General features: G+C 47.8%; 5 protein-coding genes across 12 annotated transcripts in view; 2 read left to right on the forward strand and 3 right to left on the reverse strand.

The window, feature by feature from the left end:
• Window positions 1–802: 802 nt before the first annotated feature.
• PPP1R2 (protein phosphatase 1 regulatory inhibitor subunit 2) lies at window positions 803–16,961 on the reverse strand. Of its 2 annotated transcripts, none has more exons than XM_054175590.1 (7): window positions 16,819–16,961; window positions 11,086–11,193; window positions 10,059–10,139; window positions 9,682–9,785; window positions 8,259–8,396; window positions 5,307–5,357; window positions 803–3,184 (listed from the first exon to the last, which is right to left on the reverse strand). In XM_054175590.1, exons 1-6 carry the CDS (start codon window positions 16,959–16,961, stop codon window positions 5,353–5,355), a joined length of 579 nt encoding a protein of 192 aa, XP_054031565.1. In that variant the 3' UTR covers window positions 803–3,184; window positions 5,307–5,352. The 2 variants fall into 2 exon arrangements, with proteins under 2 accessions (XP_054031565.1, XP_054031564.1); XM_054175589.1 differs by lacking the exon at window positions 803–3,184 and adding an exon at window positions 3,824–3,976.
• Window positions 16,962–18,220: 1,259 nt separating this feature from the next.
• Window positions 18,221–23,473, reverse strand: APOD (apolipoprotein D). The gene is made up of 5 exons (XM_009908738.2): window positions 23,406–23,473; window positions 22,293–22,446; window positions 21,883–22,004; window positions 20,064–20,152; window positions 18,221–18,895 (listed from the first exon to the last, which is right to left on the reverse strand). Exons 2-5 carry the CDS (start codon window positions 22,413–22,415, stop codon window positions 18,660–18,662), a joined length of 570 nt encoding a protein of 189 aa, XP_009907040.1. The 5' UTR covers window positions 22,416–22,446; window positions 23,406–23,473; the 3' UTR covers window positions 18,221–18,659.
• An 11,672-nt stretch (window positions 23,474–35,145) lies between these two features.
• On the reverse strand, window positions 35,146–51,503 carry LOC104307671 (D-beta-hydroxybutyrate dehydrogenase, mitochondrial). The gene is given in 6 exon segments (XM_054175546.1): window positions 35,146–35,842; window positions 38,229–38,381; window positions 43,498–43,639; window positions 49,834–49,886; window positions 49,889–49,916; window positions 51,474–51,503. Coding segments are annotated over 6 exon segments (888 nt in total). The 3' UTR covers window positions 35,146–35,360.
• Window positions 51,504–53,795: 2,292 nt separating this feature from the next.
• Window positions 53,796–71,070, forward strand: BDH1 (3-hydroxybutyrate dehydrogenase 1). Its single transcript, XM_054175568.1, has 7 exons — window positions 53,796–53,898; window positions 55,189–55,318; window positions 58,463–58,535; window positions 60,492–60,602; window positions 65,525–65,666; window positions 67,604–67,756; window positions 69,219–71,070. The coding sequence occupies exons 2-7, from the start codon at window positions 55,236–55,238 to the stop codon at window positions 69,686–69,688; spliced, it is 1,032 nt and encodes a 343-aa protein (XP_054031543.1). The 5' UTR covers window positions 53,796–53,898; window positions 55,189–55,235; the 3' UTR covers window positions 69,689–71,070.
• Window positions 71,071–123,089: 52,019 nt separating this feature from the next.
• Window positions 123,090–141,304, forward strand: part of DLG1 (discs large MAGUK scaffold protein 1) — a 159,312-nt gene continuing 141,097 nt past the window's right edge. For 6 of the 7 annotated variants that reach the window (XM_054175560.1, XM_054175561.1, XM_054175562.1 and 3 more), the window contains exons 1-3: window positions 123,090–123,445; window positions 123,754–123,885; window positions 138,011–138,177. In XM_054175560.1, coding sequence (XP_054031535.1) covers window positions 123,427–123,445; window positions 123,754–123,885; window positions 138,011–138,177 — 318 coding nt within the window. In that variant the 5' untranslated portion in view covers window positions 123,090–123,426. The remainder of the gene's footprint in view (window positions 123,446–123,753; window positions 123,886–138,010; window positions 138,178–141,304) is intronic. The other variant, XM_054175565.1, reaches the window with a different exon arrangement.

The raw sequence follows: 141,304 nt of genomic DNA on the forward strand, positions 1-141,304 counted from the left end.
GGTTAGTTTTGGTGAGGGACAGGACACACAAATGCAGTGTCACATCTGTGTAATGCAGATTTGGAACTGACACTTTAAAGAAATACACACCCTGAACTTACTGCAACAAAAAGCTTCCCTTGGCTGCTGTGAAAAGACATCTTGAGAGAGGGACAGTAAGGGGAGAGCAGGCATTCAACTTGTGAAGGAAAGAAATCTTACATTCTCCTTCATCTTTCTATGTTGACTTGTTCTTCCTTGTGAGACCAAAAAAAGAAGTTAGGGAGAGAGAAAATAAGGGCAATGGATTAAAAAAACAACAACAAAGGAGATGAAGCTAGGTGGAGGTGATGGGACACTTGAGGGATGGAAGGTGTGAAGACTACAGGGGGTGAGCAAGCTTACTAGGAGCTAGAAAAAATTCAACCTTTTGTGTGGTGCTGCTGTTTTAAATTCATGATCCAAACTGCTGAATCTACTCTCCCATCCAGGTAGCCCAGCAACCACAAAATCTGAAAGCACGTACAAGCTGATGTATATCAAAGTTACCCTGAAGAGTGCTTCCTCATTTACAAGGAGGAGGAAATTTCAGTGTTTTAAGAGCTCATGAACACACCTGCAAACTTCACAGCAGCTGCTAGTTTCTTCTAAAAGGATCCAAAAAGTCAAACCAATACATCCAGTATGAGTGCCACAAGGCAGTAACGAAAACAATGGTTTTATTTATAGTGTGACACTTAACACTGGTTTCAAACAATTACATTTGTGAGGTGATACCATCATAAACACCACAACGAGCATGTTACAGAAACAAGGAGTAAGATACACAAGTTTAACACAAGAGAGGGAGCTTTCAGAAAAATATTTGCACTTCCCATTAACTGTGTACAACTTGGTGTGAAAGAAACTTTTAAGGACAGAAAACCCCCCAAACCTTTAAAGATGAAGTTAAGGCTCTTACTTGCAAGTGCTCTTCCTACTGGAAGCCTCCTGAAAATAATTTCTCTAAACAGGATGCAGCTTGAAGACTTAACCTGTGCAAGAAGCTTCACCATGTTGATGCTGTGGAGTTCCATGTCCACATTAGTAAGGGCTGTGTGTCTTTTGTTTCCTCTTTACACCACTCTACTGTATGTATAAGCCTTTACCACATGCACCCCAAAATTTACATGTGATACAAGCTAAGCCCCCATTATATGTGGAAAAAAAAGGCATTTCTTCTCTTGTCTCCATCCAGCAAGAAACTGTAAGTGGTATTTCCAGACTAGAAGGTAATCAGGCATCCCTTTGCAGAAGAAAAGCTATAGGGAGAGTATGTGTAGTTACTGCAAAGTACATTTGCCTACTTGAGCTTTCAAAATGCAAGAGGGTGTAAGCCTGGATAAACACCAACCTTTTGGTTGGAAGCCCTCCAGGTAAGTGATGTGAAGAAACACAAGCAGTATTTTTGCTGGCACTGAAGAGAATGAAGAACAAAGCCTTTAATAAAACCCATGATTGAAACCAGTACAAGTTCCAATACAGAATCTGACTAAAACGTGGGGGCTTGGTGGTGCAGAAGAAGGGAGATCACCCAGACAACTGAAAAGTATCTGACTGATGAAAGGCCCTACTATACATCCTGAGGTTCATCTTAAAACCATCTTCATGCATTTATGTACACTGTACCTCCCTCAAAGCTTCATACCCATTTCATCCAGGACTCGGGAAGCCATTAGAGGCCAGGTCTTTACTGGAAGTTAGCAAAGTTTGGGGTTTAATGTTAAAACGTTTTGCAGGTATTGTAGGGTACAAAGTGCCTGGTGCTGAGCTCAAAATGAAAATGAGTTCTTGGATACAGCCTAGGATGAAAGAAAGCAGAGCATCAGCTCATGTGAGAGCTGCTTCTGATGGATTCTGCCTTGATTGCAGGTACTAAGTACCCACTTGGACTTAGCAAAAAGTACAAGTGATTGGTTGTGCAGCATTGCAGAAGATATCTGCGCTACCCCCATCCACCTGTCAAAGCCTGACCCATTCATATTCCAGCTTTGCTGAGTCCTGCCACTCAGCCCTGGACTTCACTGCCCTGGCTGGGGCAGACCAGGCCAACAGCTGGTCCAGCTGAAATAGAGGTTGGTGCAGACATTTCAATACTGCAAGCTGGTCTATAAAGGATGCAGACTTCAAGTTTTGAATCCCTGTTTTAGGGCCCAAACTTAAAGCTATACTAAGTGACTTCAGGAGTCAGAAGTATCTAAACACTCCTCACCATTGTTTATTCTATGAAAGTCACTGTGTCTTACACAAAGAGAAACAGCATTCTCTACATAGAAAAATTAGCATCACCACACTGGACTGAATCAAGAGTTCAACTCCTCCTTGTGAAAAAGTGCTATTGATCCCAGTTCAGGTCCTTAGAAAACTAAGTATCAGACAACTGACAACCCTGTTACTTGCTAAGGAGAGGAGACAGCTGGGAAAGGCACTCTACAACATCCAGTTAGCACAACTCATCAGTATCTTTGGCAATGCATCCATTCTAATGACTTCTGTATAAATCTATCAAAGAAAAGCATCCTATTGCCTTACTCACTCTCAATCTGAGATTTCATGAAAGCTCACATTTGAGAATGCATGTAACTGTAAAATAACTTTCATTCCTTTATTCAAACTACACATGTACAGTGAACAAAAAGACAGTTTAAAATAGATCCATATCATTATATGGATGTTTGCAACATATCAAATTCAGGTCAAAGTTAAGATATACACTGTATTCCATAACCAAGCTAAAGCTTAAGTGTATACTTGATTTGTGTAATAAAACCCAGGAACTACTCTGAATGCTGAAACATTAACCAGTCAAATTCCACGGAGTGGGGAGTTGTTTACAGTTATTTGGGAGGTTCAGAATCCCTCTTCACAGGGCTATACAACCACACTGTAAACAAGCATCTGAATTAGGCAGTTTCCCTTCTGTTCTTCCAAACAACTTTCATTTCACAAAAGCAGCTGCTGAAGGTGTATGGACACAGGACAATTTAGACCACTAGGTTTCAGTATGCATGTTGCCCACCCCAAATTAGTAGATCATCAGCAGTTAACTTTATATAAAAGAACAGCCAGAGACTAAACTCAGCTCATCTTTACAGTCCTGATGTGGATTTGCTCGTGGTTGGGTGCTTTTCCTCAGGGGCCAGCAGCACAAGCAGTCTTCATGCAACTGCAAAAGACCAAAAGTTTGAAACAAGCCAGAAGGAGCAACAGTGGGTGTGGTTTTAAGAGAAGAGTTGGAGGGAACTTTCATCTTCTCTGGATAACCCAAAGATAACTCCCCAAAACATCCAGTCCCGATGGCAGAGAGAAGCGACAGTCAAATGCAAAGTTCAAGTTCGCACATTTCCAGTGTAAGAGCATTTCCCTCCACGTCAGTCAGAAACCAACAACTGACTCCAAACACCACCTCTCTTCTTCTAAAGACTGGCAAAGTACAGGTAATAACATACTGAAATCTAGATTAACAGGTCAACACTTTACAAAGAGGAGGGGGGAAAAAAAAAGGCTGCAAGACTTAAATAATCCCTTTTTAAACTGCTTAACACGTCTCATAAATAGCTTGCATGTTAATCTGCTATATGCTGTACCATTTGGCTCTTGAATCCCAAACCTTCCCATAAGAGATACCACACACAAAACACTGTCAAAGAAATAGTGGGAAACCAAAAGATGCTGTTCTGAAGCGTTACACAAAAGAATCAGCGTTACACATACAGGGAGTGCCATTCTGCTTGAACAGATTATGAAGCAGTGTTCTCCATGAAATACTAGGCACAAGAATAACTCAATTAGACAGGTGGGTGGGTTTGTTTTTTTCTCTGCCTAATGGAGAAGTCTAAAATAAACATTCTTGGCAATACAACATTGTAACTGATATGCTTCTCAATATTTAAGAGCCTTAATTGCAAAGAAATGAAGCAGCAATGTTTACTTTCCAGCTGGTCACGAGTAGCATGTGCTGCATAAGAAAGATCACACAAAACATAAAATATAGGTAAGTCTTCACACTCACTGAGTATTTTCCAAGTACACACACACACACACAAAATCATCTTGAAATCCTCTTTGCTTCTCCAAAGGTAATGCTTGCCAAACCATCTGAGCAACCCACAAGGTCTTTATGCGAGAGTGCAGAATCTTCCAAAACAGTTATTTCACCCTCATCTTCTGAAGAAATGGCTAATAGCATTGCTTAATGGACCAAGCACTGAATGCTCACTCCCCCTGGAGCTGGGAGGATTTAACCTAGGAACTAAGAAAGGTCAATTGGTAGAACTAACATAGGACGTTCCTGAAACACAAGCAAGCGCAGCACTTGTCATGTCAAACGCGGACTCCAGATGAGGCACTTGGAAAAACAAAACAAGCTTAGAAGTGAAGGGCCACAGTCTTTTGTTTTTCAGGAAGTCATTAAACTCATGGTTTTGAGCCAAAGAACAACAGTAAACCAGAGAAAGCTCCTTCTCATTAGCACTATTTAAATCAAAAAGCCTACTACATGTGTGTATATATATATGTGTGTGTGTGTGTGTATAAAATATACATATGACCACCTGGAAATTCAGCAGCATAAGACAAATATCAGAGAAAAACATATCCTGATGACAATCTCCCTTAAAAAATGCCAGTTAGGCTTCAGCACATGTTGCAGTTGGTAACAGGCAAATAGCAGGGCTAGCAAGCAGAACCCATTTGTGTATGCTCATTAAGTCATCTTTAAGGTGATACTCATCGAGGATAAGAAAACACAATGGATTCTGTACCTACCAAAGGCCAAAAAGACACACCCAGTCAGCTGACAGCTCAACTGATGAGCAGTATCAGACCAGAGTTATCAAAGCAATGAAGGCTAAATGAACCATAAAGAACGAACAATAGTTTTATTGCTTGTCAATTGAACTACCCTTGTGTGTGATACGTTTGGGTAGCAGAAGTAAAGACAAGTCTGCATTCAACTCATCAGGCTTAGATCTACCCATACCAGGAAAAAATGCCTTGATTTCAAAGACAATTTTTAAAGGAGAAGTGTGGAGGTCAAAGTCTAGTTACATCATTCCTGGAGTCATAAATGGGGAGTAGCTAGAGAAGTTCCAGAGAAACCGAAATGCTGAAGCAAGCAATCCTAGTGCAGTCTGTTACAACTTGATCTTCCACCCAAAACCTTGGCTGCTAGAATCCATATCCAATAAGGTACAGCTACTTGAGGCAAGAAAGGAATGACCCTTCCACTTAAAACACTTAGTAGCCCACAACATAGACAAGGGCAAAAATATGCAAACAGTTCTCACCATCGCTGATTGGACTGGCCATCTTCATTTCAATCAGCAGGAAATCTCAGTCTGCAACAAAGAAAGGCAACTCAGATTAGCAGATCTGGTGGTAAACAACAGAAGCCTTCTTAAAAACCTAAGTCTTTAGCCCCTTCTTCAAAAGGAGATTGCAGAGATTAGAAGAGTACTGTTAGTTTTACTCAAATACATACAGACAGGATTAGAGGGTGGATAGGAGCACTGGACAAGAGAAGCATAGAACCTTTAAGGCACCTTTATGGATGAAAAAACCCAACAAAATTCAAATCCCAAGTGAGAAGAGGGTCTCAAATTGCCTGAAAAACAACCCAAGATCCACTGGAGCCCTAGAGTCACAGCAGGCCACTAAAAAAATGACTCTTCTGTCACATATTTACCTGGTATGATCATCACTACTACAGAAGTCACATTATTCCACAGGAATAAAAAGGCTGACAAAGATGGATAGTTGCAGACATAATAAGTGAGTGGTAGCCAGAGGATGTCCTTAACTTCAGAATTACTGAAGTTGAAGGGAAGAAATTGTCAAACTTGAGCTACACTGCAACATGCAGAAAAAGACATTTCCTTGGTGGTTAAAGCCAGTGGCTGAGCTGTTAATGAGTTTAACAGGGATGCTGATAAAAGCCATCACAAAAAGCAGCTCCTGCATCACCCCATACACTGAGTTAAGAAAACTCTGGGTTTTGCTCTAGAAGAAAGCACTTTGAAGAGCTCCTTGAAAGCTATCCAGATCAATAACCTTTCCACATGCTTCCAGTCCTAATAGGGGAATCTCAGGAACAAGAATATTAACAGCACTTTGATCCATTTTCATGAAGAAAACAAGCAAATTGAAACACTGTTTTAAATACCCAATTGCTTATGTGACCAAAGCATAGACTAGCAAAAAACCCAGCTAGCAGCTGTTAAAACCAGCTATTTGAGAAATATCCTTGAGCTGTAATACCTGTTTAGTTAACATTTGTAAGGGGATTCTTTTGTGCCCTAAGAATAGAGGTAAGTGATAAAGAGATGTCCAAGTTTCACTGTATTAACTTCTTTGTGTTGATGTTAACACAGCTATGTTGGTGAACATTTATCACCTCAGTGCAGGAATTTCATAAAACATGGGCAGTGGCAGAAGACAGAGGTTTAACAATTTTGTCCACATTCCATCATCCTTTGACCAGCCCTGCACAAAGAATCAAACAGGATCAGTTTGAGGCTGTCCAGTTCACCACCTGCTACAAAAGTGAGACCAGTACTTAACCTCAGACAAGCTGGTAAGTACAGAGACTGAAAGCTATCATAGCTGAGGCAGAGATTAGGGGATAATGAAGCATCAGGGTTTGTTAAGCAGAATCATACAAAACAAGAAGTGAAGGTTCAAGAGCTGCATCCAGTTAATGGAAAGTATTTCTATATGCCACGGTGTGAAGGTGAACCAGTTAGTTACTGGAGTTACATTGATAGAATCTATTGGCCATGAGCAGTCTAAAATTGATAATTACCAGTTGTGGCTCTGAAGCTGGTTATGAGGCAAGGTGGAATGGACTTCAACAATAGAGATGGAAAAATGCTGCAAAGGTGTGCCTTCCTTCCACTGGTGAATGCAGCTGGGGAGCGGAGTTGCCTCTGTTTTACAGCAGAGTGCAGAGAGATGGCAGCTTCAAGCCATGGAGAAAGGTCATAAGGTTGCCTATTGGAGCCCTCCTTTCCCCTGGAGAGTGAAGTTCTAGTAAACAGCCATTATAAGGCGTATGTTAAGTTATTGGATAAAGGCAGTCCATTAATGGGTCTCCAACATAGAGCAAGAGACCCTTTTGGAGCAATTATGAAGGCATTAGCCCACCCCTAATAAATAATAGGACTGAAATGTGCACGAGTTTAAAACCAGGTAACCAGGCAAGTCATCTTTATTATGTGGAATTGAAACTAATTTTAGAAGTCTTCCCAGTTCACATGATTCTGAAAAGCAAATGTGAACCAAGTTAAACCCATGCAGCATCTTCCCAAATCTGAAGGCTGTGCTAATACCTCATAGCTTTGCCAAGCAATAGATGAGTGAAGCTTACAGACTTCATTGCCACTAGTCTCATGAGCAACAGATGTCTACCTTTTTAATGCCAAAAACTTGTTTCAAGTGCTGTTAAACAGAGCTGGGTGGTGAACAGCTGTAATTATTCACCAAGCCACCACAAAAATTAGGGACAGTTATCTACCCTTTTCACCCAGAGAGAAGCTTAAAGATAAACAGAAGGTGTCAGCTCCTGTAGTTTTGTGAGTTGCCCATCAAGAGACAGCCCTGAAGCAAGTTCCAGAAACAAGTCCCAGTCAGAAGTCTCAGATTCTCTTCCGGTACCTGCAGTAAAAGCCAAGCTAATGGTTTTATCCCATACTAGAGAAGTGAACATTACTGCTTCAGGACCAAGTGCATTCTGAAGTCCTAACAGCAGTTTTACATTACAGCAAGACAGGCAGAAATTCTTACTGGGGTAGTTAGATACACTTCTCTCAAGACACAGGAAGCATTCATGCCAGTTTCCTGCTACAGGGTGGCTTGGGAGCAGAATGGGAACTAAACCGTAAGACCAGGCGCTCTCATGTGGCCACAACTTCAAGTGGTCTGTACAACACCACTCCTCCCTGAAAAATGCTGGCAACTTCACTAGCAAGAGTGGCTTATGCTGGGGAAGCAGTATAAAGTATGTCACAAGAAACACAAACCCACAGGCTTTTAGCAATACTGGTGGTTTTGGTACTATGCTACAAATCTACCTACCAGGACGACATGCAGTATAGCACACAGAGCCATACACACACACAGCCCCTTCTAGTCACTCCCACACTGCAGTGTCTTCATTTCCCAACAGATGAAAGGGCCACCAGTACATAAACATGCTTTGTTTAATCATTGCTCAGTAGCTTCTGTATTCATTGTTTCTGTACCTGCAGCATCCTGCATCTCTTCATCATCCTCCTCCTCTTCACCATGCAGCTCTTTTGCAATGAGCTGCCTTGCTAATTTGATGTTTCTCCCCTCATTATAGTGCATTTTTCGCTTCATCTCGAACTGTTTCTTTTTCTCTGTGGACAAACAAATGCAAATATTCATTTCTTCCCTTTAAAATACCATCTACTTACTCCCTCTTCAGAGAGGCACTAACTGCTTCCTAAGTCAAATTTATTGCTACCTCCAAAGTCCATTGGTTATATGATCAACCAATCACCGCATTAAAATGATTTTCTTCAAGCAGTGGAGTGTTCTTTTAAGTGAGCTTGACTTACAAAAAGGAGAGTAACTAGTGGACTAGAATGGCTGGAGCACTTTTAAAAGAACCTGTCTGTAATTTAAGAGCAAGTGTGCATCAAGAGAAGCATCTAGTAACAGCACACTGCATTCCAAAGTTTCCCAAGTCTCGTTTCCAAGTAAACTTAAGGACAAATTGAGACTTACTGGTGGGATAAAGATGAACTTTTGCAGATGTCTGGCTTGACTCCTGGCTAGCTACCAAGAAGCCAGCTATGAGAGATATTTACCACATGGAGAAGAAAATATTTTCCACTTTCCCCACAGCCTGAAGCCTAAAGTTTCATCTATATGGTCTAATGAGACTTTGCTTATTATTGGCAGCCCCAACATTTCCCCCCCCCCCCCCCCCCCAAAGGAAACAGCAATATTCTCCAAAGAACAGGAAGGTTATGTGCTCAAAAGTTGTTGCCAGGAAAGAGGAGAAGCAGCAGCTAGATAAACCAAGCCCAAAACCTTAGAAGCATTGCTGTTTGACTGTTTCCTCAAAATGTACTAGCCCAAGCTAACACAAAGCAACATCTTCACTGCAGATGCAATTTGCTGTGAAACAAATGCAGATTACCTGCTTGATCCATCTACCAGTGGCTTTGAACACAACAGAAATATCATTGGTTGTTAGCAAGCAATTAGTAGCATCTTAATCACAGCAGTACTCACTGAATGTTTGGTAAGTCTACCTGAAATGTGTTGAGATGGAACTAACTACTCCCTCACCCCAAAGCAGAACAGCTTCTGATTTGAGACTTCTAGGCTTAAGAAGAAAAATTCCAACATCTTAAGTTTGTATGGAGGAGGGGGAATCAGGAACAGCAAATTCCTGTTTATATGTAGATCTCATACTAAACAGTCCTAAACAGAAACAAACAACATATTTGTTCAATCTTCTACTTACCCTTCAAAGACTATTTATCTCCATTTTCAAATTACAAACATTTTTCTTACTTCTTTTTCTTCCCATATATCTCTTATTGAAAGCTTTTAAATATTTGGAGGAAAACAAAAAACCAACCAACCAACAAAACCCAAACTCAAAACCAAACCAAAGCAGCTCATGCCTACCTCTCTCTTCAGGGGTTAATTCCTCATCTTCTTCCTCCTCCTCACTGCTTTGCTCTTGCCTTGCTATTACCTTGGGCCCTTCACCTTCAGCAGCTGCTGCCAGTCTATGTGAATCATGCAATACAAGATACTGATAATGGCAAGGTTTTTTAAAGACATGAGATTTCAGAACACTCATGCTTTGTTCTTTACTTGTGCCAGATTTATGTGCAGTATGACATGCAAGAGGTGTCAATTGCCAGTGGCACTATCGAACACCCAAAACTACTGGATTTGACAACAGCAAGAATCTGGCTTCCAGAGCAATCAGCAACACCTTCCCATGAAAATGAGAGAGTTACTTGAACATGTAGTCAATTTTCTATGACAATACTTACTTTTTACTCAAGACATCTGCTTTTAAGGGCTCATTTGATTCTGAATCACTCACTGCATCCTCATCATCTTCTCCTACCATGCTTGGAGGGCAAACAAAGAAATAACTTCCATCAATAATTTGCTGCTTGAAATTTGCTTGATAGAACAACAGTCAAAACCTTACACCACCAAATTAAGACTCCTTTAATACTTTCAAAACTCCAAATCTAATGTAAATATTGCTATGACAACTTTATATTCCAGCATGCATTTGCTGAAAAAAAATACATGGAATAGATCAGGTTGGAAGAGACCTTGAAGATCATCACGGCCAACCCCTCATCCAACACCACCTAATCAACTAAACCAAGCATCCTAACAAGTCTCCTCCTGAACACCTCCAATGATGGTGACTCCACCACCTCCCTGGGCAGCACATTCCAATGGCCAATCTCTTTCTGTGAAGAACTTCTTCCTAACATCCAGTCTGAATCTCCCCTGGTACAGCTTGAGACTGTGTCCTCTTGTTCTGGTGCTGGTTGCCTGGGAGAAGAGACCAGGCCCTGCCTGTCTACAACCTCCCTTCAGGGAGTTGTAGAGAGCAATAAGGTCTCCCCTGAGCCTCTTCTTCTCCAGGCTAAACAACCCCAGCTCCCTTAGTCTCTCTTCATAGGGCTGTGCTCCAAACCCCTCACCAAGTTGTCCCAGCAAGTCAACATCTTTCCTAAACTGAGGGGCCCAGAACTGGACATAGGACTCAAGGTGTGACCTAACCAGTGCAGTGTACACTGCATTTATTTACTCTATTAAAACCCTAAAGCCTATTAGACATAGGCCTTCTAAAACTTCACTTTGTCCTTTTTGACAGTTCTCCTCAACAGCTATAAGCCTTTAGTTAGAAGTTTGGTCAATCTGAATACATGCCACATATCCAGGAAGCCTGCACAGTCTGTCAGGCAAGCAGCTACTGTAAACAATCAATAATCCAAGTCATTTTTGCTGGTAAACCACTGTTTCATTTCTAGGACAGCAGTTTGTCAAGCTTACCTGTGATAAGGAGTACTTGGCTCATCTATTTTCATCTTGCCATAATCTTTGTCTGCCGGGTGGTATGTAGCCAGGATGTTCATTTCATCCCACTTCTGGGATTTTTTACTGAAACAAGAAAAAACAAAGTGACATTTGCTTGTAGTCTAAAACCAATTTGTTCTGCTCAGGAGGCACATTTAGAATGTCTCTGGACCTGTACTATACTTTCAGCATGTTATGACACACAGGCATGTTCAAAGTCTGGCTGGTAAATGCTATCCTACACATACATCAGTTAAGTCATGACAAATTACCAGTGCAGCTTGATTTCCCCAACAAGTCACAAACCCTACATATTCTTATATACATGCATCGTATTTTTTCAAGGTACTTGTTGAATCCCTGACCCACTAGCTGTCTGTTCTTTCACAAGTTCCTGTAAAATCATTCTTCCTCTTATTAAACCCCACAACAACACAGCAAGACCAAATAGCTTCCACCTCACCTCTGCTCAGCGAGCTGCTGCGATTGTTGGTCAAGCTGTTACACAACAAGGAACTTCCTGCAGTCAAACAATTAACACTGAGCAAGCCGGTTACTAGCACTGCTTTTGTCATGCTAAATGACAAACCAGAACCCATTTGCTGCTGTAATCAAGCCAAGAGTTTCGCATTTTACAGCCAGCACCAATGATGTTACATTGCTTAGAACTTCCTGGGTTAATCAGCAAATATTCCATTCTACGTACATTCGCAGCAATAAAAGCCCACACAGCTTGACAAAATAAGCAAGACACAAGGAAAGCAATCGCCCTGGAGCCAGAGGAAGTTACCCCTCCACAGACCTAACAGCCATGCAAATGTTTAATCAACAGGAGCTACCAAGTTTCATTTGTTCCGCTTCATATGAGGCGATCTTCCCCTTAGACTGAACCAAGAGATGTATCTTTGGTAAACTAATTCCACTACTTAATATTACCTTATGTGTTAACATATTCCTGCTGCAAATTGTTTAAGGAAGCAAATGCTACAGGGCTTTGTTGGGTTTTTTTCTTTGTTGGTTTTTAAGGGGGGGTGATGGGGGGAGAGGGACAGGCAGCTAGACGACACTTATTTAAACACAGATCATTCCAATGAATTTGAACAATCACAGTCAATCTCAGTAACACAGCTGCTCTTGAGCAGAATGCTATCTGTAAAACAAAACTGGTAAAGCAAAATGCCAAGCACAGACCAGACTTTTACAGAGGGCACTGAATACTATGATGGGGAAAAAAACTAAGGCACTAAAAAAGCCCAGATGCGGGAGTCGATGCTGAATCCCAGGCGTCACAGCCTTACATGCCAGAAACTAATACAAATCAAGTGAAGTTAATCCTCTTAGCATACAGCAACCGATGTCAAAACTTTCCTGTTTGAGGCTCCGGCGCTCTTTAATCGTTTTGCCCAAACTGCAACACAAGGACTGCAATCTAAGCGGGCAGCACGTGAGTCACACTGCCTGCTCCGGCAGGCTGGAGAGTCATGAGCTTCATGATGACAAAGCAAGAGCTCTACTCTAGGAATACCAGTTATTCAAACCTATCTATTTAGGAGCTGGAAAACCACCACCAAAACACCTGCTTATAGTTCATCTGTGACTAACATAAGATGATCATATGGCTACATACTGAAACCATGAGCATTTTTAGTAGCGATAGCAGCTGGGCAACGGGATGCAGCCCCTGTACAGAGACAAAGCTTGGCTGAAGAGGAAATATGACAAATGGGACAGACTCCCATCACATGCTTTGTGTTCACCACATCAAGGTTTAGTGCCTGAGCTCACAACTTGATATCTTAGGTGGTGGAGTCACCGTCTCTGGAGGTGTTCAAGAGGAGATTGGACGTGGCACTTGGTGCCATGGTCTAGTCGTGAGGTCTGTTGAGACAGGTTGGACTTGATGATCCTTGGGGTCTCTTCCAACCTTAGTTATACTGTGATACTAATAATAATAGTGGCAACCTCAGAAAAATCTAATAGAACAGAAAAGAATAGACCAGATTGGAAGAGACCTTTGAGATCATCGAGTCCAACCTATCATCCAACACTATCTAATCAACTAAACCATGGCACCAAGCACTGTTGGCGGAGACTGGAGTCAACACAGACGACCAATATGATCGAGTATTGTTCCTTTATTGTAGGACTATAGTGTGAGCATAGTGAGTATAGCACGGTAAAGAAGGTAAAGAAGTGCATATTAAGGGAACTTCTACAACTTAAACTCAGAGTGCTTCGTTAGCATGGCTTCATTGGTTCCCACCAGTGCCCACACATTGTGCTATTACAGGTTATTGGTCCAACTACTAATGACACGCGAGGCTGTTGAGGCAGGTGCGTGTCCTGTTGTTCCAAGATAACTGCTGTGTTTATAGCTACCAGTGTCCTGCTTTAGTTACACGCTGCAGGCACAGCGCTGTTCTGCTACACTGCTAGCTGGCTCTGCACTTATGCTGAGCATGGCCTGCCAGCATGTCAGGCTCTAGGCCTACACTGCCAGATTGTTGTTCACACTGCTCGTTGCTGGCATTGCCACAAAGCACCCCATCCAGTCTCTTCCTAAACACCTCCAGTGATGGTGACTCCACCACCTCCCTGGGCAGCACATTCCAATGGCCAATCACTCTTTCTGTGAAGAACTTCCTAACATCCAGTCTAAACCTCCCCTGGTGCAACTTGAGACTGTCATCTTGTTCTGGTGCTGCTTGACTGGGAGAAGAGACCAGCCCCCACCTGGCTACAACCTCCCTTCAGGTAGCTGTAGAGAGCAATAAGGTCTGCCCTGAGCCTCCTCTTCTCCAGGCTAAGCAACCCCAGCTCCCTCAACCTCTCCTCATAGGGAAGAGAGCTCCAAACCCCTTCCCAGCTTTGTTGCCCTTCTCTGGACATACATGTATTCTTGACATACGCTGCTCTCATCATTAGCCCACAGCTAGCAATTCACTAACCTGCAAGACAAGACTGAGGAGGCTTTCAGTGCTTTAGGTTTTTGCATTCATTTTTCTTAAACTCAGATGCCAACAATAAAAGCCTTGGAAGTGGAACACCTCCCAAAGCACAATTTAAATTCAGCCAGGAAAACAAAAAGAATTAGGTAAGCAGACAAACATTTTATTTCACCTTTCCATATAAAAAGCCATCACAGGAGAGTGACTAAGTGCAATAAAACCCTACACCTTCCTTGACTGTCTCCAACTCAGCATGTTCAGGCATGCCTGAGGAGCATAACAGTAATGACAGATCTTAAGACCATCACAAGAAAATGCTTTCTGACATGCCCTCAGATAAAGAAACAGACAATCTAATCTTCATCAGGAAAATGAGATTTGGGGAAAAAAAAATCTCAGCAGCTCTCATTTGTATTCTCTCACATCTTCAAGTACACATAATCATTTATTTTGACACCACACCTTGACAGACAAGACATTTCTGTCGCAGTATGAGTCAAAGAACACCTCTCACACCTCAGTTGCTCCTACCATGGCAGACTCTTCTCTTGCTTGCTCCAACGCTGGCTCTTGCGTGCATGCAGACAAGAGGTTTCCTTAGGTACTTGGTAAAACATTAGATCAGGTCACTCACAGGCTCCTACAGGAGCCTCAAGGCAAAACCTAACAACCACACACCACCAGGAATGTATCTACCATTAAACCATCAGGTCAGCGCTCAGGATGCAGTTCCAGCAGCATCCCGATTCCCTACGCTTCCCTCTTGCATCACATTTTTCATTAGGGAAGTCTCCCAAAGAATTTTACCATCAGTAGCTGTGTGCAAGGCCAGCAATGATGCAGATACATAAGAGCTCTACTGAGCATGCTGCTTTAAAAGATGACAGCTGACACAACGAGTGCTTTCATCTGCAGCTATTTTTAAAGGTATTCAGACTTGCATTTCAACATCAGACATCAGCAGAGAAGCTACTGATAAGAGTCACACAAAGAAAGAGAGATGTCTGAATGTACAAACTCAGGTTTAAACTTCAAGGACAATTAGAGCTGTACTACTTATCACTCTTTTGAGGACAAAATTATTTCACTGAAGTAAGAAATAGCACTGACAAGGAGGTGTCACCAATCAAGATTAACACACACACACAGAGAGCAGCTTTAAACACTCTGTATTGATCTTCCCAGGAAATCTTCTACTGCAGCCAGCATGTTCAGCCAATGTCCTTCAACTTGCAAAGGCAATTCCAGCATTAATTTAATAGACTTTATTGACTCACATTGCTAAACAGGAAGCAGGAGCTGGATTGCTGCCCACTTCACTGCTTCACACAACAATCTTCTGTGTGCTGTAACCAATATACCTTGCACTCTGTTTGCACTCGACTTCTGATGATGCTATGAAAGATTGTGGGTACAAAAGAGGCTAGCAAAGGGTAGGTTCTACATCATGTCTGGTGTGGCAGTAAACACCTTGTGCCACATTATATTGAAACTAAAGAACAGAGGAAACAAATTGTACCATGGCATGTTGCTACTGACACTCACCTTCTGGAAAAACATCATCTCATCCCTTCAGCTGCAATCATTCTCCCTGGAAAGCAGGAGCAGCTAACACAGGCAACATAAAAAATTCTGGGTTTGCTTTCTCACCTTTCTGACTTTAGACTATGCTCATGACTTAAGTAGGCAAAGAGGAAAGGAACATTACCATAATGGGGGGGGGCAAGGGGGGAAACGTAAAAATTCACCACCAAACAACAAATTTCAGGGATATTTTATCATTATTTCTCTCCTTGCAACACTGAGTGAGGTCCCAAACGAGGAAAACCATCAAAGCAATTCTATAAACAGAGAGTTCTGCTCAAACCCTGATCTTTATGATGCAATGGGGCGTCAGAGTCATGCTAGGCAGTGCAGATTGGGCACCAATAGCAGCAAAAGTGCAAGAATTCTTACTGGCCCAGGACAGCTGCTAGCTGGCTAAAGACCACTTCTCGCATATTTGCACTGAGCATGTTACAATTAAACCAAGATTTTCTGTTCATTCTAAACACAAAGCACACACCCCATTCACACGCTCGGGTGCGAGGTCTTTACAGCTCCATCTTGCACAACTGAGACTACGTCTTACTTATGTTTCGATCCAGGAGAGGTCCTCTCCCCAGGGACACGCTTCTCGTTGCAAAGAAAGTTATCTTTAAGTAAGACTCGACTCAGGCTAAGAGTAAGTCTCCTGTGGCAAAGCGTATTTCCCGAACCTATCCTTCCAGCAACCGAAACCCCTTTCTGTTTGTCTTTTTGTACGAGCATTTAAAAGTAATACTGCGTCTGCAAGTATTTGGTAAACAGCGAAGAATCACAGCGGCTCTTTCAGCGGCCACGCTGCGCTGAGGGCTCAGAGCCACCCACACCTACGCCAGCAGCCCCCCGGGCAGCCCCCACACGCTCCGCTCAGGTGCGCGGCCCCGGCAGCCCCTTTCTTAACCGCCCCTGCCGGCACCGCAGCCCCAGCCGGATGCTTCCGCTGCCCAACCGCCCCCCACGCGCGGAACGGTGCTCCAGAACCGCCGCAGCACAGCAGGCACCGAGCCGCCTGCCCACTTCGTACCATCCCCGAAACCCCCTCTCTGGAGATGCCGCCGGGGAGACCCCGGACGAGCGGGACGGATGAGGGCAGCGGAGCCGGAGGGGAAGCCCTGCTGGGACCCGCCTCCGCCTCACCACCACCGGGGCCGCGGTTGAGCTGGGTGCCGTTCCTTACCCGTGCTCGGGCTCGTCCTCATCGCGGGCCGCGCTTGCCCGCGGCGGCGCCTCTGGGGTCACCCCTCCCGGCGAAACCCTACCGCCGCTCTTCTTCAGGATGCCCTTGATGGGTCCGCGCCCGGCCGCCGAGCTCGGCTCCATCACCGCGCCGCTCGCTTCCGCCCGCCGCGGCTCGCTTCCGCCCTCTTCCGCCCGCCGCCCGCTGCCGCCCGCTTCCGCCTGCCGCCGCCCGCTTCCGCCCGCCGCCGCCTCGCCCGGCCCCACTCGCGTCACAGCCGCCGGCGCGGGGAAGGAGGAAGGGAGGCTCTGGCAGTCGCGCCCCCTGGCGGCCGGCGGACTGTCAAGTCTCTGGCTGCTCTCTTCCAGCGTGGCCGCTGTGTGGCGCTGTGGATGACGATTTGACGACGGCGGAGCTGCGGCCCCTGCGGCTGGGCGTCCGGCTGCGCTGCCTGGGTTGGTGCAGTCTGTTGCGGTGCTGGCCCTGCGCGGCTGCTGGAACTCTCCCTCTTGTGGGGCGAGAAAGCGCTTTGCTGCGCAACCCCAACCAACCAGGGCCCCACCGCAGTGAGCAGAGAACATCTCCTTTAGAGCTACAGTATTACCTGTCCGCAGCGTTATTTATCCACGCCATTAAAAGCGGCAGGCGATGGGGGTCCCTGACAGCCAAAGCCACCATGGAGGCTTGCTGACACGGCTCAGATGATGGGGGAAGCGTACACAACCCATCCCCGAGGGCTGTATTAGACCTCCAAGCTCCTGGAGCAAACCGTTTCACTTCAGACGTGGTTGCTCTTCTTGCATTCCATTCCTGTTCTCACAGTGCCGTGGCCTTAGAGAGGCAGACCCTGCGTGCCAAGCCCCCCTCGCTCTGCTCCGAGAGGTCGTGCAGCTGGGAAGGTACAAAATCCCCAAAGCAGCTATTTTTATTTCATTTTTAATGAGTTGCATCAGTGCTATTCAAGCAGAGTTGTCACAGTGCCTGGTGAGCGCCTGCCAGGGCAGATGTGGTGCCAGCAGGTACTCGGCATGTGTAAAAGCAATGAGCAGGATGTTAGGCAGAGCCTACTGTCTCTCTCTGTTCAGGAAAAGCCATGGGACAAGATAAGGGAGCAAACTTGTCTCTCTCTGTCTCCTTATGGGTGATCTCAGAGCTGACCCCTTGGGAGTGCAGGACCAGTTGTATTTGAGGCAAGTCAGTACAGATTCTGTGGATGGAGCAATGCTGGATTTCTGGACTTTCTTTTAGCTTTCTCAGGCTTTGAATGCAAAGGGCCAGATCTGACTTCGAGTGAGGGGCTCTGCTGTCTTGGCAGTAACACACATCTACAGGCCTACACATCAAAACATGAAAGACCTCCAGTCTCAGTTCCCAGGCTGAAGGACTGACCCTCGTGCCTGGGAAGGCAGTGCCTGTGGGGAGTCTTGACCACCACAGACTTCTGCCAGGCCCAGAAGCCTCAAGACAAAACATGAAAGAAACCTGGGGGCACACGACAGAATGTTTCCCTGCAGGACTAATGCTTGAACATCACATCTCAACCCCTTTCCCATCCACGTACTGGAGGACTAACAGCAATAGCAGAGCTTCATGTCTGCACTTCAGGGTTTCTTTTCTTCACCCATGACTTTAAATCAGTCAATTACTCTGCAAAAGTCAGAGTGAGATGAAGAAGCGGGGAAAGCGATAGGGGGAACAGCAAGGAGTAACTCAGGGCTGGCAAACTACCACTAGCAAAGGGATTATTACATTCCTCTGTTACATAGAGACATTCTAATGGATAATAAAGCAAGCCACAAAGTTTATCACTGGTCTTGTGCTGTGTCACTGTGTTCTGGGGGTTACATCTCAGGAGGGCAGTTAGCATGCTCCGTGGGTGTCATTTTATCAATGTCAATCTTGTAGGACTGGAGAACGCCCTTCAGTTGCTCCACAGTGTCAGGGTGCATCTCAGGAGCTCTTGATAGAATCCAGGCATAATCCATGTGGAAGAGCCAGAGGATGTTGGTGCAGGAGTAGACCAGTGAGTAGTTTTCATAGTCAGTGGAGATGACCCAGTAAGGGGCAGAAGGCATGACTAGGAGAAAGAAAGCCACCGTGAACACCACGAGCAACCGACTGGACTGCACTGCAGCGCTATAGCCCTGGCCTCTGGTGCTGTCCACACTGTTGCTGTTCCTGAGACAAGTAACTGTGGCCAGTACAGGGAGCAATACTTTGTAAAAGCCTGTCAAGACTCCTCGCTCTGCCCAGAGAGACTCAAGAAAGCCACAAAGTCCTGACTAGGAAGGTCTCCCTGGAAAGTTAATGCTATGGCCTGAACAGCCTGGGCACTGACAACCAGCCATGGGAGTCTGCTTTCTGGCAGGAAGGAGCTCTAGGGCTGGGAGCTGACAGTGGTGCTCTGAGGAGCACAAACCACCACCACCACCTCCCGCCCCACCACCCACTGCTCCTTCAGCCCACTGGAGCCTGGCTGGTGGGAATCAGTATGGCTTAGCCTGTAGCAGTGCATAATTAAGTCTGGCCGTGCCCATGAGCTTTAATTGTTCTTTCTACATACCCCTGCTCCACCCATCCAGATAACTCATCTGTGTGTTATGGAACAGCCAAGGAAAAGGTGTGAGAGAGCAGAACTAAAAGGGAGCCAAGAGGAGACTGCTGCTCTCTTTCCATGCATCGTGTGGACGGAGGACCATGCTGGGCAACATGAACCAAATGCACTGCACCTCAGCAGTGACAAGGGGAGGAAAAGCAGACAAAACCATATTAATAATGGTTATTAAAAAGGCACTTGCAAGCAAAAGCAGGGTGGTCTGGTGTCTGTATGACTATACTCAGAAAAGCAAGCCTGGTCCTAGTCCTGGTTCTTGCAGGGGCTGCCTCCTCCTGCGCTCCCCATCTGTGGAACAACCTGGAGGGATAGTTATGCTGCAGATCTTTCTGGGTTTGAGATCACCTGGTGAAGAGTGCTCCACCACTGCAGGGGTTGTTGTTGTAAATGATGTGTAAATGTCACCAAACCACTGCCTGCTGATCACAACATCTGTCCTAACCCTTTGCCATTCCTCTGCCGCGCTGCACTGAAGTCACCAGGGCAGCTTTTCCTATTGCTTTGCTGGTTTTGCACCCCTGATGGCATGGCAGTGGTGCCTGCTTCCTGCAGGCTCTGCCCTCCTGTGCTGCTGAGGCCAGTGGGCAGCAGGGAGCTGGTGGAGGCGGCAGGCCACCAGCCATGTACTTACACCAGTTAAAGCGCACACCCAGCTTGGCTGGCTGCTTGACATCCATGTGCATGATTTCCCCTTCAACTTCATTGATTTTGCCATTGGAGCTAAGGGGAGAACAAGGTAAGAAATAAAGTCAAGTGAGCTTGAAATCACTTTCTTCCCCCCCTCCACTAAATCATCACTCCTGATGCATCCACCTCCCAGGAGGCAGCTGAAACACATACCAGCTAACCACAGCATTCCTGGAGGGACAACTCGGCACGGAGGGTAGCTTTGGCAGCAGCCAGGACACACCAGGTCCTGGGCCAGGTGCACTGGGTCAAATGCTCTCCCAAACAAAACCACCCCAGTGCCCCAGGGTGCCTCTCTCTCAGTGCCCCTGACAGTGGGGTGTACTTCAGTGCCAGGGGGAGAGTGAGAGAGAAGAGAGAGACCAAGACCCCTCCACACAGGGCAGGAGCATCCCAGCACTGCTCTCGGATGTGCCAGGGAGCAGTTGTGGAAGGCATGCGTTCATGTCTCTCTAATCACCGGTGTTTCTTCCACACATTCCTCCACAAACAAATTACCTGCCTCTGCTTGGTGAGCCAGGGTTTGTTTCACTGCTTGTTTAGAGCACTGCCCTGCTGGCAGCGAGCCTTACAACTTGGGCTGCCCATCTTATAACTGCATTATTAACTCAGATGCCTCAAGACCTGGAGGCTCCCTGTGGGGGAGGAAAATTTCCTGCTTCCCCATGAAACAGGACCGCTGAAGGAGGCAGAAGCTAATGCTGCCAAAAGCAAAGGTCAAGGGGCTGATGCTGGAGCCATGCACACCTGACCCAAAATATTCCTGACATTTCAGGGTCCTGACCAGCTGCAGCAGTGACACCAGTGGGCAGATTAATCTCCCACAGATCAGTGAAGGTACAAATAAGTGGGCAGCTGTTTGCCAGGCACTGCCCTGCTGCTGGAGCTGCAGAGACAGTGCTGCACAGTCTCTGAGCAGCATGGGGGCTGCTCTCTGCCAGACACGAGGGATGTGTTGCTGCCTTGTTGTTATTGTGAGGTAGAACAAAGTCCCCATGCCATGCCAGGAGTGCAGGGGACAGGGCCGTGCTTGCCACTCGCTCCCTCTCTTTCATTCAGCCCCTCGCAGCAGCCACCAACAGATGAATGCATCTGTCCTGACAAAAGTCAGAAGGGGTTGGGAGAATTGTGAAGTATCAAGTATAATAAGGGGAACAATCAGTGCCTTCACTTTGCTGACTGATTGAAACTGGCAGTGACTGCTGAACCCCTTGCATAGCACTCGCTACCAGTGCTGTGTAAATGCTCCAGAAGAAGGCTGACAAATACTTGCTTGAGTGAAAACAACCCCTGTGCTTTCATCAGGTCCCTCTTTGCAGCAGAAAGGAGTGCAGGGCACAGGCACCTCTCAGCATGCAGGGGCACAAGGTGATGGATTCTGTCCCATAAGCAGCCCTTGGGGCATCCAGCTTCTTAGCCATGACTGAGGAATCACAAAGCAGTCAAGGGGGAGATCCAGCCTATTTCACAATGCAGTCACCCTGTGCATTTGAGTTCTCTTCTCACTACTCACCTTAAACAGCACGACAGAGACTTGGTGAACCCCTGGCAAGCACTGGCCAAAACCAGAGCCCCACATCTCTGCCTTACCTGCAGCAAAGCCCATTATCCCAGCAGAGCTACTGCAACCACAGAGTGCCTCCCCCAGCACCACCAGACCCAGAAACAGGCACTTGAGAGAAAAATGACCACCTAGGATGGCAAGAGGGGTGAGGGGAATGTCAGGGCTGCAGACAGGACATGTGCAGAACACAAACACTTACAGCATCTCCTTGTTGATCACCTTGAACTTGCCGTTATCCTTGAGCGAGTAATGTGCCTGGACGCATCTTCCTTTCTCAAAGCCTGAGGGCAGCTTCTCTATCTCGTACCATTTCCCCAGATACTGAGGGAAGAAAGCCCAGAGAGATGCTTTTAGCGTGGAAGGGCTGAGGCAGAGTAGTCCAGCTTCTTTGCTGGCATGGTTTTGCCTGTTTGGTTTATTCCAGCATCCATCTCTATGGCTGCAGAGGGCAGCGGGGCTGCAGACCCACACTGGCAGCTCTGGCACAAGGCATCGAGACCCTTCCTCCCATTCCTTGTGCCCTACCCCACACACCACTTTGCTGTCAATCCCCTGTACCTTTAGCCTCACTCCCTACACACTGTGAGATTTTTAGAAAGCTTTTCACACCTTGTTGATGTCAAAGTCTTCTTGAACAGATGGATCTGGGCATGGTCCCATGTGAAACATTTGGCCTTTCCCAATGCCAAGGAGGCCAAGCAGGACTGAGACCCGCACTGCTGTGCCCAGCATGGCTGTGTCAGAATGCAGGTGAGAAACAGACCTGGGGAGGAGGAAAATAGCTGAGTTGGGGCCTTGCTGCAGCAGAACTTTGTGTGAAATACATCGTGAAGGACAAGACATCTGCATCAAGACACCTTGGGAGCACAGCAAGTGGAAAAGGATCAAGAGAAGAGCACAAAGATGCTGTGCAAAATAAGTCCTCAGCCCAAAGCGGTCCAAGCCCTGCCTGTGCTCAGCCTGTGCCCATCATCTCTGAGAGAAGCAAGGCAATACCTGGTGAGAGCACATGGACCCATCACCTGCACTTGACACCTAGCAACTCAATGATCTCAAAGGTCTCCCAACCTGGTTAATTCTATTCTATTCTATTCTATTCTATTCTATTCTATTCTATTCTATTCTATTCCAATCTAACTTGTAGGAGTGGCAAATACCCACAGACATGAAGGAGTATTGTCATCTGTCCAAAGCTGAGGCAAGGGGAAATGCAGGGGTGTTTGCTATAAAATGCTGGAGCACAAAGGAACATGCTCCAGAGCTGGGGCAGATCTGCATCAGAGGGACATCCTCACCTATCCCAGCAAGGTGATGGGAGGGACAGTGCAGCTGCCTCTAGAGGGGATCTCTAGGTCTTCTTGTGCCAGGATGCACACAGCACTGCAGGGTGGGGAAGTTGGTTGAGACACAATGAGTTCCAAATAAATCATGAACTGACCCCCAGAAGTGTGCTACAAGGAGGGGAAGGACACACTTTCCTGTAGAGCTGAGGCAGGAGCTGTTACTCCCCCCACAAGCAGCCCCTGAAGCCAGGATGCTGCCCACATGCTCTGGGCTCTGCTTGGGGCAGATTGGCACCAGAGACCCAGCAGCACAGGGCTGCTCTGCAGGAAAAGCAGTAGCATTGTCCCCAGGTCTAAAAGAAAAGCCCAGTCTGCAGACATGGGCCCCACTGCAGACACAGAGAGTTCCCATTTTGAATCTCTTAGCTCAGAAACATACCTTGGCTGCCAACGTGGAGTGATGCTCTGCAGAGAACCAGGGCTGCAAGGAACTGCTCTGCAGGGCTCTCTCTGCCTCCTCGTTTTATAAGCACGCTGGGATCATCATTATCCAGCACCACCACAAGCCACTCCCTGGTCCTGGACGTGTTTTGGCTTTTGGCAGGCCAGTCAGCTGCCTTAGATCTGCAGCTGGTACAAAGCTGGAGATGGACTGCAACTTGGCTGCTCACCCAGGCAAACAAAGCTCCTCACACGGCAGGGTCATCGCCCTGCAGCTGCAGAGCTCTCTGCCATTCAGCTGCTCATGGGAGCCTTTGAACTGGGTGCAAATGGCAGGGGAAGGGGAGAAGTGCTGTGGCCTTTGTGGGGGCTGGGGATACCAGTGTCTCCTATCCTGCTCTCTCTGCCCCAGCAGCAGCCACTGCTGTGCTGCCAGGGGAGATGTGCAACCTCCTTTGCCAGGGGTCACTTGAAGCCCAGAGACCCTTCAGAGCACTGCAAGGTCCTTGTCCCCATGACAGTCACATACATGGGGAGGATTAAGTAGTAGGAGGCATTGTAAGCTTGTCTGGGGAGCTGCAAGACCTCTCAGCAATTTTTCCTCTAGACTTCTACATCTCACTAGAAGGGAAGATGCTGGAGCAATTAGCACCATGCTGACCTGGCAGCTTTTCCAACAGGTGCCCAGCAAATGACTTTGACAGCAGAGCAGCCATCTGTGAAGGCAGCCAGTCCCAGGAGTTATGTAAGGAGAGTTGGGTAACAGACAGGATGCTCTCTTTTAACCTAATCTCTGTTGAGACTTTCTCTCCAGGTGTGTTTCTACATGCTGTGCCACATGTCTTACACATGCACACACATGCTCTCAGACCCCTGGGTGCCCAAATGCTGCCCCAAGAGCCACAAGTAGCTCAGTCCTGTCCCTTACTGGGGCCTTGCTGCTGAGGAGTGCCCTGAAACATGGCCACAGCCAATGTGCTTCCAGGACCTTGATGGCCATCACAGCTGAGCATGGCTCATCCAATGCAGATGCAGGGTTGATGGCCAGGGACGAGAAAGTCAGGGGATGCTCCTGTCTTCCCACCTCCAGCACCCACCAGCACCCCTTGTTCTCACAGCCCAGAGCCCCACTCCATGCCTGACCTGTTAGCAGGACCCAGCTCGTGAGCCCATCCAGCTTCAATGCACACCAGAGCAAGAAGAGTTCAGGGGAAAGCATAACCTTGTAATTGCACCTAATCATGGGGTGGGGAGAAGTCATCTCCACCTGGTAAGCACTTCATACCCTGGAGCAGGGGAGGGGAGGCTCATCAAAGGGCAGGAAGCTAGAGCAAGGGTGGGAGGACAGGAAGGAGACCTGAGGAGAAACCAGGGCAAAGGGGGGGGCAGCAGACACGCTCTGACCGCTTCATGCAAGAATGAAGCCTCCCTCACATTTCTGGGTGATGAGGCAGCTGCAGGGCAGATGTAGGGTGAGTGCAGAGCACATGGAGCTGAAGTGCTGCCCATGAGGGGTGTGCAGCCAGGGCAGATGGGCAGCGTGCACAGCCCGGGAGGCAGGGGCAGATGGGGAGAGGTGGCACAAGCTGCACAGCATGTCCAGAGCTGGATAGGCAGAGGCAGCCCTCAGTGCAGGCTGTGCATGGTGCCAGGCAGCACTGCACTCAGGGCACCCATGGGTGGGTTATATCAGCTGGGATTTTCTCTTGTGACTCGTGGTCCATTGTGGACCCAAGGGCTCAGTCGGCCTAGGGAGGGGAGGCAGTGGGACTGAGTGCTGCCAGGAAAAAGAACCCCATGTGGGAATAAGCTGGAGCTGCAGGTGAAGTCCAGCCAGCTGAGGGCTGGGGCAGGGCAGTGTCACACCACCCTTGGAGCTCTACCTGTAGCCAACCTGTCTTAGTGCAGAAATGAGATTGTCCCATCACGCACCCCAAGCCACCCTGAAATCAGATCCTGGCAGTTATGGAATGGACAAGCTTTAGCCAGCCAGGACAGGCAGGGACCTGGCTCCCCAGGGAAAGGCTGTCCTGTCATGCTGTGTCCTCCTAGCATCTTTCTACCTGCCAAGGGATGGAAAGGCAGCTGGAGTAACACCGTGCTCTCAACCCTGTGATGAGAACCTTGACATCACTTAGGAGAGCAAGAAGCTGCCCAAGCTCTTACCATCAGGAAAAGTTTCCAGTGGAGGCACTGCAAGGACCAGGAACTCTGGGCATCTCCTTCATTTATGGAACACCACCAGCTCCAGCCCTAGGATTCAGTAGCCCAAGGCTCCATACTCATCCCTTTGAGGAAGGTTTCAAATCCAGATGATGTCTGAGCTCTCAAATCCAAGGGGGTGGCAGAGCTGCCATGGTCATGGCTATTTTGCACCACTTTCTAGGAACAGACCTTTTCAAGCTTCATGCTTTTGAAGCCCTGTATTGGAACCTGTCTTCAGAATCTGTAGTGTCAGGGCAGCATATCCTGGTACCTAGGACATCCTAGGAAGCCTAACATTGCCACCACGGAGCTGCCATTGTTTGCATGGTCAGATCTTCCCACCTCAGGAGCTGCCTTTCATCCTTTCTCTGTCTTTTTCTCTGGCAAGCTTACTTTTGTGGGTTTCTCCCTCTTTTAAAGGGGCTTTGGGCTGGCCAGACAAGTTGCCACATGTGCACAGGAACAAAAATGAACTTGCAGGAGGCAAGAGAGAGAAAAGGAAGGCAGGTGGGAATTTTCCTCCCTTTCTAGGAGGGGCAAGAAAGTGCTTTGAAATCTGTTCATGCAAAATGGTGTGACACTTCAAATTACACTCCTGACACCAAAGGAAGTAAACAGACTCTGGAAGCATGGATTGGCCTCTGGGGTATGGAAATTCTGTCCAAGGCAAGGGCACAAATGATGTTGTGATTCATGTACATACAATTAGTGAGTAGCACTCCACCCTGGGACTTATCCAATTATATATTCAAAGCACAAGAAACCAAAGAGAGAGGTTTAAGAAGCCTGGAAAAAAAGAAAGAGAGAAAGAAAGAGAGAGGGAGAGAAGGAGGGAGGGAGAGAAGGAGGGAGGGAGAGAAGGAGGGAGGGAGAGAAGGAGGGAGGGAGAGAAGGAGGGAGGGAGAGAAGGAGGGAGGGAGAGAAGGAGGGAGGGAGAGAAGGAGGGAGGGAGAGAAGGAGGGAGGGAGAGAAGGAGGGAGGGAGAGAAGGAGGGAGGGAGAGAAGGAGGGAGGGAGAGAAGGAGGGAGGGAGAGAAGGAGGGAGGGAGAGAAGGAGGGAGGGAGAGAGAGAGAGAAAGAGAAAGAGAGAGAGAGAAAGAGAGAGAGAAAGAAAGAAGGAAGGAAGGAATTCCTATTTAAGGAGCAAACCCTGTCGTGCAGGACCAGCAGGAGAACTCCCAGGCCCATTCAGCACTGCTGCTGAGGTCCAAGTCCATGGGGAGAGGAGCCAGAAAGATCCTTCCTTTTCTGAAAGCAAAAGACCAAAACAGAGCAAACTAAAAGCAAGAGCAAAGAGGTACAAGAGACAGCAGGACAGCTCTTTGCAGACAGAACTACAGTGCAGACCTGGCCCTGTGATAAAGCCCAGCAGCATCGCACCCCCGAAATGTGCTCACCGTGAAAACCAGAGCTGAAGCACTGCACTTAATGCTGTGTGTTTCAGGAATTCCTGCACCAGAGTCAGCCTTACGATGCTAAATAAGGTAAAACACTTTCTGTTGTTGGATTTGGCTGCTGGGTTACCACGGCTCATGTTGGGTACCGGGCAGGGCAGGCGTTCAGCCGGTTCCTTCCCACTGAGGAGTGAGGACACGCGTGGCAGAAGCGAGCAGAGCAGGACTGAATTCTCCAGTGGGTGTGGGGGCAGATCCCATGGGCTGGCTCCTGATTCCCAGGGCCCTGGCTATGGCTGCCCGCTCAGAGGGACTGCCACAGGGTACCTGGCTGAGAGTGCTGTTCCCCTCACATGGACTGCGCTGGCATCCACCGAGCCCAGTCCCGACAGGCACTGCAGGACTTGCTGCTGCCCTCTGCATCCTGCTTCTGGGAGGAGAACACCCACGCTCCTCCATGGATTCGTGATGCTTTTTGCTGGACTCCTTAAGAAGCCCCCAGCATACTGAAAATGTTTTAAAGGCTTTTAAAAATGTCATTAAACAGAGAGAGAGCACCTTCTGCAAGGGACTGGTTGTTCTCCTGAAGGAGGCACAGTGAGCCGCTCACGTCATCACCAGGCCTGTCCTGAAGATGCCCAAGTAAGTGTATTTAAAGCCCAGAGTCCTATTTTCTGCAGCTGAACCATATTTCAGCACCTTGGCTCAAGAATTCATTAGTGCAGCTACACAATTTTATTTTTGTATGACCTATATACAACCTACACTTTCCTCACAACGTAGATGTGTGTGTGGTTAACCACAGCTCCACTCATGGAAAGAGAGAACAGACTCTATTTCATTAAGAAGTGCAGTTAAGAACCCTCCTGTAGACCATGTGGTCCTGCTGGCTGAGTCCTTCAGCCAGGATGCAGGCTCCCCTGCTGCAAGAGCGACCTCAGAGCTGGCTGCAAGTCAGCATCTTGCATCAGCCACCAGGAGCACAGCAATCACACACAGAGCTGGCTGGCTGGCTTCAGACCCTCAAATATCCCCTGTCCCTACATCTCAAATATCCCCTGTCCCTACATCTCAAATATCCCCTGTCCCTACATCTCAAGCCTGGGGTTTATATGTTTTATGTATACACCAGGAAGGTCTGAGGGCTGTGCTTTTGGCCCTGATGGACTTTAGCCTGGAGAAGAGGAGGCTCAGGGGAGACCTTATTGCTGTCTACAACTACCTGAAGGGAGGTTGTAGCCAGGTAGGGGTTGGTCTCTTCTCCCAGGCAACCACCAACAGAACAAGAGGACACAGTCTCAAGCTGCACCAGGGGATCTTTAGGCTGATGTTAGGAAGAAATTCTTCACAGAAAGAGTAATTGGCCATTGGGAGGTGGTGGAGTCAGCGTCCCTGGAAGTGCTTAAAATAAGACTGGATGAGGCACTTGGTGCCATGGTTTAGTTGATCTCAAAGGTCTCTTCCAACCTGGTCTATTCTATTCTATTCTATTCTATTCTATTCTATTCTATTCTATTCTATTCTATTCCATTCCATTCCATTCCATTCCATTCCATTCCATTCCATTCCATTCCATTCCATGGTATTGGGTGGTAGGTTGGACTTGATGATCTCGAAGGTCTCTTCCAACCTGGTCTATTCTATTCTACTCTACTCTACTCTACTCTACTCTACTCTACTCTACTCTATGGTATTGGGTGGTAGGTTGGACTTGATGATCTTGAAGGTCTCTTCCAACCTGGTCTATTCTATTCTACTCTACTCTACTCTACTCTACTCTACTCTACTCTACTCTACTCTATGGTATTGGGTGGTAGGTTGGACTTGATGATCTTGAAGGTCTCTTCCAACCTGGTCTATTCTATTCTACTCTACTCTACTCTACTCTACTCTATGGTATTGGGTGGTAGGTTGGACTTGATGATCTCGAAGGTCTTTTCCAACCTGGTTCGTTCTGCAGCTCCTCCACTGCTCAGCACACCATTACTAACCCCTGCCTCTCAGCTCCCCTAACTCACACCACAGGTTGGAGATGAATTTTAAGAAACCCCTCTCTGAAAGAGCAAGTCACATCCCTCCACACAGGCTGCAGAGCACAAGGTCACTGCCACATGTGTTTGGCTCTTCCCATGAAGAGCTGCACTGAGGCCTGAGCCTGCCTGCCATGGAGACACAGGCTGAGGTGTTTGCTCGGCTGGCATTTACATGACACACAAAATGCACAACCCCAACTTGGTGCTCAGTGCTCTGATTTCAATTCCCTACGTGGTTACAGTCTGAAATGGCACAGAGCTACCATGCATAGGCAGTTTCATTCAAACAATTAGCTGAGATGGTACTGAAAATGCTCTTATCTGTGCTGCACCCCAGGGAGGCTATAGCCAGCATGAATTTCAATGCAAAGAGGCCTGGGGTGAGGCAGCTGATGTGTTTTCCACTTACCCTCAATTGTTAGATGCCATTCCTGCATTCCCAGACAGAAATACTCTTGAAAAATCGTTGTTACCTGTGGAATAGAGCAAAAACTTGCACAGCAGGACAGAGGTACAGGAATATAGGAACTTCCTTGGGATGCAACAGGTCACCCAGAGACTGGTTTTGACTCTCTAAGCATCCATGTGCAGACAGAGCTGGAAGCCAGCTCCTCAACCCATGCCTACAGGCAAGGAGGGCTGCTGGGATGTGGACCCAGCTGTGCCAAGTGTCATGCCAGCCCCAGTGAGCTGGGGGATTGCTGCTCCTGGTGGTGCTGCAGATGGCACTGGTACAAGTGCCCCTAAAGCTTGAGGAAACCAGACAGCTCATGTGTGGCCCATGGGTGTAAAAGTGGTGCAAAAAGAAGCTCCAGATGTGCTCTTGGGGATACAGAATCCTAGGGAGTCACTTGTTGATAAAGGTGTGCAGGAAAAGAGTATGTGAGGGAGGGGGGACTTACCATGGGGGCTGAAAATAAATGAGGAAGAGAGGTGCTTCATGCATTTGCACATGGTGTGGCAGCAGTTCCTGGTAAAAGCACCAGCACCATCCCCACACCATTGCTGGCCCTGGGAAAACTCAGTGATGAGTCCCTTGTTGGGGTGGACAGATCACTGCACTCACTGAATGACTCCATCCTGCACCTCGTGCACAGGAGCCAAGCCACTGCACTATCTCACCCTCTTTGAAGATGGCTGTTGCCAAGTCCCCAGACAGAGTTTCTGAAGGCACTTACCCATTACCAAACTCACCTTGTCTGTACTGGGGGGGTTCTATCTCCATCTTCTTCTCTGGAGGGCTGCCAGGGTAAGTACCTGCACAAGCATTCAAGCACTGCCTTCTGCAGGAAGAGAAGCCATATAGCCATACTCCAGACACCCACTGGATGTCTCCAGTGGGACATAGGGATTGCCATGTCCATCCCTGCAACAGGTGATGGAGCTGTGGGGCCTTATCAGGGTGCACTTAGTCATACTTCCTGGAGCAACAGTTGCACCTCATTAGAGTTGGAAAGCAAAGCTGCTCTGAATGCTTCAACACCCCTGAGCAGGCAGAGCCCAGGACACACGGTGCTGGCAGCCTGCTGGCTGATTGTCATAGTAACCCTGGTTAATGTCCCACCAGGGGAACAGCTTCTACAGCACTTGACCCCACAAGGTGATGGGTGCTGCCAGCACTCCTGGGGGCACAACTGCTCTGGCAGGGAGGCGCTGGAGTTATGCAGTAAAAGATGGTGCAGAGCTTTCCACAAGCTGCAGTTCAAGGTCCCTGGGCAAGGTGCCTCTGTGGAGATGGTTAACCCTGGTGCCTATTTAAAAGCAGCACAACAGTGTTAATGTCTGCCCTCAACCCTGGCACCTTCCTGCTCAAAGCTATACAAGATCAGAGGGCTTTATAAACCACTTGCAGCAGCTCTCACCCAGCAGATTTTATTCTTGCCACAGAAAGTAGTTCAGCCTGTGAGTGCCTGCTCTGGCATCAGCTGTAACAACAAACCAAGCCAGACAGCACTGCGTGGCATTGTCATCTCTATACTCCTTGGTTTGCCACTTTCCAGCATGGATAGGGTGGTAGCAAAGATGGCTGAGATGGTATAAGAGCTTGGTGTAGGAAGAGATGGTATAAGGGCTTGGTTCAGGACCCTTAGCGAGCCAGTGGCAGTGCCAGGACCAGGGGGGATGTATCTCAGTCCCAGTCTTTCCATGATACCATTAAATCAGACCAGCTCTTACCTGGTTATACTCTGCTGAATGTCCTCTCTCCAACCAGAGCAGAAGTTCTTTCTTTCATTTTACCTATTTCTACCTTTATTGATGCCTTGGCAAACAGGGAAGGAATTTCTGCTAGACTTTCAGGTGTTATTCATTGGGGCTCAAAGCTGCATGGCAGTGGTGGATCCTTCATAATAATAATGTGCTTTACCAGAAAAATGCCTCTCTGGCCATACCTGTGGAACCAAAAAAACCCCCAGCTTCTCTGTTAGGGGCAGGGTAAAGTCATACTGCACATACACAGGCAAAGGGGTGAGCAGAGACTCACTCTGCTACTGCTCTGTGGGCAAAATGTGCCGTGAGGCAAACCAGCCTCGGGGCACCAAATGAAAGCACCCTGAGGGAAGTGAATTACTGCATGCTTGATGCACCTGAACACTGACTTGGCCAAGTGCTGTGCCCAGAGTTGTCTTCTGCACCAGTGAGCTTATGCCACCAGCCAGCCCTGCTGCCTGCAGATTTGGAGCAGGAGATGTGCTTGCAGGACAGCTCATCTCTCCCTGACTCCTGTTGAGTGCTCTGAAGTGCTGTTTCACTGCCAAGACACCTCAAGAGCAGGCACCATGTGCTGCAGACTTGTGCACACAGCTGCTTTGTGCCAGGGCAAAAGCATTATTTCATGTCTCTGCCCTCTTCCTCAAAGAGTGCCAGGGGAGAGGATGATGTGGCTGTGTCAGTAGCATCCCTGTGGCCCTTCCAGCACTGCTGAGAATGAATGAACTGCATCTGGCTCCAGGCCAGAGCCCGGAGGTGGAGCTGGCTCACTTAATTCTTGTGCTGTTTGTAGCTTCTCTCCAATCTCCAGGGCTCTGGCTGAGAAACCTGCTGGTATCGGGTTTGGTTTGTTTCTAAGCTCTCTCTCAGCGTTGTGGTTGCACAAGAAGCTGAAAACTCACGTTTCAACCCCCCAGTCAGAAGGACAGGTGCTGCCGTTGCTATTTATACAGCACCATCACATCTGGGGTGTGAGGGGGGCTGCAAGCCAGAAGATAAACCCATCCTGGGGTTTCCCCGATCTCCGACGCCGAGCGAGGCTCCCGTTCGCGGGGGCGCTGGGGGGCGCTGTTGCAGAGCCGGGTGCCGAAGAGCAGCGCTCCCTGCAGCCGCCGCAAGCCTGCTTTCTGCACTAGTGCTCTGCTCCTCTCACCCCTAGACATCCACCCAGATGTCTGGCAGCAGCCAGATCAGGAACTGACAGCTCACCTGTGCACTTCTAGGGGCAGAGGAAGGGACTGGGGCTCACATGCTGTGAAAACCTAACCTTGACTCAGCCAGGAGGTCCTTGCATGGCCTCAAGGCTTGCAAGTCTCCATTCTGTCTGTGAGAAGAGCTCAGCCTTACCAGCAGGCAGCTGTAGCACTGGGGTTGGCTGCAGGCAGGGCACTGGGGTGGTGAATAAGGTGCAGCACAGCACCCAGTGCCGTTGCTTGAGGGAAGCCACACAAAACACAAGCTTAGATGTGTGTTTGCACAGGGGCCTCTCTAGCTGCCTTCTGCTGATGAAACGGGTCCTGCTGCCTGTTTTGCTCCAGGCAGTTCTCATTGAGCCTCCACTGTTCTGCTACCTGCTGAACCACCACCTGCTTCATTACTGAACTCAGTGAAACCTCAGCCTCAGACTCCAAGGGGGTGGGAAAAGCAATGCAGAAATGAGCACTGGCCACGGGTGTGTGCTGTGCAAATCTCAGTTTATTTTCTCTCTGTGCAAATCAGTGCTACTTAACATTACTCACATTTCACAGTGCAGGGGGCTCAAGTGATTACAACACTGCTGCAGTCCAGGGCCATCATTCTGGGTCTTAAATCCCAGGCAATCCCCATGTGCAGCCGATCTGGAACAGAGAAGGGCTGCACAGCCAGCACTGCCAGTAGTTGTCACTTGTAATACAAGCTACCTTCACAGCATCTCCAAGGGGTGCCTGCTTTCCCCCTTGGGCATCACAGCTTTCATGCCTGCATGCAGACTCCAAGAATTTACAGCCAGCAGCATATAAAAAGTTTATGGCATAGTTTCCAAGTCAGGGCTAACAGAGATGGATGAGGAAAGAGCCAATGACACTATCCGCTTCATACTACACAGGCTAGAAGAGAACAAAGTTTAGCAGGGGAAGGCAAAGCCAGTCCCTACACAAGAGGGTAGGGTTCCAGCCTGGTAGGGTTCCTCTGCTAGTCCTCACCACTAGGACAGAGGGAGAATGAAACCAGGCAGCATTGGCACTTGGAAAAATGATTGAAACCCCTGGAAACAGCCACCAGGAAAGAGCCTTGGGGATACTGTGCAGAGTTATCTCAGACCAGTTAGCAGGAGGTCCTCTGAGGAAACAATCACATGTGACATGGAAATTTCATTGTGCAATGTTTAAACCCAGAAATGTGTCACTTCAAGCACCCTTCCAGAGCTCATAGCCAGGCCACACTGGCAGCAGAGTGCCTGTCACTGTTGAAGGACAGAGAGGATGAAACAATACAACTCATTTGGGAAAGCAAGGGCAGCTCCCTCAGCAGCAAGTGGGAGTCTAGCATGGGGCAGTGACATGAGGGAAGCAGGGTGACAACTGGATGCTGTCTGTACCACAGATGAGTAGTTCAGGCACCAGTCCCTGAGGCAGCAGTCAGAGGAGCCAAGTTTGTTTGCTGCATCAGATTCAACCCTGTCCCATGAAGCTCATCAGCAGTGGGTGGAGAGAATGTGCAAGTCCCAGCATCCACAGGGACTGACTGGGGGATGGCTCAGACTTCACTCATTATGGAAGGGCTTTTCCCTGCACAGCCTGTCCGCAGTTGCTGGCTCTGGCATCTCCTGGCAGCAGTACTGGGAGGGAAGAAGCCCTCTTTGTAGAGATGGGCCCCCCTGGAGCTAGGTAATGAGGCTGTTTAGAGGCAGAGTTGCTGCTTTCTTGGAAAGAGCAGACAGTCACAGCCCAGCAGAGCTGCCCAGCAGCATCACAGAAACAACAGCTGGTTGTGACTGACCCATTTTCAATGAAATGAAGAACTCTTTTGTTTCCCATTTTAGTTTCTCCCTTTGAGATGGCTCACAGCAACTGCTTTGCTCTGCTATTAGCAGCCTGTCCTTGCAAGGGAAAGCAAGAGCCTGTTAATGAGCCAGACTGGTCACTGGGGGAATTCTGATGACCTAGTTACACTAGCCACATATCTGACCAATTATGTTAACCTTCCTTTGCCTCCTCCACAGCTGAAAGGAAAACACCTTCCAACTTTAATGGGGACAGGAGGGAACACAAAGAGCAAGAACTGGGAAGAAAACCACAAAAGCCATGCTCTTTGCAGCAGCTCACAAGCCCTGCCAAGCCTCACCTTCAATATCCCCATCCCTGTAGATAGTCAAGGGAAGGCTCACCAGGGCTCTGGGCAACCTGATCTAGTTGAGGGTGTCCCTGCTTACTGCAAGGAGGGGTTGAACTAGATGACCTTTGGAGGTTCCTTCCAACCCAGATCATTCTGTGACTCTATTACTCTATGAAAGTGTGTGGCAGTTTAGGCTGGGTGCCTCTGGTACTGCCACATAAGTTACACCTCTGTTGTCCCCAGTGTCCAACCCAGTAAGGTGGACACAGGAAACAGCCTATTTCCACCCATAAATCCTGTCCCCTACAAATTCATCTGCAAAGTCATTCTTTCCCTCTTTCTTCCCTCTCTGCTCCCTGTTGGGTAACAGTGGGGGAGTATCTCAAGGGCTTTTATGCCAAGAGGAGAAAAGGGAAGGGGGGGAAGGAGGGGCAGTCTCAGACTTGGCCAGCCTGAGACTAGCCTAGCAGTGCAGGGCAAGAAAGAGCCCTGGGGGGTTTGGGTATACCCTCAGGTGGGGAGAAGGGAAGTGCTGAGGGGCCTTTGGGTGCTTTGGGATATTCTTGCCACTGTGCCCTGTTTTGTAAAACACTAATTGCTTTCCCATTTCAACTTTTCAATCCACTTGTGTGAGTGTCATTCTTCTGTCTCTCTCGGGGCAATAGAGGATCTGCCTGGCCCTCACCCAGGACAAAGTGAGAGAAGCTGCATCTGCAGGGGGAGAAGCACCAGCAGCGGGTGCAGAGCTCTGCCCCGTGTGCCAGCACAAGCACTGGAAGGACGCCTGAAGGCCAGCCCCTCAGAGGGTGGCTCCGGGGATGTAAAGCCAGTCAGCAACGGCCGTGGGCAGGTGAGTCACGGCTTGCAGCCTCACCCACCAGTAGGCCTCCATGGGGTTGTAGCGGCTGCGGGGGCAGGGGGCGGTGAGCGCGTGGGTGATGTCATTTAAGACCAGGGACATGTCCTTCAGGCCGCTGCCGGCGAAGGCCTTCATCTGCGCCACGTGGCGAGCGAAATAGTCCCGGCCGTAGTCCTGCCGCACGGCGGCGCTGGCGCCGCTCCACAGCGCCGCCGCCTGCCGGTCGATGGCCTCGGCGGTCAGGATGCCGGTGGCAGCCACGAAGTTGCTGGGCTCGATGAGGATGACTCGGACACCCCAGCGGTACATCTCCTGCCGCAGGCAGTCGGAGAAGGCGGCCACCCCGAACTTGGAAACGCAGTAGCAGGAGCGAGACGGACTCGCCATCCGTCCCAGCATGCTTGTGATGTTCACCACGCGGCCTGGAAGGAAGAAGAGCCAGGGAGGCACCGTGGGCTGCAGAAGCCACAGCAACAACAGCCCCCTCATGAGGTGCTTGCTGGATGATGCTGAGTAGTGAAATCTGAATCTCGAAGAAGCATCCAGATCCCCTGCCAAGCAGCCTCTCTCTCCTGACTCAGGCAAGGCTAGCCCCTGCTCTGACCCCCTCCATGGGTGGTACATACATGCCTGCTTCTGTCTTACAAGGATTTACAAAGCATACAAGCCACCCCCCTCCTAACTGCTGTGCAAGGAAGTACTCAGATCTGGGGCTACTGGTGGTGTGCTCTCCCATCAGTGTGTCCCACTCCTGTGTGCTGCAGCCTCCCAGCTAGCTGTGTTACAGCTGGAAGGCACACAATACAGCCTGATGTTCTGGTTCCTTCTCCGAGCACAACAGCTTATCTGGAGCCACTCTGTCTAACACAATGCTTCTAGACTGAGCTGGACAGCACAGAACCAGCTTCTCTGAACCTGCAGCAAGAACAGCACAGCCTGCTCACCCAGCTGGCCAGTCAGGAGTGCCTAGACTGCTACATGCTACATTTCTTCACTGAGCGAGTCGTTGATCCTTGGAATGGGCTGCCCAGGGAGGTGGTGGAGTCCCCATCCCTGGTGGTTCAAGAGGGGATTGGATGTGGCACTTGGTGCCATGGTCTAGCCATGAGGTCTGTGGTGCCAGGTTGGACTCGGTGATCCTTGAGGTCTCTTCCAACCTTAGCTATACTGTGATACTGTCATGCCTGGGACAAATGGGAAGGAGATTTGACACAGTGCAGTCTATAGGACAGCAAAGATCAACTGCCCTAAATCCCCCCAGCAGCCCAGGCCAGCCCAAGCACAGAGCTCTGTGCAGCTTCTCTTAGATCAAGCACTGTCTAGAGGCAAACAGCAGTGGCCACTCTGTGGGTGGCTCTGTCCTTCCCCAAGACAAGATGGGTCCAATTATCATTTCAGATACACTTACAAACAGGCCCTTGAAATCTCACCAGCTATTTTTACAGAGAGGATTTTCACAGCCATGGAGCATGACACCCTTCTACAGCTTGAAATTCTAGCTGCAGAACGAGTGGGTGGCTCTGCTCTCTCGTTCCAGACCTCAGCACAGCTTGGAGGGACTGTGAGAACCACCTGCTGGCCTGATGGGTAAGCCACCTTTTGTAGCAAGGTGGGGTATGTTCAGTGGGTACTTGGCCTTCTGGAAATGGTATGTGAGCAGATGTCTTGACAGGACTCTTTTCTGTCCTTACAGAACACACAGCTGTGCCAGCATGCTCCCACACATGCTAAATAAAGAAGCTCTTCAGAGTTCTGCTCACAGCCCCCCTTTTTTCCTTTTGAATATTGCTTTAAAGGCATAGCCTAAAACTACCACAAATATAAACCAGAGATTTTTAATGATACTGTTGTCTTGAAAGGTATCTGAAACAGCTGTTATTGCCATATATTGCCCCACCTGGGGTACTGCCTCCAGTTCTGGAGCCCCTATTACAAGAGGGATCTGGAGGTGCTGGAAGGTGTCCAGAGAAGGGCCACGAGGATGAGCAGAGGGCTGGAGCACCTCTGCTATGAGGACAGACTGAAGGAGTTGGGGCTGTTCAGTCTGGAGAAGAGAAGGCTCTGAGGTGACCTAATTGTGGCCTTCCAGTATCTGAAGGGGGCTCCAAGAAGGCTGGGGAGGGACTTCTCAGGAAGTGATAGGACTAGGGGGAATGGAATGAAGCTGGAGGTGGGGAGATTCAGGCTGGAGGTGAGGAGGAAGTTGTTCACCATGAGAGTGGTGAAGCCCTGGAATGGGTTGTCCAGGGAGGTGTTTAAGAGCAGGCTGGATGAGGCTCTGGCCAGCCTGCTGTAGTGTGAGGTGTCCCTGCCCATGGCAGGGGGGTTGGAACTAAATGATCCTTGTGGTCCCTTCCAACCCTGACTGATACTATGATATTCCACCACTACCACTCCGCAATCATCCCTGAACTGAGTAACAGGAAGGGAAAACATTCAGTTATCCAAACATAAGCACTGTGTGGACCCTGGAGGCCAGAATTACCTTGTCTGACTCCAGTCACTTTTTCTAAAGGTGGTGTGGAGTGCTTGTCAGTTCTGCCAGCACTGAACAAGAGTCTCTGATATCCTGGCCTGTTTAAGATAACACCAGCTGTGTATGTGCCTGGACTGCCCCAAGAGCGGCCTGCACTACCAAATGCTTACACAGCCTGTTGAACCCTGCTGTCTAGTTTACCTGCACACCTCCAACACCCTCCCTGCACTGCACAGGCACTCTTCAAAGCACAGCCTGAGTCATGACTTTCAGCTGCCTCTCTCTGCTATGCTGTAAAAGCTCTGAGTGCTGGCAGGCTGCAGAGGGTGTACCTTTAGCTCTGCGAATGAGGGGCAGGAAAGCCTTCGTCACCCTCACGGTGCCCCACAGGTTGATCTCTGCCACCTTCTTGTAGTTGTCCAAACTTGCAAATTCCACCTCTCCAAAGGTTGAGATGCCAGCATTGTTCACCAGGCCCCACAGACCTGCCAACAAACATAGACAAACCCTCAGCTGCCAGACGAAATACAGTCTTGGTGTAGCAGAAGTGGTGCCAGTGGGGCCTGTCTGGAGTGCCAGGCAAGGTGGTGAGGCCATGCATGCATTGCATCCCTGAATGTCTCCTCTAAGGTCAAACACTGCCCTTAGGCTTTGTGAGGCTGGATCATGCTGACCCTCTTTATTTCTTTCTGTTGGTCCCAGGTTTGTATTCACTCAGTGACATTATCATGGCTTTTGCAGTTTGGAGAGGGGTGGACTTCCCCTCAATAAGGGAAGAAGGAAAAGGAGGGAAGGAAAAGGAGGGAAGGAAAAGGAGGGAAGGAAAAGGAGGGAAGGAAAAGGAGGGAAGGAAAAGGAGGGAAGGAAAAGGAGGGAAGGAAAAGGAGGGAAGGAAAAGGAGGGAAGGAAAAGGAGGGAAGGAAAAGGAGGGAAGGAAAAGGAGGGAAGGAAAAGGAGGGAAGGAAAAGGAGGGAAGGAAAAGGAGGGAAGGAAAAGGAGGGAAGGAAAAGGAGGGAAGGAAAAGGAGGGAAGGAAAAGGAGGGAAGGAAAAGGAGGGAAGGAAAAGGAGGGAAGGAAAAGGAGGGAAGGAAAAGGAGGGAAGGAAAAGGAGGGAAGGAAAAGGAGAGTGAAATATCTTGGACCTTTAAATCCCCCATACAGTTCAGACTCACTGTTTCGGAGAGTGAATGGAATTAACCTGCAGGTTCCCAGCCTGGTTAACAGCTGCTGTATTTTAGTTCAGGTATTTGGTTTTCTTCAAACTTAACTGCAGCAGGAGGTGACCCACTTGCAGCCAACCTTTCAAACTGCTGGTCCTTAAAAACAAACATCTGCTGTGCATGCAGTACTGTCAAAATTAAATCGACTGCACTTACCAAAGGCTTCTGCACTGAGCCACTTACATGTCCAGGACTTAGCAGGTCACTGAGGACTTGACTCTTTAAAGCAATTACTGCAGGAATCCCAGTGGCAAACATTTGTGGGACTGAGTGCATACCTGCTGAATTTGTTGAAGCACAGCACTGTGCAGCCATAAACTGCAGGAGGAACAAACAGAAGAGCTGGAACAAGGTAACAGAGTTGCTCCTCGTTAGATGTCCTGCCACACACCATGGCTGCTTTTCACTGCCTAAGGATTTACTTGGAGCCAGGGCCACTTGCCACTCCCTGACTTTCCTCTTACACCCCAGAATAAATTACAGGGCTAAGGAGCCTTCATGTACAGGTTGCTGTGACATTGCTATCAAAAGCACCCACGTCATGCCACCCTGCTGATAAAACTTATCAAGCCCTCTCTCCAAATTTTTCAGGCTGTTTGCCCTGCCTCTGCTCCACAGATGCCTGGAAAGTCTTTCAGTAACTTCCAGCCAGTATTTATTCATGGTCACATAGTTGCCATGCATTATGCTGAATACAGCCCTCTAAGCAAATGCCCATATTCTACCAGTGCCCAATAAATGCCAATGGAATTTATTCTCCTGGTGCAAGACTCTGCCATGCCCTTGCTAGACTGGCTCTCCACACTCATAACAGCCCTACAAACCCTGCCTCCCTCCCAGCTGAATCTGTTTTCCCTACAGGCTGTTGGCCAGCCTTGCATAGCAGAGGTCACATCCTACCTAGTGATAACAGTGTGTTAACCTCATGACCTGTCCCAGAATGGATCTGCCCCTTACAGCTGCCACCATTCCTACACCTCCCAGCTCTGACAGGGTGATCCCAGCACCTCTTCTGCCCTGCACAGCTGTCTTACAGACAGTGGTGAATATTGTTCCAGTTCACTCAACTGCAGCTCTAATGCCCTCCAGGACAACCCTTTCCCAGCCCCATCCAGGGGCTGTTTGGGGTAACAGCTAAGTTACAGCCTGCAGCAGAAAGCCAAGAAAACATCTTGCTCACCTATCCTTCCTTCTGGGTGTACTAATTCAAGTTTGTAAACGCTGTGGCCAGGTAGTTCTGCTTCCCTTGCTACACTTACTGAAGCTGCCAGCTTTAGTGGTCAAGATAACTCTGAAAGTCACACTGATCCAGGAGCCAGCATGGCATCTCAGCCTGAGTAGTGTGCTCCCTGCTGCTTCAAAGCAGGCTCTGATCAGTAGGTGGAGGACCATGGAAACAGAGTATCTGATGGTGTTAGCTTCACCAGAAGCTACACAGAGCAAGACTGCAGGAATTCACCAAGGACCACAAAAGACTTCAACTGTCAGTCCCAAAGGGAGCTCTGCAGAGTACTCCTGATTCTACAGGTCTCTAGAAGCATTTCCCATTTGAGGGTTATGAGGTGAGATCCAGGGATGTTCATGGAACCACTGAAGATAGTTCATTCCTGGAATTTCCTTGCTTACCAGTCAGGTCACGTTACGTACAGAACAAAACGCTGACGGGGGCCTAGTCACAGGGCTGTTTGCTGGACAGCAGTGTGTGTACTGAGCACAGCCTTATCACTATCAGTTCTTTAGTGTCAACTATACAGTGGGAACTGCCTAAAACTGAAAACAAACAGAGCACTCCTATTGAAATGAGTTGAGCCTTATGTACACAGCACAGGGAGAAGAGGCACAACCACGCTCGGGGGCCACACTCTGGTGCGCAACAAGCACCTCCGTGCAAGGCTCCTCGGTCTCAATAGTCTCCATGTTCCTGCACTACTTACTGGCAAGCCCCAAACCTCAGCCACACTGATGTGCCTACAAAGAAATCACTCAGAATCACAGAATGTTCAGGGTTGGAAGTGACCTCAAAAGATCATCCAGACCAGAGCAGGGTCACCTAGAGCAGGTTCCATAGGAACACATCCAGGAGGGTTTTGAATGTCTCCAGAGAAGGAGACTCCATAACTTCTCTGGACAGCCTGTTCCAGTGTTTTGTCACTCTCACAGTGAAAAAGGTTTTCCTTATGTTCATGTGGAACCTGCTCTGCTCCAGCCCGCATCCACTGCCCCTTGTCTTTGGACATCACTGAGCAGAGCCTGGCTCTGTACCCCTAACACTGCCCTTCACATCTTTATAAACATGAAGGAATCTTTGGTGCTTTGCACACTGTGCTGAAACAAACAACTGCAGGACAAAAGCCTCAAGAGCAGGAGAAACCAGTCCAACTTGCTGATCAAGGATGCAAGACTTCTCTGTCCCTGCTGCACACATGGTTTTGCAAACACTGCTGCATTTAGGGAAGCAACAGAGCTGCTCCCTTACAAGCTTCCATTCAGTAGGAAATGGCTCTGTGCCACTAATGCTGCTGCTGGGCTGCTCAAGAAAAGCTTGAGAAGCTGTGAAACGTGTGAGGAGGGCTGGGTGACTGTGTAGGAAGAAAGACCATGCAGAGAGAACATGTGTGGGATTAGAGCTTGTACGTAACTCAGTTACACTTCATGTGCCTGTCTCCAGAGGGTGTGCTCACGTCATCTGCACCAAGAGCAGAGCTACTGTAATTCACTACCTTCATACTTGCCAGGAACAAAGACAGGCCCATGGCAGTCTCATCCAAGCTTCCAGAGGAGTGACCACCCTCCAGTCATAAAAGCCCTGAGTCCTGGAAGCTGCATATGTGAAACTTCAGTCTATCTTCATCTTGAGCATACAGCTGCTGTCCAGCTTGTGGCTTGCACTGAGGCTGCAGAGAAACCTATGCAGGGCAAGAAGCCTCACAACCTCACTATATCACAGTATCACAGTATAACTAAGGTTGGAAGAGACCCCAAGGATCATCAAGTCCAACCTGTCCCAACAGACCTCACAACTAGACCATGGCACCAAGTGCCACGTCCAATCTCCCCTTGAACACCTCCAGGGACGGTGACTCCACCGCCTCCCTGGGCAAGATATGGGAAGAGGTTAGGTGGTGCCACACCAGACTCCAGCTGTAAGCTCACATCCCACTGCCAAAATGCTTCCAAGAAGGAAAGAAGCACGCAGAAGGGACCTCTATTTTCTTTTACCTTCTTTCACATGCTCCTAGGTGGCATGTGGATTCAAGTGATCTATGCCAAGCCTACCCTGGATCCTGCCTCACACTGGGATGTTGCATGGCAAACTGAAAGCACAGACTGACCGGGACTGGGGCAGGTCAGTTTTGTGCTCTGGCTCAGTACTCAATGACACAACCAGGCTGTACTGACACAGCAGAGGGGAAAGCAGTGAGCAGCCAGGGCCTGACACCTCTTCACTAGCAGGGGTGCTGTGTGAGCCAGGCTGCAGCAGCAGCACCAGGAAGGGATGAGGCTCTGGCCATCCTATGTCTTCACAAATGCTCTGGAAGAAAGACACAAGTTCCTGTAGGTTTACTGTCACTCATGACTTACTACAGGGTGCAGAGTTAGATCCACTGCACTGGTTAGGCTGCACCTCCAGTCCTGTGTCCAGTGCTGGGCCCCTCAGTTTAGGAAGGAGGTTGACTTGCTGGAGCAAGTCCAGAGAAGGGCAACAAAGTTGGTGAGGGGCTTGGAACACAGCCCTGTGAGGAGAGACTGAGGGAGCTGGGGTTGCTTAGCCTGGAGAAAAGAAGACTCAGGGGTGACCTTATTGCTCTCTACAACTACCTGAAGGGAGGTTGTTGTCAGGCAGAGGCTGGTCTCTTCTCCCAGGCAACCAGCACCAGACCAAGAGGACACAGTCTCAGGCTGCACCAGGGGAGGTTTAGGCTGGAGGTTAGGAAGAAGTTCTATACAGACAGAGTGATTGCCCATTGGAATGGGCTGCCCAGGTGGAGTCACCATTGGTGGAGGTGTTCAGGAGGAGATTTAATAGGGTGCTTGGTTGCATGGTTTAGTTGATTAGGTGGTGCTGATGATAGGTTGGACTTGATGATCTTGAAGGTCTCTTCCAACCTGGTTTATTCTATTCTATCCTAATCCCCTAGTCAGTATGAGTCCCTTTCCACATGGCTGGCACATCAGCAGCAAGACAATTCTCCTCACTGACCTGGGTGCAGCACTGCCTGACTGCCAGCTCCAGACTGTCACAGGCCTTCAGGCCTGTTAAGCCTCTTTTGGTGGTGCAGAGAGGGAATGACCTGGCCAGTATGTGAGCTGCTCTGTAGGAAGGATTCTGTGAGTGCAGCAAAGAGCCAGCAGCGCTGGAAACACAAAGATGACCACATACCTTCCTCAGGCTCCTTCAGGGTCCTCTTCACAAAATCCACAGCCTGAGCAACTTCCTGGTCACTGCACACATCCATCTGTAACACCTTCATGCGATCTGAATTCATGTTCTTCAGCTCCATGGCTCCATCTCCATTCTCATCCTGTTCAGCAGGAAAGAAAGATGTGCCACTAAAACAGGCAAGGAACAGCAGTGCAGTGTGGGGACAGGCATGTTCACATGGACATGAAACAGAAGCTACTGAAACTGCAGAGAGTTATAAACCTGGTGCACATGTAAGCACATGAACCAGCATGCAACCCACAGTCACCTTCCTGCTCCTTTCAGCACAGCTCCTCTACCTGCATCAGTAGTCCACTGCTTCGAAGGGCCACAATGCCCCTGCTGTTAGTTCCCCACATGAAGGGTTTCACACCATGAAATACTGTGCCAGCCTGGGTGACTCTCCACTGCCTCATTCTTCATGCTCTGCATGTAACATGGTAACACAGCAAACACTTGCACAGCAGTCAGATTTTCTAGGCTTAAAAGCAAAAGGCTGCTCAGGCACTGTACTTGTGCCACAACAAAATACTGCCTGGCCTCCAAGGAAACAGCATTGTCAGACCACCTGGGAAAAAAGACAGCAGGGACACCTTTGGCATGTCTAACAGCAACTAGCCTGATGCTACAGGATCCAGCAGCAAACATTTACAGCTGAACCTATATAATAATACCATTTTGCTCTTGCCACACAGCAACACAGGTGTGCAGGAACACATGCACCGTGGAGGTCTGCCACACGACGACAAGGTTACAGACATGAGGCATGAAATGAGGAGATTGTGGCAGAGGAAAACAGACAGAACTTCCCTCCCCACACATACACTGTAGGTAACAGGAAAGGGATGGATCTGATTTCTGTCCTTTTACTTTCTCTCCTCTCTCTTTTTAAACTGCTGGTGCTATCAGCAGAGGCTCTGTCACCGTTGTGATTGGGGTCTTTGTTTAGTCAAACACAGCTCAAACTCCGAACTCTACCTGGTCACTTCCAGATAGGATTGCTGCCTTGCAGCCTTGCTCAGAGGATACATAACAAATAGAAGCAAAAGGAGCAGAGATTAGCCATGCAGTTCCACAGCATGATCCAGATTAAATTCACTAAACTGCTCCATGAATCACAAGCTCTGCCTCATTAAGGAGGACGGAGTTATGAATTGGTGAGTCACCACGCCTGGCTGCCACTCTTGCTTTAGCACTCGATACCAACTCCCACAGCACAAGAGCAAACAAGGCGAGCAGCCCTCCCACAGCCACTTGCTCAACTGCCTCTGCAGCCAGGCTGATGTAAACCACTTGTAACTACTTTGGTTTTCTATACATATCTCGGGCTGTTTCATGAGTACAGCATACAGCATCTCACCTCCGCCCTCAGTGCAGGGAACAAGGACATGCAGCGAAGGAAAAAAGCTGAAGTATCTGCCACAGGCTTGAGCAAGAGAGGGTAGCTCTCTTAAAAATCAATCTGGCATTGTGACAGAAGTGGGAAGGAGCTGCTGGCCCCATGGCTGCACCTCATTTCACAACTGACTTCTCTGCAGATATCACAAAACCAGAAAATAAAGCTTGAAGCAACTTCTCCCCGAGTTATGCATCTCACTGAGTCACACAAAGCAACTTCCAGTGAATAAAGTGGAGCTAATGCAGCTCACAAGAAAAAAAGAGAGATTTACTGTATCTGTAGAGAAACAAACAAAAACCCCCTGTATCTGTACTCAAGTACCAGCTGCCATTTCAGAGAACACCTTTCCTCATGCTTGTTCAACCCTTCAGGATTCCTGTAACCTGGACAAGAAGTATTTCCACTGGTTTTTGAGAAACACAAGCCAGCAACTTAGAGATCCAGCATAAATGGGTTGTATTATCCCTGCTGAAATGAATGTTCCCTTAGCAATCGGCCAAGCTATCTTCCCAGCTACAATTCATTCACTGTTGACAAAGCTTATTGATTTTGGAAGTGCAGTGTCAACTGGAACCACTCTTCACAGCTGCAGACACCACCTCAGCCACTACTCAACTCTACAGCAAATTGCTTCACTCTCGCGTGCACAAAACCTCAAAGGAAGCAGCCTTGAATTTTGCATGGCAAGGAGTGAACATCATCTTCTGCTCTGTGTTCATCAAGGACTCTAAGCCCATTCCCTCTTCAGACACTCACATGGTACTTCCTCCTTTTTTTTTTTAACAGTAGGCTTCCTGCCTGGGAGAATCCCTGGAGCCAATCCCATGGAAGCAGTCACACTGGCCTCCCCGAGGTGACCTTCACGGCCTTGGGACGCAGAAGCAAGAGCCACGCGACAGCTCAAGTTGAGCTGGGTCCTGGCAGCAATGTCCTAACTGCTCCTGCAAAACCCCTCTCCCCCTTCCTTTGCTGCCACATGTTTTGGTCCAGCTTTTGTCCTTTCAGGGACCCTCGCAGCTTTCCCTTCCTAGTTCCATCAGAGTTGAAAGCGGTGCTGCTCCAGACCAGCCTGCTTCCCAAGTAGTCTCCAGAGGCTTTCAGTGGGACTCAGCAGTTTCCTCCCACCTACCTCATTTCCCCCAGTTACCCTGCCCTTGTAGCCCTGCATGGCTCTGGCTGCACACCCCACCTTGCACCTACTGGGATATACTCCTGGGTGAGGAGCCTGACACATCAGGCAGAGAAGCCTTGCTCCAGCTTTTGGCTGCCTCCCTTTCCCTTTGCTCAGGCCTCTCTCCTTCTTCAGTTTGGAGGACCCCAGTGCAGCTGGTGCTGAAGGACAGGCAGATCACACAGGGCTTGTTAGCAGAGAGCCCTCCTGAAATGCACTGAGCCATGGCTTTTTCCCAGGGAAGCATGTGGGATTCAGGATTGGATCCTGGCAACCATCTGGGCACCCCCAGTGAGGTGTCAGTGCGAATCAGGAAGCCATGGACACAGTGCTGGACACTCACAGATCCAGCTGGCTTGCTCCATCTGCACCACTCCCTCTCCACCAGGCTGCTGCTGCCTAGCCACTCACTCCCTTCCTGTCTTTCCTGGACAGAACACCTTGCACTTGTCATTACTGGGTTCCACCTAACTGATTTCAGACTCTGTCTGACCTGTTAAGACCATTTGGGGCCTGCAATCTTCCCTGCTTGGCACCAGTCACACTTCTTTCCAAGTGTTCTTTCCCCCTCTGTTCCAGGTGGCACTTCCAGGAAACCCCAATTTCCTGGGGACCACAGAGCAGCCACAGGCCTAGAGCATAAGTTTGCTCATGAGACTGTCAGGAGGACCTGTGTCAAAATTAATTCAAGGTACATTTATTTGTCCTCTTTAACCACTCTGCTGCTCAGCCAGGATGAGATTAGATGGCCATGTCACAGACTGTTCCCAGTAAACTTAGACAGCATGGATTACCTTATGATCCAGGCATCTGTAAAACTGACAGATCAGTCTGCTGCACTTTCACCAGGCACCCTGAAGGTGAGCTGCCTGGTTGACAATTCCCACAGCCTGTCTCTTTTGGGAAAAGCAGCACAGTGTCTGCCTTCTTACAGCCTGCTGGAAATCCCCTGGCCACCAGGTGCTCCTCAAATACCACCCCCCATGGGGCAGAAGTCACAATGGCTCACCCTTTAAATGCCCTTCAGTACATTTGAACGCAGCCATTTATGTAAACATCCCTTGTTCTTTCCTTTCCCTTGCTACAAGTCCTCTTGAAAACTGCTGGCAGTAGGCACCTGAAAACAATACACCCTCCAGCCCCCCCACCAAGTAAAGTCAAGGGAAATAAACCAGTAATTGTTTCACTTTTTTCTGTACTTCCTGCTTTTCAAGTTACTTTGTAATTGGTTTCTGCATGTTTTGGTGTCTTAATCCTGATACATTAACAGAAACTTGATCTGTGAACTTAGCTGTCCTTGCTAAATTAAATCCCTTCAGCACTTGATCTTCTCCAGTTCTACCCCAGCCTTCTTGCAGTATTATTCTTAGTCCTGTAACTTTACTTTTGACTGCTAATGATTAAACAGCTCCTAACATAGCTGTCAGTGTAGCAGCTTGTATTTAATGCAAGAGCCTTCTGTGGTGGTTAGTAATCAGGGATCCTTTCATTCTCCAGATAAAAGCATGCAAGTTAGTGATGATGGAGTAATTATGTGTTAACTAATAGCCTGGCATGGGCTGCACACCAACTGCCCCATACCTGCTCTGATCCTACAGCTCAGACATGTCTCTCCTGACAGGGCAGGTTTCCCTGCATTTGTTACCAGCAGTCACACACACACTGCCAGTTCCCATGGCACAGCTGCATCCTTAGCCATGCTTCATGTGCACTCACTCCTTTACTTGGCAGCAGTGGTCACTCACATGCTCACACCTTGCTCTTCACAAGTTCTCTGACCCAACAGCTCCTTGCCTTCACTGATGTCTCCTGCTTCTTTTGGACCCTTTTCTGCAGTCATTATATGCTTCCTTTTCTTGGAGTAGTCAGCTCTAGATTTATCACCATTTTTATCCCATGCACATTTTACCATTAGGTTTTCAGTAAGCTCCTGTTTGCCAAACTTTCAGTTCCTAAGCTAGTCTCTCCCTGAGCCACCCAAACCACAAGGCTGCTCCACGAGGATGCTGGCTGTCTTGAGAACTGTAGGAAGCATTCAGCTGTCATGTTTTTGCAAAAGCTATCCAGATAGCTGTGTTCCCACCACACCCTGTCCTTCAGATGCACCTAACAGATAAGACAACATTAACAAGCCCAAGAGAGGGGGATGGAACACAAGTGAAATCCTGGGCCTCTGAGTCCAGCTCTCCTGAAAATGTTTTAACACAGAGAACAAGAAAAATCCCATTCTCCTGCTCACTACCCCTTCAAGGCCAAGCACTCAGGCAGCCTCCTGCAAGCCACCTGCAGCTCAGCTATGATGGCTGATGCATTTTCCACTTCCACACAGGCTACAAGCACAAAAATCCCCACAATGTTGGCACCAAGTAAGAAGTTCCCAAGCCAGATCAGGGGGGATGCTGAGAGCTGCTCAAGGATTCTGGGACAGCTCACAATCTGTGAGCAAGTTGGGATTTGTAATTATTCTTTTAATCAATAAAGCAAGCAGGCAGGGCTTGCTTGGGGAGCATTTAGTTTCTTTATATGGCTTCAAATGGAGCCTGGCCCTCTCTGCTCCCACAAGCACGCTGCCTTCTGAGCCCTCTCAGACGACCCTATCTCCCCTCTCCTTTCTGTTGCCTACACCTGCTGCTCTGCAACGTTAGCGTCTGACTTTTTACCCACTACAGGCATCCCAAAGCAGTCCATGACACAATTACTGAGGGATTCATAAAGGCTCCAGATGGAAATTTCCAGAGAGTGGCAATTCTCCAACAGGACTCTTTTGCTCTCAAGTTACATAACACATCAACTGATAATAACTTTTCCTCCTGTTGTGGTGGAAGAACGTAACCTCCGCCGCCCTCACAGCCAGTGAGGGCCACCTTTTTGCCTTTGTTCTCACCCTCCACACTCCTCAAGCATCTGTGGTCATCATTCTCTGAGTACTTGTGCAGAAATAGCCATCTTCAAACAGAGAAGCAAGTGGGTATGGATTTGAAACAGTTCAGGTTGGAAATTACAGGAGTTTTGACTGTCAGAACAGCAAAAGAACATAGTAAGGGCAAAACCCCAGCGGAGATGGATGTGCTGCTGGCTCAGTTCACAAAGAGGATTACACACTGTGGTTACAGGCTAGAAAGTGGGTCTGCAAAGCCCTTCTGACTCTCTCTGCCTACACTGAACTCTTACAAGTGATGCCATCTACCAGACAAAGGTGACAGAGGGTGACAAATATCAGAAGGGTACAGAAAATGTATCCAGCTGTCCAGAAACTGAATGGCTTCTACAGAAGCTGTGGAAATACAGTTAGAAGACACTTTGGAAACAGAACCTGAATGAGGCAGGAGAGGCAGTTTGGAAACGTGTTTGAGGAGTGTCCTCAAAGGAAAGTGACAGAGTAAGAGATAGCAACAGAGAAGTCAGGGAAGACAGAAAGCCGCTGTGCCACTGTAATCTTGGACTACTGTATGTGTTGCAATATTGCTGAGAGGCTTAGACACTGAACACCACCCTACTGTGCAGGCTACCATACAAGCAGTTGACAGTCCCTGCCCTAAAGAGCTCAGAATTACAGCTGCAACAAGATGCAACATGTGATGGAGCAATGGAACATGTAACAATCCCCAAGTACTGCACTTCCTTGAGATCTTGGATGAGGCTGAATGGAGGCTGCAGGTGAAGATGCTGTCATTTGAGGAGCATTTTCTCCAATCAAAGAAGATCTTTGATCAATATTACTTACCAGAAGCAAACATCCAGCAAAAACAGTAAATCCCTCTGCGTGAAGCCGTTTTGCCAAGGCATGTCCAAACCCTTTGTCACAGCCTGTTATTAGCACTGCCTTCCCTTCAGCCTGTGTGGGGAAAAACAACAGCATGGTCTCATCAGATGTTGCAATGCTTACAGGCACCACCAGCACCCAGAGACACAGCACACAGGAGCAGCCTGCAGCCCTAGCCAGTGCTCAGGAGGGCCAACTCCAGCTACAAGTCACAGTGGCCATCTGCACACTGACCTGAGCATAAGTGTAAACCCAGCAATTTCAGTGGGGCTTCTGCTGGGTCACCTAGTGTAAATGAGGTGGTAAGATTCCCATGTAGAAACACAACCAGCTTCAAACTACCATGACACTCTACATCTATTCATTTCCTGGCCTGCAACAATTTGTGCTGCCTTAACACACCATCCAGCACACTGACTTTCAAGTATCAGTGGCCAGAGCAGGACAGAAACATTTCAAAAGAAATGAGTGATCTACCAGCTCAGTGGCACAGAAAATAGCCAAATGATAGCACGTCACCTGCTTGAACCATACAGCAGCTTTTGTAACTGCAGGGTGACTCTCTACTGACTGCTCCCTGCCTACTCCCACTCTATGCAGTACTTTCCACACTGTATTTTAGCGCGCAGGAAGGTGACTAGAGGCCAAGGTTTCCTTCTGAGACACTGCAGGCTTAGCAGGAACAACTCATCCAATCCTATGGTTCTCTCCTACATTATTATAATCTTTTCACTCACAAATAAATAGAGAAGATTTGATACTCCACCTGGTATGACACAAGAGGCTTCTGATAGATCTGGAAACAGGATCCCTGAAGACAAGCCTGTAGGCAAACACTGCCTGTTCACCCTCTTCCTTCACCTGAAACCCATCTCTTTCCTGCTCCTTTCGCCACAGCTATGATCCTAATGCTCAAGCCAGCTGGCAGCTGCAGTGCTGCACACTGCTCCAGACTCAAACCCTATCTGTGAGGCAATAAAGTGATATAGTGATAAAGTCTTTGAGAATGCAATAAGGAAGTGAGGTCACTTCCATTCTGTGGAGATACCTGCAACTAATATTGCCTCTTGGTACTCTGCTAACAGCAGCTGGAATGTGAACACTTCTGTTTTATACTACTTATGTATGACCTCTTCAGCCACTTTTTCAGACAGAAATCAGGCAATCACCAGTACCTCCTGATCTTGTCTTGCTGACGTGCACGGCAGTGAAATGGCAATAAAGAACAATAGCAGGGTGATAATGATCACAGCATTACTGCAGACTCAGGAAGAGCCCAGGCAGAGAGCAATATGCAAATCAGCTACACTTTGTCCTGTCCTATAGCTCAAGTGGTGGCTTTCAAGTGGGAATCATGACGTTAAGCTGAAATGAGAACTGATCAAAAGTCTATCCTGCATTTATCATAAGCACACTAACACCTATTCCTACAAAGTAAGCTCCTAGGGGCTCTACTAAAGCTCTGAAACAGCTACAGCTAAAGGACAACAGATAAGCAAGTAAATATACAGTGCTCAGTCTTAATTTAATTATCAGTGACACAAGCCCAAGAGAGATAAGGATTAAGTATGAAAGCAGATCACACAATTTGCCCAGGTTACCTCCCGCAGTAATTCAGCAAGCTGGCCCATGGAAAAGGAAGCATTGGACTCTGCCTCACCTCCCTAGACCCTTTTGCCTCTGAATCCTGAAGACACCCGACTTCCCAAACCAGCAGGAATTATTCAGGTGATAAGGGATTGTGATTACTTCCTGAAGCCAGACCAGGTAAAGAGAGAAAATGCCTAGTCCTCAACCAGCATTAACCAGCCAGTCTGATAAGGACAGAGCTCAGGGGCAGAAAGTAAGAGCAAACGGCTGGGCTGTGTTCCTGGGCTTTAGCTTTCAGTAACTGTTTTGCTTTCACTAGTTACAAAAACCCAAACGACCACAAAGTCAACAAAAGAGAGGCTTAAAAATCTTTTCAGCTGTCTACAATGGGGCACAAAGCAAGGAACAACTTTAACTTACAGTATGAGAAGCATGAGAATTTCCTGTAATTGTTTGTTAATTATTTGCAATTACCCTAATTGCACCTAATGAAACATGTGACTACAGCAGCATGCCTCATAACAGCCTGAGGCTCCAGCAGCGCTAAAGAGGATGCAGAAACCCAAGGGAGGTACTAAACCTCACATCTGTAGATGCCATTGCCTTTGTGCCATGAAGAGCTCCCAGGGATGAGAGCAAGGAGCAACCCCATTCCCAGCCAGAAAGATCCTATCCCAAAAAATCAGTTGGCACCCAGGAAAGCCTGGTTATCCTTATCTTTTGGAATTCACAAGATAAGGCTTAATGGGCCTCATTCCTGGAGTTTTGATAAGGTCAGTCTGCAGCTTACAGTTTGACACAGTGCTGAGACTGGCAGAGACAACCAGCAACCATCTCTCTAGCAGGCATCGCAGTGACCTTCATCAGCGTTTTGAGGAACATCAGGTGCCTCACTAATGGTCACACAGAGCTCTCAGGCAGTACCATACAGCAGGCAGCACCCCTGTGTGGTGCCAGGACACCTGAGACCTGCCAAGAGTGCATGCTAAGTTCTTGTACCGGAGGTGTTGCTGTGGCTTCTGGGCAGAGTAAGTGTCTGTATCCTTGCAGTGTGACCCACAGCACTCTAACAGATGTTCCACAGGTCAAAACAGCCAGATTTTACCCTGCAGCCAGCTCACATGCACACACCTTCCTGGGATATGCTTGCTATGTTAAATAGTAGAACTGTTTTTCCTCATGCAGGTAAGGGAAGGAATCTATACAAAACGATATAATGCAAAAGAGGCTAAGGAAAGTGAAGCTACTTTATCAGCCTCGGTCTCAGCATAATGTGGGAACCCACCATGCTTGCCTAGATTTTCTCTTTCACTATGTAACTTGTTTTCTGGATCCTTTTCCCTTTAATGCCCTTCCCTGACCTCTTCTTTGTTATCAGATTAACACAGTAAACTTTGGGGAAAGGGATCAAGCCGAGCAGGGAGGTTGAGGCTTTCAATCCCAGGAAAAGGGAATGGAAAATCTTCAATAAATGCAGGGCATTTTCTCGAGTGGGGCAGGGATGGGAACCAGCAGAAAAGCTGAACAGATGGAAGAGCAGAAGGCTGCGAACGGGCTAAAGCTGTTATCTGTCCATTTCTGGGGGGCAGGACTGAGTTGTCAGCCTTTAAGCAAACCCACGTTCACTGCCTGCTGAAAAGTTGTCTGGAGCATAAACGAGAGCAAAGTTAACTGCGACAGAGCGAAAGCACCCTCAGATATTCTGTGTCATTCCTCTAGAATCTGTGAGAGAGACTGGTTATGCAAGCCTGTTCCGTTCACAGGGCTGTTTTTTCCTCCCTTATGCTCGTTTCCAAATTTAGAGAACTGGAACAAACTCCACGCACCCGCCGCCTCAGGACCCCAGCGCACTAACGCGGGCGCGGTGGCACCGCGGGGACAGGGCGGCAGCGCTTGGCGGCCCCGGCCGAGCCCCCAGCGAGGGGCCGCAGCCCGCCCACGGCTCTTCAGAGCCAGGCATTGCACCTGCCCGCGCAGCGCCGGCGCTAGCCCAGCACCGGCGCTAGCCCAGCGCCGGCCCAGGCGCTCGCTCAGACTGCGTCACCGGCGCTGATGCGCTTAAACGGCAGACGGAGAAGAGCCTGAAGGCGCGGCGCCATTTTGTGCCCCGGGGTCGCCCCGGGAGACTTCCTCCGCGAAGAGGCCGAAGACCCCCGGCCTCTCGCCGCTGTACTCACAGGCAAGGCGCGGCGGGCATGCCGCGGCATTAGGAGGAGGAGGCTGCGGGCCAGGCACCGCCCGCCGCCCGCCAGCAGCAGCGCGGCGCCCAACGCCAGCAGCAGCATCGCGGCGCCCCACACCACCGGCCACAGCCTATCGCCGCCGTCTCCCGCGCCCGCCCCAGCCCTTCCCCCGGTCCGCCCCCCGCCGCGCCCCTGCAGCCGGGCCCAGCCTCATTCAAACGGCAGCAGCGCCCGGCAGGCCCGCCGGCTCCAGGTAAGGCGCGGGTAACCCCCTGCCGCAGCCTCGGGCCTCCGCGGAGGGGAGAGGGGCAGGCGGGCCCGGAGTTAGGGAGGGGGCGGCGACGGTAGTGGCAGGCCGGCCCCGCCGGTCCCCCTGGTTCCCCTGGTTACTGGGCCAATCGATGACCTTGCCCGCTTGTGGGAGGGGGCGATCCAGGCGGGGCAGGCCGCGGCCTGAGGCTGGGGGCGCTGGGCTCTGCCCCGCACGGCCCCCGGCCGCAGCCCGCCCCGCGCCGCCCGCCGGGCGCCTCCGCTGCCGCGCGTCGAGCCCTGCTGCTCCCGCCCGGCTGCTGCGCACTGCCTGCCCTTGCCGAGCGCCGTTTGCCTGCTCCCGGCCGCGGGAGCCGCGCCTCTGCGTGGGGCAGGCCCGGCCCCTCGCCCCCTCCCTGCAAGATCCCTCACGAAAAATCGCGTGGGCTGCAACCGAGCGTTTGAATTTGATCAAACCCCCTCAGCCTGTGAGGATTACCGGAGCCGGCTCTTGAGCCTAGACCTCTCCCTTCGGAGCCTACTACCCCACCAGCTTCTCTTTTGTGGTAATTTCCTGGGTTTTCAGTCGAGGCCTCTTTCCCAGCGGGCCCCGGAGCTGCGGCGGCAGCAGCCCAGCCTTTGGCAGAGATGTAAATAAGCCCTACCAAGGAGATACCGTTTATTCTGCTCTTCTACAGGAGGATGTACATTCATCTGGGATGACCTCTTTTGTGTGCTGGATCAGTTTCATTCATGATAAATATGATTGAAACTAAATTTCTGTACCCACCTCTTGTTCTTCAGATGTTTCCCCCCTGCTAAGTGAATTTAATGGTGATGCCTCTGTATAGTCCAGCATCACCAGCTGCTTAATTAACAACTAAATGTAATTTTAACCTGCTGGCTGTGCTAGCTGTAGAGCCCAAGGGTTGCTTTGGGAACACATAATAACATCACTTGTGGCTTGAAGTTATATCTTAGTGTGAAATGATTTTATATAGCTCAGTTGAAATAGTATATTACATGTGACTATCCTGTTTTAAAGCTGTTTCAGACAAGGTGCATTGCAGACAGAGAAGCTGACATTTTCTTTAATACCTTCCTGCTTGTCAGTTTACTTAGAATCTTATTCAAAAGTATCTTGAGGTGTTTGTGCTGTTTCTCTCAAGGTGGGGGACTGCAAGGGGGAAAGAGGAACCCCTTTGGACTTTATTTTCTTGTTGAAATACATGAAGTCAGCATGACATACAAGAGAAGTGAGCAACTAAAACTGAGGTGCTATCTTGTATTGCAGAACTAAGGGAGAACAGTCTTGCTGTTGGTAGAGAGTTAGTTGGAAGGATGTTGGCTACCAAGCTGTCCCGGCCTCTCCAGAACTTTGCTGTGAAAACCCTGAATTTCAAGGACCCAGGGAAGGGCATCAGGTAAGTAAGTTGGTGGAGAACAAGCAGGGAGATCTTGAGTGAAGCATAGTTGGAGGGCTCAGTTGATTTCAGTAGGACAGTTTATTTACAGAATCACAAGGTGGTTGAGGTTGCAAGGTACCTCTGGAGGTCATGTGGTCCAACCCACTGGATCAAGCAGGGCCTCCTAGAGCTGGTTGCTTATGACTGTGCAGATGGCTTGTGAAAATCTCCAAGGATGGAGACTCCCCAGTCTGCCTGGGCAACCTGTGCCGGTGCTTGATCGTTTTGCTGAGCACAGAGGTACTCTGTATGCAAGGAGTGGTTGGTGGCATGGTTTCTTACACTTGGACAGTGGTCTGTAGTCAAAAGGAGGTTGAATACAGCAGTAATTCAGTTTCAAGCAAGGATTTATTCCTGAATATCTGAAAGTAGGCCTTGCTGCAGTGCAAGGAGCTGTCATTTATCTCTTTATTAATGAGGCAATGAGTCACATGAAATGAGAAAGCTTAGAGGCAGAGTTTTAGTGAGAAGTGGAGGTGAGCCATTTCTGGTTTTTTTCTGAACAGACAATTGCCTGTCTAATTCCTAGCTCTGAAAAAAAACCCCAAGCAAACCCAAACCAACAAACCTACCAACCACTGTACCCTTTTGTATTGATCCACGTGGGAACTCTACTAGTCCACATTCGGGTCAGGCTGAGCACTTCCACTGACTTTGCTTTAGAGCGGGGTTTCCAAACAGCGGCGTGTGTACCATGAGCTTTACACAAGCTGTTTGAAAGTGGCTCATGGCCCACCAAGCAAGAACTGCCACCTCCAGTGCTGTTTTACTGCTGTTGACAGTGCTATCTGGCACCATCACCGTCAAGGACAGCTCCTGTAACAGGGAGCTGTAGAGACCAAAGAGAACTAAGCTGATAGAGATTTCCTCTGCAAACGGACATAGGCCATTTATCTCCTCTTTACTTCACACATGCCAAAGCTGCACCAACAGGAGCCTGCTATGGCCTTAAAAATACAAATTAGTCTTTCATTAACTTAAGAAAAGAATTTTCATCATCCTCCCCCCTTCACTGTCCCTCCTTTCCCCCACCCCCCTGCCCCTTCTTTTGTTTCACTTGCTGTGTATTTGTGCTTTGTGCATCTTGTACTAAGGGCAAAAATATGCTGTGCTTTTTTTGAAGTACCTGTAAGGTGCTAAACCTGAAGTGGAAATCTAGTTGTTTGAAAGACAATCTTGTCACTCTGCTGGTATCTAAATGCATTGAAGTAGCATTTATTTAGTTGAAGATAAGCACTGCCTTTTTTAGTGTAACTGAACAGAAGCAAAGGCATAGTCACGAGCACAGGTTCAATTCAAGGACCCTATATGCATTTTAAAAGTTTCTAGAGTTCAGTCATGCAGAAAGACAGAAATGGCTGATGGTACATTATTGCTCTGTGTGTGGGCTCACTGCATAGGCATGGTAGCTGTTCCTTTGATGATATGCCTGCAGATCAGCAGCCAGCATCTATTTTATGCTCTTGCCTTCTGGTCAAGGTAGGCAGAGTGTCACGCAGCTGTTCTTTGCAGGTTATTGTGGCTAACAGCAGCAATTTGGTGCTCAGCAGTGAAATAATGGGCCTAGGCATGACACTGAAAAATAAAAGTTTAGTTCATGCAACTAAAAGAAATGAACATTTCTGGGCTCTTTCAGAGAAACTTACTGTTGAGATGACGTTCTAAGCCAGGTTTGGAAGTCCGTGGTGTTAACACAGACTGTGCCTGGGGTCTGACCTTGCAACAATTAAATTGGCTGTTGCTATTTCAAGAGATGATTTGGCTTGTGACACTCAAAGTTAGGAAAGGAGCTGAAGTGTTGCAGGAAGGTGAGCAGGCCCTTCCCATCTGATTCAAGGCTTCTGCTCTAGCAGACCCTTCCCATCTGGTTCAAAGCTTCTGCTCTAGCAGACCCTTCCCATCTGGTTCAAAGCTTCTACCCTAGCAGACCCTTCCCATCTGGTTCAAAGCTTCTGCTCTAGCAGACCCTTCCCATCTGGTTCAAAGCTTCTGCTCTAGCAGACCCTTTTTCTAGCCTTGCTTTCCCAAGATGCAGCTCAAAAGTCAAGAGTGTCTCCAGATTGCTCTTTAGTGTAGCACAGGTCACCCTTGAATTGCCTGTGATGGCAGGAGATAATTGTGAATGATTAGGCAAATTCACTTAGAGGAGCAGCCTAGAAGATAAGCTGTGCTGAAGGATAGATGTTGTGAGAGGAGCCAGAGGGTGGAAGAAGTACAGCAAGTCTAGGGGAATGCCAGAAGGCTCTGTGAGGGCAGTGTCAGTGCTCAAAGTAAAACTGAAAATGATGGTAGAGAAGTGGCTGGCAGGGACAGAGGCCAGGGTCACTGTGGTGTGTTGTCTAAGGCCAATTGCCCAATCTTAGGCAAGACCTAAGAAAGTACTGTGCTACTGGTAGCACAGCTTTTCTAAACAGGTACTTAATGGAAGGCATTGTTGCTTCATTCCGGCCTGTCTTTGCCAACGTGATTTATCTTCCTGGGAGTTGGGCACACTGCAAAGGGGGAGCTTCGGATCAGCATGGCAGGTATTGCTGAAAGACAGTGTCTTCTTACTTTTGACAGCTGCAAAAAGAGTATATAAGATCTAAGAGTATCTACTGGGTAGACACTGCAGAGGAAGAAATGTCATACAAGATGATAGAAACATGCAGCTGTGTGTAAAAGCAGCGAGAGAGAAATTGGACCAATGCGACCTTAGGCCGGGTGTCAGAGACAATGCCACAGAAGAATAACAAGACAAACCATCGACTTTGCCTACCTGAGCTTTGTGGAACTGAAAATGCTCTAGTTCCCATTTTGTGGGTGGGAGCTGCTCTGTGCCTCCAGATTGGGAGCTATTTTAGAATTCTTCATAATATCCAGACAGGCTCTGCAGCTAGAAATCGCATCAAGGGCTTTTGAGAAACCAGTGTTTCATACTGCAGGAAGTACACAGGCTCCGAATATGGAGAACTGTAGGCTGAATTCTGTTTTCTCAAGTGACAGTCTGCATCATACCTACAGGCACACTGCTTTCCTTTTCATGTGTGTGCTGCAGTTCCAGGGTACAGACAAGGTATTCCATGCCTGATTGTTCTGTTGTTTGTTGGATTTTTCTAACAGGCCACTGCAAAGAGTTTGTGTCCCTCTCTTGTCCCCGTGTGGCAGCCGCAGTTATGCGAGTGAAGTTGATCAGGTGAGTGTGATTGTGGTTTCCAGGAGTTAGTTCTGCTGAGATGAGGTCTTAAAATCCCTGAAGCCTGGTGACTTAATGCACTTTTCCAATTTGCCAGAAAGACTCTGAGCTGGACCTCTCCAACATACTGCACATTCTTTCCTATCACAGGCTTCCATTGACGTAGCACAGTGCATGCTGCAGAGGATGGAAATAAGCAATCAGACCAGTGTGATTTTTCTATTTTTGGAACTCAGTCAGCAGACAAAATCTTCCACCATAGAGTGGAGGGAATTTGCACAACAAACAATATGTTTCTGGAGTATGGTCATTTCAAGAGAGGTAAATAAATGTGTGTGTCCTCGCCTCTTGATCTGGAGAGAGGACCTCTTCTTTAACAGCCCATTCCTTGAAGGTTCTAGTTTGCCAGGACCAGTACCAGGCAAAAGGTAGGGAAGTGTTTTGCCCTCTTGCCTCCCTTGTGGCAGTGTAGCAGTGCCAGAGTGTGCACATCTTGCTCTGTAAGCCTGGGACACAGTCTCAGCGAAATTCAGATATGGTCCTTGCATGGCTGCTGGGCTTCCAGTGTGACCCTGATCATAGAATCAATAAGGTTGGAAAGGACCTCAAAGATAAGTCCAACCTGTCACCCAAGACCTCAGGACTACTAGACCATGGCACCAACTGCCACATCCAATCCCCTCTTGAACACGTCCAGGGACGGCGACTCCACCACCTCCCTGGGCAGCACATTCCAATGGCTAACAACTCTCTCTGGGAAGAACTTTCTCCTCACCTCCAGCCTAAACTTCCCCTGGCACAGCTTGAGACTGTGTCCTCTTGTTCTGGTGCTGGTTGCTGGGAGAAGAGACCAACCCCCTCCTGGCTACAACCTCCCTTCAGGTAGTTGTAGCCAGCAAGAAGGTCTCCCCTGAGCCTCCTCTTCTCCAGGCTAAGCAACCTCAGCTCCCTCAGCCTCTCCTCACAGGGCTGTGCTCAAGGCCTCTCCCCAGCCTCGGTGCCCTTCTCTGGACACATTCAAGAGTCTCAATGTCCTTCTTAAATTGAGGGGCCCAGAACTGGACACAGTACTCAAGGTGTGGTGTAACCAGTGCTGAGTACAGGGGCACAATGACTTCCCTGCTCCTGATCAGTCCCTGTTTATGCTGGGGAAAGCCAAATTGCTGGTTTGTTAGAAGAAATTAGTTGGAAGTAATTACAAGTAATGATTTCCTATTCCTGCCAGCAGCAGCACCTAGCTGTGTGTGTACTTGTGCTGCTGGAATGTCTGGCACACCATGCATTTTTCAGCATGTCACTTAACTGCTGCCTCTCTGAGTTAGAAGAAGGGGTTTGGAGAAAGAAATTTAATTATTTCAATTTTAAGTTGGAAAAATAAGATCTCCAAAAGAGCACAAAGTCTGGTCTTAATTTCAAGTGTTAGATGTACTTGGTTCTGCTCAGCTATAAAACCCCAGCAACAGAGAGTTCACATGCTAGAGGGAGAAAGAAGAGTGAGCAGACAAGCTCACTTTCTTCTTAGTCAGGCTACCTTCCCCATAGCCTGTGAGCTGCATGGCACAGGAGAGCATACTCCTGACTCTTTGAGCATTACAGGAGCAGTTCCTACTGAAGGCAAAACCTGTCCTGGGGACTGTCTGGAGTATTTCCAGGTTTCAAGATGGATGTGAACTGCCAGAGAAGGGCGGTTGGTTTGGTCTCTTTGCCTTGGGAGCCTGTTGTCAGAGGTGCTGAACTTCTCTTACTTTTGGAGGGCCAGCGATCCTGCCTCATTCACTCAGTGTGAGACCTTTGTTCCTTGTCTTCAGGAGGCACTGGGTGGCAGTAGCCGGCAGTGAATGCAGAGAACATTCCCTGGAACAGGCTGCTGGTGGCCAAGGACGTGGCTGTGTTCTGTGTCAATCGCCGACTTCATATACTCGATTCCAGTGCATTTTGTTCCTGTTTGTTTTGCAGATCAACACCAGAGCTGTGCTTATAACAGGCTGTGACTCAGGGTTTGGATTTGAATTGGCCAAGCACCTCCATGCCAAAGGTTTAATTGTTTACGCTGGATGCCTGCAAAAGGTAGGGAAACAAAAGCTGTGCTCTTCACCTGGGACACGTGCGCACACCCGTAGCAAAGTCAGGCTTTCCTGTCCACCCTGCATGGAATGGGGGTGATTGGTAGCCCAAACAGAAAGACATGAGGCTTGAATTTTCTAGAGCAGTAACAGGACTGATTGGTATCTAAGGAGGTTCTTTACTGAATCATCACACTGTGGTCTGTTCCTTATCTGATGGACCAGAACCCCAAAACTAATTGTATAGGCTAATCCGTAAGTAAGTTTTGGGGTCAGGTTGAGTCTGGACCTTTGGCCCTGCTCTTAAACTCTACATATTTATACAAGGTTTGTTTTGATTAGTTGTGACATCCACCGAGCCACCAATGATTTTATGACAGAGTGTGAGCACATTTTTCTGTATTCATGAGTAGAACCATGCCTCAGTGTGCACTGGAGGCCTCTTGAAATCGCTGTGAGGCGATAGAGTGCCACAAGTGCAAATGGGAGCGGAATGAGGCCACAAATAGCTTAGTGACGCAGTTTTGGTATGTTCTCCAGGAGCCCTCTGTATGGCAATCAGAGATGCCTGGTCATGGAGAACAGGAGAGAGCTTTAGCCTCTCTCTCCATATGAAGCACTGGCAGGTTTTCAACTGAATGGCTGTTACCCAACAGAAACAAACCTGCTCCTCAGGATATCCTGGGGTGGGTCAGTTATTTTGATCCTAATCTTTTAGCACACTCATCACTTTTAAATGTATCTTGAATGGTTCTATTATTTAAAGAGAATTTGCCAGCTGTTTTTAAACGGCTCAGTACTCTTTCTGCTGTTGATTTTTTTTTTCCATTCTTGCCACGTTTTGCTTAAATGACTAGTTTCTTTCTGCTGCATTTGTTTCAAAAGTGTTGCTCTAGCTCTGTCCCTTGAGGTGTCTCAGCCTTGGGTCAAAGATCTATTTGTTAACCAAGGCGCCCTCTACAGGCCTCACAGAATAAGACACCTGGAAACCGGTGCTTTTCACAAGGTGTGGGGAGAGGGTAGATGTTTGGCAGATGTTTTTATTCAGCTTTTGTAACTGAAGAGCAATATTAGAGACTATAAGAACGTCACAGGCTTAAAATCCACGCTTTAGAATAACAGCCTGCCTCTGTGTTGACAGGAGACAAAAACTTTAGAGCTGCAAAGTTACTCCTGGGTTTCACTTCCTCTCTCTGAGCTGCCAGAAAGACCAAATCTTCAGCGAGCGTGTCTCTGTTGCTGAAACCTCCCCTCCAGTCTGATGTCTTCAGTGCTTGTTCTAGTGAATGCATGTTAGTGGGAAATCTTGGCCTCTGACAATTTTAGCATAAGCTGACATGCAGCAGCATGCCAGAACTCTTTTAGGCTTTACTTCCTGGCCAAAAATCACTAGACAGCTTTGGTGTATCACTGTGTAATCAAATGGTGCTTCTTTAGCTGGACTCGCATCCCATGTTCCCAAATCTGTGTGACTCCCTCAAGCCTGCTAACAGCTGTTGTCATCACAAGAACACTGTAAAATGCCAAAGCTGCTCAGTTTGCAGCTTGGCCTCCTATTTATCTTCAGACACAGACTGTATATAGAACTGCTCTGTAGAACTAAAACACCTTCGGGAGGCCGAGCTGATTGCCCATTGTTTCACTAGCAGATCTGTAATCAGGATTCTGATCAGAGTGCAGTTGTTGCTGGTGCTGATTTTAGGGGCAGCAAAAGCCTGGTGTGCTTTTAGATGCTAGATGAAAGTGGAGGCAGCAGTAAGAACCATCATCTTTTGCTTGGATATATTTAACCTAACCCTGACAGAGAGGAAGTGACTATGAAACTTCAGTGTTATTTTCATGGGACTGTTTTTCACAGCACACCTGTACATCACAAGCATACTTCAGTTTGGGGAGGCATCATGCCCTCAGGTTATATGCTATTCTTAGGAATGTTAGATTAAAAATGTGGGCAGTGCTGACTCCTCATCAGGAAAGGTTTTGTAAAGTGGCCAGATCCTGAGCACCTGACTGTTTTTACTGAAGGATACCTGAGAGAGCTGAGAGAGTCATGGCTGAGGGGAGCCCAAGGATGGATCTGTGCTAACAGTGTGCTGTTTCACACACAGTTCTTCTTCCTAACATTTTCACTGGCAAGTACATTGGTGAGAGCTGGGTTATTGCTTCATTACCAAAAGACAGTGACAGGCTGGATCCAATGAAAGATCACGCTGCAGCTGTCTTATTTTTTCCTCCTTGGTTAGTAGCTGGAGGCACCAGCTGACACAAGATGAAGAAGGTATTTTTTCATCAGTATCTGTTACCAGTGGACATATGTGATGTTTGTTATGGCTGTCAGGAGTGTGATGGAAGCCCTCTTCGCTTTGCTTTGTGTGCTTAGTCCTCTTGGGGCTTGCAGGGGGATGAGAACACAGAGGTTATCTGAGCGAGCCAGCATGCAGGCCAGTTACTGTATGGCTCACCAAGAGTGCTTGGAGCCATGGAGTGTTACATAGCACTTCAGGAACACACTAATAAAGGTACAGAAGGTAACCATGGAAAGAGGAAGATGAGGCAGTGGTGTGCTTTTTCAGTATGCAAGAGTTGGGTCCTCCTGCCATGGGGACTGGAGCCTGGGGCTGCCAGCAGGGAAGTACTGGTCTGTTGATAGAGCACCAGAAGGTCTTTCCGCTGCTGCATATGGGCCCAGGAATTGCACAGGCTGCATCCTATGACAGGGAAGTATGACACAGTCACAGGATGCCTGACTTAAATGCCACCCATCTGCCCTTTCTGAAAAGCCAAGGGAACAGCCCTATGAGTCTGGGTTAATGCTCAGAGTCCAACTCTTGGCCAGGATCCCAGCCCTAAGTGCCCAGCTGCTTGCGGATGGGAGGGCAGAAGACGATGCTGCAAAGATCCCAGAGCTGGTTTGTTGCTGTGGCCCTGAGATTTTGTAGCACCTTGCAGAGCTGGGACTGGGGAAAGACCCATCTTAGCCTTAATGGTCTTCCCTTTAGCCATATCTTCTCTTTCCAAGGGACTTGCATGCTTGCATTTGCTGATTCTCTGGTGGCATTCCCTCCTGTGCCACCTGTATGCGTTTCCAGGCCTTGCCACACACCCCGGCTTCAGCACCACGATGGGTTTGAGTGAGCAGCAAACGTAGCACGAGACTCTGTTTTCAGTGACATAAAAACAAACACCACTAAGCTATGCATGAGGCTTTGAACTGCTCCCTTTTGTGTGCAGTATGCTGCTGTGTCAAGAGAGTGCAGCAGGTGCCTTCTCTTAAGGACAAACACTAACTGCTATTAACAGTCTGCGGTGGATTAAGGAAGGGTGGAGAAGACAGAAGAGATGTCAGGTACTAAGGGAACTGTCTGTGCACCCAGAAATGAGAGGAAGCAGGAGAAAGTTTTCTGGAAGACAGGTGGTGCATAAACAGGGGGATGTATGGCCACCCTCATGTGGTATCTAAAGCATGGAGTCTGAAGGGAGCTCCTGCTCGGAGGGCAAATGGGCATTCCGGATTCAGACCGCAGAGATGAGCACTGTCTTGTTGACAGCTGACTGCTGGCAGTCTCTGGCAGGGCATGCCTGTGGCTTAAGGTGTTCAGAACAATCTAACATCATTCAGCAGTTGGGAAACAGCCCTGCTATGAAGAGCTGCCCTGTTCCAGGTCAGAGGAAAAAAGCTATCTTCACCTGCCAGAAGTGAACAGCACTGATGTTTGCCTACAGATGCTGGCACAGAAAGTGAGGCTATCTGATGGCTGAGTGGTGGGGGAAGAACGACTGAACAGCTGTAGGTGATCCTGTGGGACACACTCCATGTCTAGCCTGTTAATGGGGAGTAAAAGACTTCTAGGGAGGGATGATATTGAGGGGACAGAGGGAGTTGTTACAGTAAAGCAGGGTTGTTCCCCAAAAGTGCTATTGTCAGGGCTAGACTTCATCTCTACAAAAGTACCCTGGAGTGGCCAACACAGCAGCTCATAACCATGAAAGGGATACAGGCACAGTCCCAAACTCATTAATATCCTGGGACTATGTTCTGGAAGCACCACAGTCAAGCTTCCCTGCTATGAAGGGACTAGCTCTAGGTGTGGCAACCTTGTTGCTAGCAGCGTTGGCCCATGTGAGAGGTATCTCAGGGGCTGGCTGGTTACATGGCTGGGCTGTAAGTGGGTAGGTGTACATTGAGGGAATCTGTTCTAAGATGAGAAAAAACCAGTGGAGATAGGAAATGGGAGTGGGAAAATGCTCACAGAGGGAAGCAAAGAATGCTGAAAAAGGATACTGGGGGGGAACTGCTAGCAGACAAGCTGCCCAGGGACTTGATGATTGGACTCTGTAGGAGTCTGTTCCTGGCAGTAGGTGGGTTTCCAGGCAGTGAGAGCTGTGTGCAGAGATCAGCTGAAGGGAGAGCATGGTGGGCAGGCAGCCCCTCCTATAGCATTGTCATTCCCAGAGCTGACAACGTGACTGAGAAGCCTGTGCAATGTCCATGTGCAGCCACTGTGGGCTATTCCATGCTGTACCCACACTAAGATGTTTGGTGTACCCTGTGTGCAAGCCAGAGTGAGGACAGCACCATATTGCCACCACTGCAGCACTGGGTCATAGCTTGGTCTCAGAAGCTTTTACTGGGCTGGAGTTGCCCTGTTGGGGGAGATACAGCTCTGGCTGTTTTCTTGGTGGTCAAAGCAGTTTGTACCAGCTGAGTTGGTGGCAGGGGTCATAGTCACATGGTGATGTTTGAGGAATGGTGCTCTGCAGGAGCAGCCCTACCTGTTCCACTTCCTCTTAGAGCTGCAGGACTGTTCTGAATATTCTGTGACTGCTCTGAGTACTCTGTTTTGCTTGCTTTGATGGTTGCTCTGCATTTGGTCTTCTACACAAGCTCTTTGACCAGATTCAAAACAGTGCTTTCTTCCTCTCTAGGACAAGGGGGAAGGTGGCTCCAAGGAACTGGATGACATGAAGAGTGATCGAATGAGAACTGTACAGCTCAATGTCTGTGACAGCAAAGAAGTGGACCGAGCAGTGGACCACGTGAATAACAGCCTGGAGGACCCAGAGAAAGGTAGGTGGCATGCAGTGGGCTCTAAGGTCTCATAGGTGGCAGGAGCTCCCTCAGCTGGGCTCTGAGAGTATTTCCAGGGCACACCTCAAAAGCTGAGCATGTGATTGAAGGGCCCAAAGCTTCAAAGAGCAGCAGTGCAGAGCACTGGGCTGTTTAAATGTTGTACCATACTGGAAAGCAGCTGCTCACTTAAGGCATCATCTACAAAGAAAACTGATGTTTGGGGTGTTTTTGCTCCACTAGGTCCTATAGGGACATTAGCAGAACTTGGGATGGTGTTGAAGGCCCTGGGATTAGTGCTTTATTTCTGTGACTTGAAGTTTATTAGGACTCAGATTGGCACATTTCCATTGTCTTCCCCCCTACTCCCCAGAACTTCAAGATGCAGGGGAAATTGAGAGGCTTTGCAAAGGATTTCCTCACAAAGCCAGCTGAGTTTCATGAATGCCATTGCAGGAGAGATTTCAGAGTTCAGGGAGTAGCTGTAGCTGACTTTCTTAGCCTGCATTACCTCATTCTGCTGAGTTGATAACAGCATATTCTGCTGCAGTATTGTGAGAACCCCAGCTGCTCCTGCATTCCTGAAACCTTTCCACCTTTGGTAAATCACTTTTTTTCCCCCTCTCCTTCTTCATCCACCCTTCAACATGAAGGCTGTTTTAAAGCAGAGCAACCAGTGATGTTTTATTTGGGATTTTGCATAAACCTATTTCTTTTACTTCTGATTACATTTTTCTGTCTAGATCTTCTCTATAAATTAAGGAGTTTTTTTAACCCTGTGCTCTCAAGCATGGGCCAGGATGCAGTTGCCTTTTCTGGGCTGCTGCTGAGAACACAGGTCTGGGCACAGTCAGTCAACACAGAACAGTGAGGTTTTGAGAAGCTTTCCCAGATCTTTCTCAAGCTGTTTAATATGTGATGTAAACCAATACTATTCCAGATTCCTTTTTAATCTTTCTTTTCACTGCTAAATGAGTTGGTAGCTTCAGTTGTTACAGCAGAATAAAAGGGAGAGGCAGTGGCATGCATGCCCACAAATGTTCACTCATGCCTCCATCCCCCTTCCCCACACTGCAGACATAGCAGCTCTTCTGGGGACCCAAGGGCTGCTTCACAGGCAGGAATATGTGTGCAGGGACATGAATTCATTGCTATTTATTTCATGTAATCCTTCCTTCTGCACCTCAAACACCAAGTTATAAGTGTTCTTTAAACTGCAGTTGCTCTAAAGTGCTTTCAGAATTGTTTTTGCTGATGGCCAAACAGAGTCTTCACAGTTCCTGCCTAGGAGGCAGCCTTCACACCACAGAACAGAGGCCCTCCGTGCTGTAATGGCAGACCACTGCATCCTGATGACAGAGAGAGTCCAGCAGGCTTTTCCAGGCCTGGTCACAGTAGCCCAAGACAGAGCAGAGACTTCTTTCATTTGGGGATCAAAACTCCAAGTGCTCAAGGTGCTGAAACTGAGCACCTGACTCCTGTCTGTTTCTCTCTTTGAATGGTACTGCTGAAGCCCTAGGGATTTTACTCTGGAAGAATTACTTTTTTGGTTCTTACATGGTCCTTCCTATTCTTAGTGTTTGCATGGAGAGACTGTTTTCCTCATTTTAAAATATCATGATGAGTGTAAAGAAAATGGCAAGAAGAACAGCTTGGACAAGGCTGAAGTTCTCTGCTGGCTCAAGGCTTCCTGGGAAGCCTTATTCATGCTACCCTGTGGCTGCAGTGTTGGGCAACACAGACAGATCTAGGCTGTGATTAGATTTGCTCAGGAGGCTGAAGTTTGCTCTTGTCTCTCTCCTGTCTTGCTTCCATCATTACAAGTTGTAAAGAAAAGCTGTGCTGTGTGGTTCAACAATCTTACTAGCAAGGCCTTTTTCAAGCTGCTGTCATTAGTCTCACAGAGGGAATGCTTTCCACTCCATTTTGTCTTGTAGGGCTCTGGGGGCTGGTCAACAATGCTGGGATCTCCACATTTGGGGAAGTTGAGTTCACCAGCATGGACACCTACATGGAGGTAGCTGAAGTGAACCTGTGGGGGACTGTGAGAACCACCAAGGCTTTTCTCCCACTCATCAGGAGGTCAAAGGGTGAGTGATCCCTTCCTGGCTAACATTCCCTGGAGCAGGTCCCTCATCCTGCCCCCTGTCTTGCTGTGTCAGAGGCCTGAAGGTCTATTATGCTTCTGTCTGCACCACTGTCCACCTTCATCCCCTTACAGACAGAATGTGACCCACAGCACACACACAAGTGACAGATTTCCTAACCACTCTGAATTACACAGCAAGACAGCAGTCTTAAAAACAAGTTATTATTTCTTTTTCCCATCCATGCTGCCTTCTGCAACATCCCACACAAGATCTCATCTGTCATACCTGTTCTGAAGCTGCAGCTCCACCACAAATTACAGTGCCAGGAGCAATTCTAGCCTCTATACAAAAGCCAGCTGTGGCAGTGCTGGCAGCAGCAGTGTTCTGTGATGTGCCTCTTGAAGGGAAGTTGTGTGCTGTGTTACTTTAGGAGCTTGTAAGGTATGAGAGGTGAGGTTTGTGCAGCAAAGAATGTAGACATGGAGCTTGTGTGAGTCTCAGCATAAAAGGGCAAAAGCTTTCCTGTGCTGGGTCCAGCTCCCTGACTAAATGAAAGTATGTCTTACTCTTGAGGCATCCACAGACATTAACAATGTTGTTCTGTGCTGCAGGCCTGGGCTGTATGTGGCCCAGGCAGCATTTCTTCCATCGTGGAAGGGTATCCACTTCTGTGGTCAAAGTTTCTCATTCTAGCACAACTCAGCCATGAGCAGTGTTAGAAAGTGCAGAGCTGCAACTTCTGATCAGACTGCAGCAGCCACAGGCTCCTTCCAGCATTCTCCCTAGCCAAAACAGATGACTTCTGGAGAGGAGAAAGGCCTCAGCCCTATGCCCGGAGCCATAAACCAGCTGTCACATTGAGAAGGGTGCAGTGGGTTTAGACTGCTCTGCCCATTTGTGGTGGAGGAGCATTCCATTCCCTTTTAAGTAGCAGACGGTCTAAGACACCACTGGGCTCCTGGACTGCATGCCTTTGACTTGCAAATCAACAAGCTCAGCTTGGGTGCCAGAGGCTTTCTTTGCTGCTGCTCTCTCTTCTCTGGGCTCAGCCCTGCACGCTATTGAGCGATTGCTTCCCACCGTGCAGGCTCTGTCCAGCCTCTTCTGTATTCAGTATCACTAAGGTTGGAAGAGACCTCAAAGATCATCGAGTCCAACCTGTCACCACAGACCCCATGACTAGAGTAGGGAGGCCACTAGTGCCCACTGCAGGCTTGAACTCATGACCTTCCCATTAAGGGTCTTATGTGCCACCAACTGAGCCACAGACTGGACTTAGCTCTGAGCTTTGCGTGTCAGAACGTGCCCACTCCCTCGGCTATAAAGAGCCGGGGAGCACAAGCAAAAGGCTTCTGCCCTGCGGCCATCAGGGCAGAGCCGTGAGCAGGTCTGCCAGGCAGCCCTTGTGGGTAGGAGTCGGTCGGGCGGCGCGAGTCAGGTGTCTGCTCTCGCCCCTTGCCAGGTCGCGTGGTGAACATCAGCAGCATGATGGGGCGGATGGGCAGTCCTGCCCGCTCGCCCTACTGCATCACCAAGTTCGGCGTGGAGGCCTTCTCCGACTGCCTGCGGTACGAGATGCAGCCCCAGGGGGTGATGGTCAGCATCGTGGAGCCCGGCAACTTCATAGCCGCCACCAACCTGTACAGCCCCGAGCGCATCAAGGCCATCGCCGACAAAATGTGGGAGGAGCTGCCCGAGATCGTGCGCAAGGACTACGGCAGGAAGTACTTCGACGAGCAGGTGAGCAAGATGGAGACCTACTGCAACAGCGGCTCCAGGGACACCTCGCCCGTCATCGAGAGCGTCACCCACGCCCTCGTCTCCACCACGCCCTACACCCGCTACCACCCCATGGATTACTACTGGTGGCTGCGCATGCAGATCATGACCCACATGCCCGCCGCCATCTCGGACCGCCTCTATGTCTACTGAGGCCTCGCACTCCTAGGCCACCCAGGTGGGAAACTGGTTTTGTAGAGAGCGTTGTACACACTTCCCCTCAGTCATTCGATATCTTTTCTAACCTCATCTCAGAGTACTGTATTTTAGCTCTAAAGGGTTCATTTCAATGTCTGACATAACCTCAAGGGCAGTCGTTTCCAAGGGGTGCTTCACAGGCAGGAATAGGTGTGCAGGGACGTGAATTCTTTGCTATTTATTTCATGTGATCCTTCCTTCTGCACCTCAAACACCAAGTTATAAGTGTTCTTTAAACTGCAGTTGCTCTAAAGTGCTTTCAGAATCGTTTTTGCTGATGGCCAAACAGAGTCTTCACAGTTCCTGCCTAGGAGGCAGCCTTCACACCACAGAACAGAGGCCCTCCGTGCTGTAATGGCAAACCACTGCATCCTGATGACAGAGAGAGTCCAGCAGGCTTTTCCAGGCCTGGTCACAGTAGCCCAAGACAGAGCAGAGACTTCTTTCATTTGGGGATCAAAACTCCAAGTGCTCAAGGTGCTGAAACTGAGCACCTGACCCCTGTCTGTTTCTCTCTTTGAATGATACTGATGAAACCCTAGAGAAAAGGAACCAATCTGCTTTTCTTGCATGCTTTCTTGCAAAGCAGTTCAACAATCCAGGGACTCAATCCTACAGACTTTTCCCACAGGAGTTTCTTACTCATATGAGCATTCCCATGAGTATGAGCAGCTTTACACACAGGACTACAGGAATCAGGATTGGCCTGCAGCAACATTTCTCTTCAACAGTAATTGAACATCAACTCAAGACTTAGTCTGGACACCTCCACCGCCTCTGATGGGTGAGGATCACCACTGAGCAGAGGGAAGCAGAGAGGGTTACAGGCACATGTGAATGCCGTTCTCATCAGGAACCTCAGAGGTGCACTGAAGTACAGAACCTTGCACAGAAGGGCCTGAAACCTGACCAGGGCCTGTAGGCACTCTTAGGGTGCAGGTGAGGGTAAGAATCATAACTTCATTAAGGAAGTCACTGAGCTGAAGTCCATCTAACATGCTATAAACTGAACAGAACGTCCATAACAACAACGTCAAGAGCAGTTTCATTTCCAGGATGTTTGTTTACATGACTGAGAAATGTTTGTTTTGTACCATAAGGAAAGGAAAAAGCAACTGACAAACCCAGAAGTTCTTTCCATGAGAAAATGTGGGAAGGGTTAATTGGTTTTTATTTTAGAGCTCAAAAGCAGAACCAACCAAGTGATTCAAATACCTTTGTTGGCCAAGTGAAAGAGGAGGGATCTCACGTGCTCTGGTAACGTGCTGTGACGTGATCAAACCCATTTGGCTTAATAAATGTATCCAGGAATGGTAACAGAAGTCAGAGGCTCCTTCTCTTTACTGTTGAAATGTGTAGGGTGGAAGGCTCACATTCATTAAGTGTTTGGTGAGGTTCATGTCAGTCCCACAAACACTGCACTCGGGGGCTGACCCTGCAGTCTTGAGGCTTGCGTGTCTGTGGTGGACAGTGCCAGACTTCTGCAGGAGTGCCAGGTGTGCCCTGCATCTCGTGACAAATAGGCCTAAGCTCTGGTCTCTGTATTCACAGCTCTTAAACCTGCATCTGTATCAGACTCCCACAGATTACAGAGGATTACTATGGATTATTCCCAGGGAGCAGGAAGAGAAACTGAGCTCTGAAGAGGGCAGGAGGGCAGCAGTAGTTTAGCAGGGCAGGCACGCAGCAGGTCACTGACAGACTCAAAATGAAACCCTTGGAGAAACTTGCTGGTTTCCTGGTCTTCTCCAGAGCTCTAACAGTGGCAGCTGCATCTTGTGGTGCTGGGCACACTGCCTTATTTTCCAATGTGTGGACTTCTCACTGGGACAAACATCAGAATAGTCACCACAAGAGACCCAGCAGGAGCTGGGGCTCACTTGCAAGGCAGAGTAAAACACCTGGGTAACAATGCTTGCTGCAGATGACACAGTAGAAGGGGAAAAGCCTTTACTAGAACAGTTCTTGGAGTCTAAACATTTAGCCCAAAGGTGCTGAGTACTACAAAAAGCCATGGACTTCTGCTTGGGGTGCTAGCTCCCTGTTTTGCATGTAGGGCTGGGTGGTGATAGTGGAGACAGACATGGAGAAGACTGAGTGTGCTGCTGAGTTCTCCCAGGTTGGCTCAGGGCTCCCTGAGAGCAGGAAAATGAAGCTCAGAGCTGCACAGCATCACTTCTGCAGGCTCCTGAACTCCTGCCTGGAATTCCCACAGGGAGCTCTGAAGTTGTGCCACTGCTCTGAGGCTGAGGAGGCACAATGGTACTGCTGTCCTGCATGACTCGCAGGAGCCTGTGGACACATACACTGGGGAGGTGATGAGTAGAGTTTTCATATGCATCCTGGTTATTCCTAAGTGTCTGTGAGAGTTTTCCTGACACTGGAAGAGTTTGGTAGCTGACTGGTAGTCAGGAGGGCAGCAAGCTGGGCAGTTTTCCTGCTGGGATCTTGGCAATCTGCAGTTTCAGGGCTTGCCCTGAGAAGTGCATTAAAAGCTGATCCCCTCTGGTTTTGCCTGACACTGTCTTTGTGCCTCTGCACTCTGGGTCCTGCCTGCATGGGGCCACCACAGCTCCTGGGGTACCTTCAGCACACCAAGTTTGTTTGAAAACTAAAATGAGCAAAAGCATAGCATAAGAGGGCTTGGCTGGGCAGCTGGTCCTCTGCACTCCCAGAGCTGCCTTGGTGGGAGATCCTGCCCCCTCATGAGGAGCTGAGCAGCCAGCAGGCTCAGTCGGCAGGAGTGCCCACCCCTGGCCTCTATTCTGGTCCCAGCTAGCTGGAGGGAGGGTCTCCTCTTCCCAAATTTCATGTCAGCAACAATCATTGGTGATGATGCAACAGATCTCACTCTGCAGCATCCCTTGGGCAACCTGGAGTTAAAAATAACTCCCTTGGGTGGTAGGAGGCAGCAGAGATGGGGTAATTATAACTACAGCTGTTACATCTTGTTTTGAGCCTTAAGGAGGGAATTAGGAAGTCCTACATGCTTAGAACTTTTTGCTCCTAGTGATGAGGGTGGTAGATGCTGCCTCTGAGACCAGCATTGAGTGACTCCTTACTGCCACATTGCCTGGACGAAGTGCAGGGATTTTGCAATCACAAAATCATTTCACAGCCAGGAAGTTGCACAGCTCTGGGAGAGTTGGTCCCAAACCTGTGCCTCAGCTCCTGTGTCCCAGCAGAGGTCTGGCCCAGGCTCCCTCCCAGGTTTCATCCCTGTGAGTCTGGCTGAGGCTCTTGGTCCTGGGCTGGCAGCTCAGAAATAGAACTGATCTGGAAACAGAAGGAAGGACCATCCTGTTCAAGCACAGCTGAGCACAGAGTGTTTTCTCCAGCTGAATCAAATACAACAAGCAGGTAACTAAATATTTGAGTGGCTCACTTACTGAGCTGCAATGTCACATCTCTGTACAGAAGCCAAGGAGTCTTGCTGCAAAGTGCATGTGCAGTTGGTGACACTTTGTGGCCTCTGTAGCTTTGAAAGAAAGTCTTTCCAGCCAACAAGAGAAGAATCCTGAGCATCACTCACAGAAGACCTGCTGAGACCTCCCTGGAGTGATGCCCCTCAGGAGCACAGCACAGCTTTCTTTTCCCTCTTTCCCAGCAAGGCTGTGCAGCCTTGGAGTGCTGCAGACTTAAGCTGGTGTTTCCCCATGAGAGGAAGTGCTGGCCTGGTACCACCAAAGCATCAAGCAGCAAGTTCTTCCTCACCACACAAAAGTACAAGGAGCAGGAGATGCCAGGAGCATGCATCCATGCCATGATGTCAGGTAGTGCTCCCAGTGTCTCCCCCTGCTTGTTCACCACCTGTCCCAGCCTGTGCTGGGTGGCAGGTGAAAGGGATGTGTGAATGTGCAGAACGTTGGCAGTCAGCTGGGATAGTGCATACTCTGTCAGCCCACAGACCAACTGCCTGGAGCAGGCTCACCACCACCCCCTGCCAGCAGGGAGGTGAGGGTGGTGATGGCCAGCACAGAGCTCCCAGCTTGCCCGGTGTTGCTGGGGCCTTCTACTCCCAGCCATGCAGTGAGAGGGGCATGCAGTGGCACAGATGCCATTCTGCAGCTCCCCTGCCACTGATGAGGAACAGGCAGAGGGCTCTTCTACCTTCCACAGGGCACCAGGACTGCCTGGAAAAGCACAGATCAGGCTGCTTATCCACCAGAGCCAGAGGCAGCTCACTGTGGTCTGTGGGAAGTGTGGGGGTGAGGAGCCTGGCTAAGACGTAGGTTGCTGTCTTAAAGCAGCTTTTGGTAACACAGTGTTTTGTTTGCTTCTGAGTGTGGTCACTTGAAGCTGCCTTTTTGCCAGTGTGTGCCCTGCCAGTGTCTTGCTCTTCCTGGTGGGGCTCTATCTGTATAATGAAATGGACCTGGCTGCCGGCTCCTCTAGTCATGTCCCCTCGCGTAAGGTTGTGTAATTACTTGTGTGATGTGGACCATCTTTAGCACAAAAGCTTGAGAGACCTGTCCTCACCTCCCACATGAGTCCTGGGGAAGGAGAGCTCTCCCAAAGTGGGGGTGCTCCAGTTTCACAGCTATGCAGCAAGCAGGTCATCCCACCCACGAGCCAGCTGGGATCCGACTGTAGTGCCGAGGAGCCGTGCCCTGGAGACCACGGCCTCGCTGCAGCCGCTGCAGCCATCTGCAGCTCTTGGCAGGGACTTCAGCCTGTCCTCTGCATTTCTGACAAGCTTCAACGTGCTGCTCCCTGCAGTGTTTGCTCCTCTCACTGCCTACCTCTCCATTAGTGCATGGGGCCAGGTGCTGATGAGAGTTTATGCCTTTCCCAAGGGAAAAGAGAAGGTAAAAGACTAAAACCCCCACCTAGGCTTGTGCAGGTATTCATCCCTAAGCCCAAACTTGCTTTATCTTCCATCTGAAGTCTCAAGTTGGGAAGCAACAGGAGCCTGCTCTCCCCCTCCCTGAATATCCACACATCAAACCTCCAGAAAGCTCCTTGCCTGGAGCTGGGGCTGAAACTGTGGATGCTTCCACCCTCATTTCTCCCTCAACTGTGAATGTCAGAGCCGCAGCAGAAAAGATGCAGTAATACCCACAGCAGTCAGTGCCATGGTATTTCTGACTTCAGCTGGAGCAGGATAGGATGGAGCATGCATCTTGTGAGATAACATGTTGCCACAGAGACTTCCAGCCAGTTTTTCAGGCCTCAGAAATCTAAATGCTGCCACGACGTCAGAACCAGCCCACCCAGGGCTGGGCACTGCCAGCACAGACAGCAGCAGGCTTCTGTTATACCCATGGACACAGGATGAGTATTTGCAGCTTCCCCTGGTACCAGATCCTGAAGATACTGGGGGAAATCTTGCCAGGATCTAAGTCATAACATGGTGCAATTAGGGTATTTGTTGCCACAACACTGGAAGTGTAACTGACCTGAAGGAGAGACCAGGGAACGTTAGAGCTAGGTGCAACAGAAGCTTTGGGCTCTTGCTGATTAATCACCTCTGCATCTGCTGTGAGTTTACAACCACTGCAAAGATCTTACTCTCTGGTCCCAGCCAGGATACCCCACCCTGCCCATGACCCCATTTCAGCCCCCCTGTGCCTGTTCACTTCCACTGGGGTGGGGATGGAGGATCCCCACTGGGCTGGACTGACCCATACAATCTTCCTCTCCAGCAGGCAAAGCACATGATCCTGATCCAGGCAAGAGCAGCCCTCAGGGGCAGGGGATGCATCTGCCCTGATGGAGTTGCTCCTGGCAGCCACGACCCTCCTCTTGCTAAATCTGCTGCCCTTGGGGATGGTCCTGGTGCCACCAAGAGGCCACTCCCTCCCACCTTGTGTTTCTTCTGCTTCTTGCCCCTGCTGTTGCTACTCACTACTGAGAGGTCCCTGCTGGCCGGGGGATGTGTGCCTGGCTGGGCGCTGGCATGCAGCAGAGGGTGCTGGATCGGCAGAAGTGGAGGGAGCAGCTTTCATCTGACCTGCCAGTGCTTTTCCTGAAGCTCCTCTGGGTGCTGCCCTGCTCCCTGCCTCTGTTCTGGGGGGAGTAGCCATGCTTAGCAGAGACTTTTACAGGTGAGGGAGTCTCTCTGCCGCACAGGGACAGGGATTTGCATTCCCTCGCTGATGCTGTGCCCAGCTCTGCCTTTCCCTGTTACTGACAGGGTTTCTGTAGCACTGAATCCCTCAGCAGGAGGCAAAGTGCTTCGCTTCCAGCTCCTGAGCAGCCCGTCAGCAGCCCGTCTGGAAAGCAGGAGAGAGGAGCCAAACCCTCGGCACTCCACAGCCCGGCACAGCCCAGCCCTGCTCCTACTGGGGCTGCCCGGGCAGCATCCCTCAGGGATGCAACCCTTCCTCCTCCTCCCTCGATGCCTTCTGATCCTTCCGTTGTTTCTCAGCTGAGGAAGAGTTGCTCCTCAGGCTGATTGCTCCACTAGATCGATGAACTTCCAGCTGCACTCTGACACTGATCTGTGAGGGCCAAACGTCCCAGCAGGGCGGCAAGTGGCTCCTGGGCTACTTTTGGCAGTGGTCTTGTATTTGTCACAGCAGACGTGGCTTTGTGCCATGCCAGGCTGGTGTCCCCTTGCCTCAAGGGTCTTGTCAGCACAGGAGGTGTGTGGGAAGCCCTGATGGGCACAGGGGAGAGGCCAGCTCCTCTTTGTGGGGTGACACGTTCAGAGCTAGGGGTTCAGTGCCCCGGGGGTGACTGCAGGCATGGGGGTGCCCCTGTGGTTTGCAGCCTCCTGTGGCTCTGGGGGTGTCCAGGCTGAAGAGGACTGAAGAGGCGACAGAAATGCAGAGAGAGGTGCACTGGGCCTTTGGGAAGATTTAGCTCAGCTATAGTTTGCCATCCAAAATGGTTTCCATGCCTTAGGGGACAGTGACAACCCCTGGCTGAGCTCTCAGCACGCTCTGCACCAAAACCCAGGGACACCCTGGAAGCTGGAGGCTCCTGTGTTGAGGAAGGTGAGCTGCTGGCAGGGATGTCAAGAGCACCTCAAAAGGTTGGTAGACTTTTTATTCCCCTTTTGTTCCTTAGAGCAGATTTCCCTCATGGCCTTGGCTGGCCCAGGGCTCACAGAGCTGATGGAAGGCATCAGTGGGAGAGCAGCATGGCACAGGGATGCTGCAGGGTGAGACAGACACAGGGAACAGTGTGACATCCTGGGGAGCCTGATGCAGGATGGATGTGGCTGTGTGTGGCTGAACAGTGAGTCTCTGTTTGCTCTGTAGGGGTGTGGGAACCTGAAGCTGCCCTCCCCAGCCTGGCAGGGGACAGGCTTCACCCTGAGAACAGCTTTCCCATGTGCAGCATCTCCCCTTGGCTGCAGCAGCCCAGGGAAGCTCTGGGCCCATGCCACACTGACACCAGAGCCTCTCACCCTGGTACTGCCAGAAGTCTGTTAGCTCTAAACTGCTGCCATAAACCACGCAGCACTGTGACCTGAGAAGATTTGCCAGATGGCCTCCAGCCAGCTCCTGCCCTGGCTGCCTCAGGAGGGCTGTGGGGTGGTGGGCAGGAGGACAGGCTGTCCCCAAGCATACTGGCCCTGAACTGAAATTTCCAGAGCCCTTGTAGTCACCTGCTGCCTGCAAAGAGAGGGGATGTAGCAGGGCATCCCTGGTTGGTGGGACAAGCGTGTAGTAAAGTCCATCTTGTGCATCAGCTTGGTGCTCCTGGGTGGAGGGGGATGTAGGAATGAGGTAGGCAGATACCTGGACTCTTTGGCTCTAAGCATGAAGCCATTGCTCTCCCCTCTGCAGCCCAAGAGGATTCCCAGCTTGTTTGCAACCCCAGGCACCCCTGGAGCCCCGGTACATGGTACCTTACAGCTGTGCAGTCTCTGCAGTCCCTGCAAAGATGCAACTGGTGTCAGAGCTGTGGCCCAGATGGGTGCCACAAGCACTGGGTGTCCTGAGCAGTGCATGGAGGTGGGCAACAGTCCCCAGACTCTGGAAAATTCCCCTTTCAGCCCTGCTAGATGAGAACAAGGGGTGATGCATCAGCCAGAGACAATTCAGCTGCCAGCACAAAGCACAGCCAGAGCCACGCACTGGTGCTGCTGGCCATGCACAGGCTGGTACCACACCACTGGGCTGAGCCCCAGCCACTGCCTGCCACCCTGAAGGGCTCTTTGTGGCCCTGGCTGCTGTGGCTCGACCCTGTGCCACCCAGCTCCCCTCCTAGTCCCCCAGTTGAAGCACAATCCTGTTCAGAGATGCTTTTGTGACCTTCTGGCCCACTGCAGCCACGCTCTGGTTTGCAGCATAAGTGAAACTCATGCCCAAGTCCCCCAGAAATGCCTCAGAGTGAAGAGCAGCCCACCAGCTAAGTGGTTTTCTGAGTTTGCTCTAGATGTGGCCAATCTTGAGCAGAAGGCCTCTTGTGCTGGTGTCTGGGGGGTGATGATCTCCCAGGATGTGCATCTTACCCAAAGGCCACATGTCCCACATGGCACTGAGGGTCACCAGCTTCATTCCCTAACAAAGACCTCTCATTGCCTTGAGGTCTGTGTCCAGGAGCTGGTCTGGCCCTGGGTGCACACCTGCTCATAGCTTTGCCCAGCAGCACTGGTTCTTTCCTTTGCTGCTCTGTTTGGCCTTCCATGGGATGGAGCATTTGCTGCTGTGACTTGTGAATAAATGGGGCCTTAGGTGGTCCTAGGCTGGGCTTAGTGGTGTTGTGTGCCTGGTGTGTGCAGGGAATCACATCAGGGAAGCAGAAGCAGGGCAGATGTCCTGGTGTCTGAGAACATCACCAGGCATTTTTCTTTCCCCTTCCAGGAAAGTGTTGGTGCTCTAGAGGACAGTATTTGCTGACTGCTGCTTCCACCCTTCTGCAGCTCCAGGCATGCGAGCTCCATCCCAGAGATGGAAAAAATACACCCAAATGCCCAGCCCAGCTGCTAGCCAGGCCTCCAAGGAGGCAGGGCACAGGATACAGACCCTATATTGGGCATCTCTCAGGCATGGCCACCACACTGAGACCCTGCTCCCGGGAAAGGACATTCTGGAGCTGCCTAACTCCGGCCAGCCAGCAGAGATGGCGCTGCCAAGATCTTTGACATATGCTTCATAACAGGATTCAGTGCAGTCTGATACGGCACAGAGACAGGGAATCGGCAAGGAATTACCCAGGGGCCGGTAGATGTCTGTCAGCCCGCGGCGAGGATGAAAGCAGATCAGCTTTTTATAGGGCTGGGCTGAAAGGCTCTCGAGGATCCACTCTCAGCGGTGCTTTGAGCTGCGCTGGCAGCGCTGATCCCGAGCGCGGTGGGAGGGCTTGCAGCAGCTCCTGCACTGCTGCAGCGGCCGAACAGGAGGTCCTGAGCCTATCAATAACAGTGCTCCCAAAGCCATCACAGCTGTTTCGGAGGACCGCTCTAAGTGAAGGCAGCAAACGGGCAGGGCTGGGTTTTTAGCCAGCTGGTAACGAGGCGGTGGATGTGCCTTAAGCTGTGACTGCACCAGCGTGCGGCACACCCCCACGGCAAAGTTTTTCCGACGTCAGGTTCCTTAAAAGACCACATTTTGGAGGTCCTGTGAGCGCTGTCGGTGGTAGAACCTGCTGAAGCTTCTGCAGCAGCAGCCCCTGAGCAGCCAGAGGGAAATGCTGGCACGGCTAACGCAGGCACGGCTGCTTGGAGATGCTCCCCGCAGGCTGGGGTCTGTGCCCTCGAGGACAAGCTGTGGCTACCTATCTCGGGCTGTGACCCCTCTGACAGGTTCTTGTCACCCTCCCACCCTTTTTGGGCTCAGCCCTCCTCCAGCCTGATTACAGGGCTGGCTGCAAACGCAGAGGCTTTGTGGTTTCAGTGTGAGTCACAGAAACTCTGGTGGCTTTCTCTCCTTGAAGCTCCAGGCTCTCTGGGCTGCAGTGGGTAGCTGGCAGTGCCAGCCTTCTCACCTCAAGGAAGGAGATCTGTAGCCCCTGTACTCATGAAGTGTCTTGAGCAGGCTTAGGGGGAGCAAGTAAGAGTCCTAAGTGTTCTTTTTGAAGGCTTTTCCTGGGTTTGGGGCAAGAGACCCATGAGGTTGGTGGTGGAGAGGCTGGGCTTTGTGGGACTGCTGGTATGAGAGGATCTGCTCCTAGGGGCATGGGCTTGGTGCCTGCCAAGCTTCCTCTCCTGGCCCCAAGGTGGGCAGCCCCACTCATCTTTCCCAGGGAGCGCAGAGACCTGCCAGGCTTGCTCCCCTCCGCTGGCAGGAGGGGAGCCATGCTTGGGTTTGCCGGCAGAGCTGGGGTTTTAACAAAGCAGTCTGTCACAGCTGGGGGACACAGGCAGTTGCTCAGGCAGGTGAACCCTTCCTTGAGACTGTAAAGGCAGCACAGGACCTCAGCTCTCCCTGCAAGCACCACCTCACCCTGCTGGCAGAAGCAGTCGTTCTGGCATGCAGTGCTGCTCCGGAGGGGGAAGCCTGACCGAGTCACACTGCAGAAAGGATGTGCCACAGCCTTTTCTCTGGGGTGCTGTGTTTGACCACAGTGCTGTGCTAGGGCAGAGACCTGCAGCTCAGTGCCCCCGTGCGCAGGCACTGCCACCAGATGTGTTTTCTGCTACCTGATCTCCTACACCCAGTGCCCAGCCAGCCATGAATCTGAGTGCTGGGTGTCCACAGGGCTGAAGTGGGTCCTGCTGCTCTTCTGCTCAGGCACAACTGTGTCTGGGCCACAGTGTTTGCGGTGTCTTCCAGCTCTCACAGAGGGCAGTGACTGTGCAGGACTTGGTGTCTCCCTCCTTGCCTTGCCTTTCACCCTGCTGCAAGCATCCTCCCCAGGCCTGGAGCCTAGCAGGGAATCTGCTAGGGCAGATTCAGGCATCTTGCTCTCACCTGGCTGTCCTGAGCTCCATGCTCAGATTTGTGCCACCTTTGCTGAACTTTCTCCACCCTCCAAGACTGGTGCCAGCCTTCCAACATGTTGATAGTATCCCTTAGTACCTCAAGAGCCTTTCAGCAGCTGTGTACTCTGGGAGCTGTCTTTTGTAGAAAACTCCATTATTTTCTTTTGCTTGCACTAAAAATAGCTTGGGAGGCTGTCAGTGAAGAGCTGTGGAGGCACATCACGAAGCAATACGAAATGCCTCAGGGCGAACCTTCACAATGGGCACCACGGGGTCCTGCCTGGGAGCTTGCTGACCCCAGCACCACTTCTCCAGCTTCCATAACAGTTTGTAATGTCAACATAACCCTGGTCTAACAGCAGCCCTGACATTTATTCTTACTTATCAGTCTATTTATAGTATCTCTAAGCAAGGCTGTTATTTATCAGGATCAAATTGGCTCTCCAGAGAGGCTGAAGTCTGCTTGGGGTCAGGAGGAACGGGATTGCCCATTTTCTGACACTGTAAGCCTCCCAAGGGCAATGGCTGCCAGTGCTGGTAGCAGCCATTACAGTGTGATGGGAAGACAATTCCTGCAGGACAACTGTTCCTCCTGGGCTTCATGCCTCACCAGCACATGCCAGTGTCATTACTCCCCAAGGGACTGCAGGCAGCTGGCCTCCTGAAAAAAGCTGTTCCCTGCTCGAGCCCGGCAGCAGGACTGGCAAAGCCACAGAGGGTTTATCCTCTGCTCTGGGTGTCTTGGAAAATACTCCAGGAGAAACAGGGCAGCTCTGCTTATGGTGAGCTAACACTGGAGCTGGATCATGCTTTGGGCTTTCCCACTGATGCCTGCCACTCCGCAGTGGGGATCCTTGCTCCTCTGCCAGGGCACTTGCTGCGAGCTTTTCCCCTGCAGCCGCAGCTGCCCCATGCAGAATTAGGTGGCCACACCTCGAGTATTGTGCTCAGGTTTGAGAAATGTAGAGGTGCTGCAGCCAGTGCAGAGGAGGGCAAGGAAGCTGGGGAAGAGTGGCTGAAGGAGCTGGAGATGGTTAGTTTGAAAAAGAGGAGGCTGAAGGAAGACCTCATTGCTCTCTGCAGCCACTTGAAAGGATGTTGTGGCGAGGCTGCTGATGGTCTCTTCTCACGGGTAATTAGTGATAGAATAAGAGGGAATGGCCTCAAGCTGCCACTGGGTAGGTTTAGACTGGACAGTAGGAAAATTCTTTTCACAGCAAGTGGTCAGGGATTGGAACAGGCTGCCCAGGGAGGTGGTTGAGTCACAGCCCTGGACGTGTTTAAAGGTTGTTTGCACGTGGTTCTTGGGGATGTGGTGTAGGGGTGAACCTTGTACAGCAGGGTTCTGGGTTGGGCTTGGTGATCCTGAGGGTCTTTTCCAACCTGAATGTTTCTGTGATCCTGTGATGGGTGAGAAGCTTAGCACATTCACTTGCCTTTAAGTGTTCAGGAATCTCCTAGGTTCTCTGAGGTTCCCCACAGAAGGGATCACAGCTGGCCTTCGTGTACAAAGCACCTCAAGCCCTTCCCTAACGGCAGCACTGGCAGCATCACAGCCCTTGTGCTGGCTGCTGGGCTCTGCTGGGGGCAACAGATGGATGAGTTGGGGATGCTTCCTTCTATTCTTGAGGCTGTGGGGCAGCCAGGTGCTGCACCAGCTGGTGCAACACACGCAATACAAGCTGGGATGGGCTGTGGAGCAATCAGTTTGTAATGGAAACACTGCCTGCAGAGCTCCCTCTGCCCCTCAGCAGCACTCTGAGAACTCCAGTGCCTTACTTTCTACGGCTTGTGTAACATTCCAGGTGACTTCTGGTGGCAACAGGCACAACTAGAGGGATGATGATGTGCAGAGGAGCTTACAGGAGGCCTGCAAGCTGCTGAGATCCTCCTTCTCAGCAAAGGCTTGCACATTTGATTTGCTGACTGAGTTTGTAAGGGAAAATAACAACCTTTCCCCCCCCAAGTTTGAACTATCTGGTAAAAATCTGTGTTCAGTTGTTATTTATTGCCACAAAGTATGTGTCTGACAGTTGTAGTCACTGCTACTACCTCCAAAGTGTCCTAAGCATTAATTGCCTGAACTCTTCTGTTAGCAATGAGATAATGCAATGACCTTTTTCTTGCCTCAACAACCAGTTTATCCCAGAGCAGCATGTGGTGCCTGCTGCCCCCTCCTTGAGCTTGGTGTGCTTGGGAAAGGCCATGAGCTGGCTGTGCCACACTCCTGCCAGGCTCCAGGAGGCAAGGCACACACAGCTGAGCTGGGGTGTGGGTGGTGATGGAGGTGAGGAAACCAGGGAGAGGAGTGGCTGTGGGGCCCGGGAAGGCTGGTGGTGGCACAGGAGAGACACAAATATGAAGAGCTAAGCCAGCATGAAGCCATCTGCTGCAGCAATCCATCCAGCAAGTGGAAATGTGCCCATGGGCTGTTTTCCAGGGTTTCCCTCGCAGAGTGCCGTCGGGGTGGGTAGGCAGCAGAGGTGCTGCTGCCCCTGGGCACATGGTCAGCTGGGGGCTGTGTGTGCACCCTCCTCACCCTGGTGCTGGCCTGAGTTCCTGGGGTGACTGGGTGCTCACACGGCCCCTGAAACAACTGAGTCTTGGGGTTCCCCTGGTATCAGCAAAGCTATAGGAAGGAGGAATTGCCCTCTGGCACTCTCCAGAAGGCAGAATGCTGTAAAGTTCATTAGCCTCAGACCAGCTTTAGCCCCATGCAAAATAATCTTGGGAACTCAATCTCTCTTTGCCACCAGCCTGGCACCGTATTTCACTGATGATGAGTAATGAGGGCAGCCCTGCTTGGCAGCCACATATGGTGGCCTTCTTGTGGAGACATATTTTCCCCCATCAGGTTGTTTTGAGCTTCCTTAAGCTACAATCACCAACACCTGTTCTGCGATGCGTCGCACACCGGGTGAGATGCTGCCCCTCTGGCTCCGTAGCTTGGTGGACATGCCCCAGGGACGACCTGTGAGGCTGAGCCTGGGGTCTAGCACAGCCCAGAGGTACACAGAGGGCTTGCACCCCTTCAGCAAAGCCTTCAGCAAAGCCTTCAGCCTGCAGTCAGAGGCTCACTGGCATGTGTAACCTCCAGAACGAGCTGTGAGAGCTGTGTTAGACCAGGACAGGAGTTATTTCTCCTCGTGGGCACCTACAGCCCATTTAAATCTGTCTAAAGCAGTCTGCAGAGAGGAGCATCTCTCCATGCCACTTGGAAAGCAGGCTGTACATGCTGGCCCCACGCACAGAAGGAAGGCAGCAGAATGCTTATGGGGAACCCTTGCTGAGCAAGGACAGGCAAGTTTTTTTGCATCACTGTCAGGCTGGTGGAGCTCAGCAGGAAAGCCAACCCTGGGGAGAGGCTGCATGCAGAACCAGCAAAACTGCTGCATGCCCTGAGCTGCTGGGCAGAGCCTGCCTCTGCCCCCCATGCCCTGCACCAGCTCTGCCCCGGGCCACGCAGCCTGCCCGGCCTCGGCGCCCCACTGCTGCCTCCCAGGCTCCCCTTGCCACCTCTGCTCGCTGTCCCCTGCCCTGAGACCGTCCTTGTTCCGAGTGAGTCACCGGGGTGAAGGAGATGGGCAACAGGCAAGAGGATAGTTCGTCTTGTGACGGTGATTCAGCCTCGGCTGGGTGGTGACAGCAGAGCTATTGTTTCTGCCGACCAGCTGATGACAAAAGCGTCCCTGCCCTGCTAATGACACTTCATTGTAGAAGACGAAACACGAACAAAGCGATGTGCAAAAGAGCCTGGAGCGAAGTCCCTGCTTCAGGCACCAGCCGCTGGCTCTCAGTCTCCCCTGGATGCCAGGGCAGCTTGCTGTGCCACTGCCAGCCCCTCTGATTCCCGGGGATGCCGCCAGCGCCAGGAGCAGCTCTGTGCACACGAGGGAGGGGAGGTAGCTCGGTGCATGCAGACCAAGAAGGCACAGCCCAGGAGAGCCACACCAGCCACTCATGCAGATTGCACCAGCAAATTCCTGCTCCTTTGTGTCACCCAGCACCGCCTCCGTGGAGTGGCCTGTGAGGAGCATGGTACAGCCGTGCACTGGGAAGATGATACGGGGTTTGAATGTCCTCCCAGCAAGGTGGATGTGCCCCAGGGACGACCTGTGAGGCTGAGCCTGGGGTCCAGCACAGCCCAGAGATACACAGAGGGCTTGCACCCCTTCAGCAAAGCCTTCAGCCTGCAGTCAGAGGCTCACTGGCATGTACAACCGACCTCCAGAATGAGCTGTGAGAGCTGTGTTAGACCAGGACAGGAGTTATTTCTCCTCGTGGGCACCTACAGCCCATTTAAATCTGTTTAAAGCAGTCTGCAGAGAGGAGCATCTCTCCGTGCCCCCTGTAGGTTAGGACAGTTCTACAAACTGCAAAATTGAATGACCCAGGGAGACTACTACAGAAATGTGTTCAATGCTGAGTGCTGTGGCACACAGGGAATGGGTTATTCTTTGCCTCTTCTCCCATGGGGTTTGAAGGTATCAGGTGAAACTGCTAGAAGCCTGCTCACAGCAACAAACGAGAAGATACTCTGGTACAAAATTTGTGGCTAAGCTCTGAAACTCTTTGCTGTGTGACACAGAAGCCACTGACATTTCCCAAGGTTTCACAAAGTGATTCATTGGATTCATGGAAGAAAATACATGGTGGGGACCAGTTCAGAGACAATCCCCCTGTGAAGTGCCAGCAGATGAGGGGAGGACAATCAGAAGCTGTTTTTGCAAGCTCCCCTGGACACTTACTTTTCCCTTGGCATGCACTGGGGCAATGCATCACTGGCCCAGCTCACTGTGGCTGTTTCCATGTCCCTTTGCTCAACACAACACAAATTTGCAGATGACACCAAGTTGGGAGCAGATGTTGATCTGTTAGAGGGTAGCAGGGCTCTCCAGAGGGATCTTGCCAGGCTGGGCAGATGGGCAGAGTCCAACGGGATGGCATTCAACAATTCCAAGTGCCGGGTGCTGCACTTTGGCCACAACAACCCCATGCAGAGCTACAGGCTGGGGTCAGAGTGGCTGAGAGCAGCCAGGCAGAGAGGGACCTGGGGGTACTGATTGACAGCTGGATGAACATGAGCCAGCAGTGTGCCCAGGTGGCCAAGAAGGGCAATGGCATCCTGGCCTGCATCAGAAATAATGTGGCTAGCAGGAGGAGAGATCTCATTCTGCCCTGTACTCAGCACTGGTTAGGCCACACCTTGAGTGCTGTGTCCAGTTCTGGGCCCTTCGGTTTAAGAAGGACATTGAGACACTTGAAGGTGTCCAGAGAAGGGCAACAAGGCTGGGGAGAGGCCTTGAGCACAGCCCTGTGAGGAGAGGCTGAGGGAGCTGGGGTTGCTTAGCCTGGAGAAGAGGAGGCTCAGGGGAGACCTTCTTGCTGTCTACAACTACCTGAAGGGAGGTTGTAGCCAGGAGGGGTTTGGTCTCTTCTCCCAGGCAACCAGCACCAGAACAAGAGGACACAGTCTCAAGCTGCACCAGGGGAAGTTTAGGCTGGAGGTGAGGAGAAAGTTCTTCCCAGAGAGAGTTGTTAGCCATTGGAATGTGCTGCCCAGGGAGGTGGTGGAGTCACCATCCCCGGAGGTGTTCAAGAGGGGATTGGATGTGGCACTTGGTGCCATGGTTTAGTAGTCATGAGGTGTTGGGTGACAGGTTGGACTTGATGATCCTTGAGGTCCTTTCCAACCTTGTTGATTCTATGATTCTAAGTTTATAGGTTCTTGCATAAGTTATATGTGCAGACTTTCAACAAGTGCTGCCTGATCAGTTACTACTCCAAAATGGCAAACTGAATATGGAGCTGAACTGGGAAATCTTTAATCAGCATTTCCTGACTGGAGCATTTTCTTTGGCTGGTTCTTTACATTTCACATGTTCTGCATTTGAATTTTAGATGAAGTCCTAGGAGCTGTGTGTGAGCCTAGTGCATGACTGATAGCAGCTTCAGGATATTCAGGCAGCAGTAATAAGTGTATTATTGACAGTGAATATTCATAGGGATAGATCAGCTTGGGGGATTAAAAGACATATCCTAGAGGGGTGGATATAGTGACAACAAGGGCAATCAAGTAGATGAAGCATGAAAGGTGCATCTTTACTGGCCCTTACAGCCATGGCCTCTGAGTCTCAGTTCATAATTAGTTGCAGAAGATAACAGCTATTAGCAGTGGTTACAGATCCCTGGGCTTTTGAAGTCCTGAGCAATAGACCACAGGAGGTGCTACAGGACCTCCTTCATCTTCTCCTTAATCTACCACCCCTGGGTGATGCAAACTACCGACTGCCAGCATTCCCAGTCACCTTTGACAGCAGCTGCCCTTGCAATAGCTTTGAGGAGCAGGCTTCATTTTGGTAGAATAAAAATGTTGTTGCCTGATCATATCAAAACAACATCAGCAAAGGCAGTCCCTGCATCTGCCAGGGCAGAGAGGGGAGCTGAGCTGCTTTGGGCTGTGAGCTGCTTTGCTCACTCTCCTCCAGGTCATCTGGTTGAACCCATCCACAACAGCACCCTAAAATCCATCTCGGGTTTGGCTTGGCTGTGGCTTTGTGTAAGCATCAGATAAAGCATGAGGCTCATCCTCAGATCCAACAGGCACAGAGGGCACAGAAGGCCACCTCTTATCTCTCAATTAAACCTGCATTCTAATAATAAACCCTCCAAATGAAAAGCAACACGACTCTTGAATTCAAGTGTGCTTTCCTTAGTTGTGAGGGACTCACACAGAGACTCCTCCTGCACATAGCAGGAGCCATAGCTACATTCTAATTTGTCCATAAGAGAAACCCCCCATTTCACTCTTCACCCTGTGGTTTTGCACTAATTCCACACCACTAAGATGTCAGAACATGGCAGCCCTCTTTTTGCACACCACGTGGGTACAAGCAGATGTGTGGCCAGGTTGCCCACTGCCAGCTGATTTAATCTGCTTTGTCTAGGGCTTTGCAGTACCAGCAATAAATGCCTCATGCTGAGCATGGGGGTTTTATGCTATCCATATGCAGAAGCCATAGGAAGGACTCAGCTCTCCCTTCCTACATACCCAGCACCTGGCAGGTGTTGCTCAGGGCTTTCTTCCCTGTATTTGCACAACATCCTTGTGATGGTCTGGGAGCCTACCAGAGTGCCTTTGTGGATGGGGAGACTGCTTTGGTCCCTTTGCAGGTGTTCCCTGAATTAGCCAGCTCTGAATATGAAGGCAAAAACACCCTCTGCTTGGATCACAGAAAATAGGTCATGAGGAGATTCATAGATCCTCAAATCTGATCACTTATTATCTCAAGCAATTAGATGATGTAATCTCTTTCATAAGCAGCAGGGCTTGGTCTGCACCATCCCTATATGGAAGCTACTGCAGACACCCCAGTTTTGATGGTCACAAATCGGTTTTAGGGGGAAAAAAACCCCACACCACCAACAAAAAAGCATGACAGCCTGAGTTTTAACTGTGGCCAGGTGATCTCAATTTGTTCCTGTGGCAACACCAGCCCAGACTGCTCCTCTCACTTCCAGCTGCTCAGGTACCTATTAGCATACAAACACTTCTGCTCTCAACTTCCCTTCCCCAAGTGAGAGTGTGAGGATGGTGGGACCTCTTCCCTGGATCACCAGCTTGTTCTTTGGGTGAGTAAATGATGGGATCACAGCAGTATCATGCTGTGAGGTGAATATGGTGGGAAGGAGGGCTCTGCAATAGCTGGAGGTGGAACTACCCCATCTGTGTTTAGTGGAAATGTGGCTAGAGGTTTCTGACTCATGAAACAGTGCTTTGCTGTAATCAAAGCAAGGGTGCCCTTTGAACAGTGTAAGCACAGATCTGTGTGACTGAAATAGTCCTAGACCTTGTTATTTGATTTATTGCCTCTTGTTCTCTCCTGGGGGTTGATAGAGGGCACTCAACTTGAGTTTTGCTTTCTACTTCAGCAGGTTTCATTATGTCCTGAGGTGCTGTGAGCAATTCTGAAAGGAAGGTCTCCAGGAAGCCTCTTTCCTGCTCCATCTCTGGGGCTGAATCTGGCTCTGTGTTGTGATGTGGGTGTTAGCAGCTTCATAAAATTATTTTGGTTTGGAGAGGCCTTTAAAATCATCAAGTCCAACCATTAAGCCCACATTGCTGCATCTCCACTAAAGCATGTCCCTAAGCACATCTATACCTGCAGGGGTGGTGATTTCACCACATACCTGTGCAGCCTGTTACAGTGCTGGAAAACCCTTTCAGTGGAGACATTTTTTTCCTAAGAGCTAACCTAAACCTCCCCTGGCACAATTTGAGGCTGTTTCCTCTTCTCCTATTGCTTGTTACCTGCAAGAAAAGGCGGACTTCCACCCTGCTACAACCTCTTTTCTGGTATGTGTAGGGAATCAGAAGATCTTTCCTGAGCCTTCTTTTCCCTCAGCCATTCCTTGTTCTCCAGACCCTTCACCAGCTTTTTGCCCTTGTTTGGACATGATCCAGCACCCCAATGTCCCTGTAATGAGGAGCCTTCCTTAGGGTCTCCCACATTGTGCCATGAGCCTGGAGATGCTCAGTGTTCCTCTGACTCTCTACCTTCACCAGTTGTATCCCCAAAACTTTCTGAGCCTGACAGAAGCAGATCATTGCCAGGAAAGGGCTGCCTCTCTCTGGAGAGGACTCCAGGGAGCTGCAGTGTAGCTATAGCTGGCAAAGCCCCAGTCTCCCAGTGATCAAAGCTTGGGCTGCACATCTCCTTCACCAGTGAGCAGCAGCTGCATTAAATGCATGTCTCTGTAGTAAGCAAAGCTGGAGTTTGTGGGCAAAGATGTAGTGCAGTGCCAGGGATCCCCCTTGCCCAAGCCTCTTCCACGCCAAGCTGAACCAACTGGGTCCTATCCTACTCTGCTCACCCCTGCAGTGCCCCTATGCTTCCCCTGGTCCTCCTCCACTGGGTGCTGGTGATGTGACTGCCCTGCTCTCTCCCTGCTGGGGAGCAGAGGAGTTAGAGGTAGAAAACAAGACTCTCATCCCAGGCCATCTCGACTCAAATCCTGAAAACTTCAGGATAACACAGACCTGTTGCAGGAAGCCATTCTTCTACCAGCCTTGCCTTTAAAGCTGAATCTGCCTGTGTTTAGTCTGGACAACCATTCTCCTAGCCACCTGAACATGGTGAGAGGTTTGGAGCACAAGCCCTATGAGGAGAGGCTGAGAGAGTTGGGGTTGCTTAGCCTGGAGAAGAGGAGGCTCAGGGGAGACCTTCTTGCTGTCTACAACTACTTGAAGGGAGGTTGTAGCCAGGTGGGGGTTGGTCTCTTCTCCCAGGCAACCAGCACCAGAACAAGAGGACACAGTCTCAAGCTGCACCAGGGGAAGTGTAGGCTGGATGTTAGGAAGAAGTTCTTCACAGAGAGAGTGATTGGCCCCTGGAATGTGCTGCCCAGGGAGGTGGTGGAGTCACCAGCACTGGAGGTGCTTAGGAAGACACTGGTGGGGTGCTTGGTGCCATGGTTTAGTTGATTAGACAGTGTTGGGTGATAGGTTGGACGTGATGATCTGGAAGGTCTTTTCCAACCTATTCTATTCTAGTTGATCTCCAGTACAGGCTGGAAATCCTTGCTGTCAGACTGGTGATTCAATGTGCTTGCTTTCTAGCTCTCCAAGATGGCTGTTGCCTGGTCTGGGATGCTGAACTTCAGAGTTTTCCTCTTGCCTGCAGTGTAGTGATTTCTTCACTTAACTGTTCGTTCCAGCAGTCTGTCCCTTTTCCTGTGGCAGCCCTTGTTGTTCTATAGGAAAGTAAATCTGTTTCCTCCTTTTGGGCCTGGGGGACCTCCAGTTCTGCCTCAGCATCACTTTTCTTGCTCTTGTTTGTTTACACAGCCAAAAATCCTGGTGTTAGTGACTGTTGCTTCAAGCCAAGTGCTCCACTTCTTCACTACTGGCTCAGGGCTCCTTCACCCACAAGCTGGAAGTGGCTGTGTGGATTTTTCTGGTGGTACCAGTACGTGTGTTTTCCTCTGTATTGATGGCTCATTTTTCACTGGGCTGTGCAGCTCTGAGCTTCTTGGCTGCTGTTGGTGCTGCAAATGACCCCTGTGGTCTGGAGCTGCCAGCAGTTGCGTGTTACTCTAACTTCTCCCTGCTCTGGTTGCTTTGGCAGCAGCCTGCCCTGCCTGAGAAAGCTTTTGCTTGTCCTGGGAAGTAGGGCATGGTGGGGTATTGGTGCTTCTGCTGTGTGCTGGAAGGGGCTTGGGGCATGAGTTCCCTGTGAACTGGCTGAAAATAGGCAGGTTTGTTGAACAGTGTCTGGGCTGTGATAGAGTTTATTGTTGGGTAGCAGCAAGGCTGGGTCTGGCAGCCCCTGAACTGGGGCAAGATCTCACCCCTTTGACAGCTCACACTAGTTAGTGTTCCATTTTTTAACCCTCTTCATCAAGCTCTCCAGGTCACCTGTGGCAGTTGTAGGCTGTACCTTTAGTTTACTTTTCACAGACCTTGAACAGAAGGTAATAAAATGTAAATAAATCACTACTGGGTGTAAAAAGGAAGATAACTGTAAACAATTCCACTGAAGAGAGAATGGACTTAGATTGTTTTGTACAAATAGTTCATCTCTCTTCTTGCTTCTTGGCTCTGGGAGAGACTAACTTGCTTCTACTGACCTTGGCTGCACTGCTTTGTTGTGACTGCTCTTTTATCCCTTTGTGTACAGGGGGGTAAGGAGGAGGCAGGGAGGGAGAAGCTGTTACAGCTCCCCAGGTCTTTGGCCAGGGGATTCTTGTGCTGTTTATAAATTGCAAAGACCTGTAAATACTGTGTATTTTGTACATATTGCTTGGATTTCGTTGTAGATTGTGGTGTTGCTTGTAAATACAGCTTCATCTGCTTCTAACTGAGCTGGTCTGGCAAATTTGATTGGGGGTGGTGGAGATCTTCACCTTGCCACATCACCTCTTTGACTTCCCCTTACTGGGTAGACTTGTGCTTCAGTGTGTGATGAATGGTCTGAAGTCTGGCTCACAAGAGACAGTGTGGAGCGTGCTAGGCTGACAGCAAACATGCTGAAAGACAGGACTGGTGCTCATGGATAATGACAAACTGAAGACATCTGCAAATCTATAGCCTCTATTTTTGCAACAGCCTTGTGGGAACAGAAGCTTTATGCAAATTTTATTGCTGTCAAAAGCATTTTCACCTTTGCTTCCATACCTCTGGATTGCTGTTCTGCAGGCAAGAGAACCTGTACCTGATGACAATGCGAGCTGTCTGGGAGGTATATTGTAGTAGGTGGCCTGTTGTGCAAGCACCATGAGACAACATGAGTGTTACCTTTTGCATGGCTTTTGGTAATGCTCTTTTTGCTGCTCTGGTGAGGAGTCCTGCATTTCCTGCTGCAGTTTTGGCTTAGCTACAGCTCTAACCCTTCCAAATACCCTTCTTGTGTCCAGGTTGTCCATCACCTCCCAGCTCAGTGCATCAGACCTTCATTAGTTTCTGACCCCTGCTTCTGTTTCCCACTCTGCTGCTTCAATCCTGCTCTGAGATGCCAAGCCAAGTGCTTTGAACTGGTGGCTAGGATGTGCTCTGAAACTAATGCTTCTCTTTTAAGTGTTCAGTAATTCTCCCTTCTTTAGCCATGCCCCCAAACATCTGCTCATTTTAGTCCAGTTGTGAGACCACAGTCTTCCCTATATTGACTGCTGTGAGCAACCTTCTCATTAAAACCATTGTTGCCTGTATCCTCCATGCTGTGTAACTTAGGAACTCAGTGGGAAAACAGCACTCTTTCAGCTGCAGTCAAGATGCAGTGGTACCTTAAGGTGATGGTGTATGCCCATGAGTTCCTCAGCATGCTCTGCTGGCAGCTTTGCAACCAGAAAACAGGGTGGTGGCTGCCCTGTGTTTGTGGGGTGTCAAAGGTCCTGCAAGTGTATGCATTGGACTGTTATTATCTGCTGCCATTTGAGGACTTGCAGTCTGGGACTGGGTTTTTGGTTCCCTTTCTGGCTTATACTACTTTGAGAGTGTCACTTCCTCTGATGACCCCCAGTGAGAAGACTATTGCCAAACTCATTTGGGGGAGGAAAATTTAACATGATCTTGGCTTAGTAAAGAATTTTTTTTGTGGGGGTGCTTGAACCCACAGAAGGCTGCTAACTCTCCAGTGGGCAGAGAAGTGAGGACTATCTGACAAGGCTGATGCTGGTGTGAGAGGCAGACTGAGCCTGTGGTCTCTTTTTGATGAGATCTAGAACATATGAGTGCCAGTTGTCAGCAAGCAACAGTATTAACAGAGAATTGCAAAATATTCTTTCCACAGGAAAGGGTCTTGCAGCCTGGTTTCCATGGTGCTCCAGTGGCTCTGGTCACTTAGATTCTTCTCCATTTTATTGTGGTCTGGCATGTTGTATGACAGGGAAAAGTTTCACATTATGGTTTGCAGACACAGTTTAAGTCCTGTGCAGACAGAATAATAACTCCCTATATTGTTGTTTTTTCCTCAGTTGAAGCAATTTCTTTCCCAAGAAAATGAGGCTTTGAATGCCTTTGGTTTTTTTGAAGTGTTGGATGATTCTGTCCTCTGTGTGGAAACATGCAATGAGTCTTTCCACCTCTGCTCTTAGCACACAGGGCTAAGTGTAAAGGCTCCTGCAGTTTGTTGTCAGTTCTGCAGAGATCCAGGGAGTCAAGCTCTCCACTCAGCTTTGTGCTTCTGTTTATACCTGGGGCACTTAGCTGCTTCTCATGTGTATCCTGAAAATAAACCTTACAGAAATGGGGATTTTTGTGTCCAACTGCAGACAGCTGCTGCCTTGCAGTGCTGGTCTGGGAACAGGCTCAGGAAGGATGGGTTTGTACATGGCAGCGGCAGTCTGTGTTCCCTTCTGATGCTGGCCACGTGTATCATGCTTGTAAGGTATAAGTCAGGGATTTCTGATCCTCAATACTGAGCTTTCTTTTACAGCTTGATAAACAGAACTAACTCTTAGTGCTGTATCTAGCAGAAAAAAAGAGGGATGCAGCTCTGCCTGATGGTGGGCAAGCCCATGAAGAACAGGTATTGTTGCACAAAGCTGGAGCCTGGGCTGGAAATTTTCTCCTGTGGGACATACTGCAGCTTCATATAATGTCTCCTTCCAACAGGAAGAAATCCCATAGGCAGTAACACAGAAAGACAAGCCAGTATTGGTCCCTGAAAGCAAAGCTCACCTGCCAGCAGGCTAGTTTGGCTCATGTTTTGTTACAGCTGTCATTTGCTCCTTCCCGTCTGGTTCCTGGATCCCATCCTCAAAGTTGCACAGATGTAATAGTGCAAAAGCCTTGTGTGGAAGAAAAGGAATGAATAAGGTAGCAGGAATACCACTAAATCTTTATGCTAAACATTTTCTTGGGAATAACTCCCTCTTTTGCTTATACTCACCCAAGTCCTCTGGCTGTCACTGGGACTGATGTGTATCAGCAGAACTATCTTGAACAACATCTCCCTTGGCACTGCCCTCACCAAGGTCCTGTGTCTTTGCCCAGCAGGTTTAGATATGTAATGGAGATAGCATAGAATGGTTTGGGTTGGAAGTGACCTCCAAAGGTCATCTAGTCCAGCCCACTTGCAGTCAGCAGGGACATCTTCAACTACATCAGGTTACCCAGAGCCTTATTGAGCCGGACTTTGAATATCTCCAGGGATGGGGCCTCAACTACATCCCTGGGCAACCTGTTCCAGTGTTCCACCACCCTCATAGTCAAGAACAGTATCTACCATCCATCTGCAGTCCCATACTGCTATACAGTAAATGGTGAAACTGCACCAGAATTACTGAAAATCCCAAGCAAAATATCTTCCAGTTTCACCTGGTGTCATGAAGGGAGAGTCGAAGTCAACACCGGTGCTGCTTGTCTAGAAAAAAATAAAGAGCAAGCTAATTACTCCCTGCCCGACACAGAACTGGTTTTGCATGATTTGCAGATTCTGATCCTTGTCTCCTTAATCTGCCTTTTTTCCTCTCTCACCACCCACACAAAGCTTCTCTTTCTACCTCTGTCTAGCTCCTGCATGATGATACTAGTTATTACCTCCCTTCATGGTGCTAGGCTCACAACATCCTGACATCCACCTCCTGCCACAGCTAATGGGAGCAGACCCTATCATGCTGGGCACCTGAGGAGAGCAGCCCATAACCCAGCAGCTGTCCTGACCTGCTGCATGACCACAGGCATTGACAATCAGCAAGGTCTCTCCATCCATCAACACGGCAATCACTGCTGAGTGCCTTCTGCAGGCAGCACAGCTCTGCTGCCTTAGACAGGCAAAGCTAGCAAACCAGAATTGACTAGCAGCCTTGTTTTGTGGATTCTGCTCAAGCTTAATTCCAGGGATCCCTCCTAACTTCCAATAAAAACTTATATTTTGGTGGAAATTCCTTAAATCCCTCCAGTGGATTGCTCCTCTGTATGTTACCTGAAGGAATATGCTGGTATCTCCCCCAAATATGCACAGATACAGCAGAAGACAGATTTCAGCATGAATAAGATTCAAATACTTTTGTGTATGTGAATTTGTGCTGATGTTCTTTTTCAGCTAGAGGGGTATGCTATAGGCTATGGCTTGGGCCAAATAGGAAAAGCCCTTACTGTAGATTACCCAGAAGCATTTGCCATGGAAAAAGCCATATCAAAGAAGAACTTTCTAACAGATCATCTTGCAGCTACTTTCTGTGCTCAAGAGCAGCTTACTCAGCTGTTCTTTTTAATGGGTACATGGGTACAGAATTAACCAGGCTGGAAAAGACCTTTGAGATCATCAAGTCCAACCTATCACCCAACACCATCTAATCAACTAAGCCATGGCACCAAGTGCCTCATCCAGGCTCTTTTTAAACACTTCTAGTGATGGTGACTCCACCACCTCCCTGGGCAGCACATTCCAATGCCCAATCTCTCTTTCTGGGAAAGAATTTCTTCCTAACATCCAGCCTAAACCTCCTCTGGCACAGCTTGGGACTGTGTCCCCTTGTTCTGTCACGGGTTGCCTGGGAGATGTGACCAGCCCCTACCTGTCTACAACCTCCCTTCAGGTAGTTGTAGACAGCAATAAGGTCTCCCTTGAGCCTCCTCTTCTCCAGGCTAAACAACCCCAGCTCCCTCAGCCTCTCCTCACAGGGCTCGTGCTTGAGACCTCTCACCAGCCTCATTGCCCTTCACTGGGCACATTCAAGTGTCTCAGTGTCCTTAAGTTGAGGAGCCCAGAGCTGGGCACATGCTCAGAGAAGAGGTGTGATGTTTTTGGATCTACACTGAAAGACATTCTTGCTCATGGGTGAAGTGAGAAGCAGGTAGGCAACAGATGCTACAGCTGCAGGAATCTAGGTGTACCATCAGTACTGCTGCTGTCAGCCCCACAGAGCTATGTTTGGATGGGGCAGACGATGTTTTGGTGCAGAAAAGATGACCAGGTTAGACTGGACTGTGGAGTGAAACCAGGTCTTCACTCAAACTTGTCCATTTGGAGGCTGTGCTTCAATTACATGCTCTCCTGAGCAGCGTGCCATCTCTTGGTGGTCTGTAAAGGCATCCCTCTAGAGAGGTGATGAGCCCCTCAGCTCCTGTTTGGCTTTAATGGCTCTCTGGGGTTCTGGGCTCTTTTTCATGTCTGGGACACTGAGCCTCATGTTTCAGGCATTATTACCATGGACTTGGTGGTCCTGCAAGGTCATACTTCAATACCTATCCCGCTGTGAACCAGTATGATCCTGCTCTGGTTTTTAAAGCCAGCTGAGAGAAAAGCTATTGCATACACTCCTGAGGCCCTCATTTTGTGTTTCTAGTAGGGAGTAAAACAGGAAGCTTTTGATGGTTCAACTCCAAGATGTTTCTCTACCTGTTACCTGCTCCTGTGTACCTCAGAGCACAGTCAAGTCACACTGATTTGGTCAAGGAATTGCTTCTTCAGCCAAAATAAAAAGCTGAGGGGAAAAAAAGAAGTTATTGATGTTAATTTACATATGAGAACTATTAAAAACACATGTATTTCTCACTGGAGAAACATGGCACTTGACAAAATTTGGTTCTCTGGGAGACTTAGTAGTTTGATGTTGTACAAATATTTTGATATGAATTCAGCTGACACTGCAGTGAGTTAGAAACATTAGTGGAGTAAGTGCACAAGGAGGGAAATAAAAGAACAAAGATGCCTTGAGGAATTATGCAAGTCTGTGAATACAATCAAGAGCAGATATAAGGACAAAACTAAGCTTCTCTACCAAGTGGGGGTTTATTTTGTTGGCAAAATAGGACAAACGTGTCAGATTGTCACCCAGATGTTGCCAGAGGTTTCTGCCAAGGCAGTTTCTGTGGAGATAAGAGATGCGAGGAGTTAATAGGCATCAGAACAGGACGCTGCTGCGGTGCTTGCAGGGGAGCCCAGCGCCTTGCTTTGCCCCAAGTGCTGCACATGCGTCTGCCTACAGGCTCCTGAAAAAGAAGCAAATGTTTCTCTTTCAAGAAACGTTTATGTAAGTGCCGTGCTAAGTGCAAGGGCGCTTGTCATTGGTTTAGAAACAGAGCTGCAGTTCCCGTTTTCCCCCGTCCCAGCCTTCCGAGGGCAAGGCTCAGCCTGTTTAGGAGGAGGGGGCCAGAACGCCGGTTTCTGGCATTTGCTGTTGCTGCAGTAATCCACATCTCCCCCCTACCCTGTCCTGACCCTCAGGGAGCCTAGCCAGAGCAGATGGAACCCTCCATCTCTTGGCCTGTGACAGGCTGCAGCCAATACATTGCAGAACTGTAGAGAGATGAGATCTGCAGAGTTTTCTGGTGTTATTTTCCTTGTGTGTTTTATTTCTCTCTCATCAGCTTTTTAAACTGAGTAACACAGCCTCTCCATTTCTGCCCTTTGCAATCAAGACCTGGAGGGACCTGGTGTGAGCAACACCAGGAAAGGCTGAGGAAAGCTGGCATCTTCTTCCTGAGCGTGGCAGAGGTGTGGGTGTCACTAGCAAGGCTTTGCAGGGGGGGTGCTGAGCTCTAGACACTGCTAGCTCGCAGCTGCAGGAGCAGTTCAAGACCTCTGTGCTACCTCGACAAAAACCAAACTGGTTGAGCAGTGCTAGGTGTCCTTGTAAGTGCCTAATAGAGCAGAGATGCTGCTTTTAAAACTGTTGCTCATCTTCTAAGAGTGCAAGTGTCGGTGGAGCAAAACCCAGAGGGAATGGTCCTGCTCTCCCCATCGTTGTGGCACAGCAGGGACAGATGCAGGACCAGGAAGCAGCATGGAAAACGACCCCATTTAAGTCAGCTCCCTTTCTACTTATTGATATTCTTTGTACAACTGCACTTCTTAGACTCAGTTCTGTAGCTGTGAATTGTAAAAGCCTGCCCATGACTAACCACACTTCTATGTAAGGTAAATGACAGTAAAAGGCTTTTCAGTTAGTAGCCTGACACAAAGCACTACACCACTAGCAGGCAGTAGAAGGTTTAAATGAGCTCTGCAGACTTGCAGAGATAAAATGATGGCTACAAAGGGGGACACAGCTTTAGGATGAGGACCAGACAGTCTGTAGGATTACATTAATTAAAATTGTGATGGGAAGCCAATGGTAAATTTGCAAGCAAGCCATGAGGAAGGACTAGGTAGGCAGAAGCACTGCAAGTTCAGTCTCTGGAGGAAATGCAGAGATCTCTGCTCAGTGCCCCTTGTCTGTTCCACACCAAGAACTGTTAGCTTTCTGGCTATGCAGTTAGCCTTGCTGTGAAAGCTCAGCAATGGATATTTTACCTTGTCCCTTGGGAACCTGGTTCATTAGTTTATCATTTGAGTTGAAATGTCTTTGAACTCTACTGCCTTTACTGGAGTGGTGCCATTATATCACAGAACAGGAGGACACACTTGATGCTGGCTGGCTCTGACCATTACTGTGCACAGTCCCTGAGGAGAGCCAGAAGGCCCAGGCATTTTGAAGAGCTGTTGCCACCTTCTGCACTTGGCCACTACCTCTTTGGGTCTGATTGCGGTTCCCACCCTTGGTGAACAAGTCTCTGGCTCCCTTGGTGCTGCAAGGCTCTGGGTATGTCTTCAGTGGCACACATGGCAGATTAGAGCTGCAAGGGGCAGAATGAGAGGCTGGGTTTGTGTCTTGCTGGTTGTGGAGGTGGCAGAGAAAGTGAACACACCAGCAGAGAACACCTCCTCACCCCAACTGGCAGTGCCTGGCTGATATTCAGCCCCATCAGGCAAAAACTTCCCTGGCAGTTAAGAGGGAAGAGTTGTATTAAGTGCTCTGCAGAGCCTGAACAATGAAATTAACCTACAAGTGAGGAAAGAGCCTGTGCCAAGCGATTTTTATCTCCCGTGAATGAGCTGGATACTAAGGGGCTCCTGGCTTTTATGAAAGGCAGGAAACTCAAGCTACTATTTCGTGAGCCAAGAGATTTGACCACTGTGAAGCAAGGTCTGTGTCATTAACTTGGCTAGACGGGCCAGAATGTGTCAGGACAAGGGTGGTGACTAATACTGCTAGAAATGCTCCCGAATTACTTGGGAGCAGCTGCTCCCAGGGCACCCGCTGTGACTGAGGAGTCTGTCCTGGCAGCTCCAGTCAGCAGAGCACCTCTGCCAGCTCCCAACCCCTCCCTGCCAGGGCTCCAGGTACAGTGGCTGTGCAAATGCTCCCTGCCCAATTTGTACAGCATCTTGGCACGGTGTGAAGTGAAATGCTGCCCAAATGTGAGTGGAAAGAAGCAAGCGCCCAGAGAGTACCAGTGTGTTTCTAGAGAATAGGGTGGCTTTGCTGGTGTGGGTGTCTGCCTGGCTGCACCCACCTCCCTGCCCTGTCTGCTCCTCCTCACAAGTCAATCCCTTTTGATGTGGAAATGAGTTTGGCTTCTTGCCCCCGTTGCCCCATTGCTGCTGCTGAACGTGGGGCATACCTCAGCCAGCCTGCAACGCTGCTGTTGGGGGCTGAAATAACTGCTTCCTGTCTTATGCCTGTTTTCTGAGGGGAAGGAGGTCTCCACTGTTCTTTTGTGACCTAAACTATCCAGCCATAGTTGTCCTTGCTGAAGCTGGCTCCTTTCCTAGCTGGTTTCCTGGTGGTCCCATCTTTCATGTCTGTTGAAATTAATCTAGCTTCCTTTGATACAGCTGGCAAGAGAGAACTTCATTTCTTCTGCCAGAGACACAAAGAAAATACCAAACTCAATGGCAGACCCTCAAGGACCTGTGGTAATAATTCCTCTTCAGGCTCATCCTGCCTCTATCAACAGTGTTTTTCACTGCCTCCCTTGTAGCCAGTTCCTTTGGACTTTGTATCTTGTCTTTTAGCAAGAGCATCTTCGATTTGCTCATCTCTCTTTGATGCCATGTTAGCTGCTTCTTTCAAGTCCAAAGGGGAGGATCTCCAAGGGAATTCCTTTGGCATTGAAAAGAAGAAGGAGTGAAGTCTAACCAAGCCTCTGTACAAAGCCAGCATTTAATGTTGTTGTATTTTCATCATCTTGTGACATTTTAAAATCTATTTCAGGATTTAACTTTCTACTGTAGTTAAAACTGCTGGGTCTTGCCCTTACCTCATCAATTCTTCCTCCTTAACCATATGGCAATATCTATAATTATGTCCCAGTTATGCTCAAATATTGCTGTCTCTGAAGCTTCATGTCTACTCCACCTGAGTATGTGAAACTGCTCTCCCCCCCTCCCTTATTTCTAGCCTGAAAAAAAACCCCAGCTAATTACAGTATTTATTTACCACATTATCCATCTTGCCTCTTACCTCATCCAACAGTTCTGGTTTCCTATTGAGAAATAAGGCCAACATTTAAGCTGGCTTGGGGCCATCCTGAGGTTAGCCTGTACCCCATTTTCTCTTTAAAAAGACTCTCCCTTCCCTTTTATTTGATCTCCTTTCCCCCCTATAGCTGATTAAACTTTTCTTGGTTGTTTAATAGATCGTGTGAGGTGGTGTTTGCCCAGAGGTACCATGTGTTGGTACCTTTGCTGTTATTCCCTATTCCATTCCACTAGGAGTCTCTGCACGCTTCAACTACTCTTCTAAGGTGGAGAAGCGAGAGCTTGGGCTTGCAGTGCTGCTCCAGACTTTATCCCTTTGGCATGACATACAACAAGTTCCAGAGCAGTTTAAGAGCTTTTCCTCCAGTTTTGGTTTAGCTCAGGTGATCTCTTGTTTCCTAGAGCTGATTGGTTTGCCTTTTGGAATTGGGAATTTGGAATCAGACCTATGTTTCCCAAAGGTTTGGTCTAAAGGTATGTGCTTTGCTGGTCATAATTTCTCTTTACCAAGCTCTCTTTTCCCAGGCTGACACTGTATACTGGAGCAACGCTCACCACGTGTCAGCTCTCAAGGCTTACACGGATCTTGTGGCACTGCAGACTCCTGTCCCTGAGCTTTTCTGCATTCCTTTCATGCTGCCTTCATCTTTGTCTCGTCTTCCTAGGCAGATAAATCCCTGCTCTCCTGTTCACTGCCCATGGTTGATGACTGCTTAACTCCTTTACTCGCCTGCCTCTGTTGGCCCCGGCCTTTCATTTAGGGCTCAGCAGTTCATGGTCCATCAGCTGAGAGTGAAGCTTAAATAGGAAAAGGCTCATTCACGCAGATCAGGTGATGGGGCACTCTTGTAAAGCCTGCCCCGGAGAACAAAGCATTTTTGGGGCTTGCCAAGTTGCCTCTAAGGCTGCAAAAAAACATCTCCTGTGTAATTCCTTCCCTTGACAGAGGGGAGTCAAACTGCCTCACATAGCCATGGGGTGCATGTGATTATGTAGGCACTGAACAACCTTCATGGCTGCTGTGCCCTTGGAGGATCTGGCAGAGAGCATCACAGCTGTTTTTAGCTTCCTCTTCACCAGCCTTAGCTAAAAATCAGTAGCATACAAGCTTCCTCCATACCCTCAAACTTGGGCAGCCAAAGCCTTCCCTCTTTGCAGTTTGTAGATAGTCACTTTCTGGTTAATTACATAATTGAGATGTTTCCAGTGGTTTAAAAGGCTTCTGACTGAACTGTTGGCATAAGCAGGGAAAACTGAAAGGCAGAGTCAGGGGGAATCAAGAATTCAACAGAAGCCTTTGAACCAGCTTTCATTTACATATGAATAGCGTTGATCTGCAAAGGGAATTGTGTCCAGCCATCCCCAACTGAGGCACCAGGAAGGAACTAGTTCCTTGCTGGGACTCTTCTCAGTTCCTGCTGGGATTATGCTCTCTACCATGCTTCCATGACCATGTATTTCTACCTAGTTACACAGGATTTCATCCAGGGACATTGAACCATAGAGTCACTGTAGCACATGGAATAAGTACAAATGTATAGTCTGGAAGGTCTGGGAGGTATCACCTGCTGATGTGGAAACAGCAAGGAAGATGTTCAAGTGCTCGTTGCCTGTGCTGGTGCTGAGGCTGTCCTGCAGAGATGCTTATTCTGCTTTGAGGGGGACAAGAAGGCTGGAGAGGGATGGTTTACAAAGGCCTGTAGTGATGTGATGAGGAGCAATGGTTTCAAACTAGAGCAGAGCAGTTTTAGAGTGGATATTAGGAACAAGTTACCATGAGGGTGGTGAATCACTGGAGCAGATTGCTCAGGGAGGTGGTTGGGGCCCCATCCCTGGAGATATTAAAGGCCAGGCTCAACAAGGCTTTAAGCATCCTGAACTAGTGGAGGATATCCCTGCTCACTGCGAGGGGGTTGGACTAGATGACCTGTGGAGGTCCCTTTCAACCCAAACCATTCTATGATTCTAAGGGGGTACCTCTGTGCTGGGTGCTAACCTTGTGACAAGCATCAGCTTCTTGCACAGCTGGTTGTCAGTTCTGTTGCTGCTGAAGGTGCTGGGGATGAAGGATTTTGCAGGTTTTTTTCTCAGAGGAGGCACTGAGGCATGATGTATAGCCTATAAACTGCTTAGAAGGCTCTAAGCTTTACTTACCATTCCTTCTGGGGTAACCAGCGTCATGTGTCTAGCCTGACTAATGCTTTTTAAAATGCAGTAGATTAAAGGTGAATGTGTTGGTTTGGATTTAGCAGCCAGGGGACGGACTTTCTCATCACTGATCACATACACCTCATCAGGGAAGATGAACTCTTCCTCTTCCTGAAACCTGCCAGTCATCCCTGGAGGTGACAGCTGCATTTCAGTGGTTACATTCCCATCCTCTTCACACACATGTGTCAGCACCGGTGTGCTGTTGTCTGGGTTCACACTGCATGAGGCTGTATCGGCAAGTCACTGCTTGGATTTTCAGACACACTCAGTTCTACTCTTCTATGACTTTTTTGGATGCCACTTAGAAGGTGTAGTCAGTAAGTTGGTAGTTTGCATTGGTACCTGGCCACAAGAAAGGGGAAACTGGCCCAAGATGTTTTGAGGAGTGTACATGGAAAAACCATTTGCTAACAGCGTGTCTGCCCCTCACCAGGGGATGGTGCCAGGCTGTGGATCCTTCCCTAAAGATGGCTCTGCAGCCACACACACTTCCTCCCTGTTGCAGTAATGTTAGCCTGACTGTAACTGAGGCTGAAACTGTACTTCAGTTCCCAAACTGTCTGTGCAAGCTTTGTTTGGATCCGGACCTCACACCAGATCACTTCTACAGCATAGGAGGTACAACCAGTGCTTTCAGACTGTATTGGGACCCTCCATACTCATGTCCCTTTCTGATCATTGTTGCCTGTGTTTTGTTGCTTTAAAACTTGTCTTTTCCATTTGCCAAAAAAATATTTTTGGTAGTGAGAGCTTATAGTTGAAGTAGGTTTTGATACCATAGAATGGTCTGAGTTGGAAGGGACCTCCAAAGGTCATCTATTCCAACATCCTCTGCAGTCAGCAGGGGCATCCTCAACTAGATCAGGGTGCCCAGAGCCCTGTCAAGCTGCACTTTGAATAGCCCCATTCCTGGAGGTATTCAAAGTGGGGCTTGACAGGGCTCTGGGCACCCTGATTTGGGATTTCTCACCCTGGTTGGAGGGAGAATTTCTACTTACATGCACTCTCTTCTCTGTGTTTGTGGTACGCTGCAGGACATCTTCTCCCTGTCTGGCCGGAGCTGGTTTAGACTAACCTCACATTCACAGCAACTTGTATCTAATCTGCTGTCCAGATCTAGTGCTTCTGAGACACTTCGGTCCATGCACCTCCTTCTCTTTCCTATTTTGGGCTCCTGGGTGTGCTTTGGCGCTTCTTCTGCGTGGCTCAGCCTTCCAAGCTTCAGCTTACGTGAAATCCCCAGGCCAGCCGGCTTATGTCACCATCCGCCAGCAGGGACAGCCGCAGAGAGCTCTGCAGCTCAGCAGAGCTGCTGTTCCTCCTGCTCCTCTGAGAAGAAGAGGCAGTGTAAGCTTAGTGAGAAGACAGACACCCTGCAGAGTTGCATATCCAGAAAGAAATAAACCAAGGAAACATGGATTTGTTGCAAGTCTTGCTTTTGAATGTGTTCTAGAAAGCAATTATTTTCTCCCGTGTTAGAAGAAAATACTAAGTCCAGCATCCTGTCCAGATGTGTTGGGGTTTTCTTTTAGCAATAAGAAGTCACCTGATTAATGAGATGGTGTGAAAAAGTGTCCCATAGAGCTTGCCTGAACATATGTCCAAGGTACCAGACACAATGTATGTCTCCTACCTCTTCCTTTATTGGAGCCTGGCCTCATCCCACCTCCCTTGGGTCTCCTTCTGGCAGGGCCAGTGGAGGCTTTAAGTGAGGAATTGCAGCTCTTTCTCTTGTTCTGTCAGGATTTCAATGGATGGCTCCTGAAGGGCTATTTTGCAGAGAGGCTGGCAACTAGATCCAGCTACAAATGCATTTTCCCTGCCCTATGTGCAGCTCAAAGCACCATGCTCAGACCACAATCACTCCTTTGAGTGGAGCCTGGCATGTGGCTCTGCTGGGTGACCTTGGCCAAGTTACTTAGCCTCTCAGGTTGCATCTTTCTTGCTTTTTGCCCTGCCAGAGTACAGGGGCAGGACTGCTCTTGCAGTATAGGTATGAGACAGCCCCAAGCTTCAGCTGGTGCTGCAGGCTCCTCAGCAGGTAACAACAAGAGTGGAATGAGACCACAAGATCAAGGTGCTGAGCAGCAACTCTTCTGCCTGCACTACCTAGCACAGCAGAGACCTGATCTTCACAAGAGGAGGAGGCTCAAAAGAGGTGATGGAGTGTAACACCTCATGTTGCTAACCAGGTAGCTATTTGCTTCTCAGTCCCTCCTGACCCTCACCAGATCTACATGCTGCTTGTTTCCTAAACAGCCCTGTACGTGCTGTGAAATCATGTGAGAATTGTGTGCTTGAGGAGCTGGCTGCAGGGCTGCTCTCTTAAGTGGCTGCTGTGCTCTGTTGCAAATTAACAAGATTGCACTGGGTTTATAATCAACAATTAACTTGCCACAGAGATTGCGAGAGAAAGCTTCAGCCCACCTCACAGGCTCTTCTGAACCTCTTCCAAGTGCACACAAGCTGCCAAGCTGCCAATGCCTTGCACAGACTCACAGAGGGTGAGGTTTTTTCCCTGTATAGAAGTAGGGCCTGAGGTGTCTGCAGGGCTTTGTCCCCTGAACCAAAGACACCATTGGGGAGTGCAGAATGAAATAACCCAGAGTTAATGGAGTCCCACAAAACCTGCTCTGTGTCCTGCCACCTTTGTGTGCAGACTTGGCTCCCACCACTCCCATGCCAGGCTGACCTCTCCTCACAGGTCAGAGAACAAGTGGCTACTGGGGTTGCTTGTGGTATCAGTGAGGTACAATCTTCAACTCCCCATAGATTCCACAGAGAGGAATGCTCACTGCCTTGCTGCTCTAACCTGGCACATCTCTTACTTTTCCTCATGATTCATAGAATACCAGGTTGGAAGGGGCCTCAAGGGTCAATAGTCCAACCTTGCAGGATAAGAATGAGCAGCTAGAAATAAGGTCTCTGGACCTGAGCCCCCATCCAGGGACCTACTCAACTGGCTCTGAGTTTTCTCAGAGGGTTTGACATCCCTTGTGTCCCCTTCCTGGGCCATCCTGCCCTAATGAAACCCTTCCAATAGCTCCACATTAGATGGAGGAGGTCTCTGTCCTCTGGGACAAAGGAGTTTGTCAGGCTTGTTGCTTAAGGAATGTGGCATCCCTGGAGAAGGGATTAGTGCTCTGCCCTTCCAATGAAGTCAGGGACTCAGCTGTCCAGCCAGCTGCTTGTGCAGATAATTGCAGTATCAGTGAGATGTAATTAGATTATGTTTATTTCATGATCAGTTATGCTCAAGCTCTTACAGAGACATCTTTATCATGTTAAATTAAAATTAATTAATCAAATCACTGATTCTGGGGAAAGATTGGTATCTAAAAGCAACATGAGACTTGCAGAGCATGTGTATTTAATATTGCTCAACTTATTTGTGAAGGCTTGGTCTTGCTAAGGTCGGGAACAAAACAAGAAGTGCATCAGCCCCGAGCGAGCTGCATGCAGGACCTGCACAGGAGTTTGCACTCACCTCACACATTGCTGGTAATTGCCTGTTTCATTTTTGTTGGTGTGGCTGAAGTGTCCTGGCTATAAAGTGGCTCAGCTGGAGGATGACTGAAGACACCTGTGCCATGCCTCAGCCGAGCAGCCAGGAGGCAGCCCTTCTTGGGGCAGAGCGTTGATTTTGGTGCTGGTTGCAAGGGGTGCTTGCGGATGTGAAATTGCAGCTGGCTCTGGAGCCTCTCTCCCACGTCAGAAATACTCCTGCAGATGAGTACTGTCCTCATCCCTCCCTGCCCACCACTGCAAGACCAGGTCCTGTCCAAGCAGACCTAGCAGTTATCTGTAAGGTGAGAAAACACTTTTTTTTCATCTTAAATGTCCAGAGACTTCAAGGTGTTGAGGTGTCAGAGCTGTGCAAGGAGCTGAAGGGGACTTTCTAATCCATATTCTCGACATCCTCTCACTCAAAGATGGAGCAGCACTCCACTCAAAGACTCCAGCTACAGCCATACCAGCAGTATGTTTGAAGGCAGATAAGGTTGCTGCTGCAGAGGCCAACAGGAGATAATGGCCAAGCACCCTAATCAGCTTCTAACCATGGGGCTCATTATTCAGTGTGCACACATTTCAACTAGCTTTTGGAGGTAAACTTTAATGGTTGATTGCTGTTCTTTGTAACCTGCTTTCCTTCTGCTGTCCTCTTACCTGTTTCCACATCAGTATAGATGTTCTGACAGCTCAGACACTAGTGTTTTATTTCTGCCATTCCAGCTTTTTCCCTCATGTATTGTTAGACCAAGAGGGTTGTCTCTGCGTTACAGCAGATTCAGTGAAGGAAAAGAGACAAAAGCAGTGCTGCCAGAAGGGTATCAGTCATCTACAAGTATTTATCAGTAAAATTCTCATTTACCCCAAAAGCAGAGTAACTCTTTGTGGATGTCTCCACTGTGGTGAGAACAGGGTTTTCCACCACTGTGGAAGCCACAGACCATGCCCTAGGTCACTTGTCCCAGAGTACTTCTCTCTTTAAGTACAGATCACCACCACACAGCCTTTCTCCAGCACTTTGATGCTTCCAGGCAAAACAGTTTCCAGTTTTGGTGGAAATTTTCCACCAACCACTGCACTGTTCAGAGAAACTCTTACCCCATCTCTGCAGCAGATCAGGTTTGCAGTGAGCTTGGGTGAAATCACCTCAGTCCTAGCTCTAGATACTCAGCACCCATAAGAACCAAACCCAAAGCAAGCTGCAGGCTTCATGTCCTTAGGTACCATTGGCTGGTAAAATAAACACAATTCTGTTCAGACTTCCTTACCTGCTTCCTGTTCATGTCAGATCTGAGACTGAAGTTGCAGGAGCAAGTGCACCACAGACAGCAGATGCTATGTTGCAATTAATACAGACTTTTAACTAGAAAAATCTGAATTCCTTAACTGCTTTTTACCCCTTCCCTTACAGTTTGTTTATAGGCAACTGCTTTTTACCCCTTCCCTTACAGTTTGTTTATAGGCAACTGCTTTTTACCCCTTCCCTTTCAGTTTCTTCATAGGCAACTGCTTTTTACCCCTTCCCTTTCAGTTTCTTCATAGGCAACTGCTTTTTACCCCTTCCCTTTCAGTTTCTTTATAGGCAACTGCTTTTTACCCCTTCCCTTTCAGTTTCTTTATAGGCAACTGCTTTTTACCCCTTCCCTTTCAGTTTCTTTATAGGCAACTGCTTTTTACCCCTTCCCTTTCAGTTTCTTTATAGGCAACTGCTTTTTACCCCTTCTCTTTCAGTTTCTTTATAGGCAACTGCTTTTTACCCCTTCCCTTTCAGTTTCTTTATGGCCTTTGGGCTGAGGGAAGAACTTGATGTAGGAAGAAAAAATGGGGGAAAGGCATCCATTCTTTCCTTTCAGATTATTTTTGTCTTGCAGGCAATACATGACAGGGTGCAGCTGCCAAATAAGTAGGGACAGTATATACCCATCATATACAATTCCCCTTTGATGGATAAGTGTGTGCCTTGGCTCAGGCTATTCACATAAAATCACAAAAGCCATGTCTGGATTTTACCTCCCTGTTTCCTACCTCTGAGGGAAAACAACCTGGTAAATTCTCATGGCTTTTGGTGGGGAGGCAGATATTGAAGTCTCTGGTGGTGCAGCAGCTTTTCAGGTTTCCCTCATCCTCAGTGAACTGTGGGTCTGTGCACCGTCCAGTGCCAGTAAGTCACTGCTGCAGCATGCCCATTCTTTGACTGGAGAAGTTCAAGTGAATATTTAATTGCAGTATTTCATAGCATGTTTAGATAGTGCTAAGCAGGTATGACTCCTCTGGCTCCATGAGGTAGGTATGTTGCTCTGGATCCAAGCTTGGCTGTTCGTTTTTAAACATTATTAGAGTTCAGGTGAAATTGCTTACAGCTGCTTTCACAAAGGCCAAACATAACCAGGGTCCCCCCATGATGTCCCTTTTCTGCCAGACTGTGGTCCCCTGCAGAGAGTTCTTCAAAGACCAGTCTCTATGAAAACAAATTATTTTGGAGTAGAATTGCCTCTCACCCTCTTAAATTTCATTGTGCTCCGAAGAGTTTCCTGTAAAGAGATCTCATTCCCTAGAAGAGCACTGCTATTCTGCAGTGCTGATGGAAGCCAGCCCTTGCCAGGCTCTGCTCCATTAGCAGTTCTGAGAGAGGCAGTGGTTAAGCAGCTTGTTATGTGATAAAACGTCACATTTCTTCTTCCCACCATCGCTTGTGCCGATACTCAGCTCCTGCAGGAAACCATATGGCTTCCAGAAGCCTACCCACATACCTGTCCATGCCCACGCAGTCCATGAGTCACATTCGCTGTTTGGATGCCCCCTGAGTCATGCTGAAAATCTGTGACATTTCCATGTCTATTTTCCATGCAGAACTTTAGACAGTTATGTAGAGCCATTTGCATATGTATGGGTTTTACTCTTCTGCTTTTCGTTTCATGGGTAGTAGTGCAATGGCAGCTCTTATTTTGAAGAAAAGCAAATCTGGGTGATTGCAGAGCACTGACTGCAGCTGTTTCAGGCTCTGGGATCAAGCTGGTGAAGTGAGAGCCTTTTGATAGTAGGAGCAGAAAGTTGAGCACACAAATCCACAGATAGCATCAGTTGCTTTGGCTCTTTCTTGGTGCTCTGGCAGGGCCACACCTGCTCACTGCTGATCCTTGCCTGGTGGCTTTCTGGGTCTAAAGGTAGCTCTGTGCTGCCTTCAGTAGGATGTGGGCACCTGGAACTTTTGCTGCTGCTTCACTGTGCTAAGGCTTGGTACATATGCAGCACACTTGATCAGTCCACCACGTTCTAGGTGAGCAAGGCTTAGGGCAGAGGGGAAGATGTATATTCTCATGCCAGCAGCTCCTCTGCTGCATGAACTCCAGTTTCAGACAAGTCAGTCATTGTCACTGCATAGTAATTTTGCCTTCCCAGCACAGCCCAGGCATTGTGTAAACTTTGCCTGTTGCTTTTTGCCAGTGAAAGCAGAGAAAAGATCTCTCTGCCACCTTCCTCTACAAAGGGCCAATGTGGAAGATGCTTTTTAGACCACACTAACAACTGCAGCCCTGAGGTTTGCTGCAGCAGCTATCAATGAAGCAACCAACTTGCCAGGAACAGGGCTGGTTTTGCAGCTGTACCCCAAATGCTACCACTCTTAGGTGTGAAGTAGAAAAATCTCACAGCCAGTGTAAGGGAAGGAAGGTGTAGGTAACACTGTTGTGAAGCATCTGAGTTGGCTTATAGAACAGCCTGGGCTGGAAGGGACCTCCAAAGGTCATCCAATCCAACCCCATCTGCAGCTAGCAGGGACATCCTCAATGAGAACAGGTTGCCCAGAGCCCTGTTGAGCCTCACCTTGAATATGTCCAGGGATGGGGCCCCAACTACCTCCCTGGGCAACCTGTTCACGTTAAAAAGTCTTAAGTCCCCTTCATATGAGTTCCTCAACCTAATAACAATTTTGTGGCCTTGCAGAGCCAGGAAAAGTGTCAGAGGCTACATGTGAGTGTTCAGTATAGCTGGAATAAGAAATGTGAGATTGCAGAAAACTTTAGACAAAGCAACAACAAAAAATCAAATCCCCAAACTCTCCTAGCAAACCAAACTCTCAGATAATTTGAAAGCACAGTTGCAAGCCTGGATAACTTGCTATATGTATTATTTAGACCAGCAATATTGATAATGGAAAAGGACCAGATGGCTGCTCTGGAATAAGTCTGTCTCAGGCCATTGCCTGGAAGATGAAGGCAGTTTGGGTGTTTCTTATCTGCAGTCTTACCTGAGACACTAGAGAGGAAGTGTTTGAAACCTTCCATGGTAATGTTTAGGTAGTATCTAAGAGGGCTTGAAGGACGCTTTCCTTTGGCTGCCTGCACAGAATCTTGTCCTGGGAAATGACTGAGTTGAGGAATGGCTAAGCAGAGCCCTTCAAGAACTTGGAAGACTTTTTTATTGATACTAACCCATCAGTTTTAGTACACCTTGCAGCCCACAGGAGTGATAGTGTGTACACAGTGGACAAGAGAGTAGAGAGCAGAGTTGAAGCCTTATATGTGCACAAGATGACAGGACAACCTCAAGACAATGCTTCAGTGAAAGCTGTTTTGATGCAGAGGGTGCAGGGGTCCTGCTGAACTGAGCCCCTGATCCAGCATTGCCAGGGGAATCTGTTCTGCCTGCAAGTGGTACCACCAAATGGACAGCTTATTGAAGTACTGCCAATAATGTGCTAGCAAGTAAGAACCTGGAGTGTAAAGAGAGACTAAATATTCTATCTAAATGTATACTTTTCACAAGCAACAGAAATTATGAGAGTGGCTGCTTTCAAGAAGAGTTGTTCCAAAAGTGCTGCTGGGGTGAGTGGAACAGATCTGAACCCACAGAATGCAGTTCTTCAGTAAGAAGATTACAGATAGCTTCTGGCATTGTCTGTGATCACTTACAACAAAATAAATTCTGTGTTGGAGTGTCTGTGCCCCAGGAAGCATTCTGAGGGTCCCTGAGGGGCTTTGCTGCCCTGTCAGCCCTGGGGCTTCTCTTCATAAGAGAGTACATCCCCCTTCCCAGGCAGTTCTCTCCCCAGCACTAGGGATGTTCCGTATCCTGAGGGACATCTCTGAAGCTGCCTCTGGTTCATGCTGATAGCACTTAGGTGTTCAGGGGAACTTAGTCCCCAGGTGAGCCTCACAATTACTCCTAGGGAAAGGTGCTGCCCAACTGTAGCCTTCAAAAATGAAGAGGCCTCAGGGAGCAGCAAGCGTGGAACACGCATGGCAAGGCTTGGTGTCCCAGATCCCGGTTAGCTTGTGCTACTCCATCAATAGAAACTAGAAGGGACTCTTGCTTTGCACTTCCCACACATCACCTCATCTTTCCTTCTAGCTGAGTGGTTTTCCTCAAAAGGTCTGTGGATTTCTGTACAGTGAGCTGATTTCAAGGGTGTTACAGATGTGAACCAACATACGAAGCCTACTGTGTAATGAGTCTAGATGTGACGCCCAGGTCTGCAAGGACACAGAAAACGTTTTAGGAGTTCATAAAATGACAACTTGTGTCCTCCTTTCAACATATATAATGCTGAAACTCTTGTGCTATGAGGCCAATGGTTTCATTCTGCCTGAGGTGATTATGGGGTGATTTCCTTGGCTTTAACAGCGACAAATGCTTGGGCCAGCAGTCTGCTTTCTCTTGTGGGCACCAGCAATGAAATGGAGTTGGGCTGTGTGGGGGCTGTTGAAATCTGCAGGGTATTTAGGGGAGTTTTATGTTTTCCATGTTTTCAGAAGACCAGAGAGTTTACAGAAGTAACTGGCTGCAAAAAAACATACAAAAAGCAGCAAGTGTTTGTGTTGTGTGGAAATGTTAATTCAATCCTAGTGGGGCTAGATCACATAGTTTACTTATTGGCACTTACTGCATGGCTTGTGAAGTTTCTAAAGCACCATGAGGAGTCAGTAAAGGCTGAGCCTCCTTTGGTGCCCTCACTGCAACCAAAAGTCTGCAGCCCAGTGTGGAGCAGAGTAGCAGCAGAATCAAACATGTCCTGACTAACTGCAGAAACCCAAATGAAGCTCCCATCTGTAATCAAATGAGAGAGAAGCAGGTTGCTTTATACTCATGCAGTGTCCCTTTGATGCTTGGAGTTTTGTGAGCCTCTACTAAAAATAGACACAGCGGGTACCTAAGAAGCTAATTCCAGCCATAGATAGAAATCAGCACACTTCAGCTGCTAATTCCTTGAAGGTACAAGCTGCTGCTGATATAAATACAAGCATGTGGCTCACTGTGCAAGGACTACCCATAAAATGATCATTTTTAGTTACAGTAAGCCAACGCAGGGAAAAAATGATATCTGCAGAGGCAACGATGCATCAGAAATCCACTGGTACTATATTGAGCTTGTACCCTGCATAAACAGCATTAACAAACAACAAATAACACAGACAGCACGTTTCATCATATATTATATTGTTAAAGAGAACAGAAGCAGAGCTAATCCCAGCTGAATTGTAATGTAATGCCACAGACAGTTATACAGTTTTCTTCCTTTGTGCTGCTGGTTTTATTCTAAATGATGAAATGTCTTCAGAGAGTCTGAAGTAACTGCTGGCAACAGAACTGGATGCTTCCTCCAGCATGTGATAGAATCATAATCAAATGAGATTTTAATTAATAATTGAGTTAATCCTCAGTGAGCTTCTGAAATGTGAGACATGCTCTACATCTTCATGGTGCCAGGAGATCTAGGGGAATACTGAGCTGTATCTGATTAGGCAAGTACTTAGAGTCCTTGAATCTATACCAATGATGGCAGACTGAGCTTCTCTTGAGTGTACCATTAGTGCATAGGCTTGGAAGTTCACAGTAGTCCTGAAGCACAAGAGTGAAAAAAAAAGTAATACCACTCTTTCTTACTAGCTGATTTTTGTCCCTTGATATGATTAAATATAAAGCAGTAAAAACAAAAACCCAAACAAAACAAAAAACCCCCAAACCACACACACAAACCAACCAACCAAAAATAAAATGAAATAATAATAACAAACAAACCAAACCATACAAACAAGCAAAACCCAACCAAAACAACTAGTAGAGGTTTTTTAATCTGTCCCCTCCCACTCATTTTAGAGGAGCATATCTAGTGTTTTATCACACTAGAGAGGTCCTCAGCTGTTAGAACAGTCCTCAGAACTCTTGGCTTTCAGTAGCTTGTCATCCTGAAGCTGCAGTGCCTTACTTTTAGGCTGGATGTTAGGAAGAAATTCTTCATAGAGAGAGTGATTGCCCATTGGAATGGGCTGCCTGGGGAGGTGGTGGAGTTGCCATCAGTGGAGGTGTTTAGGAAGAGACTGGATGGGGTGCTTGGTGCCATGGTTTAGTTGATTAGATGGTGTTGGGTGACAGGTTGGACTCGATGATCTTGACGGTCTCTTCCAACCTGGTTTATCCCATCCCATCCCATCCCATCCCATCCCATCCCATCCCAGCACTGTTCAGACCACCTACTGCAGGGCACCAGAAATGTCAAGAACGAAGGCAAAAGGGAAACTGTGAGAGAGAAAACCAAAACCAGCTATGAGATGCAAAACCAAAACTGACATCTTTGCACGTTGTTTTCCCTCAGTATAAAGCAATTTTAAAGCAGATGCAGCCCAAATCTGGCTGTGAAATTCACTTTTCCAATACATCATGTAGCCTGTGAGTACTCAAGGTAAAAGGCACCAAGCCTCTAGGACATTGAATTGATAGGACACTGTGCCCTTAGAAAGCAACATCCTACCTGTGTTTAGTCTGCTGTGATGTGTGGCTTCATCAAGTAACACCTTGCTCAGTGATTTGTCTCCACTCCCCTAGTTAGGAAGCAGCTTACTACTTACCTTACTACTTACCTTACTACTCTTGTCCCAGAAAGCTTTCTCCTTTCTGGGGAAACCTTGTTGTTTTTCTTCAATAGCCTTGTTGACCTGAAGATATCCTTTGAAAGTCTCTGCTCCAGCCTGCCTTCTTGTAGTGCAAATTTACCTTCATTAAACATAGATGGTAGTGGTTACGCATTACTCTAGGTGAGGTCTCATTAGCCTTTTGTACAGAGCCATTAGGATAACCCTACCTGCTGAAAATCTCTCTCCTGAAGCCTGCATCAGTCATCTTCCCCTTTTTCCATCACATCTCAGTAAGGGCTCGCAGGCATCCTGTGTTGAATACCTGCATTTCTTGTCTCCTGCCTGTTAGGACTTTGATCTCTACAGTGTTCAAATTCACAGCATTTTTTTTGGTGTGTGCTGTAGCTCTTCATGTCACTCTGTGTTACTTATGTAAGTTCATCTCTGCGGTGTAAACTGTTTTCTGAAGAAAAGGGAAAGTATTTTTGCCTTTAAGTCCTCATCCACATGGCCTCTGCAACCAAAAAAACCCAAACCAACAAACCAACAAACACCCCCCCAAAAAAACCCCAAACAACAAAAAAACCCCATCCAAAATCCCCCAAAAGAACTTCAAGGAACTTCTTTGCTGCTTTCAGCATTAAGAAAATATATCATTGCAAATCATTCCAGAAGAGAGGTGTGCACATCATCAAGTTAATGTTTTCTTCTGCCCCATTCTTAAATTATCAGGGAAATGGGACAAGAACTGCAAGCATGCACCTGTCTTACAACTTTTCTGTCCACATGAGTCAGCCTTGGTATTGGACAAACCAGTTACTCCATGAGCTTTGCTGTTGCAATAGCGCAGATCTGACGAGGAGTGTTGCTCTGGTGATACCACTTTTTACCTTGCAAAAACCAGTGGTTGTTAATTGAAGATTCCCCCTCCCCCCCAAAAAAAGTAAGAAAGGTTGATGGATTGTATCCAGAACTACTGTATTTTGAGGACAAAAAGCAACAAGAAGGAATAGAAGTAGTGGAATATCAGTAGTAACAAGCTTTAGAGTACTTGTCTCTGAGTGTGGCTTTCTGGAGCATATAGCTAGGTCTGTGGATCCAGCTGGAGAAGTTAGCTGTCCATGCAAGCCTTTGCCAACAGCAACAAAATGCTTAAGTCAGTGTGTGTTCAAAAAGTTCCTCACTGAGAGAGTTGTTCGCCATTGGACTGGGCTGCCCAGGGAGGTGGTGGAGTCACCATCCCTGGAGATGTTCAAGAGAGGATTGGACGTGGCACTTGGTGCCATGGTTTAGTCATGAGGTCTGTGGTGATGGGTTGGACTCGATGATCTTTGAGGTCTCTTCCAACCTGGGTGATTCTGTGATTCTGAGAAACTGTTCATCAGAAACTGTTAGAATTTCTACTGGCTTCAACAAGCACTAGTATTTGATCAGGGAATTGGGGCAAGATAAGTGATATGCACTCTGCAAAACTTAAATGAGCTGTCTACCACAGAAGATTTGCTGAAAGGACAAGCTAGAATATCTGTGTGAATCAGTAACAGGTTCCTTTGGACTCTGACAACTTCTTTTATGTCCAGTAAGAGTAGACAATACCACAGGATTTAAAGGGTGTTTTTTACAAAACCCAAATGAGGGCTCTGCAAAGTCCTTTCTTGACAATAGAGCAGGTTTACAAGGACTTTCTGCACCTGAACACATCAATATGTAACAGAAAAGCTGTGCAGGCACTGCAGGATGCTCCCTGTTAACAGAAGCTCGGCAGTACCAAATGCTCACTTGACCTGGAGTGAAGGGCAGGATGCATTAACTGTGGGCAAATAGATCCCTGCATAGTTGGATATAGCTTTCCAGGTTTTCTCACTGCTCCAGCTCAACATTCTCTGTGAGACATTGGAGGACTCACCCCTCAGCTTCAGTCACTGTCAGCCTCTCCCTCCTAGAATGTAAATTATTCCTAACATTCCAAACAAGACAAAACTTCTCTTAAATTCTCTACCTGCATTCTTTTTTTCAAGCACTGCTTTTTTTCCTCTGCATAGCTGTGGAACATACTCACTTTTATCCTCCCAAAGCTTCCACACAAACAAGGAGGAAGAATACCCATTAAAGGGAAGGTGTGCCTGATAATTCAATTACCTGCTCACCACCAGCAGTAGCCCTGAGGGCCAGCTGACTGTGCTGGCCCCAGTAACTCCTCCTCTCAAATGATATCTTTGCAGGAAACGTCTACAATCTTGAGCAGCAGGCAGCAAGGAGAGGTGGGAGAGGGAAATGCTACAGATGGAGCTGTGCTTCGTGAATGGCAAACCAGCAGCCTGCTGTCTATGCTTTCACTAACAGCAGTCAAATATGTACTTCTGCAGTTATCTGGTGAGCTCAAAAGCTAGGTGCCAGCATAGGAAGAGAGAATTTTAAACAAGCTGGCTGTCATCCCAGGAGAGAGAGAGGTTAGTGTAGGTGTTCCACATACTCAGTGTGTCCCTGCACTGTTGGTGCAAATGAGAATGTTTTAATAGCCTGCAAACAAACTGCTTGTTTGGAGAGTGATTCTTAACTTTTCAAAGAAGGTACTTCCTGACAAGTATGATTTTGATGGCTACACAAACCGTTGCCAAACTTCCTTTCTGTCTTTTCTACTCACCTAATCTAGCTATGTGTGTCTCTAATCCCTGAACACAAAGACAGTTTCTTTCTTCAGGTGCATGTGATGGACAATGGGCTGGCAGCAGACATATATAGATCTTACTCTTGTGTAAGAGGCATAAAGCTGGGCACAATTCCATGCTCTTTGCTACAAATGCTACATTGTCTGTGTTAGGAAAACAAAGGTATCTTGATGTAATATGCTGTGATGTCACTGTCCTTTGTGCTACTGGATCGTGTGGTTCAGGCACAGCACTTTCGGTAGTCCAGGGGTGGTTAGACTCGCACAGATGTCTGAGTTGACACTAGGATGGTACAAAGACTCTGACTGAGGTAACTCCTTGGGAAGAGGTGTCTGACAATTAGCACAGAGTAAGCTGAGGCATGGCTAGCAGCTCTACTTTAAGGCATGCTGTGTACTGTGGCACAGAAATAAAGCAAAAGCTCTAGAGGAGAAGTGCCTTCTGTGCTTGCTGGAGGAAGGTCCTGCCTTGCACAGCCTGTGTCTGAAACTCACAGTGAGCTTTAACAGCATTTTCTTGTGTTCCATCTGAAGCACATAATGTTGCTACTTTAGGAGGCATTGGTTACATGTTCATATGATGTGAAGAATTCAATCTAGTTGGAATACATTTTGTTTTAATTGGGTAACACTTAAACATAGCAGAATTCCCAGATTAACTTTCTAAACACATTGCTTAGCGTTCGATCAGGCAAAACCCCAAACTGCTGCACTACTCGCAGGCAAGCACTGCTGAAGAGCATCTACCCTGCTCTTCCAGGGTTCATTTCTTGGGTCAGGTTTTCACACAGACAAGCTCCTTCCATACAACACACTAACCTTGCTACTTAATTTGACTGGGAAAGTTAAAATAGGCAGGTTATATAATGATGTTTATCTTTACATCAGGAAGTCAACTAAGAAGCTGTTAAGCTGATATTATATAACCCAGCCCTGATTATAGAAAGTGTGGAGGAAGATGATCTAGGTTGATGTATGGCATATTGGCAGTAATTGTCAATGGTTATAATTAATATTGTCTTGTATGTTTTTGTTTTTTCATGTTTTGCAGCCTTCCATAAGGTGTTGGAGCATTAGCAGCCAGGCACTGAAGTTTAATGGTTTAGAGACATTCCAGTTGCACTGCTCTTCTACATTAGGTAAATACCTTTAAGCAAGACAGTATAAATAAGGAGCTAGAAGTCACACATCTTTTTTGTTGTTGTTGCTTTGTATTTTTCACAATGCTGTACTTCCTTAGGTTGCTGGAACAGCAAATCCTCTGTAGGAATGTGACCTGTCCCAAGCTCAATTGGTACACCTGGTTCCAAGAACTAAAAAAGAAGAGATGACTTTTATCCACGTGATGCGCAATGCGTAATTGAGCAAGAGCTCAAACTGCTTCAGAGCACACCGACTGCACAATGGTAGGAGGAGAAGAAGAAAAAAACCAAAACAAACAACTCTTTTTTTGTTTCCTGTTTAGATTGAAAAAAAACAGAGCAGTTGTCTCAAATCTCCCTGTAAACAGGAACACGTTCATCTACTGGTCATACTTAGCTGGACTTTCTGTCTCTAAGAATAAAGGCATCTTTGTATTCTGATCAAGATCAAATTAGCCTAAGACCAGTTTCAATTATGAGGACAAACTCAATATAGGAGTTGCTAAGTAAAACTGTGATCTTGTATTACTGGGTAAACTGTCTTCTCCGTGTAAGAAAGACTAAAATCAAACAATAAGTGATTCGTGAGATGATGCCATAACATTTCTCTTGAGTAGGCTTTAAATAAATAAGCTACACTGCAATTTTTAATAGAACTTCGATTTTAACTGGAGTAAGACTCAATCCTCCTGTGTGTGACAGGAGGCAACTTGTTTTACCCACAAGAATGAAGATGACAGAAAAGAGTGAGCTTGTATTTTGACTGTTAATAGTGAACACGACAGGCACATGTCTCACTGGGTTTTGTGACAGAGTAGCTGCACAATGTGATGAAAAGAGCAGCTTTCATCTTCAGTAGCCTTATGAAAATTAGCTCTATGCAGTAGCTCTTTCAGGGGAGGAAAAAAAAAAGACAAGACATGTGCTACCATGCCATGCTTTCATTCAAGCAGAATGCTCCTACAAGAAGTTGTTTGCATCTCTTAAAACCCACAAAATTACAGATGATAAAGGCACTCTCCCAAAAAGCCAGCTCCTAGAAGGTAAGGCTATGGTGCACGATCCAACCTTATCAGACATCAGAGGATCCAGATGAGTGCAAGCATAATGAACCAGCTGAACTCATTCAGGCTTCATTCTTTCTCAGGCAGGGGAAATTAGGCTTCCTTAGTTTCATTGCTTCCTCAGTTAACTGTGAAGTATTGCACTGAGTTTGCAAGGGAAGTGAAGAGAAGGCTTTTCTGCAACTGTCAGAGATCCTTTTATGAGTAACAATTCCCACTTCTGCGTGTAAAAGGGAAATCACCTTCTTTGTATGCTGTGTGGTGACTTTGGCATGTAACCAGAAAATAAACATAAGATAGAAAGGATCAGGATTTGTTTTTATTCTTGTGTTTTTCTCTACTGGCAAGCCAAATTATAAATGAGTCTTGCATTTTACCCATTATGCTTCAACAAGCAGCAACTTTTTTGTTATTATCAGTTCCAGTAACGTGCCACCTTATACACAGTGTCCAACTTGAAATGATATGAGTACAGGTGCCAGTATTTGTTGGGTTAGTCTAGCTCACCTTCTGCTGCAGTGCAGTGTGAGTTTGTTTCCTTGGCCACATTGCTAACTGTAAGTCCTTGCAATGTGGCGCTGCCTGCTCTTCTGTTTTTCTTGTCTTGGTTTTCATATTGCTGCTGGTCTGTTGCTGTGTTATGTGTGGATCTAATGAAGGTTTCTTGAAGTCTCCTGTTCTGAGTTTGTCATACCCCTCCAGTTACCATGTGGGGTGCCAGCTGCTACACGGCGATTTATGTTGTCATTTTGAGTAGCCCCTATGGTTGTCAGCTTGTTTCAGGGGGACTTGTGGGGTAGCCACATGAAGCCATACCCTCCTGTGGCCAACACATGACTGCAGCAAGATGTAAGAAGCCTGGCAGTGCTCTTGTTCCTCACAGTGGGGTGCCAGCCATGCAGGTGATGTTTCTAGAGCAGAAGAAGCTGTTTCCAGAGTCATATCTGCCATGCCTTGAAGCGTTATGAGCTGGTGTATGATCAGGTACAAATCCCTGGCAGGGGTCACTACACCTACTCATTTTCAGAGTAGACAGCCACCAACAATGTCTGCCGTAGTTTCTCAAAACGGGGAAGCATTGTCTGTGTTTCCTGTGGCTTTGTAAACTTGGTTTGTTAGCCTCTCACACAGGGCCTCCTTGTCCTCATGTGCACAAGCAGCAGGGACTGGGGACTGTTAAGTGAGTTCCTCCACATCTGGGCAACATGCTTGCTCTGTGCTGGCCTCCTTGCTGCCAAATGCTGCCTGCTGCCATATGCACATCCCCCTGAGCACCGTGTCCTTCAACAGGCAGAGCAGCACACCCCATCGTAGCAGGCTGTATGCCTCTCCAAGAGGTATGGTCCCAGACACAGTCCCATGCAGGTTGCTGGCCATGGCCACAGAAGAAGAGATTTTAACAGAGAGATCTGAAGGCAGGGAGAGAAGGCCATCAGTCATATCCTCAGCTGCTTTTGGGGCCAAGAGGGCTACAATGGCTACAAGCTCCTGCTTTGTAGAATTGTTTTAGTCCCTATGCCAAGGGTCATTCTAGAGCACAGCCAGGATGTGTGGAGTGCAGCATAATGCTGGCTGGTATGCTCACCACACCAGTCACAATTTAAGCACAAGCCTTTCCGTATGCTGCCTGTAACGGTTTGACTTGAACGACATTGCTTAAGCTGTGGCACGAATGATGCTCTGGTTCATACTCAGATTTCCCCTCCTCCAAGGGAACAAAGCAATTTCCTGAAAACTGGAGCCTGAAAAAGCCAATGTGTTATACAGGAGAGTTTTGCAACACTGACTCTTACTGCAACGCACTAGCAGAAAAAGCTCTTTTCCATCCATGGGATATTTTCTTACATGTGCTGGAATTTAAACCCCACTTTATACAGTGAATTTTAGTACTGTGCTTTCTGGTTCAACCACTTTGAATCCACAAACGTACTCCTAGAACTGAAACAGAAGTGCTGGGAACAAACCCCGCTCTCTGAGGTACAATAAGGCTCACCTAATTGCTTCCTGGCTTGCTGATCTCTCATCCTGGCCCCCTCTTTGATGTTTTTTTTTTTGGGGGGGGCTTTTCTTTCTTTCTTTTTTTTTTTTGGTGGTTTGGTTTTGTTTTCCTGAAGCATTAGCAGCAAGTGAGAAATGCTGTCCCAGGGTGTTATCTATGGGATTATTTCCCTCTTCCCAGCACAATGACCGTATGTAATGGGATTATCTTTTATTTAAAACAAAGCATCAAATTCTGTTTGTGCAAAGGTAGTTTATTTATGCTGTCTCTTTTAATTGGGGAAAGAAACAGAGGATTTGATTTTATTTTGCTTTGCAATACATACTTGTCAGGAAAACCATACTACTGCAGATGTCTCCTTTCTGCTAGCTAAATTTAAGCTGCTCCTCCTCTGTATATACATTCCTCTGACATCAAGAGGACTATGGCCCCCTTAGAGTATATTTATTGCTGTTGTAAACAGTGAAAACTGCAGAGGCCAGATGATGGAGACTCTTCTGCCAATGTCCCTTCATTTCAAAATACATGAACTGGTACTGGTTAGTGCCAACACTCTGCAAGTGTAAAAATACAACTAGGAAGTAGAAAAATGCAAGATGTGTGCCAGTTAGCACTAAACATATATTCTGCAGGCTTTTTTTTCAGTGAGCTATGTGAACAATCTCACAGTACATAGCTGTGGGAGGAGGAGAAACTCTTGGTGTAAATCTAAGTACAAAACATAGGAGTACTGGGGAGGAGGGGAGAGAGAGAGAGTGGCCTCTTGCAGATCTGGGTTAGATTTATTGCACTGTAGGTTTTCTCTAAGATTAGGCTTTTGCTACAGTCACATCTAGTTCTGTTTTTCAGACTTCAGATTTGCAAGAGTTGCTGAGTTCATTCTTTTTAATATATGGGGTAGGTCCTGTACATTTGCAATTGTGTCTAAATAAAAAAAGAGTAAATGGAGACATGAACTTGGATCAAATAAATCACATCAGCAAGATTTGCTTTGAACTGTTGTCTCTTTCTGCCTCTGATATACACATGCATACAAGGTTTGAAGTGTTTCAGATGCGAGTGTCTGGTTGATTGTCAAGCTGATCAAGAAGTCAGTATCATTTCCCCTCTGCACAAGTATTTGAGTTACCTGTAAATTCACCAGGTTTAATATACATTTTCCTTTCAATGAGCATCCAGAATATGCTTCATAGATCATGTACCTCATGCATGCTTCTCCCCAAGTCCCCATTTCAATGCTGTCTCTTCTTTGCTATGATGCAAAAATGCAAGCTGTTTGTATTGCCTTTGATGGCAGCTCACTACCCTTTCCAGGCCAGTTTCAAGAAAGTAGCTTTCATGACTTCCTGATGCTGTGTTTCTTAAATTTTCACATAAACAAGGCTTTTCATGCCTTCTCCCATGATGTCCTTATGTTAACCTTATGTCCTCTGTTACCTGCAGAAAAGCTCTTCCTTCCCTCATGCTGTTCTTCAACAGGATGACTGAAGGAAAAAAACAACAGGTGGATGCCCAAGCTCCATGTACAGCAGGAGCAAGCCTTGTAAGGTGTCTCTGTGCCCCTGCCTGTCCCATGGCCTCTTGTTATGCAATTAGATTACGAACTTTTTGGAGCGAGGGACATCGCTGTATGCCTATTGTTACAGTAGGCAGCACAACGGGAGTTGATCTGTTTCTGCCCACACGCTTATTTAGTCCGTTCTTGCCCACTATCTCCTGCCAGCTGCATACATATTCGGTAAACGGTTGTTGAAGAGGTATCGCCGGCCCTGCCACGCAACTTCGGCGCCACACCTGTAGCTGTCCCGCCCTGCCACAGCACAAGGCGGCCGGCACCAGCTCGGGAGCGCTGCCCCCCGGCACTGCGAAGAGCCTCACGTCCGCCGCGGGGCGGTGGCCATCAGCGCCGGGGCCGTTCGCGAACGAGTTGCACTGGGGGAATGCTCCCGGTTCTGTTACCGCCGGTGAAGCCCTGCCGCCGACGGAAGGAAGGAGGAGATGGGAAACGAGTAAAGAAAGGAGATTTGCCTTCCAGCGGCCCACGCCGGGCCCCCCGGCATACAGCGGCAGCCTTCAGCCGTCCCGAGGGGCTGGGGAAGCGAGCAGGCTGCCGGGACCGCCGCACCCGGGCCTGGGCGGGGCCAGGCAGCTGCGCGACGGCCCCTTTAAGGCGGGCGGCGAGAGCTCACCTTGCCTCCTCCCCCCCACCCCGCCGACTAGGTACCGGCCCCGAGCCGAGCCGAGCGCTGATTGGGTGGCCGCCGGGCCCGGTCACGTGGGGGGGGGGCCGCGCTCCCCACAGCCTCCAGGCCGCCATTTTGGCTGGAAAGTTTGGAATTTCCGAGCAGTGCAAGCGGGAGGCGGTGAGTGGCGTGAGCGTCCCTGCTCCGCCTGCCCCGGCACCGGCTCGGCCCGGCCTGTCGCGCTGCGCCGCACCGCGCCACGCTGTCCGGCTCGGCTCGTCTTGCCCCATCTCTCACGGAGGTGCCGCGGCGGGAGCCCCGAGCGAAGCCGCCCGCTCGCTCGCTGGCCGGCCGGTGGGGTGCGGGTGGGTCGGTCAGGCGGGGCGGCCGCCGTCCCCCCACGCCCGGCCGGCAGGGGGAGCCGCGCCGCCGCCCCCGCCGCACCGCCCCGAGTCGGAATCAAAGTTTGTAAGGCGAAGCACCGCGACCCCGGAGCGCCATGCCCGTCAGGAAGCAAGGTGAGCACCGCAAGCCGAGGAGCCCCGGCGGCTGCTGGAGTCGCTGTCTGACAGCTGCCGCGGGGGTCTGCGGCGGGACGGGCGAGCGGGGGCGGCTGCTGGGACCCGCCGGTCCGCGGGCTGCAGGCAGTGCGAGCTCGCCAAGGGACGCGGTCCTGCCCGTGCTTTCCCAGATACGAACAAAGAAGCTACCGGGATGGGCTGGGGCGGTCCCGGCCGCGGAGGCTTGTTGCGTGCCCGGCGTGTGCATCCCCGGTGCTCCTACCCGGTGCGCCAGGGTCACCGGTGTGCCTGGTCTCCGCTTGCAGATACCCAGCGAGCCCTGCGCCTCCTGGAGGAATACCGCTCCAAGCTGAGCCAGGCGGAGGACCGGCAGCTGCGAAACTCCATAGAGCGTGTCATCAACATCTTCCAAAGCAACCTTTTCCAGGCTTTGATAGGTAAGGGCTGACTTTTTCTTTCTTTTTTTGTGGTTAAGGAGGTCGGTTCTTACTTCTGCTGTCACTTGAAGTGTCAAAAAGAAAAGATGTTTTGTCTTTGTTAAAAGCCATGTGCTTGTTGTCGTTGTGTTGTTGTTTTCCATAGTAACACGTGTGCTCATACAGATCAACAGCTCATTTGTATCTTCTACTTAACTTTGATGCATTTGACTGGCCCAGACAGCTTAAAACTGGTGCACTTCTTTCTTCTGTGGCATGCTGTCGTACATTAGTTTAGACTGTTTTCCCATGTATCTTTTGTTCACCTAAACAATTTATATGGAGTAATTTATTTTTTTTTGAGTCTGTATGGAACAGACAACTGAGTTGAAATGGTTTTAATCTAAGGTAGGATTCAGGCAAATAATTCTGCTGAGGAATCTCTGAGAACATCTCGAAGTGTGTGTCTGAAGTGCAGAGTTAATGAGAAGAAGCCCTTAATGCTTCAGGGATTACTGCAGTGATTTATTGTCTCCTTTGTTTGCATAATAAAGTGTAGTAAAAGCACTACTAATTCTTACAGGTATTTGTAGTGTTCCACTTAAGAAGTCCCCATGTGTCTTGGTGAGCTACTTACATGTTATTTTCTGGATATCTGTTTGGAAAGAAGTTGAGCAGAAGTACAAGATGCAGAAACCTAACTTCATATAGAAGCTTTTGCAGGGAAGCAGGGAGATGTGGTTTCTCCTTGATTGATTGTTGCTACCTTTGTGACAGCTAATGAATGAAAAGATTTTCTTAGCTTACCGTTAAGAGTACCATTCCTGAAGTTCTGCATCCTTGTTTTTTAACAAAGGAACTCGAGTCTGAATTGTCCTGGTAACAAACACTGTAACTAAATTTGTTATTTGGCTCCTGTGTGGCTAGTGTCATACAGGTGTAAGTCTTCAGAGTACCACAGCTTCTTTGAATCTTTGTCCCTCCCTGCATTTCTAACTCAACAGAATGCAAGCATGTGTTTCTCCATGTGGACTGTTTTCTGCTGGAGCATTTATTTCATGTGAAAATAGGTCAGTTAAAGAAATCCTTTACTTACAGAATGGAACTCCATGCATTTCTTTTCAGTACTCAGTTGATGCTAACCAGCTCCATGATGAAAAGCTAAACTTAATCTTTGTGGGATGTGTATGAACAGGATTCACTCACTGGTGGATCAGAACATTGATGTTTTTTATCAGAAGCTTAGTGCAGTATAGTTGTGCTTTGTATTGTCTATGCTGACTGCAATTTTCCTTGTTCTGGGTGTGTGTGTTATCTAAACTAGCACAAAGATCCACACAGCACTCTTTTCTCCTTTTCATTGAACAAGATGCTTGTTTATTAGCCTTTGGTATTCTAACCTGTAAGACATAGTTTCTTCTCACATCCACATGCATACTGGCTTTGTTTTAAAAACACTACACTTAGCAGTAGTAGACTTGAAGCAGCAGGTAACCTCATGTCTGGCTTCATTCTGCAAGAGCAGGAAACAGGAATGTGTTGTTGCCTGGGTAGGCTGCATGCCTTGTTTTCTGGTTGCAACCATGTGATCCTAGTTTTTGTCAAGTTAAGTTCATCTGTGCACACCCAATAGGTGTCATGCTTCTTGTGTATCTTTCATCAACTTTGCATTTACTGTTTATTCCTGGGTGTATGTGTATGTTTCCGACCTGTCTGAAAGGTGGTAGCACAGAGGGTTAGTACTCCAAGCAATTTGTGCTGTCAGTGTGAGTCTTTTTTCTTTAACCTGCTTTTTTCTACTATTCATGACAGGTGGCTTCTGGCTATTGTATTCCTGAAAAAAAACTTTTTGTGGTGTGACTGCTGCATGATGGGGGTGAGGAGTGGGGGATTTCCCAGAAAAGATGTAATTTGGAGATTGGCTGCAGTTTCAAGGAAGACCTGGAGCCTGCTCCTGCCTGACCTTTTTCTATGAATACTTGGGAGCAGGCTGGATGAGTATTCAGTTGTGCTGCAAGTTAGGCTTACCTGGAATACTGCATTTCACAATCCTTCATGACCAGTAAAGTGTGGCTTGTGGAGAAGCAGTGATGTGTTCCCAACTGAAATAGCCAGTCCTGTTCTGAGAGAAAGATACGAGCTCCATCACAAATTCTTTCTCTTATAGATACTTCTTCCAGAAAAGGTGCTACTTTTAGTTTCTGGGGCTTTATATAATAATACCAAAAAAAGAAAATCAACTTCATCCACTGATTTTCTGCTGTTTCTGCCAAGTTACTGCACTATATCCAAGACCTGCCTGTCCACAGTAGGTGAGAATGTTTGTGAAGGCTGCAGTCAGGATCTGCTGTCAACTTCATGTGTCTTTTTTAGTATGATTTTTAACTTGGCAATAAGTGCTGTTCTTTCAAGCAATAAATAGACTGTATGCACAGAAATGTATCTTTAGGGTTGTAATGGGGGAAATGAAATGTTTCTGGAAAACAGATTTTCTTATCAGTGTTTCCTATATCTAGATAAATGTGAAGGAATTACTTATTTTTTCCCTCCCTGAATTTCCACTTAGATGCTGAAGAATAAGTGGTATTGTTGTCTCATTTGAGCCTTTAAAAAATGTTCTCCTTTTAATTCCATGAGTAAAATTTTAGTTGAGCAATCTGCAAACTTGACCTGGTTCTAAATATGTAATTAGGACTTTAAATGGTTTGAATGAGAGCAGTAACTAGTCAGTGTGAGCAACCAGCCTTATGAAACTGGCGTCACAATAGTGTGATATTTTAAGTGAAATAAGCATAAGAGCTTCAAGGGAGTGCAAAACTGGTACCCAAATGTGAACTTCCTTAAAAAGAGGTTGTGAAAACCCCCACTTCTTATTTTCTCTGTTGCTTCAACCAGCCCAGTGTCATGATGTGTAGTACTTTAATTAAGTGCATGTCAGTGCCTGTAATTAACATCATCTTGAAAAGTGTCAGTTTTAAGTGAATTTCCTATTGCAGAGTCTCAGAATTGTGTGCTATCTTTTTCTAGACTATGATTTCTTGGTTATAGTTAAAATAGCTTGTTATTGATGCTCTGATAATTGGTGATGTGAGTCAGTTTATTAAGAGACCAAAGACAGACATTCATATATGGAGGTGTGAGGTAGACTTCAGTTAAGAATTAGGTATTTATCCTCAAACAGTGAGGTAATAATTGTGTAAACAAGTTCAACTTCCAATTTAGGCACTCCTGGAAAAGGTATGGATGTAGGATATATTTATCTTTTTAAAAGCACAAGAGAAGAAACATTTGCATGTGCTGACTCTTCTGAGGGGAAAAACATGCGACCTAGGCTCCTGTTTATACACAGAATCTGCCTTGTCTAATTGAAGTCTGTTGCATGTTGCAGTTGGCCATATCAGAAGTTGTCTAACATGAAAAATATCACTAGCTATAGCTAGAAACACGAGGTAGTTTATTACTTTAAATACTATATATTGCTTTTCTTGACAGTGACTAACTCTTTTGCACAGGTGCCAGGAAAGTTCTTAAAGAGTCTCTCCACACCCTAGCAGTGAAGTTGGCTGTGCTGTTTTGTGTCTGAATGCTTGTAAAACTGATGGTTGCATTTAAGGTTAACTCTCTGTTCAGATTTATCAGCAGTCTGAACGGGGCTGAAACTTCTAGGAATAGAAAACATACTCTGCAGCTTTCTCATCTTTGTCCACCCTAGCTTTGTGAACTGGATTAAGAAAGTAATGCTACGTTTTAAACTGAAGACAACTGAATTGGGTCAGCACCCCTCAAAGGTGGTACCATTTGGAGTGGTCTGACCACATTCCTATTGAGATGGCACGTGGCCTTGGTTCTCTGAGCTGTGCAGCATCTCTGTAGGCATTCTTTCTCTGTTAGCTCCCTCTCAATTAGTCAGCATGGAAATATTTTCTGTACTTGCTGGCTAAATTGAAATCAAACACAGATAAAGCAGAATCTTAAACCAAAAGTTCTTGCTCTTGGGGAAACTCAGTATCAACTTTCATTTCAGCGGTGCAGTTAGTTAATATAGCATGATGACACAGCTTTTCAAATCAGGTCTGGTAGAGAACTTTAGTTGTGGGTATGTGTAAGACTGCTCTTCATTTAAGTTTGAGGAAGGGTTATGAACTGCTTCCCATCTTCTAAATGTTACTCAGATCCTAGTAGAAGTTCTTTCAGATTGAGTTGAATAATACTTCTATTAAGAATCCAAGCAAGTCAAGGATCTGGTTAGATAGTAGGTGAGTATTGCTTTGTTTTGGTTTTATTTCTTTTTTTCATTGGAGGGAAGTTTAGAGAGAATTGAATCTTATGTTAGGTACTACTGAAATTGTTGGAGATGCTCCATAGGGAATTTTCACATCGAAATTTTAACCTTTGCTGCATTTTTGGTTTGCCCCAGATTGAAACTTCTGTAATAGAACATCTTTGCTCATATTTGGGTCTGAATCACCCATAGAAAGTTATACTTGCAACTTTGAGATGTTTGTCTGCTTTTTGGCTAAGTTTCCTTAGGCTTATTAAGGTCTCCAGTAGCTTATGCAGAAGTTGGCCAATTTCAGAAAAAATTGACCTAGCATTGTGTTCTCCAAAGTAGTTAAGTATTGAATCATTTAATGTATTTATGCAGATGGAGGGAGGATAAAGCGTTTTAGTTGGTGATCAGATGATTGGGGTGTTAACTCAGTCACAGCATGTTTCTGCCAGGCAGCTTGTAATTGCTTCAGAATGTCCCAGTGTTTGGAAGAACTTGGGCCCCTCAGTTTAGGAAGGATGTTGACTTGCTGGAGTGTGTCCAGAGAAGGGCAACAAAGTTGGTGAGGGGCTTGGAACACAAGCCCTGTGAGGAGAGGCTGAGGGAGTTGGGGTTGCTTAGCCTGGAGAAGAGGAGACTCAGGGGTGACCTTATTTCTCTCTACAACTACCTGAAGGGAGGTTGTAGACAGGCAGAGGTTGGTCTCTTCTCCTAGGCAACCAGCACCAGAACAAGAGGACACAGTCTCAGGCTGCACCAGGGGAGGTTTAGGCTGGAGGTGAGGAGGAAGTTCTACACAGAGAGAGTGATTGCCCATTGGAATGGGCTGCCCGGGGAGGTGGTGGAGTCACCATCACTGGAGGTGTTTAGGAGGAGACTTGATAGGGTGCTTGGTTGCATGGTTTAGTTGATTAGGTGGTGTTGGATGATAGGTTGGACACTATGATCTTGAAGGTCTATTCTATTCATTCTAACTCCATGTCTTCCTCTTCAAGGAACCCAATAATGAGTTGAAGAACTACTGATTGCTTTATATGAATGTAGTGTAGCTTGGCAGTGTAGGAAGTTTTGGAGTTGTGTGCTTGCTGTTTGGGGTGCTTTTTTGTGCTATCTTACATGGGCATGACAGTGCAGTGTATTGGATTTTTTGGTGTTAAGTGCTGGGTTTGGTTGCCTAAAATAGTGAGTAAGAGTGGTGTAAGTTGGGTAGCTCCTGGTATGCAGGGAAATAGTATCGTGGCAAAAGAGTTTCCTCGTCATTATACTGCTTGTGTGTTCAGTGTTGAATAGCTGCACTGTAGAATTTCATCAGTTACAATGTTCTCCTCACAGAGTTACCATTAAAAGGGGTTATTGACAAGAAAACTGTATCAGTGAATCTGTTCATCCAGGGGCTGAAAAGAAAGTTGCAGTTAGGGATAATTGGTATAGTTTCCAGGTTCTGGGGAAGTTTATCTTCTGTCCTGGTCTTGTTCTACTTAATTTCCTGTATTCTTTCACCTGTTTTCCTGGCTCTGATGCCTGTCTTCCTCAGTGCTGCTGTGTGCCTAGCTTTGTCCTACTCTCCATCAACATTTGCTTCAGCGCTTGGGTACATTGTAAAGGAAGGGGGAATGTGTGAGAGAGGATATTTGGTCTTAAATCTTAGTCCTGCTTCTGTAATGATCCCAGCAGCAAGGGCAGAACATCTCGTTCAGCTCTGCGGCTGGAGTGCCACGTGCCTCCTGTGCATCCAGCTGCTTGTATTTGGGTAGATGGTGCTTGTTTTGGTGTAGGTGGAATGAATCTTCAAAGAAACTGAACTCTGGCTGCTGACTAGGAGTCTTCTTGCACAGATGGCTTCCTGAGATGTAACTAGGTCAAATTTGCAAGAATGTTTAGGGACCACAGAAAGTGTAGGGCCAACACTGGAATAACCTCCTTAGCTCCATGTTTCCTTATCCAAATTAGATGAGGCTCTAGGTGGCTTTGATAGGAATCTTTTCATGTGTGAATATCTTTCTGGCCATGCCCTCAAAAAAGCTGAGTTATTTTGGCTTGTAGTGCTCTGTCAGCCTCAGACAGAGGTTCAGTAAAGGAAAGCTGTCATCAAATTGTAAGAGCATTGCAGATTCAAGTCTTGTTTTCAGAAGCTTGTGTTAGAATTAGGCTGCAGGAAATGTACGAGTGTCAGTGCTGGTGGAGATCTAGTACATGGTGTCACCCATCCTTGTGTTGCCACCCATGTCAGACACTTATTTTGGAATCTATGAGCTTATTGTTGATAGAAGAAATGAATGCTTGTGCTGTCTCCTCTAAGCAGAAATATGCACCTGCATGAAAGCTCAGCTTGGAGTGTTGAGTGAACTCATCCCCAAAAATAGCTTGATTTTTTTTGTTGTTTTGTTTAAGGCATTTGTCTGGATATAAACCTCCTCAGTCCTGGGATTGGGGCATTTGGTTTGGGTGGATAATCAGGAGTTAATTTTTAGTTTGTGCTTCCTTTGGATTTCTTTGTGCTTAGGTTAATGACCAAGTTTGCAAGAAGTGGTATTAAATTGTAAAGTTTGGACAGGAGAAGATCATAGTATCAGTCAGGGTTGGAAGGGACCACAAGGATCATCTAGTTCCAACCCCCCTGTCCATGGGCAGGGACACCCCACACTAGATCAGGCTGGCCAGAGCCTCATCCAGCCTGGGCTTAAACACCTCCAGGGACGGCGCCCCAACCACCTCCCTGGACAACCCATTCCAGGGCTTCACCACTCTCATGGTGAAGAACTTCCTCCTGAAGTTCATCTAGCCTGAATCTCCCCACCTCCAGCTTCATTCCATTCCCCCTAATCCTATCACTCCCTGAGATCCTGAGAAGTCCCTCCCCAGCCTTCTTGTAGGCCCCCTTCAGATACTGGAAGGCCACAATTAGGTCACCTTGGGGCCTCGGAGATAGATTATAGATAGCTAAAAAGTAGTATAATCTATCTATGATGACAACTTAGTTTTAAGGTTTTCTTGCCTTAGTTCTGAACTTAAAGGAGGCATCTCATTGGCTTTCTGAAGGGAAATTGCTGAGACATCATGAAGACATGATGAAGGAGTGATAAGTAAGCAAAGAGGAAAATATGAATGAACAGTTAGAGGACAGGCTGGCAAGGAGTTGAACATGTCTGACTGTAAAAAGCAGGAATAAAAGCAAACAACTAGATCTGAGGTTAGATGAGGGTGGTTTCAGCTGGCTGCGAATCAATGACCATTTGTGTTAGCAGTGGAAAAACATCATCTCCTGGAATTTGAGTTGTTATGTGCAGAAGGAAGGTTTAAAAGGTGTAGAACACAGATACTGAAGCAAGCAGAAAGACTTGAGTAGTTGGATGCTCCAGCTTGTAGCAAGGAATCTTGTGGAACAGAATGTGTGGTGATAAAGTTGTACTACAGCCTGCGACTCTGGTTTTTGAGAAGCCTTGATAGCACACAGGTAAGGAGTTTAAAGAAAAAAAGCCCACAGCCAACCCTGAAAGGGGCTTTACATGGCTTGTGATGAGGCTGGTTTTCACTTTTCAGAGCATGAATGTGAACATTTATTTTTTTTGACCAGATGCACAACCACTGAATACACACAGAGAATGGTTAGCTGACTCTGGCATTGTCTTGGTAAATGGACATGAGGCGTTTCTTTGTGTATTTCCCTCTTGATCACTGCTACTTTTCCATTCTTGGTTTGCTTGTTGTTAATGGATGTTCTTGCCTCCATGTAGGAGGTTAAGTAAGTGCAGGATTGAGACTTCCTTGGAATGAAGAGTTGCTTTGTAACTGACAAATCAAAGTCTTTAGCGCTGGCACACTTCTGCCTGTCCCGACAGTGATTGTGACTCTACCTTACATTTTGTCTATATATTCATTGTGTAGGGCTGCTAAGAATTTGGCAGATGACATACATCTCAAATTACCCTGAACTGAAATAACATGCTGACCTTTGTTTTTCTTTCTAGTAGTTTTCAGACTTAAGTTTTCAGTCCTTCAGGTGCTTTGGCAGGAAGCATTAAGAAAGAAACATACCTTCTCCCTTCCTCCCTACCCCCAGCCAAATTAGACAAGCACTTACTTTGTCATAGGATGACCCCCCTTCCTGAACAACAGGCAGTTCAATTCTTAACAGACACATTTGTTTGTGACCATACCCATATTTGTAAGAAACAGGCATTTGCATGTGTTATATTTGGATGAGTGAATGTCTGAGAAGAGGCAGATCAATAAGAAATGACAAAGAAATTGTCATGCATCTTCAAGTGAAATACTCCACTGCAATAAGTGAATTTCTGACAGAATCCATAAGCTCCTTGGCTGCTTGCAAGCCTGAGGGAGCATGGTTGCCCTGTAAGGTGAACAAAGCTGTCACTGAAATGCTTTGTGCGATGGAGTGGGTGTGTTGGTGGAAATGTATCTAGTGGATTTCTGACTTGCTGAAATGGGTTTGTTCTGCTGCTGAATATATATCAGGAAGGAATACCTCACTGATGCCCATGCAGAATTAACTGTATAGCTGGAGCACATAAAAGCTGGGCGTGCTGCTCTACAAAGGGACCTTGACAGGCTGAAGAAATGGGCTGGCAGTAATGTTGTGGAGTTCAACAAGGAGAAGTGCAAAGTCCAGCTCCTATGTGTACCAATGTATGCTGTGTGCCACCCAGCTGGAAAGCAGCTTTGCAGAAAAGGATCTGGGGGTCACAGAATCACAGAATTATTGAGGCTGGAATAGACCTCTAAGATCAAGTCCAGCAGCAAGTTGAACATAAGAAAGCAGTGTGCCCTTGTGGCAAAGGCAGCAAATAATACCCTGAGATGCATTAGGTGAAGTACTGCCAGCAGGTTGAAGGAGGTGACCTTTCCTCTTTCATTTTGGAATGCAACATGTGAATGTAGAGGTTATAAAATGAGCAAGCAGAAAACAAACTCAGACTTCTTCAATCAGCTCTTGTTTGTGCACAGAGCTGCTAAACACATTGAAACTGAAAATCTTCAAATGAGATTACAGTGAATACAGCATATACAAATGTGTGTGTTAACTTTGTGTGTATTGTGGCAGCAGTGTATGGTGCAAGGGCAACAGCTGACTGAGATACACGGTGTCCGATGCACTCTGTTGTAGTGAGAGTCCTGTGTTAACAGGGCCTGCTCTCACAAGCCCCCCTGCCACCACACAGATGGGAAGGAAAGTGCCACAAAACTCCATTGGGCTGAGATAAAGAATATGATGAGATATCCAATGCACAGTTACCTTAGCCTGTTGCAGAAGCAGCACAGAAAAATGCAGAAGCATCAGCAGAAGCCAGCAACAAAAGTTTCCACCAGCCCAAGCACACAGAAGCCAGCCCAATGGAAAGACCAACACACCAAAACCTGGAACCCAGACGCAGCAGCTGGAACAGAAAGCCTCTCATGTTACAAGCTGAACTTCAAGCCCCATGGTACTTTGCTCCAGCTAGCACTTTCATTTTGGAGCTGGCATGGTGGCAGCATGGTATTGAATATCAGCAGCAGATCCAACTCAACCCATGACAAAGTGTCAGCGTTTTAGTTCATGAAATGTTAAGCTTGTATAGAATTTCTTGCCATTTACTTAAGAAAAAACACCTCTACCCAGAAGCAGTCTGGATACTTTTAAGTATAAAAAGCCTGAAAACAGTTGGTTACAGTCATCATCAGAGAACTGCCATTCCCCGCCCCCCCCCCCCCCCCCCCCCCCCCTTTTTATTTATTTCAAAATATCATTGAATCAGTAATTTAAATGGAGAAGGACCTTCAAGAGTCCAACCATTAATCCAGCACTCCCCAGTCTACCACTAAACTACATCACTTCACACCATGTCGTCTAAATACCTTCAGGGATGATTCAACCGCTTCCCTGGGCAGCCTCTTTGAACATTTGACAACCTCTCCAGGGAAGAAAGATTTCCAAATGTCCAATCTAAACCTCCCCTGGGCACAGCCTGAGGCCTTTCCCTCATACCACTTTTTGTTACCCCCACCTTGCTACAACCTCCTTACAGGTATATAAGTAGTAAATGCTAATGACATTTTAGTGATGTCCTCTGTACATGAAAGATCCAAATTTAGAAGAAAAGCTTTAGAGAGACCCCTAAAGAAGAACATTGTAAAAAAAAAACCACCACATTGAGTTGCTTAGTAGTTGTTATAAAGCCAAAGCAGGGAAATGTGGGCAGGGAAGAATGGGAACTGGGAGATGGGATGGTACAGGGAATGCTTCCTGTGGAGTGTTGATGGTTTCTTTCTCCTCACTGATAATTACTGTTAGAATTGGACAAGCTAAAGCAAAGCTCCAGGCAAGACAAGTCCAGAGGCCTGATTGTTGGCAGTGCATAAGGTCTGTGGCCTGTTACAAGCGATGCCAATACCTTGTTTATGGGGCTATATCATTCCCTTAAGAAAGTGGAGCTATAGGTATCCCATCTTTGACTTGCAAAGTTAGTTATCAAAAGGTTCATGTCTAAATGAGTGCAGAGTAATTCTACTAGGCTTTATTTTGGCTATAGCAAAATTGTGTTCCTTTCTGTGGGGAGGGAGGATGCAGAGAGCTTGGCTTGACAGCCAGATTTGTGGAATGTGCATTGATCTTGAGTTATGCTGATTACAAGTGTGCTTTCTGTTGAGCAAAAAGCATCAGACACTCCATATGCCAGTAGAAGTGGCAAGCAGAGGCTTTATGTCTTGATTCTGAAGGTGCAGGGAAGAAATCTATCTGAAGGAATGGTGTCATGTTACTGGTTGGAATCCTTGTCCTCAGAGGCAGATTCTCTGGACAGAATTTGATGGCTCTTGAAGTGCCATCAAGTACACTTAATTTAGGAGATGTAAGAATTTGTTTGTTTCTGCACTTCTGCTGTTCTTTGAATCACTGTTGTGGTTTTTAGTGAACCTGAAATTCCCTTGTGACGTTGACTTCGTTTCCAGTTTGTGTTTGGCAGATAGCTCTTACTTGATTCTTTGAAAAGTGAACACTTTTAGCATCTAGTGTACCACATTGCTGGTGATTGAACCTGTTCAAAGAGCAAAACTAAGGTGCCTGGAGAATACAGGAAGGGGGCAAAAATAAGACACTAGCAAACTGCTTGTAGTTGGTTGACATTTCCTGTACTGAGAAAATACTCTATGTTGCCACTGCTTAGCTTTCTATTAATGTATTAGTAATTGAAAATAATTTTTGTGTTGAAGATTCCTGCTTTTCAGAACTGATGGTCTGCTACTGGCTTTGTGTATATTTTTGTTCTCATAGCCATCAAACATACTGCTGATTTGGCTACTTAATGTGATTTTACTTGCAAGCTGAAAGAATTCCAGGCTGATTTTCTGTGTTGCCTACGATTCATCACTTCTTGTCACTTTGGCTTTCCTGAAACTTTATGCTCCTATTTTTTAAGTGTCAGTCAGCTGTTCTTTTAATATTCCCCCTCTAGTTAGAAAACACAGATGGGGAACATTTCTTTCAGTGTTGTGTGATATCAGATTTGAATTATTTTTCTGTAATTCAGAGAGATATAATCTGTCTCAGAAGGGAGACACAGGGAGAGACAGGGCTATGGAAGAAGCACATGGAGTTTGAAGAGTGACTCTAGCTATGACTAAAAATGAAAGAGTATTTTACTACCTGCTCTTTGTAAAAATTTGTTAAAGGTTAACACTTTTCATTCACTGATTGATGTAATTAATGTGACTTTGTTAGATATTTAAGTGTGTTTGTGGGTTAAAATATTTTTGTGAGCTGATATATAGCAGTAGGCTAGAAGAAGACATTTTTTTAGGCTGACTTTAGTATAGCCTGAGCCTCTGGCTTTAAAAAAAGTCTATGCCCAGCACTCATTCTTGTAGACCTGATACATTCAGGGTGCATGGACTACTTCCTTGTACCCATAAGCACTCAATGTTTACATTCTGAATAGTGAAAATGTAAACAAATGTGATTATTTTCTTTTCTTTCTGAGTGTGTGGGGGAAGTAGATATTATGATAGATGGACCCCAAGTTTCTAAAAGCTTTGGTTGACTTGGAGCAAGTTCAGGATAATTGGAGACTAATCTTCGTATGAAGTGATGTATCTGATTCTGACATCTTTCACTGCCAAGTCTGTTGTGTCCTTCATACAGAAGTGAAGAAGGTTTATGGGAGAAACAACACATTTTTGAAACAAGCCTTTCTGCAGTATGAATAAATGGCTACTTCTGCTAGCAGAGACTAGAAAGAACGGTAGCAGAGTTGAGAATGAGTGCCCTAGATTTCTGTTGCGAAACAGTTGCACAGATAACCCCTTCCCATAAATAATGTAGTGATCTTGGTTGCTGTGCATTGCAGCTATAGAATCAACTTAAACCACTGCCTATTTTGATATACAAAGTACTGTCTAGGATTTGGGGGGCATGTGTGGAATTTTTACTTGGTGTGCTTGATTAATGTATTAATGTTAATGCACCTGCAAGACAACTTTGCAACTGAGGGAGCTAATGTGGGAGATGGATTTAAAGGCAATTTGTATCTCTTAGGCTGCTTTGCTCCTGTATATCTAGGTCACTCAACATCTTCTGCAATCCTCGCTGCTATTTTTTTCCAATCAGCAGTGCTAAGAGCAAGTATAACTTTAAAAATTAATGTAAACAGTGCTATGAATTTGACTCTTGCTCAGAGAAAAGATGCAAATGGAATTTGAGAATTCCAGTTTCTTGAGCTGGTAGAGAGCAGGAGTGCAGTGTCTCTACAAAAAACCCCTAAGACTGGAACATCAGCAACAGTAGGACTTGTCTTATTTGCATGGTCTTTCTTTTGTGGTGCAGCTCGATAAAGGAATTAATAGTTGTGGCTCTGCAACTGACTCTGGGCAGGTGCTGCAAAGCTACAAGACTGCAGATGAGTCCTTCATCATGGCTGGGGCCCATTTATTTCTTGGCCTAACCCTGTCTGTGTGTTTGTCTTTCTTGAAGTTGATGTAATTAAAAACATGAGTTTTCACTCCTGTTTAGCAAATTTTTCCTTTGAAGAAGAAGAAGAAACTAAAAGGTTTACAAAGATGACTTCTTCATGTGTCTGCCCTTTCATTAGCCTCTACCTTTTCAGATTTTATTTTTTTTAATGTGCATATAGATGTGATTAGACTTGTAGTAGCAAGTTTCATATGCTTATACTTCACAGAAACACCTCTGAAGTACTTCTTTAGATTGTGTTTTTATTGGTGCTTCATGCTCTGAATAGGATGTAAAAAAGAAAAAGTAATGCAGCCAGGTTCTTATTCCCCAGGAGTTTCCACTTGAGTCTTCATGGTTATAGAAAGAGCTGTTTAACTCATACTGTTAAGTCTCATCCTATGTTTGTTATTTAGACTGAACAATCAGGTGATGATCTAAGCAATCTCCTTTTTCCTAATGTCTTGCAGCTTCTCTCTTGCTGATTTCATCAGTACACTTATATTTCTGTGGTCATTTAAGTGAAACATATACCACAAAAAAGGACCTTGTATTCCTGTCCTTGAACAGCAGATTTCAGATATCCAAAGGCTACACTGATGCTGAAATTCCTGTCAATTACAACTTGAAGCATAGTCATTCATCCCTTCCACTATATTGCTGCTGCTGTTCTCTGTGCTTCTGCTGTTCCATTCTGCCAGGGTCAGTGGCAGAAGTCCAAAGTGAGTGGAGAAATAGGCCCTGAGATAGGAGGTGTAGAGAGAGTGAGTTGTGTATCTTGTGGGGAGGTTCATGCGGGCTTGGTCATACAGCTTCATCTCCAATACATAGATAAAATAAGTCAATATCTGATCTGTTTTGCAGAAGGAAGATGTTGTTAAAGTTGGAATGTAAGGACAAAGCCTGACTTCTCAGTTTTTTCACATCTTTAGATATTCAAGAATTTTATGAAGTGACCTTACTGGACAATCCAAAATGCACTGATCACTCTCAACCATCTGAACCAATACAGCCTGTGAATACCTGGGACTTCTCCAGCCTTCCAAGCACAACAGTGACATCAGAAACACTGCCGAGCAGCCTTAGCCCAAGTGTAGAGGTATGATCTAGAAATCTCTGGTTTATTTCTCTTGTTGAGACTGTTAGCTCAACATTGCTCTGTGCACTTCCTTAATTTATCAAATATTTATTTCCATAGAAAACATGCATTATTAAGATCAATAGTCATATGGGGGGAGTTAATGACTGAAATGTTTAGTAACAGATGTGTGCATTTTGCTTAGTCAAAAATTTATAAACATGTTTGTCAAATGTACCATTAAGTGACCATTACACTGGATTTATGCTCTGAGTTTGGAATCTCAGTGATAGGTGTAGTATGCCCATACTCCTTCATACTGGTGACTCTTCTGTCATTACTTCATTAATAATTTGGGAAACCTGAAGCCATATCTTCCTGATTTGTAAACTTTCCAGTCAGTGCTACTTCATAGAATCAATAAGATTGGAAGAGACCTCAAAGATCAAGTCCAGCCTGTCACCCAAGACCTCATGAGTACTAAACCATGGCACCAAGTGCCACATCTAATCCCCACTTGAACGCCTCCAGGAATGGTGACTCCACCACCTCCCTGGGCTAACAACTAACTAACTAACTAACTAACTAACTAACTAACTAACAGCAGCTAACAACTCTTTCTGTGAGGAACTTTCTCCTCACCTCCAGCCTAAACTTCTGCTGGTGCAGCTTGAGACTGTGTCCTCTTGTTCTGGTGCTGGTTGCCTGGGAGAAGAGACCAACCCCCTCCTGGCTACAATCACCCTTCAGGTAGTTGTAGAGAGCAATAAGGTCTCCCCTGAGCCTCCTCTTCTCCAGGCTAAACAATCCTAGCTCCCTCAGCCTCTCCTCACAGGGCTTATGCTTAAGGAGAGGCTGCTCCTTATACAGCTGTGTTCTGGAAGGACTTTTTGAATCCAGTTGTCAGTAGTGAATGATGAGAAAACTGAGCAGGGAAATGCACTTTGTATTTTCACTGTTTCAAGTGAAAATAGTGTTCCTGCCCAAACTGAAGTTACAATGTTGCTTGAAATTTTTTTCCTCAGGCATATTCTTTGTCCCCAGAGAGGTCAGCATTGTTTCAAGTGCGACCTCGGGGCAGACAGCATTGGAGAAGGTGTTTGAGCTTTTCAGTAGTAACTGGAGGCAGTGAGCTGTGCTGATGCATTTTCAGGGAAGGATACTAGAGCTCAGGAGGAGCACTGGCAGAGACTAGCCAAAGGACTAGTGCTGCAGCCTGTAAGGAAACTCCAAAGCTTGGACTACCCAGCAAGATAAAGTAGTTAGGATGCTTTACTAAGTGAACTCTATCAGAGGCTGTTTGGACTTCGTCAGATGATCCAATTAACTGCAGAACGTAATCAAGTATGTGATGTGCTAGTGAGTTAGTGCAACTGAAAAAAAGGGCTTCTAGTTTTTGTAGCATTTTTGAGAAATGTGTTAGAAATGCATTAAAGGAAACTGTAGAGGACATCAAAGAATGATGTTATATTCACTCAGAAAGCAGAACGTGGCTAGTAGATGAAAGATCAGCCTAGCCAGGGACAAGGGTTGTATGTTGCCAAGAACAGTCATTAAGATCTCTTTATATGAGGAAAAAAATTGAGCTGTCTGCTGTATTTTTTAGCTTTGTAAGTAATAGATTAAAAGTCTGGTTGACCTTATAGTGTAGGTGGGAAAAAATTATTTTCCTTTTGATTTTTATGACTTGTGATGATACAGTGGAAAACTGAAGTGCTGTGTCTCTTGGGAATCTTACCTGGAACTGCACAAGAGAAGGCCACAGCCATCACAGTCACCTTAATGAAAATCTTCTCTAAGGGCTGTCACGTTTGGAGAGAACAGAGTAATGCTAGAGTATGTGAGAAATAGCAAATGGCACAGTGGTGTTTGCCATACTACATCATCTAAATCTTCCAGCTGTAGAACTTCCCTTTTGAAGGTACGGTGAAAATGGAGTCTCTAAGAAGCATGAGCAAAATGGGCTGTAGAGCCATAGGATAGGCAAGGATAGTGAAGTTTATGTTGTCTACCAAGGTGGTTTGAAAGAAGCTGGTTCTAATGCATGTCATGTTTGTATATGGAAAGAATTTAATAAGGCAGTTTAAGAGTCATTACAGTGGCTCTTACTCAGGGAGGATGGGTATGTGTAGGAGCAAGGCAGGAAGGGAGGATCTGCGTTTATCAGGTACAGGGAATTATTCTATAGTCTTTTTGTAGCTCCTTGGAAGGGGCAAAGGAGCCAAATGGTAGGTATCATAGCTGTTGCTAACAGTTTTGTCAAATTTTCTTTCTAACCTGGTAGTTGTTATTGTGGCAGGAAGAAAGAAATGTGATAAATTCAGTGTTCTGTAAAACAGTGGGAATGGTTGTCTTTGGAGAGAGTGTAGCAGTTCAAGTTTCAAAGAAATGCATTAAAGTGTGAGTTATAAGTGAAAATAGCCTGGGTAAATGTATATTTATTATTAATACATTATACACAATGAACACATATATGAATTTTTATTATAAATTGTAATCAAACTGTGTGAGTTGCTGCTTCAGAAGCTAAGACCACAATGAAGCCCTGAGTGGCTGAGGGAATTAATGGGCAAGTTCCAGTTCAGCAGTGTCCTGCACTCAGGACTTACTACCTGTAAGGCAGTATCTTTCCTTCAATGTTTTGAAATGTATTAAACATTGAGGAGAAATGTTTATAAATTGACAGTTTATATTCCATAGACTTGCAGTGTGTAGTACATGAAAGTGAATGGGCTTATCCTGTAAAACTTCATGTGTTTCCTATTCAAGAATAGGCTTCACTCATAGGTACTTGGGGCTTTTTATATTTGGCTTTAATCAACCCAAGGGTGTAACCATTCTGGTACAAAATGTGTTTAATGATTTGTTTTGCTTGCTTAAATATACTCGAGGTTGGAGGGAACCCAAGTTTGCTGTATCTGATTTTGTTCTTAGCTGGCACCTTTTCTATTTTATTAATTTATTATCATTATTAACAGAAACTGTCACTTTTGGGAATTGTAAGGCTGCTGCCCAGTTCTATATTAGTTCATTAACCAGTTGCAACTAGGTCAGCAAAGCAGATGCACTTTGAGGTTCTTTTAGATCTATTCTGTTGCCTGCCAGGCTGGTAGGGCTCTATGTGATAAGAACAGGACAGTGTTTTTCT

This window comes from Dryobates pubescens, chromosome 32, assembly GCF_014839835.1.
Source record: "Dryobates pubescens isolate bDryPub1 chromosome 32, bDryPub1.pri, whole genome shotgun sequence".
Classification (NCBI taxonomy): Eukaryota; Metazoa; Chordata; class Aves; order Piciformes; family Picidae; genus Dryobates; species Dryobates pubescens.

What these genes read in the sequence shown, in the direction of transcription:
- PPP1R2 (XM_054175590.1), bottom strand. Translation starts at nt 16,961, where the DNA reads ATGGAGCCGAGCTCGGCGGCCGGGCGCGGACCCATCAAGGGCATCCTG. An exon ending in GAGGACGAGCCCGAGCACGG is followed by an intron (nt 11,194 to 16,818) that starts GTAAGGAACGGC and finishes TTCTTGTTTCAG; the next exon opens with TAAAAAATCCCAGAAGTGGG. An exon ending in ATTAACCCCTGAAGAGAGAG is followed by an intron (nt 8,397 to 9,681) that starts GTAGGCATGAGC and finishes GTTTGTCCACAG; the next exon opens with AGAAAAAGAAACAGTTCGAG.
- APOD (XM_009908738.2), bottom strand. Translation starts at nt 22,415, where the DNA reads ATGCTGGGCACAGCAGTGCGGGTCTCAGTCCTGCTTGGCCTCCTTGGC. An exon ending in AAGACTTTGACATCAACAAG is followed by an intron (nt 22,005 to 22,292) that starts GTGTGAAAAGCT and finishes TTCTTCCCTCAG; the next exon opens with TATCTGGGGAAATGGTACGA. An exon ending in GTGATCAACAAGGAGATGCT is followed by an intron (nt 20,153 to 21,882) that starts GTAAGTGTTTGT and finishes TTCTCCCCTTAG; the next exon opens with CTCCAATGGCAAAATCAATG.
- BDH1 (XM_054175568.1), top strand. Translation starts at nt 55,236, where the DNA reads ATGTTGGCTACCAAGCTGTCCCGGCCTCTCCAGAACTTTGCTGTGAAA. An exon ending in GACCCAGGGAAGGGCATCAG is followed by an intron (nt 55,319 to 58,462) that starts GTAAGTAAGTTG and finishes TTTTTCTAACAG; the next exon opens with GCCACTGCAAAGAGTTTGTG. An exon ending in CCTGGAGGACCCAGAGAAAG is followed by an intron (nt 65,667 to 67,603) that starts GTAGGTGGCATG and finishes TTTGTCTTGTAG; the next exon opens with GGCTCTGGGGGCTGGTCAAC.